This window comes from Fonsecaea nubica (genome assembly GCF_001646965.1).
Source record: "Fonsecaea nubica strain CBS 269.64 chromosome Unknown Scaff24, whole genome shotgun sequence".
Classification (NCBI taxonomy): domain Eukaryota; kingdom Fungi; phylum Ascomycota; class Eurotiomycetes; order Chaetothyriales; family Herpotrichiellaceae; genus Fonsecaea; species Fonsecaea nubica.
The window spans coordinates 34786-168329 of NW_019173697.1; the positions used below are offsets into that span (position 1 = coordinate 34786).

At 52.6% G+C, this 133544-nt stretch overlaps 48 protein-coding genes across 48 annotated transcripts in view; 27 read left to right on the top strand and 21 right to left on the bottom strand.

Annotated features, from left to right (window-relative positions):
• Nucleotides 1-701: 701 nt before the first annotated feature.
• On the top strand, nt 702-3274 carry AYO20_04516 (hypothetical protein; the record flags this gene model as incomplete). Its single annotated transcript, XM_022642812.1, has 20 exons — nt 702-785; nt 837-946; nt 998-1121; nt 1176-1299; nt 1349-1405; nt 1461-1483; nt 1536-1750; nt 1799-1934; nt 1995-2071; nt 2122-2157; nt 2206-2249; nt 2296-2317; nt 2366-2524; nt 2575-2628; nt 2681-2737; nt 2792-2805; nt 2861-2941; nt 2989-3032; nt 3082-3121; nt 3198-3274. 20 exons carry the CDS (start codon nt 702-704, stop codon nt 3272-3274), a joined length of 1578 nt encoding a protein of 525 aa, XP_022501114.1.
• Nucleotides 3275-4342: 1068 nt separating this feature from the next.
• Nucleotides 4343-6655, bottom strand: AYO20_04517 (hypothetical protein; the record flags this gene model as incomplete). The annotated part of the gene is made up of 2 exons (XM_022642813.1): nt 4343-5775; nt 5824-6655. 2 exons carry the CDS (start codon nt 6653-6655, stop codon nt 4343-4345), a joined length of 2265 nt encoding a protein of 754 aa, XP_022501115.1.
• Nucleotides 6656-6859: 204 nt separating this feature from the next.
• AYO20_04518 (hypothetical protein) lies at nt 6860-8189 on the top strand (the record flags this gene model as incomplete). The annotated part of the gene is made up of 3 exons (XM_022642814.1): nt 6860-6895; nt 7502-7602; nt 7652-8189. 3 exons carry the CDS (start codon nt 6860-6862, stop codon nt 8187-8189), a joined length of 675 nt encoding a protein of 224 aa, XP_022501116.1.
• A 3173-nt stretch (nt 8190-11362) lies between these two features.
• Nucleotides 11363-12536, top strand: AYO20_04519 (hypothetical protein; the record flags this gene model as incomplete). Its single annotated transcript, XM_022642815.1, has 3 exons — nt 11363-11439; nt 11510-11753; nt 11805-12536. The coding sequence occupies 3 exons, from the start codon at nt 11363-11365 to the stop codon at nt 12534-12536; spliced, it is 1053 nt and encodes a 350-aa protein (XP_022501117.1).
• Nucleotides 12537-13267: 731 nt separating this feature from the next.
• AYO20_04520 (hypothetical protein) lies at nt 13268-13906 on the bottom strand (the record flags this gene model as incomplete). The annotated part of the gene is made up of 2 exons (XM_022642816.1): nt 13268-13779; nt 13840-13906. 2 exons carry the CDS (start codon nt 13904-13906, stop codon nt 13268-13270), a joined length of 579 nt encoding a protein of 192 aa, XP_022501118.1.
• Nucleotides 13907-16368: 2462 nt separating this feature from the next.
• AYO20_04521 (hypothetical protein) lies at nt 16369-25152 on the top strand (the record flags this gene model as incomplete). Its single annotated transcript, XM_022642817.1, has 3 exons — nt 16369-16611; nt 17841-17872; nt 17946-25152. The coding sequence occupies 3 exons, from the start codon at nt 16369-16371 to the stop codon at nt 25150-25152; spliced, it is 7482 nt and encodes a 2493-aa protein (XP_022501119.1).
• Nucleotides 25153-26380: 1228 nt separating this feature from the next.
• Nucleotides 26381-28704, top strand: AYO20_04522 (hypothetical protein; the record flags this gene model as incomplete). The annotated part of the gene is made up of 2 exons (XM_022642818.1): nt 26381-26653; nt 26707-28704. 2 exons carry the CDS (start codon nt 26381-26383, stop codon nt 28702-28704), a joined length of 2271 nt encoding a protein of 756 aa, XP_022501120.1.
• Nucleotides 28705-29582: 878 nt separating this feature from the next.
• On the top strand, nt 29583-30338 carry AYO20_04523 (hypothetical protein; the record flags this gene model as incomplete). Its single annotated transcript, XM_022642819.1, has 1 exon — nt 29583-30338. The coding sequence occupies one exon, from the start codon at nt 29583-29585 to the stop codon at nt 30336-30338; it is 756 nt and encodes a 251-aa protein (XP_022501121.1).
• A 1236-nt stretch (nt 30339-31574) lies between these two features.
• On the bottom strand, nt 31575-35825 carry AYO20_04524 (hypothetical protein; the record flags this gene model as incomplete). The annotated part of the gene is made up of 6 exons (XM_022642820.1): nt 31575-32210; nt 32267-33596; nt 34171-34306; nt 34364-34743; nt 34808-35107; nt 35161-35825. 6 exons carry the CDS (start codon nt 35823-35825, stop codon nt 31575-31577), a joined length of 3447 nt encoding a protein of 1148 aa, XP_022501122.1.
• An 851-nt stretch (nt 35826-36676) lies between these two features.
• Nucleotides 36677-38458, top strand: AYO20_04525 (hypothetical protein; the record flags this gene model as incomplete). The annotated part of the gene is made up of 4 exons (XM_022642821.1): nt 36677-36811; nt 36881-37231; nt 37289-37423; nt 37478-38458. 4 exons carry the CDS (start codon nt 36677-36679, stop codon nt 38456-38458), a joined length of 1602 nt encoding a protein of 533 aa, XP_022501123.1.
• Nucleotides 38459-39235: 777 nt separating this feature from the next.
• Nucleotides 39236-41773, bottom strand: AYO20_04526 (hypothetical protein; the record flags this gene model as incomplete). Its single annotated transcript, XM_022642822.1, has 3 exons — nt 39236-39349; nt 39444-41165; nt 41252-41773. 3 exons carry the CDS (start codon nt 41771-41773, stop codon nt 39236-39238), a joined length of 2358 nt encoding a protein of 785 aa, XP_022501124.1.
• A 573-nt stretch (nt 41774-42346) lies between these two features.
• Nucleotides 42347-43721, top strand: AYO20_04527 (hypothetical protein; the record flags this gene model as incomplete). The annotated part of the gene is made up of 2 exons (XM_022642823.1): nt 42347-42706; nt 42762-43721. 2 exons carry the CDS (start codon nt 42347-42349, stop codon nt 43719-43721), a joined length of 1320 nt encoding a protein of 439 aa, XP_022501125.1.
• Nucleotides 43722-44712: 991 nt separating this feature from the next.
• Nucleotides 44713-45445, bottom strand: AYO20_04528 (hypothetical protein; the record flags this gene model as incomplete). The annotated part of the gene is made up of 4 exons (XM_022642824.1): nt 44713-44872; nt 44971-45237; nt 45299-45332; nt 45412-45445. The coding sequence occupies 4 exons, from the start codon at nt 45443-45445 to the stop codon at nt 44713-44715; spliced, it is 495 nt and encodes a 164-aa protein (XP_022501126.1).
• A 2383-nt stretch (nt 45446-47828) lies between these two features.
• Nucleotides 47829-49522, top strand: AYO20_04529 (hypothetical protein; the record flags this gene model as incomplete). The annotated part of the gene is made up of 4 exons (XM_022642825.1): nt 47829-47895; nt 47957-48538; nt 48610-48786; nt 48837-49522. 4 exons carry the CDS (start codon nt 47829-47831, stop codon nt 49520-49522), a joined length of 1512 nt encoding a protein of 503 aa, XP_022501127.1.
• A 432-nt stretch (nt 49523-49954) lies between these two features.
• Nucleotides 49955-50965, bottom strand: AYO20_04530 (hypothetical protein; the record flags this gene model as incomplete). Its single annotated transcript, XM_022642826.1, has 1 exon — nt 49955-50965. One exon carries the CDS (start codon nt 50963-50965, stop codon nt 49955-49957), a length of 1011 nt encoding a protein of 336 aa, XP_022501128.1.
• A 686-nt stretch (nt 50966-51651) lies between these two features.
• Nucleotides 51652-53693, top strand: AYO20_04531 (hypothetical protein; the record flags this gene model as incomplete). Its single annotated transcript, XM_022642827.1, has 4 exons — nt 51652-51849; nt 51903-52110; nt 52161-52192; nt 52245-53693. The coding sequence occupies 4 exons, from the start codon at nt 51652-51654 to the stop codon at nt 53691-53693; spliced, it is 1887 nt and encodes a 628-aa protein (XP_022501129.1).
• Nucleotides 53694-54061: 368 nt separating this feature from the next.
• On the top strand, nt 54062-54678 carry AYO20_04532 (hypothetical protein; the record flags this gene model as incomplete). Its single annotated transcript, XM_022642828.1, has 2 exons — nt 54062-54144; nt 54207-54678. 2 exons carry the CDS (start codon nt 54062-54064, stop codon nt 54676-54678), a joined length of 555 nt encoding a protein of 184 aa, XP_022501130.1.
• Nucleotides 54679-55685: 1007 nt separating this feature from the next.
• AYO20_04533 (hypothetical protein) lies at nt 55686-56960 on the top strand (the record flags this gene model as incomplete). Its single annotated transcript, XM_022642829.1, has 1 exon — nt 55686-56960. The coding sequence occupies one exon, from the start codon at nt 55686-55688 to the stop codon at nt 56958-56960; it is 1275 nt and encodes a 424-aa protein (XP_022501131.1).
• A 378-nt stretch (nt 56961-57338) lies between these two features.
• Nucleotides 57339-58591, top strand: AYO20_04534 (hypothetical protein; the record flags this gene model as incomplete). The annotated part of the gene is made up of 2 exons (XM_022642830.1): nt 57339-57981; nt 58041-58591. The coding sequence occupies 2 exons, from the start codon at nt 57339-57341 to the stop codon at nt 58589-58591; spliced, it is 1194 nt and encodes a 397-aa protein (XP_022501132.1).
• Nucleotides 58592-59903: 1312 nt separating this feature from the next.
• AYO20_04535 (hypothetical protein) lies at nt 59904-61716 on the bottom strand (the record flags this gene model as incomplete). The annotated part of the gene is made up of 3 exons (XM_022642831.1): nt 59904-60691; nt 60793-61452; nt 61515-61716. 3 exons carry the CDS (start codon nt 61714-61716, stop codon nt 59904-59906), a joined length of 1650 nt encoding a protein of 549 aa, XP_022501133.1.
• Nucleotides 61717-63667: 1951 nt separating this feature from the next.
• On the bottom strand, nt 63668-64294 carry AYO20_04536 (hypothetical protein; the record flags this gene model as incomplete). The annotated part of the gene is made up of 1 exon (XM_022642832.1): nt 63668-64294. One exon carries the CDS (start codon nt 64292-64294, stop codon nt 63668-63670), a length of 627 nt encoding a protein of 208 aa, XP_022501134.1.
• Nucleotides 64295-65013: 719 nt separating this feature from the next.
• Nucleotides 65014-66189, top strand: AYO20_04537 (hypothetical protein; the record flags this gene model as incomplete). The annotated part of the gene is made up of 1 exon (XM_022642833.1): nt 65014-66189. One exon carries the CDS (start codon nt 65014-65016, stop codon nt 66187-66189), a length of 1176 nt encoding a protein of 391 aa, XP_022501135.1.
• Nucleotides 66190-67034: 845 nt separating this feature from the next.
• AYO20_04538 (hypothetical protein) lies at nt 67035-69610 on the bottom strand (the record flags this gene model as incomplete). Its single annotated transcript, XM_022642834.1, has 2 exons — nt 67035-68603; nt 68663-69610. The coding sequence occupies 2 exons, from the start codon at nt 69608-69610 to the stop codon at nt 67035-67037; spliced, it is 2517 nt and encodes an 838-aa protein (XP_022501136.1).
• A 1300-nt stretch (nt 69611-70910) lies between these two features.
• AYO20_04539 (hypothetical protein) lies at nt 70911-71876 on the top strand (the record flags this gene model as incomplete). The annotated part of the gene is made up of 1 exon (XM_022642835.1): nt 70911-71876. One exon carries the CDS (start codon nt 70911-70913, stop codon nt 71874-71876), a length of 966 nt encoding a protein of 321 aa, XP_022501137.1.
• A 563-nt stretch (nt 71877-72439) lies between these two features.
• AYO20_04540 (hypothetical protein) lies at nt 72440-75398 on the bottom strand (the record flags this gene model as incomplete). The annotated part of the gene is made up of 2 exons (XM_022642836.1): nt 72440-75235; nt 75288-75398. The coding sequence occupies 2 exons, from the start codon at nt 75396-75398 to the stop codon at nt 72440-72442; spliced, it is 2907 nt and encodes a 968-aa protein (XP_022501138.1).
• A 1315-nt stretch (nt 75399-76713) lies between these two features.
• AYO20_04541 (hypothetical protein) lies at nt 76714-77271 on the bottom strand (the record flags this gene model as incomplete). Its single annotated transcript, XM_022642837.1, has 1 exon — nt 76714-77271. The coding sequence occupies one exon, from the start codon at nt 77269-77271 to the stop codon at nt 76714-76716; it is 558 nt and encodes a 185-aa protein (XP_022501139.1).
• Nucleotides 77272-77604: 333 nt separating this feature from the next.
• Nucleotides 77605-79626, bottom strand: AYO20_04542 (hypothetical protein; the record flags this gene model as incomplete). The annotated part of the gene is made up of 1 exon (XM_022642838.1): nt 77605-79626. One exon carries the CDS (start codon nt 79624-79626, stop codon nt 77605-77607), a length of 2022 nt encoding a protein of 673 aa, XP_022501140.1.
• A 779-nt stretch (nt 79627-80405) lies between these two features.
• On the top strand, nt 80406-82145 carry AYO20_04543 (hypothetical protein; the record flags this gene model as incomplete). The annotated part of the gene is made up of 1 exon (XM_022642839.1): nt 80406-82145. The coding sequence occupies one exon, from the start codon at nt 80406-80408 to the stop codon at nt 82143-82145; it is 1740 nt and encodes a 579-aa protein (XP_022501141.1).
• Nucleotides 82146-82961: 816 nt separating this feature from the next.
• AYO20_04544 (argininosuccinate synthase) lies at nt 82962-84775 on the top strand (the record flags this gene model as incomplete). Its single annotated transcript, XM_022642840.1, has 10 exons — nt 82962-82985; nt 83036-83045; nt 83102-83140; nt 83208-83377; nt 83440-83556; nt 83609-84088; nt 84186-84272; nt 84335-84362; nt 84418-84432; nt 84516-84775. 10 exons carry the CDS (start codon nt 82962-82964, stop codon nt 84773-84775), a joined length of 1230 nt encoding a protein of 409 aa, XP_022501142.1.
• Nucleotides 84776-85957: 1182 nt separating this feature from the next.
• AYO20_04545 (fructose-bisphosphate aldolase 1) lies at nt 85958-87200 on the top strand (the record flags this gene model as incomplete). Its single annotated transcript, XM_022642841.1, has 4 exons — nt 85958-86065; nt 86119-86229; nt 86286-86588; nt 86640-87200. 4 exons carry the CDS (start codon nt 85958-85960, stop codon nt 87198-87200), a joined length of 1083 nt encoding a protein of 360 aa, XP_022501143.1.
• A 557-nt stretch (nt 87201-87757) lies between these two features.
• On the top strand, nt 87758-89128 carry AYO20_04546 (hypothetical protein; the record flags this gene model as incomplete). Its single annotated transcript, XM_022642842.1, has 2 exons — nt 87758-87823; nt 87878-89128. The coding sequence occupies 2 exons, from the start codon at nt 87758-87760 to the stop codon at nt 89126-89128; spliced, it is 1317 nt and encodes a 438-aa protein (XP_022501144.1).
• Nucleotides 89129-90100: 972 nt separating this feature from the next.
• Nucleotides 90101-90948, top strand: AYO20_04547 (hypothetical protein; the record flags this gene model as incomplete). Its single annotated transcript, XM_022642843.1, has 2 exons — nt 90101-90449; nt 90560-90948. The coding sequence occupies 2 exons, from the start codon at nt 90101-90103 to the stop codon at nt 90946-90948; spliced, it is 738 nt and encodes a 245-aa protein (XP_022501145.1).
• An 848-nt stretch (nt 90949-91796) lies between these two features.
• AYO20_04548 (hypothetical protein) lies at nt 91797-93110 on the bottom strand (the record flags this gene model as incomplete). The annotated part of the gene is made up of 1 exon (XM_022642844.1): nt 91797-93110. One exon carries the CDS (start codon nt 93108-93110, stop codon nt 91797-91799), a length of 1314 nt encoding a protein of 437 aa, XP_022501146.1.
• A 588-nt stretch (nt 93111-93698) lies between these two features.
• On the top strand, nt 93699-96380 carry AYO20_04549 (hypothetical protein; the record flags this gene model as incomplete). Its single annotated transcript, XM_022642845.1, has 1 exon — nt 93699-96380. The coding sequence occupies one exon, from the start codon at nt 93699-93701 to the stop codon at nt 96378-96380; it is 2682 nt and encodes an 893-aa protein (XP_022501147.1).
• Nucleotides 96381-97538: 1158 nt separating this feature from the next.
• Nucleotides 97539-98873, top strand: AYO20_04550 (hypothetical protein; the record flags this gene model as incomplete). Its single annotated transcript, XM_022642846.1, has 1 exon — nt 97539-98873. One exon carries the CDS (start codon nt 97539-97541, stop codon nt 98871-98873), a length of 1335 nt encoding a protein of 444 aa, XP_022501148.1.
• Nucleotides 98874-99771: 898 nt separating this feature from the next.
• Nucleotides 99772-103323, bottom strand: AYO20_04551 (hypothetical protein; the record flags this gene model as incomplete). The annotated part of the gene is made up of 1 exon (XM_022642847.1): nt 99772-103323. The coding sequence occupies one exon, from the start codon at nt 103321-103323 to the stop codon at nt 99772-99774; it is 3552 nt and encodes a 1183-aa protein (XP_022501149.1).
• A 548-nt stretch (nt 103324-103871) lies between these two features.
• Nucleotides 103872-104553, bottom strand: AYO20_04552 (hypothetical protein; the record flags this gene model as incomplete). The annotated part of the gene is made up of 2 exons (XM_022642848.1): nt 103872-104313; nt 104378-104553. 2 exons carry the CDS (start codon nt 104551-104553, stop codon nt 103872-103874), a joined length of 618 nt encoding a protein of 205 aa, XP_022501150.1.
• Nucleotides 104554-105615: 1062 nt separating this feature from the next.
• AYO20_04553 (hypothetical protein) lies at nt 105616-110494 on the bottom strand (the record flags this gene model as incomplete). Its single annotated transcript, XM_022642849.1, has 11 exons — nt 105616-107386; nt 107442-107586; nt 108431-108722; nt 108796-108834; nt 108923-109128; nt 109203-109299; nt 109388-109558; nt 109620-109828; nt 109882-110052; nt 110110-110169; nt 110236-110494. 11 exons carry the CDS (start codon nt 110492-110494, stop codon nt 105616-105618), a joined length of 3420 nt encoding a protein of 1139 aa, XP_022501151.1.
• Nucleotides 110495-111444: 950 nt separating this feature from the next.
• AYO20_04554 (hypothetical protein) lies at nt 111445-112092 on the bottom strand (the record flags this gene model as incomplete). The annotated part of the gene is made up of 1 exon (XM_022642850.1): nt 111445-112092. One exon carries the CDS (start codon nt 112090-112092, stop codon nt 111445-111447), a length of 648 nt encoding a protein of 215 aa, XP_022501152.1.
• Nucleotides 112093-113519: 1427 nt separating this feature from the next.
• AYO20_04555 (hypothetical protein) lies at nt 113520-113945 on the top strand (the record flags this gene model as incomplete). Its single annotated transcript, XM_022642851.1, has 2 exons — nt 113520-113703; nt 113788-113945. The coding sequence occupies 2 exons, from the start codon at nt 113520-113522 to the stop codon at nt 113943-113945; spliced, it is 342 nt and encodes a 113-aa protein (XP_022501153.1).
• A 1193-nt stretch (nt 113946-115138) lies between these two features.
• Nucleotides 115139-116005, top strand: AYO20_04556 (hypothetical protein; the record flags this gene model as incomplete). The annotated part of the gene is made up of 2 exons (XM_022642852.1): nt 115139-115172; nt 115356-116005. The coding sequence occupies 2 exons, from the start codon at nt 115139-115141 to the stop codon at nt 116003-116005; spliced, it is 684 nt and encodes a 227-aa protein (XP_022501154.1).
• A 793-nt stretch (nt 116006-116798) lies between these two features.
• AYO20_04557 (hypothetical protein) lies at nt 116799-117923 on the bottom strand (the record flags this gene model as incomplete). The annotated part of the gene is made up of 1 exon (XM_022642853.1): nt 116799-117923. The coding sequence occupies one exon, from the start codon at nt 117921-117923 to the stop codon at nt 116799-116801; it is 1125 nt and encodes a 374-aa protein (XP_022501155.1).
• Nucleotides 117924-119748: 1825 nt separating this feature from the next.
• AYO20_04558 (hypothetical protein) lies at nt 119749-120440 on the bottom strand (the record flags this gene model as incomplete). Its single annotated transcript, XM_022642854.1, has 3 exons — nt 119749-120018; nt 120081-120165; nt 120259-120440. The coding sequence occupies 3 exons, from the start codon at nt 120438-120440 to the stop codon at nt 119749-119751; spliced, it is 537 nt and encodes a 178-aa protein (XP_022501156.1).
• Nucleotides 120441-121693: 1253 nt separating this feature from the next.
• Nucleotides 121694-125155, bottom strand: AYO20_04559 (hypothetical protein; the record flags this gene model as incomplete). The annotated part of the gene is made up of 1 exon (XM_022642855.1): nt 121694-125155. The coding sequence occupies one exon, from the start codon at nt 125153-125155 to the stop codon at nt 121694-121696; it is 3462 nt and encodes a 1153-aa protein (XP_022501157.1).
• Nucleotides 125156-126003: 848 nt separating this feature from the next.
• AYO20_04560 (hypothetical protein) lies at nt 126004-127206 on the top strand (the record flags this gene model as incomplete). Its single annotated transcript, XM_022642856.1, has 3 exons — nt 126004-126225; nt 126276-126391; nt 126453-127206. The coding sequence occupies 3 exons, from the start codon at nt 126004-126006 to the stop codon at nt 127204-127206; spliced, it is 1092 nt and encodes a 363-aa protein (XP_022501158.1).
• A 57-nt stretch (nt 127207-127263) lies between these two features.
• On the bottom strand, nt 127264-128337 carry AYO20_04561 (hypothetical protein; the record flags this gene model as incomplete). The annotated part of the gene is made up of 4 exons (XM_022642857.1): nt 127264-127448; nt 127555-127612; nt 127709-127956; nt 128043-128337. The coding sequence occupies 4 exons, from the start codon at nt 128335-128337 to the stop codon at nt 127264-127266; spliced, it is 786 nt and encodes a 261-aa protein (XP_022501159.1).
• Nucleotides 128338-130453: 2116 nt separating this feature from the next.
• AYO20_04562 (hypothetical protein) lies at nt 130454-132029 on the top strand (the record flags this gene model as incomplete). The annotated part of the gene is made up of 3 exons (XM_022642858.1): nt 130454-130924; nt 131010-131755; nt 131921-132029. The coding sequence occupies 3 exons, from the start codon at nt 130454-130456 to the stop codon at nt 132027-132029; spliced, it is 1326 nt and encodes a 441-aa protein (XP_022501160.1).
• An 857-nt stretch (nt 132030-132886) lies between these two features.
• Nucleotides 132887-133544, top strand: part of AYO20_04563 (hypothetical protein) — a gene marked incomplete at both ends in the record, with an annotated part of 1067 nt that continues 409 nt past the window's right edge. Inside the window, 2 exons of the mRNA XM_022642859.1 lie at nt 132887-132961; nt 133034-133544. The exon at nt 133034-133544 is cut by the window's right edge and continues 5 nt beyond it. Coding sequence (XP_022501161.1) covers nt 132887-132961; nt 133034-133544 — 586 coding nt within the window. The remainder of the gene's footprint in view (nt 132962-133033) is intronic.

The window sequence follows — 133544 nt, forward strand, 5'->3', positions numbered from 1 at the left end:
TTGAGGGCGATGTGCAAATCTCGAAAAAGGCGGCAAACCTTGAATCACTTTCGAGTAGTCGTAGACAGCCTCCAGAGCCGTGATTGGCCTTGGCCTGCATTCTAGACAACCATAACCGAAAGTCATTTGTCACGTAAACCGTCAATGGCAGTCACCCACCAGACTCGGGATATGAGTTTCCAGCGTATGAGCACTTTCGAGACCTCTCACAAATGTCGAGATCCTTGTTTCCGAGAGGGGCCAGAATGCTCTGATCTCGGAGATGGACAGATGACGTTATACCGACCCTGCCTTCAGCTTATTGAGGGGAAGCCGAGCTCAGCATCCACAGGCGAGAGGGGCCTTGCCCGAAAGCGGGTATATGTAGGTTTGTCAAAGCTGTTTGGGATTGTTCTGGCTCAGTGTACTTGAATAAATGCTGGGTGTGAGCAGCGTCATTGCCGATGACCGGTTGCTGTTCTGCGGGGAAGGTCTGCATACGAGAATCTGCCGGCTCTCTTGTGCTGTCATCCGCGATTCGTCTTTGCTTGCGGGGTGGTCTCAGTTTTGCAGGATAATCCGCAAGGGTTGAGGGGTACGCGTCGGTGGTGGAATGATTTAAAAGGGGGTTGATTGCATGTGCGAATTCACACCTTGCTGAACCCAGATAAAGGGAACTTGCCAGCATCCCCCTCTTCCAGCACAAATCTTGCCAAACCATCATGTCGGTCGTCAGTCAGGTTGTAAGCAGCCTTACGGGCTCCCACCATGAGTATGACCTCGTCGTAGTTGGAAGTGGATTTGCCGTGAGTCGCCGGAGTATTCTTCCAGGGTAAATGGTGCTGACCTCGATGTAGGGTTCTATGACCACATTGAACTTTCTCGAAGAATGCAAAAAGCTCGGGAAAAGGGGTAGAGTTGCATTGATCGAAGCGGGTAAAGAAGGAGAACGATGTGGTGCAAGCAGGTCTGCTATGGTCATCTATCAAATGTCAACCATGGACTGAATGGTCTCTAGATGGACAATGGCATACCTGAGATTGGACAAAGGTTTGGGCCAAGCGGCCAGAAGCAACGTGCCTTCATGCGTGCTAACTGTTGCAGACAACAACTTTGACTCGGACTGGAAGCATGAAATGAAGGTAGGTGCCATGTCCCTGCCATGAAGGTTCTCGCTGACGATTGTAGCGTGTCAGGTTAGTTTCCGATGTGACCAGCAAGGCTCTGATACTAACAACATCAGCGAGGGGTTGGCAGACCTGGAATATTGCGCCAAAATGGAGAAAGAAGTCCCCGTGACTGCCCAGTATCTGCTTGACCGTTAGTTGATCAACCCTGGACTGGTAGTGCGAGGAACTGACGGACTCAGACGGGGTGAAACTCAACCATCATGACGAGAAGAATGTGCTCCTGGAGTTCAATACCAGTATGTCGTTGAGCAGATATCAGAAATGTCCGTCCCCATATTGACAATCTGTTAGACCAACACTTCGTGTTCCCCGAGGTAAGCTGCGTCACAAGTTGAGTCTGTGAACGTGCTCTGAATGCAGGTTCAGGGTGGTGGTCATGCAATTATCAATGCCCTCTTCGACCATATCCGCAAGTTTGATGGTGTTACAATAATGTGGGAGACGCAAGCAGAACAGTTGCTGACCCACGATGACGGGTCTGTTTGCGGCGTCAAAGTTCGAAAGGCTGATGGACACATGACAAAAGTCCACGGTAAGAAAGTCATGTTGGCTTGCGGCGGGTTCGAGGGAAACCGTGAAATGTAGGGCACAGAGACCTTCTAAGAAGAACATTAGCTAACGAGGACTAGGTTAGCCAAATATGTCGGACCGAGAACAGAACACCTCGAGCTTATCGCACCGGGCCTCAAGTACAACACCGGCTTCGGTTTGAGGATGGGGTTGGAAGTTGGTGCTGCTGTTGCAGGTTCCATGAGCGGCATGCATGTAGGCTCAGCCCTCATATGTGCAATTCCTCATGCAGTCCATACTGATCTTTGCTGAAAGTGCGAATTGGTCGACACCCGAGCCAAAAAGCCCGATGCTGTGATCTGGGGCCACAATTATGGTATCGTTGTGAACGAGTACGATTGCCTTCTTTCAGGCTATGTTCGACTGTTGCTGATTGACACAGGAACTGCAAGCGTTTCTATGACGAAGGCAAACGACAGTGAGACTCCCAATATTCCCGGGTCGAAACAGCTGCTGACCTGGACAGCCTCTTTGCAACGTTCGAGATGATTGCCCTCGAGACCTGGAGAGGTAAGTCATGGCAGCCAAAGGTTGAGCAATTGCTAACACGGAGCAGACCACAACCAGAAATCATACTTGTAGGCCCATCTCGGCTACATGGCGACTGCTTACTGACTTGGTCTCAGCATCACTGACAGCCCGATCATGGACCGCTTCCGCCCAGGCTGGGTCTATGACACCACTGACCAAGAGCCTGAGAAAAGTGATACCATCGAAGGGTTGGCCGAAAAGCTCGGACTGGATCCGAAAGAGCTGAAAAAGACAGTGGATGAGTATAACGCGGCGTAAGTCTTTGAGGCGGACAGATCAGTGGATGTCGCTGACCCCGATGCAGCATCAACGACAAGGAGTTCAACCTGATGGCACTTGACGGCAAGAGGACACACGGGTATGAGCATAACGAATATTGTAATGACTGTGATAACTGATACTTTCGCAAGTCTCAATCCCGACAAGACCAACTGGGCCAACCCTATCACCAAACCCCCTTACTACGGGTGAGTGATCTTTCTGCAAACAGACGGGGTAAGGCAAAAGCTGACGATTCTTAGATATCCAATGAAAGGTAGCATCCGTCCATCACGGCAGAAAATGTTGGCACTTTGCTGATCAAGTATTAGCACAACTTACCTTCACTTATGGTGGGCTCAAGTGCGACCTTGACTCGAGGGTGCTTTCGACGACGGGGGTGCCAATCCCAGGTAAGAGATAGAGTCCAGCATCGACTTTCCTGGCTGACCGTCTACAGGCCTGTACTGTGCCGGGGAATTGAGCGGCTTGTTCTATAACGAGGTGAGTCCCTTCTTTCGACGTACACAACTTGATGCTGATCCAGATGCAGTGTAAGTTCTTCAATGCACCTTCATCGCGGTCACCGATCCGTAGAATCCACGCATAGAAATCCTGCAATCACTGTGATCGGGTTGATAGTTCGACGGACGCTAAACACTGTAACAGATCCGCCCGCAACGAGTGTTCTCCGCTCGCTCACTTTTGGCCGGATTGCTGGCCGTGATGCCGCTCAGGCTCTGTAGGGGGGAGACTGAGACGCGCAGCGAGTTCGTAGTGGAGGATTTGACTGAGGTGTGAGGCTGTGGAATAGCAGAAAGTTGTTGTAGGCAAAGGAACAGTTGATAGCTCTGAAACTGATGAAAGGTTGGCACGGAATGTCATGAACAGTGGAAAACACCTCGCTAAACTTGCCTTTTGGTGAACGCGTTCAAAACAATCCTCAGCCTCGTCCAGCCTCGCCCAGCCTTGCCCGTTCTACTGTACATCCTTGGCTGTGACAACCACTGGCAACAACATCTTCACTCACCAAGCGGCCCTCAAAACACCTCCAGGACGTTCCTGATACCCACTCACCTCCCAGTTGTGGATACATATACATTACAACATCCAAATTCCTTCCAACATTCGACCGTGCGATATGGCGAACACCTCCCTAACCTTCTTGGTTGATCAGGTCTTCTCCACAATCCAGGTTACCAAGTGACTGTACCGGCGTTATGGCTGAGTAGGGGCTCTACTCTGTATCCCCTAATGCATAGCCAGCGATTTCCGTGTACAGGATCTAGTAGCCTGGGTTGTGTGGGGGTCCTGTGAGAACTTGAAGTGTTAGGGGGTGGGAGCAGCAACATTGAGCCAACCGAATGAGAAGCAAAAAAACTCGAGAGGGTTTTCTCACAACTCTGAGTTTTTTGCCATTTGTATCGGAGGTCGATGGCAGAGAGAGGAGGGAGTAGAAGAGTGGGTGAAAGGGAAAATCTTGGGTTCAATCCTCGACACTGCAGGCTCATTTCTCTTTTTGATCCATAAAATGTGAAGATGGCATGCCTGTCTCGTTGTCACAGGGCTTGCTTCTCATAGCGCGGTATGTTTGTTTTGGCGGGGTGCCAGGGAGGTCTCACACATGGCATTTATCCCAAGCTGCGTACCACAATGGATATACTATGCGGCCTCTTCGTGTTAGCGATCATAGTGAAGAGTAAAGGGTCAAAAGAGAAGAGGAATGCACTGAAGAAACCAAAATTTGCTTGGTAGTTCTATTAGGGGTAATGGTCATACGCATGCTCTGCCCAGATATTCCGTATCTATCCCACTCATGGCTTTACCCTCGAGATGAAAGGATGCTTCAACGCATCGTTGGGCGTGATGCGCTTCTCGGGCCGCAAATCCAAACACCTATCCAGCAGATCCACAAACAGATCCAGCTCTTTGCGCTCCTGTTCGTTCATGCGCTTGTCCTTCGGGACCAACCGAGATCTCAAATCTCTGACTGGTTTTGGCTTGATGTCCATCACTTTGATTATCGTCCGACCTGTGACTTTGTCTGTCTCTTGAGCCCGAAAATTGAGGAGATCGTCAAAGTATTCATACGTCAGAGTTCCACGCCTGAGAAGCTTGTGCGGAAATTTCCCACGACACTCCATAATCGCGCGAAGCATGCCGTTGTTGTTGCGGCCTGTAAACAAGATCTTTCCCGTGTACAATTCGAAAAGGGTACATCCAACTGACCACATATCAATGCCATAGTCATAGGGGATGCCCAGGATGACTTCAGGAGCCCGATAGAAACGAGACACTAGATATGGCGCAGTGGCATTCTCGGTGATGGGAGACGCAGATCCCAAATCGCAGATCTTCAGCGTACTCCTGGCTTCGTTGACAAGGATGTTGTCTGGTTTCAGATCAGCGTGTATGTATTGACATTTCTTCAGCAAGCTCAATCCCCAAAAGAGTTGCTGTGCGTATGCTCGGATAGCCTTGAGATTGATGCCCACATCCCTGCCGAATTTTTTGAGCACTTCCCGCAGGTTCATGGAGAGGTTTTCAAAAACCATACAAAGATGACCTTTATGATCAAACGATCGCTGAAGACGAATGATGTGCTTTTTGTCTTCTGGGTCATTGGCAGCAATGTCTTTCAGAATGTCAATTTCTTTGGTTCCGGCTTTTCGCATGGTTTCGTTGTTCCGAACAATTTTGATCGCGACCGCTTTGCCGGTTCGTCTATCAGTCGCTCGAACGACAGAGGAGAACATCCCTCTTCCCAGATTTTGTGTGACATGGTAACGGTCCTCAATCAGCTCACCAAGGATTGTTATGTAATACCCTTCGGGATCATCCCAATTGTCCATGAGGTTGACATCCAGGGCTTGCGCAGTCTTAATCTCGACTTTGGGCTTCATAGGAGCTTCGGCAAACATATCGTCTTCATCCTCATCGGCAAACATGTCAAACTCACCAGTCGCCTTGGGAGGGGGAGGGGCAGCCTTGTCGTCAGCTCCGGTTACTGCTTGGTCTGCTTGCTCGAGAGATTTCTCGTCTTCCTTAAAGAGACGTTTTTCATGTCGCGCTCGTTCCTCTTCCATGTCCACGGTAGGGTCATAGTCGGCAGCTGAAGGGCCGTCTTCGACCGGAGATCTTCTATCAGTGTTAGTCAGATCTGCATCATTATCGAACTTGATCTCCGCTGGAGACTGAGGAGCAGACAGATCTCTTGGCGTACGAGGTGAGGACGAGCCAGGGGATTCTGGTGAAATTAGTATAGAACCAGGACGGACGGTAACAGGGAACATACCGGATCGGCGTGGCGTTGTAGTATAGCTTTCCGGAGCAGGACTTGCCGGCGTCGACTCGGCCCCAAGATGAAGTGCTTGAACCAATAGCGGTGGAGCTTGACCACGATATTTGTTCTTTATAGCTTCACGACGTTTGCGCCGTTCTTCAATCAGAGCAGCCTCATCTATCATTCTGGGCTCTTCGATCTCAGCGGTGGTGGCGCCAGCGGGGACGGCCGTGTGGGTTTCGGTGTGATTCCTGTCCTGTCTGTGTCCAGTAGCTTCAGATCCTGGCGCAGGCACCAAGTTAGAGGTGACGTCGTCTGTCGGAAGATCATGCGAGGGTGTGGATTGTGAAGTTCTCGTGGTCGCATCCTTTTCCGGCTGATCATCCGCGTGTCTGGAGTTGGACTCAAACCTGCTACCTGGATCTCGAGTATTTGTAGGGCCATCCATTCCTTCCTCTCTGCGACGAGAGTGCCTATATGGAGACCGACTCCTGCTCCGACTTCGCGAGGTTCGCGACCGCTTTGAGTGTCGTTCGTAGGATTCGTGGCGTCGATGACGGAAGGCATCATCTTCGTACCTCACAGCGAAGGAGCGCGTATCATGATGGGATCTGTTTCTCGCATGGTCATAGTCGCGGGGGCGCTTCTCGCCTCTCGAAGCACGGTAAGGCGATCTCGAGCGTGATCGATGCGATCTAGACGTAGCGCTGTAGGGAATGGAAGATGGTCTGGCACGACGGTCAATCTTGCTGTTATTGCGGAAAGATGGTATATTCTTTGCCTTCGCTTCCGAGTCTGACGTCAAGATTTCGCCCTCAGACTGGCTGGGTGATCTTGAACCCATGGTGGAGTGGTCGACTTGCAGGCCGGGAACGAGACCTAGCCTTTAGTTGTGACAAGAGCGTTAGCCAGCAGATTCTGGTATGGGAAAATTTGCAGTTGTAGAGCCCGACCGGTGTCGTCCCAAAGAAGTCCTTCTCAAATCGCTTTCGAAAGCATTCCGCTGGACAGAAAAGATACTGGTGAATCAACTTGACCGAACCGCAAGATGAAGACTGAGGTGCGAAAGGCCGAGAACGATGAAGTGACGTTGTAGCAGGAGGTGTACGAGGTAGAAGTGACCGGAAGCACTAGTCATCATATTCTCCATAGAGTACTTAAAACCGGCGCGGGTGCTAGTGCCGCCTCGCCGCCAAACAACGCTGGGGGATTCAAGTCCTTGGCAGCGAGTGGCAACCCCCCACCCCCCATGCAACGCAACTCACTACATCAAGAGCATCGTCAATAAGCGCAAGAGCTCCTGATATATTGTTCTACAAGGGTAGGAAGGGTCACAGGTTAATCGCAAGATGTGTCGGTAAGCCCACCTGTTCCACATGAGAGTTCGCTAACGCCCATGCAGCTGCTTATGTTTCTGGGAGCCTGTCGGGGTACCCAGTTCCAGTAGGCTTGTAGTGCCAGCCTTGTTGGACAGAATTGTGAGTCTTCCCGCAATCTAGGGCGATGACAGTGTGCTAAAGAGAGAAGTGCTTTCCGTGGTTTCGCGGATCCTCTGTCTCCTCCGTCTGCTCTACCCTGCGACTGGACTTGGTCCAAGGCGTGTACGTTTTGTTCTCGTGCACGGCCTCGTGCTGGTTGCGTTGCTGTAAGTGTATATCAAGTTAGAGTCAAATGAATACTAACCCAATAGGTCCCCGTGAATCTACAGGCTGGTTGTCGTGAGCTACAGGCACTCATTGAGAGAGCAGTTGCTGTCGCTGGAGGTAGGGCGGCCGTCCCAGCGAACCAAGCGTACGTGTTTCCGGTTGATGTGTCTGAGGATCTCTAATTGTGATTACAGGGAGTGGCTGAAGTCCCAGGCTCAGGGACTTGAAGTCAAGTTTCAAAAGGCTAACCGAGCCTGCAAGGTTGGCAGCAACAACGGACTCTCCAAGCTTGGGGAAGTGTGGCAATTACCAGATCCCCCGAAAGACACATTTCATAGCTTGAAGATGCCTTTCCAGCAGAAAGAATTCTCTCAGCCGCCACATCCACCAGTCGGGACACCCGAGAACTCAGAGACGGCCAAGCCTTGGTACACCGTTGCACCTGGAATCTGGGAACTGCATCTAAATGGTGAGAAGAATTCAGAACAGAAGGCTGTTCTACAGTGGTGGGAGCCGAATGCGGTATCTGCCACTGACCAGGCAATAACCCATACCTATATCGAAGAAGTGTGTATTGTTCAGGGAGAACTCGAGGATGTGACACTGGGGCAAGCTTGGTCGACAGGTGCATACGCATATCGCAATCCAGGCATGGAGCACGGGCCATACAAAGCTTCGGCATCAGGTTGCCTGATGTTTGTCAAGGTGCTTCCTGGGAGCAAACCCGAGTAATTCACTCGACTGAGGCCTAAAAGTAGGAGAATTGCTCTCTCTCGAAGGGATTCAACGCTGTCATTTGCCGCTGAGAAAGTACAGAGATACAACGCATCGACGTTCTGCAAGTTTACTGGTATGGTTTTCAATGGCTTGTAAGAGAGGATGCAGGGGTTTGGACTGAAATGGTAAGTATGCATTGCGCAAGACTTATCACTGTCGAGAGCTTGGGAGAAGCGGAAGTTGGTACTCCCTGGGTGTTGTGGTTCATCGAGCTGGAGTGATTGAATTTCAGCTGCCAGCAGGATATATAAGGGTAGCATTCTTTGATTGCCAATCCCCTCGGTACTGACAGGCTCATACACAGTACCAAGGGAAAAGAAGGCTAACTAGTGCTACATGCTCCATACCCAACATCTGTCATATCCCTATCTTCGCGTCTCTGCGGCGACCGATGGTTGAGTAACCTCAGCAAGCAGCTTCCGCCTTCTTGAGGAACGATCCATACTTCCCACGTCCCGTAGCCCACATTTCCTCGGCTTACTCCCTGTGGTTGGAGTTTCGAAGCGGATACCTCGAGTGCAGTAGCCTCCTTCTCGGTCTTCCCCGTCTCCTTAATTATCAGAAAGGTTCCTTATGCGGGTCGAAGCCCTGCACGAGGAGACACTGCATAGGAGATCAAACACTGAACTGTGGACGGATTGAAGTCACCACTGGCTACTCCAGATAATACCTAGGACCATTGTCTACACCATCGAAACCTCAACCCAGCGAATATCGCGGTCACTCGCAGTCGTCTCAACGCCTTTTATCTTAGGAACCACGTACAAGTTACATCTCGAACAAGCCCGGTAATCTGACCAGAATACAGAGGGAATGACTCATGCCAAAGGCACGGTAGTGGCGATATCCAGTCCAGATATGAAGAGGCGATTGCCGATGGCTCCCCCTCTGATAGCAACCGAGAAGTGACATAGTGAGCGTGGAACGGAATGATGTTTGCCTCGACAGTCATAGCAATCCGTCGTCTCTTGTCCCCTCACGTTTGTCTCGAGCTCATGCACAAACAGAAGAGTGAACGAGATCCACAAACGAGCACCGTCGACCGTGTATAAATATCTCTTTCCTCGATTCAGGCATTCGTTTCAACAATATCCTCATAGTCAACCAATACTAAAGCAAGAACACTCACACACAATATCACAATAAGTAATCGCTTGACCCCCGCTAGATCTGTATCTGTGCTGACCCTTTGTCAGATACGGCGCAAATTGTCTCAAAGACTCGACCCGATAACCTCCTTTGCGAAATGTCGGGCACCAATCCTCCTCCAAACTCGCCAGAGGGCAGTCCACCACCGTCGCCCCCATATACCAAGAATTAGCGACATTCTTGGTTGTCAACACAGACTCACTTTCAATCTATCGAGCTCCGTGTTCAAGTCTCTGCGGCAGGTTGCGAAAATTGGTTCTGCTGGGCCAGGCATCTTTCGGAGGCTGAGGGACAATCAGAGGACACGACAAGAGGCTGATGGGGTCATGGTGTACGGTGGATCTCCGCAAGTCTACCAATGGCTTGCGTAGTTGTGTTGGACTTTAGAGCGTACAAGGGACAGGTCGTTGTGGAATGGCGATGAATCGAGAAACTCGTGGGCTGGTACATGTACAACAGTCCCAGTAGCAATCGGCCAAAATTAAACATTAAATTCGAAGTATTCGAATACTCCAAGAATGTGTTTCGTGAGCCCCGTGTCTGTCTTTCAACGTACCTACACGAAAATTCGTCGCTCAAAGGTATCGCGACCTCTGCCCACACGAGCCTACCTCAAGACTTGTGTCTTTGTTTTGATAAGGGCCCAATACATCGATCGAGCTCGACGACAAAAACCAAAGTCCACCAAGCGCATGAACAAGTTGAAAACGAGTCAAATGTGCCAAGGTATCACGTGAGCGAGGCGCCCATTCACTGGTTGACGCAGTTTGTCTCCATGCGATCGCTTGCCGGTCGAGACTGCGGCGATTATTCTGCTTCAGAACTTCGCGCCACTCTTTCCTGACACTGCCAGACTTCAACAACCCAACCTCGAAACCTCTAAAGCCTTCTACACATAGCAGATTGAACAGGAAACAATAAAAAATGGGTGGTCAAAGCAGAGAAGGTAGGTTCGAGCAAAGCACCGATTGATCTGATGAGCTTCCTGACATTTTCTTCTCAGGCGGTAAAGTCAAGCCACTGAAGGCTCCCAAGAAGGAGAAGAAGGACATGGACGAGGAGGACGTTGCATTCAAGGCCAAGCAAGCTGCAGGTTCGAACGTCCCGTACATGGTTTTTTCTGAGCAGCAGCTAAATCGTTCACGCAGATGCAAAGGCCCGGAAAGAAATGGCCGACAAGGCAAAGGGAAAAGGGCCGCTGAACGCCGGCCAGCAAGGAATCAAGAAGAGTGGGAAGAAATAGATGGCGGGAGTGCATGGATTTCTTGTTTTGACGCCTACAACGATTTTATGATCCAGGAGCGAGGCGCAAGATGGGTTGAGCTCGTTGATTGACTAGAATGGTGGCCGGAAGTCAAATATGGAATTGACCAGGAAACACTCCATCGAACCCCCTGCCCCGTGTATCTGCCTTCATCCTGACTGGCGTGCGAAATGAACTGGCTAACCTCCATGTGTGACCTCTCCGTATCAAGGATGGATTTCGGTCCGTCCAGCCTCGCAGCTTACGGCAAAGCAGCACGGACGGAGCCCTTTACAGTCCGCCGGGAGCCAGCATGGATCCAGTCCAGAACAATTCTGCACCCTCAAAGAAGGAATAGAGAGAATCGGGCGCTTGTTCAAGTTCTGCATTGCCAAAACCGTGGACAAAGACAATTGCTGCCATGCAAAGATGATAGCGACAGGCTTGGCAGTATAGATTTGAATGTGTTTGCTAAACCGCCAACCAGATAGTCATCACATTGACCGTCTCTAGTTGGACTACAGATCTCCTCAAAGCAGTTGTGGTTGATTGGCAGGCCTTGTTATTTGCCATCGGCCTTCTTTACTTCTCACGCTCTTTTCATCGCTCTTTCCATCCTCTGCTTTGATCTCTTCCTTCATCGCAAGACTTCTACTACCTCCTTACTCTACCCTAGGCCTTAAGAACATCATAACACTATCACATCTTCAACAACTCTACTCGAATATCTCTCACAATGGACGATCTATCGGGCCAACCACCCGAACCGCGCGAGGATCGTGGACCTCGCATTCCTCCTGCTAAACTCTCATCGTATGCGGATGTTGCTCATCGGGGAACTTACTGGGGAACAGAGCTGTAGGACTGACAATCTCACGCATAGGATCAACCCCGAACCAACAATATCCCTCTTCTTCAAACCAACCAAAGACTCCTCTTTGGTCCTCCTTGATGGCAAATTCTCTCGAGATGCCGCCATGATCTTCTGCGACCGGATTCGTCACGACCTGATGGACAACAACCGAAAATCCTTCACTGTTGTTGGTGGTAGCTTGAAAGGTCTCAAGGAGGTTTTGGCTTGGATCAATCAGTGCGTTGCCGAGCAGAACATCGTCAAGTTCAAAGATGTGAGTCCCTCCAGTTTCTTCTCCAGCATGGAGACTGATACACCTCTTCAGTTCGATGACAACGCACCCAACTTATTCACCACCTACGCCAATGTCATCATCTCTGCTCACTACCTGGGTATTCCGCCGCGGGACCTCTCCGACCATATTGTCAAACGCATGTCTGCCGTTGCTCGGAAACACCTCATGAGTTGGGCTGAAGTCGAATGGTTCTACACGACCCCTCTACTAGCGACACTTCCCGACGAGAAAGAAAATTCTGTCCGTGGAGTTGCTGGTGCTTCCGTGTTCTGGGCGTGGTGGAATGGCAAGCTTGACGAGAACGAGACCCCTGAAGACATGATGATGTTGAGCGTTTTGAGGCAGGAGATCGGCCAGTTGGACAAGGATCTGCATGAGTGGTGTGAGAGAAACGAGGTTGAAGTGAGAAAGAAGTGGGAAGAGAAGGACAAACTCAAGAAGTCCGGCGTTTATGCAAATGGCTATTGTGGCGGAAATGGTCATGCCCTGGACGGAGCCAGTGGAGGAGGGGATGGAGGTGGATGGGATGAACCAGCAACTGTGACTCCGGGAGGTACCAATGGCTGGGACACCTTCAGCAGCGAAGGACCCCTTGGCCCGCCCAATTCAGTCGCAACCCAAGACTCCGGCGTCGACGTGGCTTTTGGTGGTAAGAACAGTGCTGCTTTGCCTCCTCTACATGAGATGGATGGGATCAACGGGGCCGGTGACTGGGCTGAAGAGGTTAGCGAGATCACTCGGCTCAACAACCAGCAGTGGTAGGACCCTGGGTACGGATCCGGAGAGGGTGGAGAAAGCAATAGCACCATGAGCGACCATGTCCAACTGCCTGTGTGAAAAGACAAGAGCACGACCTGGATGGCTCAACCTGGCTAGTCATGTGTCTGTTGAGGCAAGTTTGGGCGCTGGAACAAGAAAGAGGCTGATGCTTGTGACTCTATTGGTCCTGTACGACTGGGTTAGTCTAATGCGGGGTCCTCTACTGGATACCAAGCACGATAGCCTGGAGTGCCAGTGAGCGCCTAGCTTTGTTGGTTTACTAGAAGGCGACGATCATTGTCACGAAATCACATGATGCCAAAGCAAAAAAGGTTTTTTTCAAATGTTTTGTTTGTTGTCGTGTCTATTTGCCATTCAAACCGTTTCCGCTGTTTTCAACCATGTGAATGCGCGCTCTCCTCTCCTTGCCCCCGCCCCCCAAAAATTTGTGCAACTCCCAAAAAAAGTTATGTCTCTGTGTCCGAATTAAAGAGATGATTAACTGCCATAGTCCCTAGTTTCAACCCAATTAGAGAAGGAAAAAGCCGAGTTCCCGTAAATGGCCCTGCGGCGCGACCCCGGTGGCAGCCTTCATCGCCATCGCCATCTATGCCAATGCCATGGATCGGAAAGATCCTCTCCCATGACGGAACAAGTCCGAAAGGCCTGCCCAAAAAGATAGTTTGCAAGACCATGCATGCCATGCCATTGCCATTCCCATCAACCACTGTCGCTTACGTGCTGATGTTCTCAAGGACGGTGTTGACGTCAGCGATGAGCTGGGTGAGCAGGTCCGAGAGGCTGATCAAGGTGCCGTTGGTGCTGTCAGCCGAGAGAAGAGTCTGGACGGTATCAAAGAGCTGTCCAAGGGCGGTGGAGAGGCTGTTGACAAGAGTCACGTCATCGGTGGTGACAACAGTGGTGGTCCCGAGGCCGCTGATGCTGTCAACAAGCCCAAGAAGGGTGTTGAGGGCGTTGGTCAGCGTCAGGGTGTACACGGTGCTGCCGACGGCGGCGCCAGTGTCGGTGGTCTGCTGGGTCTCAATGACCAGCTGCTCAACGGCGGCGGTGACGTTTGTAAGTGCGTCGAGGACGGGGTCCAGGACCAGCCCCAAGTTGGTGAGGAGGTTCGTAACAGTAGTGCCAACGTCTCCAAGGAGGTTGGTGAGGTCGAGTTGAGGAGCAGGAGCTCTGGCAGCAATGTCCTTAGCAGCCTCGACTGGCTGGAGGGCGGTGTTGGAAGAGGCTGAGCGGCAGGTTAGTAACTGCTCTTAGATAATTGGTCAAGGTTAGATGGGAAACTCACCCTCCAGAGGAAGAGCCATGGTAGAGGCAGCCATGAGAAGGCCAGCGAAGACGGTAGAGCAGCGCATTTTGATGAGTTTGGTTTTGGTTGGAAGGGCTTGGTTTTGGGTTGAAGTGGTAGAGAAGAAATAGATTCTTGCACGAAAGACTGGAGTGAGGATGAGAAGAAATGAGCGACTGTTGTATTGCTGTTTGTTGATGAGGATGAGAATGTACCTTCAAAGTCGAGGGGACCGAGATGTTTATATACACTGATTGATGTTCTTCGTATACACCATGTTATGATCGAGATCTCTGTATGGATAGGGCACGACGACGACGCGTCGCTCGTGCACCGTTCATCCGAATCTCTTGTGATATCCAACATTGAGATTCGCACTAGTGGATCGACCTGGATTAGCCGTAGATCCTCGTGGTTTTGGTTAGTGTGATAGATGAGGCTTGATCTCTTGATTATCAGCCTCCCGAATCGAGACAGATTTTCATTGCACAATCCTTATCCGATAGAACTACCCGCGTCGGGGATTAAATGTGGTGGATACCGTGCCGCCAGTTGCCAGGGGCTGGTCAAGATAAAAACAGGCGCACGGGCCAATGGTGTCGGCTGTCGATTGGCTGTCGAGTGATCAACGACGAGGCTGAACCTTGCTAGTAATTGCCAGTTCCATCGAATCCGACGCGAAGAGCATCTGAAGGTGATCTTGACGGGACGTCAATATTGAACTTCTTTCGCGCTTAAGATTGCTTCAGCAAAGATTATAATGGTGATCGCCCATTCCAAGCACCTGCTGCCGTGCACTGATAAACAAACCTCTCCCAGCTCTTTCACTATTGAATTGAGTTGCTTCTTGGCAAAATCATGGAACGCGCATCTTTGTGGAGAGTGTGTCAGGAGAAACAAAACATCAGGAGCGGTTGTAATCCTCGACGGGCAATTAGATACACTATCGCGATTTCCCAGGAGGATCATTGGCAGCACCGTCCAACGATGTCGGAGAATCGGAATCACCAACAGTACTGGATAAGAAGTCAAATCTCTCACAGCTGATTACCTCGGGTTCAGCTTTGGGTCCACGAGTGTCTGTTGTTTCAACTCGTTGATCACCTTGACGAGATATGTAAGTGGCAGGTCTTCCACGCGTGTCGCTGGTGAAATGACCGAGACATCCACCAGCCATCCGTGGCCGCGGGGCAGGCGGGGAGGCTCGACAGAGAGAGGGATCGGCTGAAAAGGCTACGACTTATCGATGCTGAAGTGCCCGTCAGCTGAAATGTCCTCTCTGTCATGTTTATCATGAACATGTAGAAGTGTCAGATGACGGAGGAGCTGGGATTTGAAGCACCATCTCACAACTTGCTATGTCCAGAGTCTGCCTTGGAAGCACTGGAATTGGAGCGCGAGACAAATGTTGACTCACATGAGATTCGGGAACAGAGAGGGGCAGGGAGGCAGCACTTGCTCCTAATGGTGTAGGATGTTGAGCACGATGACGGCACTCATTTCAAAGCATCAATATCGAAATGTTGAGAGAGACCAGAATCAAGGTAGGGAAAGGGGAGTGGCTGCGCTCTTTCCGCGACACTCGCTTTGAATTCTACCTGGGCAGCGGTTTCCCTCAAACTGCAACCGCAACCGCAACCGCAGGCAACATCATCTCTCAGCTCTTCCGGATTGCCACACTCACGCAATCTTCTTCTCTTCGACGTGTGGCGTTAACCTTGACCTTGCCATGTGAGACTGAGCATTCACCCTCTCTTGATTCATCGCCAGCCAAGACGTTCACTTGCGCCAAAATGGTCTCAGTTTCCCTCTCACTCTCGGTTGTACCTTTGCTCGTGCTTATGCACTTGTGCCTTTGCCTTGGTGACCTCAATACTCGTCAATCATGTGGCTCGGGATATCATCTCTGCTCACCTGACGGAAGTTCCACCAGGGATGTGCCCGAAATTGGTCCTGGATTGGCTAGGCTGTACCTCGATCTGATTCAAACGGTCAATCCTCAACCTGCGCCAGTCCACCTTGTGTCGTCCGGCGAGGGAACTGTTCCTGCGCATCGAGCGAGCGAAACTCCAGGGAGTTTATGCTGTAAGGCCTATTTTGTGACAACAACAACCACCCAACATCACGAACTGACCCGGAGCAGGTGCTGAAACAACCCAGTGCCTTTTGGTGCTGAGCTATAACGTTCCATTGTGTTGGGTACTATTCTCGCCTCCTTTTCCCTAGCCCCGGCTCATGCTTGGTGTTTCTCTCTAGGACAGGTTCACAACGAACTATTACCTTCCTGATGGCTCTTATGGTTCGATTAGCACCGGAAACTATACCACTCCCAATGGCGACATTGCAAACCTGATCACAGGGAGCTATAGGCTGGCGGATGGGCAGACGGGAAATATCTATCAGGGAGACACGCTTGAGGAACCAAACACCTCCACGTTGCCGATGCCAACGCCATGGACCAGTAAAGGAGTTGGCTCAGCGATACCCGCCAGTGAGGTAGGAGCTCGGCCAACCACCAATTTCTCAAGCATGCCGCTGTTGCCCACCCACACAAGCGGCTCGACTGTCAGTGCCAGCAGTGACCTGGCCACAATGACGACACTCTTTGGGGACAACGTGACTTTAAGTAGCACACCGCTGGCATCGATCCCAACCAGAACACCACAGCCCAGCATTACGCCTCCAATCACGAACAATGCCTTCGCACAATCTCTTCGTAACTTGAAGCACCTGTGGCCGATGCTGATGACCTTTGTGGCGGTCACACAATTTGTATCGCACGAATGAGCGAGACAAACGGCATCTGTATGACCCGGAAAGAAGAATCTGGAATCAAATCCTATCATGTGGACATGGATGGTTGGCAGGTACAAGTCGGGATGCTGGCTGTGGGAGTCATTTGGACCTGGGGCACGCATGGACGGACAAATAGTGGACAGAGCACAAGGGGATCACAACCATTGCAATAATGTCAGAGGACAAAAAGTGTCGCACAGTAGCTGAACAGGAATATCTCTTTTTTGTGCCTCGTGAGGTTTCACTTCGCCGTATATCAGTAGGCAATCTCTCCTTATCTGTGGCGAGATTATTGGGCCCTCTCTTCTCCGTCCATTTATCCCACCTACTCCGTACTTGTGCTAAAAAAAATCGCCGACTCGTGCATTTCTTATTATGCGCAACACCCCTCAGGCACCCCGTCCATCAGGCGGTTTGGTGGGGCAGGAGGACGGCATCATGAGGACCCTGCCCAGCTCCGCGACGGCATTTTGTTGAATTTTGGTTGGTGCTATTCTCCTCCTCTACTTGTTCATGGTATCGCGAACGGTGTTCGAAGCTTGACCTCAACCAACTGCGGGCTTAACTGAAGTCCAGCTGTGCATCCGCGACCTGTGCGCATCTTTAAGCGGCTATAAGGGGTCTGCAATGTGGTGTGACAGCCGCTCATTTGTTCTACAGTCTGTGCTGCTTACCTCCCCAAGCCTAGTAGCCTGGCCAGCCCCCTCCAAACCGCCCGCTTCCACGGCTTTGCCCAAATAGTCATTTCTTGACGCTTAATCATCATCAACCACGCACTTCTCTCACCTCTTTGGTGCCTTCTCGCTCGAAGATCGCGCAGACGATCCCGGCATCCATTTCCAATCTTGAGTGTCTCGACTCCCTAACCGAAATCTATCCCTTCTCCTCCGCTTTCCATCACCACATGCTTCGCCGTTATCCTCAGCGCTGCAACTGAGGTTGTCGTCGTTGCTGTCGCCCTCCGTGGATATTGGCTGCCTCCACATCGAGAGCCTAGACCACTCAAGCCTGCAATATGACATGACCGCACTCGGCACGCTCTCAGCACGAGAAAATGGAAGAAATCTTGGGGGAGGACCTACCCATCGCGCCGGCTAGGCTCTTTGAACGTTTATCCCAAGTACCGAATTATACATGGGATCGCTCGGTATCTCTATCAATCGCACTGAAACACGAGGTGAATGCTGATTTTGGATTGCTTGCAGTTCGTGCCATTCCACACTAGCTACGATCACTGGTGAGTTTCCCTCGAGTGAATGATCTCCAGAAATCGCATCTAGCGGATAATAACTAACGGGTGCTCGAAACAGGCATGTCTACGGTGTCCTACATAATCCAGACGTTGTCAACCCGCGCGAGTCAATAAGTACCTTAAACAGCTATTCCGCTCCCTCCGGTTCGACCAGAAGTTCTCCTAAACTCGATCCTTACCGTCCCGCCCTCCGACACCATCACTGGAGTAGCATTAGCGGTACTTCGACCGACAGCGAGAATCTGTCGTCCAAAGGCGACCCGGATCCAATATGGATGCCCGTTGTGGCGCGCATCAGCACGCACGTATTGCGTCTAGAAAGAGAGTTCTACTATAACCAGGCGATCGTTAAGGATGCCGACCCGGATTGTGAACATACCGTCCGACCCCTTGAGATCTTCAAACTACCTACGACACCAGGCGATACCCGTCCCATAGTCGTCTGTGTATATGAAGCTCCGGGCAAAAACTATCTTCGGGAGGTTCTGGACATGGGACCGGCGTTCTATGGTCTCAACAACCACAGGATGAGTGTCGCCGATGGTACTCCCGGAGAGCGAATACCACTCCAGGCATTTCTAGATTTTGCTGTCGGCGCCGCGGAAACACTGGAGCTGTTGCATCACGGTGCCAATAGTGTCCATGGCGAGGTTCGCTCAGACACTTTTCACTGGAACCGCGAGACAGGCGCGGTCAAACTGGCCAATGTTGGAAACGGGCCTCGAGCGTTCGAAAATCTGCTGTCGAGTGAGGGGTGGGCCAACCTCAGCCGCGAGATTGGAGTCAAGAATAAACTACATTTTATTGCTCCCGAGCAGACTGGGAGGTTACCAGCCGAACCCGATAGTCGCACAGATATATATAGCCTGGGGGTTCTCTTCTGGACACTGCTCACTGGACAGCCCGCCTTCGATGCTGAGACCCCTATCGACATCGTCCAGCGTGTTCTCACACATCGCCTTCCCTTGGTCACCGCAATTCGCATGGATGTTCCTGACGCCATTGCTCATATTATTGCCAAAATGACTCAGAAGCAGATGGATGAGCGATATCACTCAATGAGTGGTCTGAGGTATGATTTGGTACAGATTCAAAAGTACCTAGGTGAAGGAGACCAGGAAAAGATCAAAAACTACAAGGTCGGGCAACGAGACGTCTCGTCCTTCTTCATCCTACCCACCAAACAATTTGGCCGACATGCGGAAACGGAACGTATCACCAAGATCATCGACAAGGCTCAGAAGCGGCACAGCGCCTCGAGCGCGAGACCGTCCCCTTCACAGCATGGTCTTTTGAGTGCTGGATCCAACTCTTCCATTTCAGACAGTCGCGTGGATGGAGCCGAAGAGGCCCCGGGCTCTGACGATTCAAGCTCGTTCGGTTTCCGGGAGTCTCGGAGTAATTCTACCACTATTGGATTGGATGGCGCCTACACTCCGGCTTATAGCAGCAAACCCAATCTCAATTTGTTGGGAAAGCGTACTCGAGGCATCGCCGACCCCAGGATCGCGCCATTGGACGTCTTGTCCGACCGGGACAGCAATTTCTCGGGTGGTTTGCAGCCTGCAACTGATATGCTACCCGGGATGATGAGTCGAAGGAGAAACAGTCACAAGTACAAGCGAAGGTCAAAGACCGAGGTCATAAGCATCCTGGGGCCAGCAGGAGTTGGTAAGACTGCTTTGATCAAGGCAGTGCAGCCTGTTATCCGTCGCCATGGCTATTTCGCCCTTGGCCGATTTGATAGGGCGCGACCTTCTCCTTTTGAACCCTTGATCAAGGTCATGGCAAGCCTCTTCCGCCAGATCTTCTCCGAGAAAGATGTCAATACACCGTATCACGAGCACCTTCGCGCTCACGTTACACCCTTCTGGCCGATCCTCCACTCGATGCTGGATCTTCCTTCGACGCTACTTGATGTCACGGTCCTCTCCAAGAAGCTCTTGGTCAAAACAGATACCGCAAACCAAAGCATCAACACCGAAGTTCCCACAATTGACAGCAATGGTCCCAAAACGCATGTGATTCCGCCTCACCAAGGCACGTGGGATGCCAATGACTTTTTGCGGGGACCAGCCAACACCAAGTCTATTCGACTAATCAACACGTATATGGACGTCTTACGCACAATCTGTACTGGGAAGCTCATCTGCGTCTGCTTGGACGACTTGCAATATGCTGATGGGGAATCAATCGAACTGCTGATGCATATCATCAGAGCGAAGGTGCCGGTTGTGCTTATGCTGTCAAGCAGAGTGGAGGATGGGAACGTTCCTGAACCGATGGTCAAACTTCTCGATCTCGATTCTACCAACAAGATCGAATTGGCAAATCTGCGCGAAAAGCATGTCTTTGAATACGTAGCAGCAACAATGTCTCAACCTGTGGAGACCGTTCTACCCCTTGCTGCCGTCGTCTACGCCAAATCTGAAGGGAATCCATTCCTCGTCAAGGATATTCTCCAGACATGTTATCAACGGAACTGTCTGTGGTATGATTGGAAAGAATCAGGTTGGCAGTTCGATCTAGACAAGATTTTCAATGAGTTCAGCAGTGAAGGCTGCACGGACAACGGCTATCTGACACGTCGGCTACAAGAATTACCGCCCGCCGCAAGGTCAATCCTCGCATGGGCCTCTTTGATCGGAACAACTTTCTCCTTCAAGCTAATCCAATCCATTGTGACCGGGGATTTCTTCTACAGCAGCGGAAGAGATCAGACCCACGACGCAACTTGTCCCAAACGCGCCAAATTAATCAATCTATCGGAAACCGATTGCATCAATGCACTGCAACAACTCGTCAACATGTACATCATCAATCCAGGCGAGACCGATGACGAATTCCGCTTTGCGCACGGGCGATACTTGAAAGCGGCGAACGAAATGCGCGAGTGTCAGAACACCACCAAGATGCATTTCATTATTGCTCAAGCGATGATGACGTACCTCAGTCAGTGCAAGTATAATTTGTACCCTTTGGCACGTCACATATGTCTGTCTGCAGATATTGTGAAAGAGAGGATTCCAACTCGCATGCGGTACCGCGATGTTCTTTGGCGGGGAGCGCAAAAGGCAATTGAAACTGGCGCGAAGCCTACGGGCCTTTGGTATTATAAGACTGCGCTCCAGTTGCTACAAGACGACAAATGGAACACGGATAATCCAGATGTCTTCTACGATGAAACTCTTCAACTTCACGTTAATACCGCTGAAATCATGTATCTTCAGGGAGAGGAAGCAGCGGCTCTGGAACTTCTCAACGAGACATTTTCCCATGCACGGTGCTCGGCAGACAAAACCAGGTCATACATCCTAAAAGGACGTGTGCTGGCTTCTCAAGGCAATTTCATGGATGCATTCGTGAGCCAAAGAGAATGTCTGGCAGGGCTAGGCCTTCCCCTGCCAGAAGTGACCTGGGAGGAATGCGACGTCGAATTCAAGAAGCTAGAGCTCCGACTTCAACAACTCGATAAGGAGGCACTCCTGACGGCCCCATTGAGCGAAGACAAAACCGTAATCGCTCTTGGTACCGTTCTCTCGGAAGCCCTCGGCGCTCTCTACTGGTCGAACGCTCTGCTCTGGTATCAACTCGTCATCGCTTTTGTCAATACAATTCTCGATCGTGGTGTTTTCATTCAGGCAGGGGTCGGCTTCACCATGCTTGGTGCTGCTGCGATCGGCCGCTTCAAGGACATCGAGTTGGGCCTCTCTTATGGCGACCTTGCCCAAGAATTCTACACCATGTTTGATGATGCTTGGACGCGAGGCAGGGGTTGGACCCTGTACACACTCTTTATTGGCCACTACCAGACTCCGGTCCGAAATCTTCTCCCTATCCTCGATAGCGCACTCGAATATTCCCTCTCATCCGGGGACAAGTTTGTCAGCATCCTGAACGTTGGATCCATGGCTCTTTCAAGATTTTGGGCTGGACAGGATCTCGGTGAAGTGGAGGCGTTCTGCAATTATGGCCCAGAAGAGTTTGATGATTGGGCCAAAGATCGACGAGGGGGAACACTTCTGATTATTATCCGACAGGTCGCCCGGGCGCTGCAAGGCAAAACGATCGCAGCGGATGCGGCCACTCTTCTCGACGACGAAGATCATCAGACCGAGTTGTGGTTGGATGAGTGTGGGAAGTACGCCGCCAATGCACAACGTTCTCGCGACATATACCACGCGATGTCGCTCGTCGCGTACCATTTGATGGGCTATCACGAGTACGTCGTCAAAAAGGGGAGGGAGCTGCTCGCCGGAAGTCTTGACGAACTTTGGTCTAACAGACCTACCTGTGGCACTCGCTTCTACCTAGGCTTGTCGCTCATCGCGCTTGCAAAGGAGAAGCCCGAAGAGGAGCGTGGACCTTATATTGAAGAAGCGAGGGAGATGAAACGCTTTATTGATGACTGGGGTAAAGTCAATGACGTGAACTACTTTGCCTGGTCCAGGATACTTGAGTCCGCGATTTCCGACATAACCCAAGTGTACTACCACGTCACTTCCAACCTCGAAATGGCCATTGACCACTGTCAAGTTCATGGCTTTGCAATGGAGGAGGCGCTGGCTATGGAAATGCAGGCGGATTTCCTGCTTATGCGAGGAGCAAAGAGAGCCGGCAAGGTCATGATCCAAGAAGCCATTGCCGCTTGGAACAGAATCAATGCCGCTGGGAAAGCTCGACAACTTCAAGAGAAGCATGAGTGGCTGATCAAAACCGCCACTACCTCGAGGACCATGGACGCCACTACCCAGACCCAGGATTTGCACGCATTAACAGTCGGTGAAGATGCGCAGATCCAGAACAAGCGCGAATATACAAACCAATGGGTACAACCGAAGGCAGCAGTGGCGACCCAAACGCCCCAGGATGTGCCTGGGCTGGGCCTGGATATCCTAGATCTCACGTCTATCCTCGAATTCTCACGCGTCATTAGCTCAGAGCTTCAAATCAACAATCTCCTATCCAAGATGATTTCAGTCATTCTGGAATCTGTTGGAGGTCAAGCAGAATTCTGCGCAATCGTTATCGACTCTGAGGATCAAGGATGGTGTGTCGCGGCCAGCGCAGACCATGAAACAGGTGTCAAGACTTACCCTGATGGGATTCCTTTCTCTGAGGTCGACGATCAAGCTGCCCAGCAAATCACCCATTACCTCCTTCGGACGAAAGAGACTGTGTTTGTGCACAACGTGCTCGAGGATGATCGATTTTCCAATGTTGGTGATGCCTACTTGGCAAGGAATCCTCATGGCCGGTCCATTATTGCCATTCCTATCATCCAAGCTGATCATTTGATGGGTGTCATCCATCTCGAGGGGCGGCCAAACGCCTTTACCCAGCGCAACATGATCGTCCTCAACCTTCTCACCAATCAGGTCGCCATCTCCCTTGGCAATGCGCTCCTTTACAGAAAGGTTCGCAAGGTTAGCGCATCAAATGCGAGCATGGTCGAGTCGCAGAAGCGCGCCCTCGTGGCAGCTCGCGAGGCAGAAGCTAAAGCCAAGAAGGCCGAGGCCGAGGCCATGCACAATGTCAAACTGAAGGAGGAGGCAGCGAAGGCAAAGTCAATTTTCCTCGCCAACGTCAGTCACGAACTCCGAACTCCGCTCAACGGTGTGATTGGTATGTCCGAATTGCTCAAGGGCACTCCTTTGAGTAAAGAGCAAGAACAATATGCGGACAGCATCCGGGTCTGTGCAGATACTCTCCTTACCGTTATCAACGACATCCTGGACTTTTCGAAGCTCGAGGCCGGCAAGATGCAGATGTTCACGGTCCCTCTAAATTTGAAAGAGACTATCACCGAGGTGGTGCGGGCGCTAGCCTACACTAACCAGGAGCACGGGCTCAAAACCGTCGAAGATCTCCAGATCGACGATAACCTGGTCCTCGGTGACCCTGTTCGCCTTCACCAGATATTTATGAACCTCCTGAGCAATGCCTACAAATTCACTCCCAAGGGGTCCGTCACGGTCAGAGCTCGAAAGAACGCCGAAACGAGAGACAAGGTCAAGATTACATGCTCCGTTGCAGATACAGGTATCGGTATCACGCAGGAGCAGCTCACGCGCCTTTTCCAACCTTTTTCGCAAGCCGACTCGTCCACGGCACGTTCATATGGAGGCAGCGGCCTTGGTCTCAGCATTTGCAAGGCCATGATCGAAAATGTACTCGGTGGGAAGATCTGGATTGAATCAACGCCTGGCGTCGGCACGACGGTGTCATTCACCCTTACATTCCAAAAGGCGCCCAAGAACAGCAGTGTGCCCAACGAGATTCAAATCTCGGCCAAGGACCCAGACCCCATGGCAAATTGGTCACAGTCGGCCAGTCCAGAGACAGAGCAAAAGACTTACAGTTTCTGTGATCTGAGCAAGGTTCCCCGCGAGGAATTGCGTGTTTGTATCGCTGAGGATAACCAGATCAACAGGAAAATTGCCATTTCATTTGTCAACCGGCTTGGCTTGAAATGTGAAGCTTATGAGGATGGGAAGCTAGCCTACGAAGCTTTGCAGACCAAGAGTAGGGAAGGGAAGCCATTCCACCTGGTCCTGATGGATGTCCAGATGCCTGTACTGGATGGCTACGAAGCTACCAAAGCGATTAGAGCCGATCCGGACCCCAATGTCAGTCGAGTCCTGATTATCGCCATGACGGCTTCAGCAATTCGTGGCGACAGAGAGAAGTGCCTCGAGGCCGGCATGAATGACTACCTTGCCAAACCTGTCCGTCAAACTGCTCTAAAAGCCATGCTGGACGAATACCTCCACAAGAGCAAAGGAGCGGCCGAGAACTTTATGAAGAGTTCCGCGTCCAAAGCAGCCACTGTCGGTGGCGCCAATGGCGCTGCAGAAGGCGGTAGCAAGTCAGGCAGCTCGACTCCGAATGGTCAAGACCCACCGATGAGCCCGATAGAAAGACCGAAACTGCGACGCCCATTCAAGAGGGTTATGAAGAAAGTCGAAGCCAGCGTTGCCGAGGTGAGCGGAGAGACCAACAACGAATCCAAGACCACAGGGGCAGAGAATGGTGAAGCTGCAACCCCGAGTCCTCCGAGTGGCAAAAGAGCAACAGATGAATTAGGGAAGATCACCTCGGACCAAGTCACTCCCAAACCAGCTCTGGAAATTGGTATATCAACCACCAATGGACATGTCAATGGTGAGGTGAACGGCACCGGGCATGACACCGAGGCAGTGCCGTTGTTAACCTTGACGGAACGACCCGCAAACACTGATCATACGAAGGCGGAACCATCGTGAGGAGATAGGGAAGAACACGGATTAGAATCTTGGTTTTGGAATGATGATATGATAGCGTACGGTTCATGGCGTCATGAATATAGAGAGGGACAAGCTGGAGGCGGTGGCGGCGACATGCAATATCGATGCATTAATCAGCACGAGCTGATTGGGTTATTGTTGTACTCCCTGTTAGGGCTGGGACTCTTAAGGTCACGCGTTTTTTTGTCTCAGTTGGACTTGAGTGGAAAAGCATTGATGCAGGCATACAGTATATGGTATTTGGCTGGGAGCAGGGAAGAGGTGTGGACTGGTTAGCCAACCTTTGCCTTTGCATGGAATGAGAAGCCTTCTGTCCATACGACCTGTCCTGGTCAACTCATCGAGAGTATCTGTCCTCGTAGCTCGCCCACGTGAAAATAAGAAGAATAACCGCCGTTCGCTGGTATAGGCCAAAAATAGACTAGTGCGCCAAGCGAGGTGAGGTCACAGCCAATCGTATTGATGCGTGGGTTCGCCGCCGCTGCATCTTCAAACCATGCAATCTACGCCGATAAGCGCGAGGAGACGAGACTCAGTGTGTGCAACTTGCCCCGTGGCCATTTATGACACTGTATGCGGTCGACCTCTGAAGCTGGGTAATATCAGACACAGCCTCGATAGCGGACACAATGGCTCCAGTTCTCCCGTCAACTTGAGTGGTTTGGGAAGCGACTGGCCATTTTCATCTTCCGGGTTTAAGACAAATGCTCCTGATCGGTTTCGTGTGTGCCAGCACTGTCTATTTCGAGGGTCACGAGCGTGGATCCTGGTCTCTACTGGCTGCGACTCCAGGGCAAATCTCTGTTTCAGCCTTCTCCATTCCGGTGTTGGATGCCCATGGTTACCGTCTGCTTCGATTTACAAACCACTTCAAGGCTCCGCTCGACTGTTGCGCGCGCGAGGACTCGCCTTCAGAATGTCTTGTATTCTGGCCCACGGCGACCACGCTGCATGGCCACCACAAGGTCTCCATGCTGGAACAAGGTTGAAGTGACATTCGACCCACGCTCTCATGCATACAAAAGGCTTCAATTCCTCGTCGATATGTAGCACCCTCTATCATCGTCCATCACAAACTCTCGTCTCTTTTGCTTTCCTTGCAGTCCTTCGCTTTCCACATTCGCTTTCCAGGAGAAGTCGATCGTTTACAACACGGCCAGGTTCGCTCGTTCAGATCTCTTTGTTTTGTTACATCATAATCGCCGTCATGAAATCTGCATTGAATGCTGGTCTCGTGGCCACTGTTTGGCTCCTACAGCAGGCTGTTGCGACGGGCTGGGGCGATTCGCCAACCTTTTCCAGCGTTTCTAATACCAACAACAATTGCTCAGTTGACCAGCAGAGTGGGTTTGACTGGTCTGGGCTGCCGACTGGGTCATTCAATAACTATGGAGGATTCGGCTTCAGTGGCTTTTCCTGCCAGAACTCTTTCCAGCCCAATTCAAAGAAAAGATCGCTTCGCATCCGTGACGACTTCCAGGTAAGAAGACGAGTCTACAGAGCTTTGGAGACAGCTGACTGACCGGTGTTAAGTCTAAATGCATCCAAGGCAAAGTGAGCAAGTCTTCCAACAGTGGCCCGAAGTTCTCTTGCGGCCAGGATGACCAGTTCTCCATCACGCACATGCAAGTTTCTGTTTCCTTTGACACCGATCTGGACTTTATCTTCTCCATGCCCGATGGCTCTACCTGCAAACACACTGCGTCTTGCAGCGCGAGCGGCACCACCGTGGAGAACACGCAGTGCGGCGGAGCGAAATCCGTGTCGTTCCAGATGCCTCCGAGTAGCAATGGCAACGGTTGTGATATCGGTATTCACTCGATTGGCTTTGACTGCAGCTCCTCGTCACCTCCTCCCTCGTCTTCTTCGACGACGACAGCTCCAGCCACTTCGACCACCAGCACGCCTGTGACCACAACTACAACTTCGCCAGTCGAAACCACTACAACTACGCCAAAGGTCGATACGACAACCACCTCGCAGAGTATCCCGGGCAGCTCCACTACCACGACTACCTCGGGTGAACAGACTACCACGAGCACTACATCACTTGCGGGTTCAACCACAACCACACCTGAGCAAACTCCCAGCACTACCACTCCCTCTACCGAACAAACTTCGAGTTCTTCTCTCATATCTACGACCACACCCCAAGAGACTCTGGGCACCACCACAACAACTACACCTTCTGCTGGTCAGACTACAAGCCCTTCGACCTCACCGAGTCAGCAGCCTACTAGCAGCTCAGATTTCGTCACCACAACCACGGCTGACACGACAAGCTCGACCGAGACTACGACCGATGTGATCACGACGGAAATTGTGGTGACGACGCTTACTACTTGTCCTGTAACCAATACCCGCACGAGTGGCACCGAGACTGTGACCGAGACGACCAACACCATCTCAACAATCACGATCACCTCAACCTCGACGGTCTGTACCCGTTGTAACAGGCCTCCACCCTCGACACTCTCTACTGCTACGCTTCCCCCGGTCACTACAGAAACACCTCCAGCATCTCCACCTGCATCGCCTCCGCCATCTTCGTCCCCGACCACACCACCTCAAACCCCGCCATCCTCCTCGTCTGCTACGACTCCACCATCTGAATCATCAACGCCGTCACAGCCTGTCTCCACACCCACCTCATCCCCAGCCTCGTCACCACCAGCTGCACCTCCGGCACAGCCAACGTCCCCCTGCCCCTCGGTCCTTCCCTCGTGCATGAACACGTGGCTTTCGCTCGTGCCCAAATGTGCCTCGAACTCGGACACGACATGCTTCTGCCCCTCGCAGCAGTTCATCAGTTCCGTCCAACAGTGTGTCTCTGCGTGGGGGGCGTCGAATGACGAGATTACTGCGGCGTTGTCATATCTGGCCGGTATTTGCGCCGATTTTGTCCCGCAAAATCCGGGCATCTGCACTGGTGTACCGAGCACCATCACTCTTGTGGCTACGCCTGCGCCTACTGTATCGGTGACAGAAACAGTAGGAACGCAGGTGCAGACGGTGACCAACACGGGCACGGTCACCAATGGCAACGGCCGTGGACCGCGACCTCCCGCTTCTGGGTCAGGTGTCTCTGCACCGTCTCCGACCCCGCCGGTCGCCTTCCCTGTCACCACCGTGACGTTCACACGCACTGCTTCGGGGAGTACCATTACCAGTGCGGTTACAGTCCCACAGGTCACCTTTGTCACTGTCCAGCCTACCGGGCCTGCTGAGTCCCCTGCAGGCGGTAATAGCGATAACAGCAATGGCAGAGGTTCGGGGGAAGTTGGCTTGGTACCTATGCCCACTGGTCCTCTTGCGGGTGGTTCCGGATTCGGATCTGCCTCTGGGTCTGGGAACGGAGGGGCAGAAGCTGCGGCCACAGCCACGAGCTTCGTGCCTGGGCCTACGGGCTCGAGCACTGGCGCGGGGACACCCTCAATCACCCCGGACATCTTCACCGGGGCTGCAACCAGGCAGAGCGTTGCTTGGGGCGTCCTTGCGGGGGTATTGGGTCTTGTTGCCTTTGTGGTGTGATTGGGAAACACTGGGCGGGAGAGACTGTATTGTGAGACGAGGAGCATGGAGAGGTCAAGGTGAGGTGAGAAGGGAATATATGTGTGGTGTATATCAGTGTGGGCTGTTCATGACCCATGGCCTTTGGGATGGGAAATGGGAGTTTTGGTGAATTGACCACGGAGACTGTGTTTCTGTGCTCGGTAGTAATGTGCATCCAGGCATACGTATATACATATACATGACAAAAAGAAATAATATTGTATTAGCGGATTGACGAGGATCAGGAGACCAGATGATAAATACTCGACGTGCTGTAATTATACATACATATTCGGCATCGACGGAAAGGGAAGTCAGGTACATACACCCATTTGGGAAAGGGAGCCAAACCGCTTTGGTTGCATCCGAATACGGTAACTCAGAGAGCGCACGTGATTAGCCCTTTGTGGTAAGCCTGCAACATTAGTCGGATAACCTTCCTCTGTGCGGGTTTTCGGCGGGTTTCGTACCAGGCCATTCCATGCCAAAAAGACAGCAGAATCTCGGCCGCACCCAAAAAGTTTGTTCTTATCGTTGGCGGCGCATCCCTCACTTTGGGTGGACACCCAAGCACCCACCCCGATGCAGCCGAGATATATATAAAACCATAACCCACCAACATACAGCCTGGATCACTCGGGTTGATATTCAAAGGCATCCGATGATCAGGTCCTACCAACATCATATCATTCGGCTTTGATTCCTCTCCACACACCCTCATTGGATTGTCGGTCATCTACTCAAAAAAGTCACTCAATCGAGATTCGAATCCCGAGGGCGGAAGTCGAGCAGACGCTGCCATCAGGAGAAAAGCACCGCCAGATCAAACGATGCAGGCGCCAACACCCGGTTCCAGCATGTCCAGTCGTGCCGAGGAAAAGTCGGACGTGCGAAGACGGGTGTGGAGGACGTTGCGCACGGTGGCCCGGCCAGACTCGCGGTTCCACTTCGACTTTACCAGCTTCATCACGGACTTTGAGGGGTCGGACCGGGCGACGGCGCGGCTGGTCGAGCTGTCGTGCTACAGGGACGCGAGCGTCGTCTTCATCACGCCCGACAATTGCCTGGAGGAGCTCCGGCTGCGGGCGCTGCGGGACGGCAAGACCGTGCTGATGACGACGTACGGCATCCGTCGCGGGTTCTGGGAGCTGGACCCCCTCAAGATCGACGCGGGCCAGTACGCCCACGCGGCCATCCTGGATGGCATGGAGAGGCTGGGCACGCCGCTCAGCCTGGCCGACATCCTCGCGCGGGGCTGGCACATCCCGTTGATGGTGACGGGCACGGGGGCCATCAACACGCGCGGCGTCCGCTTCGGCAAGGGCCACGGCTTCTTCGACCTCGAGTGGGCCATCCTCTACACCCTGGGCGTCGTCGACCACACCACCGTCGCCGCCGCCCTCGTCCACGACTGCCAGGTCCTCGAGGAGGAGCTGCACCCCGAGGAATTCGACACCATCTGCGAAGTCGTCGTCACGCCCACCCGCGTCCTGCACGTCCCCGACGTCCAGAAACCCACCTGCGGCGTGCTGTGGCCGCTCCTCCAGCCAAACATGATGGAACGCATTCCGCCGCTGCAGGAACTCAAGGCCATGAGTCTGCAGAAATTGTGACAGGTTTACTTTTTTATTCGCATTCTGTGTGTGGACGTGTGGGACGTGTGGATGTGAAGAGAGAGACTCGGGAGTTTGATACCAAAATAAAGATCTCATGGCCAAATAATGAACCATCTTAATTTCCTACTACTAATCTGTTGTTTCACTGAACTTTGCTACTTGATACTTTGCTACGACGGACCACGTCCATACCTACTGTAGGTGCGTAGGTAGGTACGTAGGTAGGTAGGTCAACGATTATAATGTACCTAGGTATGGGTAACAGGCCCGGGGGAGGGGGGGGGGGGGGACGGGTTCATCATGTTGGTCATGCAGTGTGTGTTGTGTATGTACCTTCCGACTCCTTCCTCCTCTTCTCTCTCTCTCTCTCTCCTTTTCTTCCTCTCCATTGAAGCGGAAAATCTCAATCCCAGCCGCATCTCTAACAAAGATTATCGTGCATCCCCTACCTATCCTATCCTATCCTACCACCACCACCACCACCACCACCACCAGCGAGTGCCCGAACAGTGATAATGACAATCATCCCCATGTAATCCGCCCTGTCGGCCTGGAAAACGGGCCAGTTCGACAAAACTGGTCCGACCGCCTCTTGGGCAATATCCACTCCGTACTAGGTACGTGGATAAACTTGTCTTGTACAGTAGATCTTGTACAGTACCTCGTAAGCGGAGGAGATTCCCGACCGACCCGCGCCAAAAGGACAGAGTACAAGGTCCAAGGTGCCCACAATGTAATTGTCCCTTTTAGGCGCCGTAGCGTGGCGGCGTGGGCGGCTCGGCGGGTGAGCTCTGTGAACTGTCCCGCACCCCGACGCCGCGATACGATAACAAAAGAGCGGAGGAAATTCTTTACGCTCGCCCGCCCCCTCGCTCCCAGACTTCCAGCCTTTGAGGGGTACAGGCTGGAAAATATACTTTTATTACCGGTACCGCGTAATACAGGAAATAAGTATCTCGTCATCATCGTGTCTTTTCATTCTCATCTGTCCCACACCGGCTCGTCACTCGATATATTACCCCGTCAGCCCGTCTGGGGTGCTCGGTAGACCAGATGAGAAAAGGTGGTCGAGTCGACTCACTCACCCGCATGATAGCATGATAGCATGAGATAGTCGGCAGAGGTAGTGGACGGAAGGCGCAAGGCGCTGTGACGCACGCATGCGACGTAGAGACACTCGAATTAGGCTCCAGATAGCCTAGACGGACGAGGCCTTGGTTTGCTCCGTAGCGATCACCGCACCAGGTCGGCCGTTGCAAAGACGTCGCTGAACCAAGCCTCAAAGTCCTCGTTGGCAGACACGGACAGATTGTGTGCATCGACCGCTGTGGCAGGTATCGCAGACTCGCCCTGTGGCTCATATTCATAGACTTGTCCCCCCTCGTAGAGAAGCGGCGCGGCCAGCTCGGCTGCACCCAAGAAAGCCCAATCGGCACTGAAGCGCTTCACAATGTCGTGAAAATCAATCGTCTTCGTCTTCGGGTATTTCTCAGTAGCTTCTATTCCCGTCGTGGCTTCGTCTCCCTCGACTTCTGCGAGGATGGCGTCGACCAAAAAGATCCCACGCCTGGCCAAGACGTCGTGCCTGCGGCCTTCGAGACGACTCGTGGCCGTGCGGACCAACCCCCTAAACATTTCGTGTCGGTCCTTGGAATGGGTGGCTTGGCCCATGACGATTTCAAAACAGAGGATAACAGTAGCCGTGATGCAGAATGCCGTGTGAGTCCACAGACACAATTCTCCCGACCGGGCAATGTTCTCGTGTTCTCGCAGAATCGTCACGGCTGCAAACACACACGTCTGTCTTGTGCGGGCATAGGCGTCGGAGAGAAACGACCGGAAGATGAAGGGCCTGTGAATCATGATGATCTAACTCGAGTCAGTCACGGACTGCATAAGATGCACCCTGAGATAAGTCGCCATACCTTTTCCGCCGCAGTGATGGCAAGACTGCAACGGGCGATTCCCAACCAGCCCACCAGTGCCTCCTTTTGGGCGTCATGACGAAGGAGGAAGTCGGGAATGGTCTGCACAACGTCGCGCATCTTTTGGTCCATGCGCAAAATGTGTTGGTATTGTTCTGCCAGTGACTTTCGGGCGTTCAACGGTCCCAATCCGTCGACAACCTCGGGCATCAATTTGGCAATCGTGGCCAGCACCCGGGTATATATACTGATGGTGGGGACCGAGTCTGGTCTTGCAGCGAGGTCATGGTCATGGGCGTTGGTGGGGAGACTGGTCGAGTATTGAGCGGGATTGATCGTGTATGAATCGGTGAACGGGATGGCAAAGTAGTCTTGGATGATCATCTGGCACCAGACCCTTCTGCCCACCTCCTTTTCGACCGTCTCATGCCAGGCCTCTTCGGTGGTCAAATGGGGGGACACGCCGGCTTGAATCTTGTGCACCCCCAGACACTCTGCTATCCTGATGGCGGCGCTGAAGAGGGTGGCGTTGAGCTGGCTCAGCCCGAAATTGTGCGCCACCTCGGTCGAAATGACAATGGCCTGGACGGCGTAAAAGGATATGTTTTGGAGAAAGTTGCTCGTGTAGAGCACCTCGACCATCGTCTTGAACAGCTGCTGTGCCGTTTCTCGGCCGGATTCGAGGTCGCATTCTTCGAGAAACTGGGCACTGTTTTGGACGCAGAACAACGTCGTACTCAGGACGGAGTAGTACAGGGCGATCCACTGGGGATGGTCGCATTTCCCCGTCTGCCAAAACGCCTGGCACTGTCGCCAAAAGGTCGGCGAGTGGATGCAGTTGTGGTGCCAGGTGATGCGTGTGAGATGGAAGGATACCAATCTCTCCGCGTCGGCACAGTCTGGAAGGGTGGCCACGGCCGCCATGGGGGACGCGGCAAAGTCGAACGACTGGCTGTTCATCGGAGACGTGGCTATCCAATGTTGTCGATACAAACAGCCGCAGTGTCGATGCGGGTAGCAGTCGCCGTTACTGCGACCCCAAGCGAGATGTTCGACCGCCGTCACGATTGCTGAATCTTGTCCTTGGACGGAGGCCATCGCATCATCGTCGAGGTGGCCATGACCCGACTCGAGTCGGATCTTGTCAAGGCTGGCGTTGGGATTCAAACTTGTCCCCAATCTGAGTGACTCGATGTGATCCGTCAGTCTCTGGACGATACTTTCGATCTCGGTCGGCTGAGCCCGTTCCAGGTCTTCCCTAATGGAGGTCAAGAATTGAATCTCCAGGCCATTCTGACCCAGTTGGCGACGGATGTGGACGACCTCGCGGCTGCAATTGAGTCCCAGCCGCTCGCACCTTGAACAGGGTATGGTTTTGTCACATTTTCGTTTTCGCCTGGTACATTCTGGTCTCGTATCAGTACCGTTACACTTCGGGTGTTGACGAGCAAAGCACTCACCCCAACAAGCCAGAGGTTGGCGCTGTGAAACACGGAGTTGTGTCGACATGGGGTCAATCCCGGGAGGGATGCCTGGCTTTACAGCACCGAGGTGGCTGCCATTGGGCGGGATAGACACGAGGTGCAGAATTGGGAAAAGGCGATGGCTCTGGGGAAAATATATATTCGTCCTAGTACGAGGTACGTTCCCGCACTCTGTCTTGGGTGTGCCGATTCGTGGCCAGATCCACTCGGAATAGAGCCCTCTCGCGCTAGGACACTGGTCAAGGCTCTTAACAGACGCAGATAAAGGCAAAACTTTAAGAGATACGATACCGAAAGGGAAGGGCAATGTATTGCAATGGTTGAGCACTACAAGTATATATACAGTACAGGCATATACAGTGTCGACTCCAACAATCCTCCCGAGGTTTTCCTCCCGCAGTACGGTCCGTCTAGAATTACTTTGCCAGTTTCGACATGGACCTGATCTTGGGACCAAAAAAGTAGAGCACATAGACCAGGGCCACCAATCCGAACGAGATGAAGCCCAACACCGCCATTGCCCATTTGGCGCTCATATTCTCAAACATGATTATTCCTATCAAACAATCAATCTCGGGTCTTTTTGCCTGGTCACTTGGAGGGAGAGACTCACCGATATGTGTGCACGCTCCGGCAATGGCGAAAGATGGGATGCAGAATGCCGCAATGGCGGAAGCGGCAAAGTTGGAGTAGCTGTCGGCGATGTAATTGAGCATGCTCAACCAGAGGAGAGGGTCGCAGAATCCCAAGACCGCGCCGGCGACAATCGGCGACCAGTAGTTGGTGTTGCCGTCGCAGGTGAAGGCGAACCACAGTAGCGACACCGGGAACAGCCAGACGGTGACCAGCGAAGTCAGGAATCGTGCTTCGGGACGAGCGTGGCCGTGCTTGAGTCGATCTCTGGTGAACCAATGAGTCTGGACGGGCAAGAAGAGAAACACGATAAAGGCGCCAACGACGAAATTGAGATATGTCAAGTCGGCTGCCATGTAACTAAGCACGCGAGTTAGTATGTATGCTCGTCACACGCAAGACGAGCCTTTGCCCCATCACTTACGAAAGACCGTTGTTGACGACAAAAACATTCCACACCCCGTCGAGGTAGAGATAGAGCAGACCATAGGCGAATCCGTTGAAGACGCCCAAAAAGAGCACAATCGGTTCGGTGACGAGGATCCGCAGGGCCATGGTCACCACAAACACCGTCTCGCGGACAAGGTCGAAGCGCTGGTGAGCAACCACGGTCTCCTCGGGGTCTGGGTTCTGTTGGCGCCTGGCAGCGTTCCTGATGACCACCCGGGGCAGCGTTTCGGGGACGAAGCACATGCCGACGGCAAAGGCACCGCCAATGATGACACTAACAAAAAGTCAGTATCCCCCGTAGTGCTTCAGGATTGTCTGTGGACGTACTTGATCCAGAATATCCACGGCCGACCCATGCTGGTGTTTTCAACAATCAACTCGCCCACGGGAGATCCGATGCCCGGGCCGATGTTGGCACTCATGACGAACAGAGCCATGGGCTGGCCTGCTCCATCTAGAGATCCGTACAAGTCGGCAACCGTCCCAGCCACATTGGTGAGCGCCGTGCTCCCGGCCGCACCGGCCAGAAATTGAAAGATGATGAGCATGGGCAGATTGAGCGCCAGGGCGGTGCCCACGTTGAGGAGAGCAAAGAGTGCCATGGACCCGACATAGACCCATTTTCGCCCTTCGACGTCGCTCAAAGGTCCGAGAAAGACGGGTCCGATGGCAGTCCCCACGATGAACATGCTCTGGCCCAGAGTGACGGTCTGTTCGGTCCCACCATAACGCTCTTCGATCACCCCCTTGGCCGATGCGTAGGTCGTCGAGGACATGGTGACAAACACTTGGAGGAGGCAGTAGACTGTCACAATCGTCCACTTTTTCCAAGCTGGCCAGTGAATCGGATGGTCAACGTGGCTAGCTTTGATGTATTTCAATGCCGCCGTCGGATCTGTTTCGATATAGTCGGACCCCGGTACCCCCAGCTCGGTGGTTGAAGCTGTGGCCGGGCGAGGAGCCTTTTCATCTTGTTCGACTAAACCCGCCATTTCGACGAAAGTACGAGGCTGTGGAATGTTCAAAACTTTTGATGATCGTGCAGATCGAAGACGAAAGCAGAGACCACAGTTGACAAGGTTCTGACACCTGACGAAACTGTTAGCAACGACAAGTTTATATAACTTCGTAACAGAAGGGTAAACTGACAGCTTTGGTCGTTATCAAACCTCCATGACAGCCTCCAGATACAGTTCCAGCACTTTGGTCTTGGCCGTGAAGCTGAGTGATAACGCGCACATGGAGGAAAAAGAGGGCCTTATCATGACCGCAAAGTCGTGAGCGTATTCACTGACGGGCCAGATGAAAGAAGCGAGATAGAGGATAGAGACATCGTCACTAATACCACCTGGTAAAGGGAGGGAAGCCCTGGGACGGTGTGACTGAAATGACGATACGTTTCGTACGGGACGAGACGAGATAAGACGATACGGTATCTTTTTTACCTGACACCAGCCTTGCGTAAATCCCCCGACCACCGGCTGGGTTTCAAGTTCCTGGTGGGTGAAGAGACGTGAAGAAACCAAAGTCAATCCAACAAAGAGACGGCCGATCCCATATCCTTGATCACCCGGAGGACCCCGTGGCGGACGAGAAAGGCAGATAAGGCGGGATTTCTTTGACCACAACCGAACAACACCCAATGGTAGTCGATCTGATAAGAGACAAAATTTCCGAAAGAAAAGGGTGTCGACAGTGCTGGATGGACCAGGTATTGCTTCCAGGGTTCTTTTTACATCGTCGCTGTTGATCTCGTCATGGCTCCTTGAGTGGCTCATTCTCACCGCAACAACCAGAAACATCCTTCTCATATCGACTCAGAGGCTCCGAGGGCCAATCCGGGATGAACACCTATAGTCATGCAAAGGCAAACGACATTTTGTCGGGAGTCTCACTCTCTGTATCAACATTGGCGTTGGAATTGGGGTGGCCTGCCGCTGTCGTTGTCGGACTCACTCTGACGGTCCTCGTTCTCATCGTAAGCGATACACAAAGACACAGACACACTTATTAATCATCAAGCCATGCTGACCGGGAGGACTTACAGTGGGCGGCATATCGAACGAACTATCCTCGCATCGCCAACATCCCCGAACCGCCAGGATCGTTGCCCTTTGTCGGCCACCTGCCATTCCTGGGTGGTCGTCTGGGTGTCAACGACGCCGACATCTTCTCGCGATGGAGCCGACAACTGGCATCGGGGATCTACCAGATCAAACTGGGTTATCAACGGACCGTCATCGTCAGCTCCTGGGCCGTCATGGAGGAGCTCTTCGTCTCCAAGAACAGTTCCATGTTGGACCGGGTGCACCAACACGGGTTCTCCGACTACATTGGTCTCGACATCTCGGGGTCTTCGTTGACTCCGGAGGTCAAGAAGTGCAGAGCAGCTGCGGTTGTACGTTTCTTCGACCTTCTCTGTATTCCCCGTGGTACTGACTTGTTTGGGTCGTAGAGAGCTCTCGGAAAATCAATGTGGCCGGGATACTACAAACTGATTGAGCCCGACTCGGTCCAGTTCATCACAAAGATCTACCAGAGTGGGAAGAACGGACAGGTTCCCCTCGAGACATATCCGTGGCTACGTCAGGTTCGTCAACCACCCAAGCATCTCCCCTCCCAAGCTAACCGGGGGGCGTGAAAGATTATGTTCAATTTGGCTCTACACATGACATATGGGATCCGCGTCGGAGATTTTGATCAAGAATTGGCCACGAAGTTGTTGAACAGTCTGAACGTCATCACCGAATGTCGTGGGTCGACGGCCGAATACCGACACTACGTGCCGCTGCTTCGAATGTGGCCGTGGTCCAAATCCAAGCTCATCGCGGCGGCGCAGGAACGAAATCGATGCGCCAAGGTCCTGCACGAGCAGTATCGACGCAAGGTGGAACAGGGAAAGGCCCCAGACTGTCTGGTGTCGTCGATGAGATCCGAGAGGTTGACGCCGGACGAGCTGTTTGGCACCTGCATGTCGATCCTGCAAGCCGCGCCGGACACGGTCTCGTCGAGCACGTATCAATGCATGGCGTGGCTGTCGAGTGCATCAGGACAGGTGTTCCAGGAAGAGTGCGTAGAGAACATTCTCGAGGTCTACGACGGCGACCGCGATCGGGCGTGGGACATGGCCTTCCAGGAAGAAAAAGTGCCCTTACTGGTCTCGCTGTACAAGGAGACGCTGCGCTTCTACGCCACGTCGGCGTTCAACATGCGGCGCACGTCGCGAGAAGCGACCGTCGGAGACACCACCACGCTGCCCAAAGGCGTGGGCGTGACGATGAACATCCGCGGCGTCAACCACGACCCGGACCACTACGGCCCGGACGCCCTGGCGTTCAAACCGAAAAGATTCCTCGGCGACACGTCCCACCTGCCCCATCTCACCTTCGGGACGGGATCGCGCATCTGCCCAGCCTACATGATCGCCAACCGCATCATCTACGCCATGCTCGTCCGCCTGATCCTGGCATTCCGGCTCAAAGAGGTGCCCGGCACGAGACTCCCCTCGATCGGCAGACTCGACTTCTCCGATGTCATGGGTCTGATTGCCGTGCCCAGAGCCTACGACTGTGCATTCACAGCCAGAGACGACGCGTGGCTGAAGGACAAATTGGCGGTAGAATGAGGTGGTATTAACCCGGAACCTTCTCCCGATCTAGGAGAAGCTATCGACAGGTCAGATCCCAACAACGAACTCCATGTGCTCGGGACTACTATGATCGAAGACTTCACACCTCCCAGTACTCACAGTGCTAGGCACATCAACACGCAGGAGGAAGAGTGGAGAGCCAACAATCGACTCAACCTTCGCCTTATGGGGGTTTGCATCCGCACGGTCTACTGCAAGGTAGATGCAAGCCTAGACTGAGACTCTGACCATCTTCCAATTGCCATAGCTAAGACAACTGTGACTGACTGCAGACAAGACATGATTTGACATTGGAATCGGCAGCAATCCGTTGATAAAGACAGTTGAGACTGGAGCACGACGATTGGGGAAAGCCCACCAGTTGTTTGTTTTTCATCATGTCGGGCATCGAACAAGGCACCGGGTGGCTGAGCAGCATTGTGAATTGACCACTGGGCGACCACCCCGCGAGGAGGAGTGAGAAAGGTTTAGCGAAACGCCAGCCTCGTTGGGGAGGCTTGGGAGGCTGGTGCCCTTAATGCCATATCATTGACATTATACACCGGATAGATATACAGTACCTACTTGATGTATTTGATACCACTCCCGAAAAGAGTCCAACTGACCGTTCACTGTCTTTGTAGTTAGTCGTACTCGTACCCCTTGGGCCTTTTTGGTCATCATAATAGTACACTTGGAACCCCCCCCTATGAGTCCATAACCTGAGCCATCTCACCACACCATACCAGAAAAAAGGGGGTGTCCAAGTCATCATCACCAAAAAGAAACATCGGCAAGGAACTCGTCATCATCATCATTGATATTATTGTCGTTGAACCCCCATTCCATAGCGCCCGTGTCTCCAAAATCAAACATTCCATCTGGAGTCTGACACCGACAAGCGGACCATAGGTGTTAGCCTTTTTGCGATTATATTTTCTCTCGGATAGATTGAGGAGAGAAAGAAAAACCAGGGACTTACCATGAACGCACTCTCGTCAAGAGCTTCGAATCCCACGGTCGACATACCCAGGGAGGAGGTCAGATCACGTCCGTCGCCGTTGCCGTTCCCGTTCCCGTTTGCCTTCGTGTTGGTGTTGGTGTTCGTGTTGCCAACACCAGCCTGCTCCTCCAAGATGGCGATAGACTCCCTAACGGCCTCTTCTGCACGCTGCAGCAAAAACCTCGGAATGTCGTCCATGTCCATCCCACGCATCAACGCGTCGACTTGTGCCGAGATCAAGCATGAAAATAGGTATCCCTTGATGTTCGTCTCGCCGATCTGCATGCCGTGATAACACCAGGTCTTTGCTTCCTGCACGACAGGCAACAGATCGGGTCGTAGAGGGTTGAATCCCATCCCGACGCCGTCTTGCTCTTCAAGTTGTGCGCAAAGTTCTGCGGCGACGAGACAGGAGGCTTGGAAAAGTCCGCTGCGGCAGACTGGGTAGAAGCCGTATCCGGGGCCACCGCAGGCCATGGGACCCGGTGAGGGTGTGTTGACGTTGAGGTTACCGGTGACGCCACGTGCACCTGTACCTCCTTGCTCAGAAGACGATCGGTACGCCACGTACCACATCTTCAACGACGACTCGAGCACGACTTTCCGAGTATATGCGTACGTGGCTTCGTGCATGGATAGTTCAAAAAACGGAATGTGGAGGGTCAATAGGTACCGGTTCATCATGAGGTCTGTGGTCATGAGTCCAAAGGTGTTGGGTCCTGGCCGCCCGAATCCATCTGACGAGGTCGACGACGACGACGACAACATGTTTTGCAACGTTCGAGTGAGTGTCTTGTATGCCGTTCTCATCTCCCCGTCAAGTTGGAGCATGTGCTCATATCGTCCGTTGACTCTGAGATCGTTCAAGAACTTCACGACGGCGAGACGCACCGCCAACGATTTCCGAAGAGCAATCGCTGTCGACACCTGGGTATACACGTTCTCGGGTTTTACCGCGGGAGATTTCTCCTCCAACTGGACATCGTCGAGATTACTCGGTGGCTTGGTGTCGAAGTCGTCCATGGACACAAGCACAGGACCACCAGAGGCCATGCTGGCTTGCAGACAGACCTCAAGGACCGTGTTCCATAACCGTCGGCGCATCTCGGTAGCGAACACCGTCGACCCGACCGGGCTAGGGTGGTCGCGATTCAAGCCCATGTAGATGGCTCGTCTGTACAGCTCACCCGCCGAGATCCACGTCAAGTCTCCGCAGACGTCGACGAGCTCTCGTGCCACGATCAGCAATACGTTGATTTGCAAAGACTGCACGTTCAGCCTGATTTTGGAGTTCGGGGTGTTCAGCCACGTCTGGGCCTCGTAGACCCATCGCATGGCGGACGTGCGAAGACCAAAGGTCTCGTCGTACGTGGCGCCAATGGCAAGGATCAACTTCAATTGAACCATGAAGGCGGTGTCGCGACGCCCGCCCGGGGGCGGAGTCCAGAGTGCTTCGACGTGCTTTCTGAACGTGGGGATGTGGATGATTCTATACACGGATTCGATGGTGCGGAGGTAATTGTCGATGAGGTGTTCAACGACGTCTCTGGCCGGTAGATCGTCACTCAGTGGTGTCGGCCATACTGGCATTCGTGCCAATTTGATCCCTTTCGCCAACGCTTTACACCGTCGCATACCGGCTGGAATCACGGTGGGTTCTTTGCGCATGCGGGACTCGATGAGATGGAGAGTGTCTTGAAACTGCGTATGGGACGGTCAGAAAGAGAGAGGAAAGAACAAAGATAGCAACAGGAAAGAAAGATACAACGCAACGCAACGTAACATACCATGGAAAGACCATTCATCCAGTGACTCGGGCCGAATTGGCGTGACTTGTGGAATACTGTGCGTCCGAATATTCGAGGTTCGCCGAAAAAGTCCTGTCTGCATTGTGCAGGGTCAGGCAGTTCTAGAGTTAACGGAGCAGATGAAATGTCCTGGCTCTGGTCTGAGGTCATAGGAGGACCTTCTATCATCAAAGTATCGATGGGGATGTTTGTCGACAATGGAGTCCCAGTGTAATGTGGAGCTGTGGCGGCGCTGCTTATGGTGCTTGAGGGTTTCCCCGTTGATCCCGGAGATGTTTGTCCATCAGAGGCGGCGTGTTCCTCGGTATTGGAACGCTGTCTCAGAGGAGGGAAATCTTCGTAAATGCAGACGGCATCTCTCGAACGGGTGCAGTTGTTGCATGGATGTTCTCGGTTGCATCGGATTTTGCGTTTCCTGCAGACTGCGCATGAGACTGCTGGTCTTCTTCTTCGGCGACGTTCGGGCTCGGACGTTGGCTGACCAGGCGCGGTAATGGCCATGGCGGATTTTCCCTGGCAAGATTGCAGCAAAGGGTTCTTCGCCGTGCATCTCATATGAGCAGTGGAAAATGAAGTGGAAGAGTCGCAGAGAGTGATATCCGAGTCGGTCCGGATATAATTCTGCGCTTTATGTATGAGTGCTTCACCATATGCCGACTCTTCCAATGGCGCTTCTGGCTGGCTACTCCTTGGCCAAGAAATACTAATGAGGCAAATTAGCGGTGGCTGTATTTGTACTTCGACGTAATCCGAGATGTCGATTGGACATGGTGCCACAGTCTGGTCTGTGTCCACCGTTGTACCAATCATCAGTCTCATTCGAGGTCCCCAAAGACTAAGTCTCTCTCCGGAGATATCAAAGGGATCCAGTCCATGGAGACTCCGAAGACAACGGTGCCGGAAAAATGCAAGCTAGCAGTTCTCGTATATAACTGAACCCTCCTGCATCTGAAATCATTTCGGGTGTGAACACAATCCAAAGTAAACAATACCTCTCTTTGCAGCTGACCCGTCCAGTTTCCAGAACCGAACACACGAAGAAAGATTCGTGTCGATATACCTAGACCCCCCACTATGGAGTCTCGAGAAGAAGAAACAACCCAGACACCACCGGCCGTCGGGGAGAAAACACCCTCCCCTGATCCCGAGCTGGGACAAGAACAGTCCCAGAGTGGTGACTCGACGAAACCTGACTTCGACCCTCCGCCGGACGGTGGACTTCGGGCCTGGCTTGTGACAGTCGGCGCCGCCTGCATTACTTTCTCAGCATTGGGATTCACCAACGCCTTCGGCGTTTTCGAAGAATACTATTTGTCACATCAATTGACAGAAAAATCACCAGACGACATTGCTTGGATTGGATCAATAGCAGCCTTCCTCCAATTTGCCGTAGGAGCCGTGGCTGGGCCTGTGTTCGATCGATATGGGATTTGGGTATGTTCTCGGTCTTTCTGCTCTGACCTCGAGTAGCAGACTAACGTGCAGGTAGATCCTCCGTCCAGCCATAGTGACATTCGTGTTTGCTTTGATGATGGTCAGCATCTGCAAGGAATATTGGCAATTCATGCTGGCTCAAGGCATCCTCCTTGGATTTGCCTTGGGATTCCTCACTTTCCCACCATTGGGAGCCTTGTCCCAGTACTTCGATAAAAAGCGAGGCGCGGCGTTCGGTCTGGCAATATCAGGGTCATCAATTGGAGGCGTCGTTTTCCCGATTGCTTTGTCCAAGATGCTCAACAATTCTTCCCTCGGGTTCGGCTGGTCAGTGCGCATCATGGCATTTGTGCTGCTCCCATTGATGGCATTTGCTTGCATATTTGTCAAACCTCGCCTCCCTCCGCGGACAACGACCTTCTTCATCTGGAAGGCTTTCAAACAAGCTAATTTCGCGCTGCTGATAGCGGCCCTCTTCTTCGTGTTCATGGGCATGTGGATGCCGCTTTTCTACCTGCCATCATATGCTGTTTCACAAGGCATGGATCCAACTTTGGCATCCTACCTCCTGGCAATCCTCAACGGAGCTTCAACGTTTGGTCGGATCGTTCCCGGCATACTCGCAGACAAACTTGGAAGGCTGAACGTGTTTGCAGCAGGCGCCCTCTCGACAGGTGTCTTGATATTCTGCCTCACAAAGGCTGAGACTACTGCAGGTTTGGTGGTGTATGCGGTCTTCGTCGGCTTCGCCTCGGGGACCATCATTTCGGGAGCGGCGGCAGCCTTCACCCTTTGTACGGGGAGTCCTCAGGAGGCGGGAACTTACATGGGTCAAGGTTTGGCCATAGGATCACTGGCATCTTTGATTGGTCCTCCCGTCAACGGTGCTCTTGTCAAGCACTATGGAGGATATTGGGAGGCGTCAATCTTCAGTGGTGTCATGTGTCTGGTCGGTGGTTTCATTGCATTTGCCAGCAAGGCTGCAACCTCAAAAGGAATCATGGGGAAAGTGTGACCATGCTCAGGACTGTGTATATCGAAATTCTTTCTTTTGGTTTTTTTTTTTCCTTTGGATGAAGGCCTCTCCACTCTTGGTTTTGATGCAGTGGTGGTGGCAGTTTGCAGTAACATTTTGAATATGCAAGTGTAGATATCGAAGTAGGTATGTCTCGGAATTACCCAATACCCCAGAAGGGCACAAAAAAAATGAAACCGCCATGAAAATGCAGGAAGAAAGTACTGTGCCGACTTTGATATGCATCGAGGCTGTAGTGCTACATAGCTAGAAGTACGTGCCTAAGTAAAGCGGCCGCGCTCCCTTTCCTAAACGAAAATGGTAATGGACGAAGTATTATAGTTCGGGGATGATGATATATATATATATATATATATATATATATGTTCGCGCTCTCTCCCACACATCCAGCGCTGCCAGAAATCGAGTACTGTCAACGCTGCGCACACCAGGATTGTACATTATTTGATCAAAAGTCCGATGTATAGAAACAAACACAAACGACCCCGGCCCCTGGGTGGTTTAAAGGCTTCAATGTAACTCTCTGTCCTTTCAGTTGTATAACGAACAAAGTTCATGGATGTATCAATCACCACGGCAATGTATGTGTTGCTATGCTGCCGAATCTCCATGTCAACGTCAATACCACATGCACTTCAATATTACAATGAGAGCTCGAGCATGATGATAGATGGAAGATCCTTTGCTTGCCTTGTACTCCCCTACACCCACTCAATTGTCCTCCCATTTTTTTTGGTATCGGTTCGTCAAGCCTAAACTCCTTTCCTGAGAAACAGGTGTCACTACTAAGTGATTGAATACTGGTTACATAGTTGTCCGTGTACCCCCTCTCCTTCGTGGATACATCCGTCGAGCCCTATCCTGCCTTGTCAATGAGTACACAGTCCTTGTGACCGCCTGGCCACCTGGCCGTCCATGAATTCACCCGGGGTATCTCCATCACCACCGATCAAATGTTCGCCCCGACACCTCAACCGTGCATGTGGACCTCGACCACGCCGCTCTTGTGCCATGTGGCCAACAACACGCCGCAGCTCCCACAGCGGTGTTGGACGTCCTTGAGCGAGTTCATCAGGTAGGGAATGAAGCAGAGGAGACCGGTCAGGCAGCAAGCGACGCCGGCCCAGACACTGTGTAAGATTCAGCTTGTTGGCTTTGTCTTTATAAGGGAAGTGTAGGAACATTGTGTCCGCTGGAAGATGAAAGGTAGAGGGTACGAGAAACTTACTGCGTGGTGTTGCCTGTGTGGTAACTGACGTTGGTCATGGCCCGTTGGCCGCAGGCCGGACAGTCGACCGGCGCAGGCGACATGCCAAGATTGGGGATGGCCACGGCCTGGCGGAACTGGCCTGATGCAGAGCGATAGCCGGGCTGCTGGGGCGCTGGGAAAACCTTCTCGGTGTACTCTTGCTGCGGCGTCTGTTGCAGCACGGGAGTCGGAGCCATTACTTGGGCGGCGCCAGTAGGCTGCGGTGACTGTTGGAATCGAAGATCTCTGCACATAATTCATCAGCATGAGTTTCGAGCAGATCCGTGTGACCGAATTAGGTACTTACCCCGGCATCAAAACTTCGGTGGCCTGGCTCTCCACTGTTGGGGGGCTTCTTGTTAGACTGCGTTCTATACCTGTATATGGATGTCACGGGCAACAGCGGGGGTATGTACTTACCACCATGAGAGGGCTTTTCAAAGGCGGGATTCATAGTTGTTGGAGTACAAGGATAAAAGTGCTAGTACGAGGAAAGGTAGAGGTGCTGAACAGTTGAGTCGAGGGAATGGTGAAGGGACGAGTGGATGAAGAAGTAAGAGGCGGTCGAGGGTGGATATAAGTGATAAGTGATAACTGTCGACCTGGCCTTTGACTTTGGCTTGGAAACAGCTTTGGATGAGAGACAGATCAGATCAGGCTGAGCCAGGGTCAGGGCCAGGCCGGGGAGGTGGGAGATGGCAAAGGCAACGACGTTACGAAGTACATGTGTTCTGGACGTTGGACGCTGGCTGTGCTAATTCATGACCCTCGTAATACAGAAACACGAAGCGCCGCGAGTGACTTTTGGGGGGTTCTGACCAGGAGGGAGGAGGCTTGATCGAGACCGAGTCCCATATTTAGCCTTGTCGTTCGTGTCTCTTTCTGTCGAACCCATTCGGTAAGGGACAGGGTTGGCGTGGGAGTCATTGGACAGGCAAGGATGCAAGTAAGCAAGCAAACAAGCGAGCCAGACACGAAGAGGGATAGAGAGGCAGGCAGGAAGAGTGACAGGGAAGAGGCAAGAGACAGGAGACTGGGAAGGAGAGATGGAACGAGGCTCTGGGACTCTCAGACTCTCACACATCAGCCATTTCCGCCGTTGTGTAACCCTGTCGTGACTCTTGTGAGTCTGGCTCTTCAATACCAGATACCAGGGGGAACCGGGGGATACGGGTGTCTGTACTCGTAACCCTCTAAAACGGCTGTGTCTCGTTTCTCATTTGGCATCTAGGCTCTGGGCTCTGGGGTGTGGCTTCTATTCGTATGTTTCTAGAGACGCCAGCTTCTTCCCTGTCACATTCTCACCTACTCGTATTCGAGGGTTGCTTGACCACTACCACTGGGGATTTCGATGGTCAGGAGGGAAAGGCGGCAGCCCGTGTCGGTCGGGTGGACACAGGCACATATTGTACCTTGATTGAACAGTACAGTAATTGCCACTGTGATGAAACGACGTGGTTATCCTCTGTTCTCTAGGTAAGTCATAAGGCTGAAAAGGGGGGCAGAGGTGCCAAAGGTGCCAGAAATGCTCTTCGCAGATGCCCTGCCCTGCCCTGCTCGGCCACGTTACAGACGCAATCTCAGACGAACGAGTGAAAACTCTCGCTGGATCTCAGACTCGTACCCGTATGTATTGGCTAAAGTCCCAAGACCCTCTCTTTCAAGCCACGGAAATGTCCCCGGTGACTCCTCTCATTTAATTGGTTCAAGGGTGGTGAGTTGATTGGTCGATGCGAAGCCAGGCTGCATGGAGGTGTGTGAGCGTTTTTTTGGAAGAAACACGAGTTTCTGGTCTAATTTTGTCGTTGGCCAAGATTCTGATTCTGGGATTACGAGACTGGAAGGCTGGGAGGCAGAGAGGCAGAGTGGGTAAGAAAAAGACAGGAGTGTGGGAGAGTGAGGTAAAGAGGAAGAGAAAGAGTTTGTGTCTCGGTGAGTGTGTGGCTGGATCTCGCCACTCAGCCTGATTGATTGATTCTCCCCCTTTTTTTGGTTGCTTTGTCCCAACGCAACGCAGTTCGACTCCATCCGAAAAGGAGAACGGTGTCCTTGAACAATTCTTCTATAGCTATACACAAGTACAGTATTTATCGAGGTATGTACTAGAATAAGTATGTATCTTGGAAGGATGTGCATGCGGCTAGGAAATAGAGAGCCTCCCGAGCAGAAACTGGGGTCTGAGCAGACGGACAGTGTGGCTTTTCAGCCTTACTACGGATTACGGCGTCCCCTTGCCCCCTTTTTATTGACCCTTGTTGAGTGAGTGTTTCACCGACCTGACTGGCTGCCTACATGCCCATCTGCCATCTGCCTCCCTTCGCCCGACTGGGATGGACGGACGTGGTGCAGGGAACCCGCAAAAGCCCCAATCGATAGTCCCGGAATCTGGTCTGGCACCTGGTTAGGTCAGCCTACAGCACCTCCTGCGAGCACTTCCACTTCCCCCCAGAACCCTGTCCGTCATGCGAGGCGAGAGCACTAATTATGACAACGACAGTGACAGCCACAGCCCAATTCTTGGGTCTGGCCTTACCAGCGTCCAGGCCATGGGGATGCAGGGAAGCAAGATACCGCAGAGGATGAAGGGACATGTACGGGGTAGATGGAAGCGCGTGGTGCGTAGTGGGCGGTGGGTGGAAGTCCCTGGCCATGCCCATCCCATCTCATCCCATCTCATGCCCCTCCCTTTCCTCTCCATGTGAAATCTTCACAGACTGCTCTTCCCTCCCTCTACCTTATGACAAGACCATCCAACCTCCAAACAGATCGACAACCGGTAGACCATTCATACCAATGATCTGTTGACCATCTCCCGTGTAAAGACGAAGCATCCAAAAATGGCTGCTCAACTCGTCAACACCCACGTCTCCACCGCGGGACGAACATGTGCCCTCTGCCATTCCGGTACAAACAGCGTTTTCGCCTAGACCCCCCTCCGGGACGCGCTGTGCTGACTTCTTCTCAGGTATCCCCTGGGACGTCACCTTTGCGGACTGTACCTACTGCAGACTGCCCTTCTGCAAGCACTGCTGGCTCCAACACCAGCCGAGCCATGCCCTGGCCTCGGTCTCGATGGTGCGCGGCGACATCCACGACGCCACCAACAAAGCTGCCCCCCAACCGTGCTCGGCATGTCGAAAACGCTCGTCGAGTCGGTACGCGTGCCTCGAATGCCACTACACGCTGTGTCGGGGCTGCTGGTTCTCGCGAGGCGTCAACACCCACCCACACCGGTCCTTCAAGGTCTTCGAGGCAAAATGCTCGACGGGGACGGTCACTACGGCCGACACGCTCCCGACAAACTCGTGCTGTGACGACGCCGCCGTCAATCACTGCGTCTCCTGCTCAAAGGGCTTCGCGCTCGGCCAGTCCGTCATCTTCTGCAAGACGTGCTTCGTCGACATCAACGAGCCCATGTACCGCTGCCTGAGCTGCTACTCACTCGGCCACGGCCACCCGAGCCACCACGAGCCGTGGCAGTGGACGTTTCAGGTCGCAAAGACAGGCTGGCTCTCCAGCGGCATTTACTGCCAGAAGTGTGCCCAACGTAAGTCCCAAGCTGGACGGCGATTAGCATGGAAAATGCCCATTTGCTGATGCGGTGCGGGTGGTGCGTAGCGATGCGGACGGTCGAGGCTCTCAAAGGACACGCCCACACAGACTTTATTGACGTCTACACCGAAGAGAATCTGAATCAGGTCATTGCGCGATCATATCGGGAGTGCCAGAGAAAAGTCATGCGGGTCGACGGGCTCGTCACCGACGTTGGCGAACAGTGCAGTCTCTGCTTGCATAGTATGTTTTCAATCTTGCGGGTTGGATAATCACTAACACCACTTGCTCAGAAACCACACCCATCTCGTCTTTGCATTGTCAGCAGTGTAACCAAGTCCTCAAGCTGTGTACTCACTGCGTCCAGTATGCCAGCAAATTGCATGTCCACCCCATTCCCAGGTTCAACGACGATACCAACCAAGCCCAACCGGGTCAGATACTTCAGAGTCCAGTCTCGACAGGATCTCTACCGTCACCGCAGTCGCCCTATCCACCCCAGCGTCCTTTCAGTGCTACTGCTGCTCCCCAGTCCCAGTGGTCTGGTCACGCTGCCAATGCGCATCCCACGGCTGGACATGTCAGGCCACTTCCAGGACAAAGAATCAGCAGTGCTCCACCCCATACACAGTGGTCAAGACCTCAAAGCCACGTTCCCGGGCAGATGGTGAGACCTTGTGGCCCGGCACAGCAGCATAACTTCTTCAACGAGCTTGCCACCAGCATCGCCGTGGCGTCCATCACGAATGCAGTGGTGGCTGGGCAGTCAAATGCGATATATGGCGGGTCAGATGGTACGGGTGCGGCAAACGGTGGAAATTTTGACACTAGTACAACAGCTGTAGATCCCATGGGGATTAACACAACCCAAGATGCCAGTGGGGCGCAGGGCATGGACTGGTCGATGGGGGAGAATACCGCAGTGTACGACTCGGGATGGGCTATGGACAACTCGGCACAGTTCGATTCGGGGTTTTGACCGGGGGAGATCCAGTAGAGGAATCCTTTCCGAAAGTACTGACCCTTGAGTTGGCTTGGGGTTTGGCGAGGAGGAGAGCACCAGATCTCCGGTGAGCACGGGGCACTGGAGTCTCTGTCTCAAGGCCACCAAAGATTCAAGTGAATAGTTGGGACAAGATATCGCATTGGATCAGGTCCGTCGGGCTGAGAAGCGCAGCAGAAAATCTGGATAGCCATCAGGCACACCGCTGGTCGTCTTGTCTCGGCCAGCCATGGTGTATGGAGACATGGAGATATCTCAGACGTGCTGCAGCCGATGCGTGGAGATCGATTGATGCGAGGACATCCACGATATAGGAGTGATTCTTCTGAGAACATGACCAGCGCGTGTCACGTTGACGGGCCCAGCCAGCCAGTCATCAGCAACTGAAGATCTGCCCTTCACTTCTGTTCAGAAGCCTTCAATATCAAGATCGTTGAGAAACTTGTCAGCCTGCGCCTTCGCCCTCTGTGCGGCAATCGCCTTGCGCCGCTCCTCGATTTCTTTCTTCCTTTGCTCTTTCTTCTCGTCCCTCTCCTTTCGTACTCTCTCTGTCTCGAGTCTCTCCTTCTCAAGAGCGTCCATTTCTCGCTTCCTCTCTTCCGAATCTTTACTAAACGTGTAGAACCCGGTGCCTTTGGTCCTGATTTCGGCACTAGCGTCGTAGTGTGTATCCGGAGGGGGAGTGGCGGATTTGTCCCGTTTCTTCGCGATCTCGGCCATGCGCTCGGCAATGGCTTGGTCAGGGTTGAAAGCCTGGTGTTGGATAGTATCTCCGTAGAGAACGTTACCCGGCATTGACGGTCTCGCAGAGAGTCGCTCCTCTTCTTCGGCGGCATTGGCCTGCATCCGTTTCCTCCGTTCTTCACGCGCAGCCTGCGCTTTTGTCCCTTTTCGGAGGCGGCCGAACTCGTCCAGATATTCCACAATCTCTTCTTCTCCGACTTGACTGCCGTCGTCGGAGTCGGAGCTGTCAGAATCACCTCCTTCACCATTTGCTTGATCCTCCGCCCATTTGCGATCGAAATCGACCAGTCCACGATTATCATAGTCCTCTTTGCCGATGTATTCGCCGCGCTTCATGGCATTGTACAGACGGACTTTGTCCTGCATCCTCCTCTTGGATCTATACAACTCGGCATCGTCGACCGAACCGATATCATCCCTGGTCTTGTGGCGTTGCTGCTGGTCATCCTCGAGGTCGGCTGCGGACCGCTTCTTGACATTCTTGTTGTGGGTGGTGAAGATGTCCGACTTCTCCTTGGAAGGACGCGACCGGCCAGACGTGTGCTTGGCTTTGGCAGAGGACGAGCTGGAGATCAGTGACGCCAAGTTGGTAGTGAACGCGAGAGAAGTGGAGGATGAAATTTCCTTGGCTTTGGTCTTGGAGGCCTGCTTGATGCCGTAGAGACTGTCTGCCATGACTCCTACCTTTGGCTGTGAGGTGATATTTTACCAGGACAGCGACTCCATGTAGACACTGGAAACAAACACATGCATGGTAGTGAGTGGGAGGTGGAGATGATCACCGCAGTCGGAGAACCAGATGAACTGACTGGCATGCAAGGCTGTGACATTCCACGCTTTTCCTCTTTTGGAATGCGGACGGTCGGACGGTCGGGCTCGGTGGAATTTCAGTCCGGACCCGATATACTTGGTATTCTACATCGTCACCGCGTCTCTTGCTCCTGCTCCTTGACCACTCTTCGAGGATTGTTTATAAATGCTGCTACTCAAAGTTAACCTAGAATGCGTCTCTCGCGGTCATCAAGTAACCGCAACATGACACTGTCCGCGGAAGAGCAACAGGCCAAGGCTGCTCGTCGCCGGCGAGAGAAGCCTCAATTGTCCTGCAATCTGTGTAGGAAAAGAAAGTGAATGCTGCCCTAACCTTCGGAGCTATTGATGAACTTACCCGGGGCGAAAATAGGTTGAAGTGTGACCGTTGCCAGCCCTGCCACAACTGCTCGCGCCGGGGATTGGCTGAATCTTGCACCTTTCCCAATTCAAGTCTACTAGAGCCAACAACGACAAGGATCCCGGATCAGTCGGTCCCCTCTGATGTCAAGGACCGAGTTAAGCAGCTCGAGTCCCAAGTTGAATACTTGATGGGTGCCTTAAGTCAGGATGAACCTATTCCACCGACATTGGAGGCCAATGTGCTCTTGATTCAAGACCAAACCCGCCAGCAAGACGACTATCGCCAGGATCCAGAGCCTATTGTTGATTCAGCAGGGTGGCTTCAGAACTCTCAGGGCAGAGATGACTATGTTGGGAGTGCTCATTGGCTGGCGATCCTGCAAGGCGTATGTTGGCTTTGCAAGAACTTGCGGTCGCGCAAAGCTGATTTCCACCTCAGATTCCTGCCTTGAGAAATGTTCCTCAAAACAATACCTTTCTCACCAACAACGAGGACGACCTAAACAGTAGAGCAGCAGAAGAAGAGCCCGACCTCCTCGGATATTGTGGCAAAGCCAGTAGAGAAGATATTCTCGGCGCCATTCCTTCAAAGGGCTTCGTCGATGCTTTGATGGCCGTGTGCTTCGTCAACACAGATAATGAAGCAAGTCGGTCAATTGATCCACCTCCAATCGAGTCTTTATGCTAATTCCGATAGTGCTTGTTCATCCCCCAACGTTTCAAAAAGAGGTAGGCGCCCAAAATACAACTCTCCGCGCTCCACTACTAATATTGGTTGCAGTACGACAGCTTCTGGGAGAATCCGACGTCAGTGTCTACCATGTGGATTGGACTCTTGTTTGCACTGATGTGTTTGGCCGTGCAGTATCAGCAATTCTCATCGAATGAGGAGCGGCGACGGCAAATCGCAGAGGCTCAACCGGAACACCTGGTCCGACTATATCGTCAGAAAACCATCCAGTGTCTGGTTCAGGGTAAATACTGCCAAGGTCCACGATATGCAGTGGAAACCATGTTGCTCTATTTATTCATCGAGACATTGAGGGAAGGAGAGACCAAGAGCCTGCAGGGCCCGTGGGTGCTATGGGGAAGTCTTGTTCGCATTGCTTTCCGAGCCGGCTATCATCGTGACGGATCCCATTGGCCGACAATGTCCTGCTTCGAAGCTGAGAGGCGCCGCAGAGTCTGGAACATGCTTGTCGGGTGGGACATGTATCTCTCTATCCAGTTCGGATTGCCGCGCATGATTAATATTTCGCTCTGCGACACTGCGGATCCCAGGAATCTGTTTGAGGATGACCTTGACGAGGATATGCTCGAACTACCCCCTTCTAGGCCAGAGTCTTCACGAACCATAGGGCAGTTCCACGTTGCCAAAAATCAGCTCCTCAACATCTTCGGGATGGTCAATGATCTTACCATGTCGGTCAAGCCATCTCCGTATACCGAAGTCTTAAGACTGGACAAGGTGCTTACCAGTGCTTACGAGTCGATTATCCCCGTTTGGAAATCTGACCCACAGGCACAAGACCTCCCATCGCTCTCACAAGCCCCTGCCACCGTCAGTGTGCGTTGCACTTTTCTCTCCTTTATCTACCACAGAGCGCAGATTGTTTTGCATCGCAAATACATGTCCCTGGGCAGAAACCAGGAACGATATGCACACTCACGCAAGGTATGCATCGAAGCTGCCCTCGCCATACTTCGACATCAGTGGGCCTTGTATCTTGAGACTCGAATCGGTGGTCAGCTGTGTCGTCATGGTTGGAAATTCCTGTCGCTACTTGTGCAAGACTTCCTATTTGCAACCGCCATACTCTGTGCCGAGCTCGGGGAAGAGATTTCTCTGGCTAGTCCAAGTGCTGCCGTCGATGTGCAGGCGTCAAGTGCTGGCTGGAACGGCGGTGGCGATACAGACTTGCGCGATGCTGTGTTTCATGCCCTCAGCTCATCTTACATTGTGTGGCTGCAATTAGACGGCTCGGATTCATCGCAAGAAATCAAGACCGTGGTAGGAGCACTCCGGCATCTGCTGGGTAGGGCGCAGGCAATTGGATCTTGCCAGTCGAGGATGAGGGGCTCGAGACCGTCAACTTCTCTAGCCGGGACAGACCGAGGGATTGATGAGTTGGGACATACGCAGTCGCAGCAACGGGTAGGCTATGGTCTTGAAATAGACAAGCCTACAAGTGTTGATGTTTATTGGGGGCTTGGACACTTTCCCATATGATTGTTACAAATAAAGGGTTGTCCATTTCAACCAGATGATTTGATGATGTGGATTGTGTTGCTTCCCTTCTGAGGGAGAAACTGCGGTCTCAGTATTTTTGCTCCGGACTAATTTATACGGAGGATCATTACATCATCCGGAGCTCCAGCCGGAGCCATATTTCCAGCTCCGCGCAAAGCTCCATGAGCTTCGCTCAATGACGTCGATCGTTAACAAAATGGTTCGACTTCCGGCGCGCTCCATGGCTATAAGAGTCCGACTCATTCCACAGACTAACTCTTTCTTCCCAGGATAGCTTGGTGGTCTATAGCTGTTCAAAGCCGTGCAGAAGAAGAAGCTCTAGCTAAACACTCAATCACTCATCAACAATGTCTGTGGATGCATTTGCAGCTCTCAGAAGAACCCAAGGAGAGGAACTTGGGAGACTTGCAGAGGAGCATTTCAAGCATGAGTGAGCAAACATACAGCCCTCATCTCATGCCTATGGAGTCAAACTGACTGACTATGACATAGTCTACGAGAAGAAGACCGTGACTTACTGCGGTCGGCCGCATCCAAGGCTTCCAGACACGCCCTCATCGGCTCCCTCGCAGGTATTGCGCTAGGGGGTTTCCTCGCCTTCCGCCTACGAGCAAATCGCAACGCCATGTTTCAAGCCTTCCGCGCCGCCGAGAAGCCCACACACGTCCGATTCGCAAGCGGTCGCGAAGAGGCTATTCCGGATATCACTCCTCTGTTGCAGCCCACACCTCTGGGAGATATCGTGACATACACGTTCTTCGGTATCGCGGGCCTATTTCTGGGTGGGGAGGCTGGCTTGCTTACCGGGACGTGGTCCGCGAGGAGAGCCATTGCGCAAGACCCAGCTTGCCAAGAGAGGATTCAGCGGGCAGTTCGGTCCTTTAGAGCGGACGTGCTGAGGAAACAGCTCAAAGAGCTGGAGGCTAAGAAGGAGGACGGCTCAGAGGAGAGCATTTGGTCATAAACCAGAGCGTCAAACATGTTTGCTGAGGGGTTCTTGGGGGACTGGGAAAAGTAGGTAATGTCATGCATGAATGGGGACTAGGATACACTTTCACAAATGTGCAAACACATCCATCACCATTGGATCTGAGCTTCTTCTCCTTCAGGGCGCGCAATTATCATCCGGTTCTGTTTGCTAAAAGCGGACTTTGGGGCTAGATGGAGCTGATACGTTTACAGGCAAAGAGCTGCATCAACAGCCTGGGTCGAGGTTACCTTGCTGCCCTGCCACTACTCTTTGTCGACCCCCTTTGAAAGCTTCGGGTAGTCGCCACAGGCCTTGCGGGATTGCCGCCAACATTGTCCATCTCTACCAAGTGTCATGGTAGAGTCACAGCGTATGACCTTTGGCATTCCATGGAGTTTGTTTGATCCTGCACCTGCAGACACATCGCCACAGAGACAATAACCCCTCCGTCTAGCAAACGGAGCAGCGCATTGAAGGAACCTGCTGAATAAATGGAGGGATGCCTCTTTCTATTCACGAAAACCTCCATGTCATGAATGCCTCTCTCAGGTGACATTCCTCCAGGTGATGTGGAGGCGCTATTGTTGACGAGGTCTCGCGGATCTTGTCAAATGTCACAGTGACGACGACGACAATGGCACTGCTTGAGCACTTCACTCGGAATTCTCGACATCAGTGCCTTGCCTACCATCCCTTTCAATCCATCGTCACCAGATTGACTATCCGGGCAGGGCACGGAGGCTGCGTCACAAGCGAAGCAGAATCATATCACCCGATACTTCTATCGCTATTTTCACCACTCCAAGTCACTAGAGTGACACCCAGACACACACTTATTATATATATATGATATCTGCTCACCCTGGCATGCTCTCGATCTTCTTGAACTAATATCAAGACCCATTCTCTTCCAGCTTCGACCTGCATTCTCCAAGACACCATCCTATCAGCTAGCCTTTATCCCATCTTTCCAGCTCAGACATTCAGGAAAGGCTTTCAGAATGTCAACCACACAGAACATGGATCTCAAAGTTGTCGACAAATGGGGTGATCTTATCCTTGAGGTTGGGGCTTCGCTGCGCGATGACCTGTCAAGTGAAGGAGACGGAGAGCAGTTTTCCGAAGTTGACTTTGAGCAGCAATCAGACAGCGACAGCGACAGTGAACAATCCCTGGAGCGGAGTCTCAGACAAGATAGAATTCCATCTCCGGACAGCAGTGTCGCCATCAAAGACATTCCTCTGCGTATCCTTGTGTCGTCCAAAGTCCTGACTATGGGCTCCCTTGTTTTCAAGGAGATGCTGCATGGCAGCTTTGCAGAAGCGCAGCTTCACTTCAGCCAGGTAGATCCGCCAACATTATCACTGCCAGAGGACAATCCCCGGACGACACTGCTTTTCTGCGAGATCGTCCACTGCAGCCCCGGCATTCACCACTTCAAAGGGTACAAGACTCTCCATGAACTGGGTATCTTTGCAGACAAGTACGACTGCACCCGCTCTTTGCGGTCTTGGTTTCGCGGTCAACTGTTCAGATTCGTTGGAGCCGGCCATGACTATTTCGACATAGACGCTCTTCTGAATGAGAGCATGAGTGCACAGCAGATGCTCAAGCTGTGCTTTCTCATGAACGACGCCGAGATGTTTGCGCTCGCATCCAAAACGGTCTACAACCACATTAGCCCGTCCGAGATCCGTCCCAAACTCGAGACGGTGTATGAGGATGAAGTGCCTGGGCGCCTGGTTGACCTCCTATGCTCTTTTGGACGCCACTATATCCACGACTTTGCCGGCATTGGCCCCGCACTGATTGCGCATGTCTCTCGGCAGCGTAAATGGTATGGTTATTTCACTCCGATTCCCTGTGAGACCGCACAAGAGGAAGACGAGCTCGATCACTCCCAGGTGACCGGGCTTTGCTATGGGAACACCGTCAGGATCGGCGTCCTGGGCGCTACACTCGCCTCCCTGTCACTCTTGCCATCCAACGATCCCGAGGTCGACTCCAAGCGCTCGCCGGTGGCCATGCTGCGCAAACTCCAACGTCTGGGCGAGGTTGATTTCGGCGACAGGAAGATGTGCTGTCCCAAGACTGCGCGCTGCAGTTGTGGCCACGATCTCGACATCAAATTCGAGCTCGACAAGAAGATCAAGGCGGCAAAGCAGAAAGCGCGTGGCATTTGCCTGGGGTGCGTGAAGGACGACACGGAGCCGATATCCGACTTCCTTCACAGCCACAATTCAGGCTGTCAAAGGCATGTGTCGTGGGGTGAATGAATCCTCAACCACGATTTGGTCTTCCAGCGATGAGAGGTACATTGAGTTAATGGAATAAATGATTAGCTGGACATCGAATGGGGAGGACACGAATCTCGGGTCCGTCTTTGAAGCTGTATCTGCGACTCACCTTGGATGTGAATTCCTCTGTTAGCCTCCGACATCTTCAGCTGCGACTGTCAACATCGATTTCATCGTCATCTTTAGGCCAGTCTGCCGTCAATTTTGACAATCGGCTCTTTAGTTGTGACAACTTTTCCGATCGTCACCTTCTTTTCACTTTCCCGTCAATTCCTTCATACCCTTCCGTCCCCGTCCCGTCACAATTCTTCCTTGCGCTCTATCTTTCTGTTCGACAGACCATAGCACCCTCACGTCATGGCTTCCCCGGGAGAATCGGAAATCGTCCTGGTCGATCCAGACGGCGACCTGATTTTGGAAGTTGGCAAGGAACACGACCTCACGGAAAATAACGTCAAAGGCTCGCAAAACAACGAGAGCGACTCGGACACAACCCAGCAGCAGACAATCAAGCCAAAAGTCCTCCGAATTCGCGTCTGCAGCAAGCTCATGACCATGTGTTCTCCCGTGTTCAAAGCCATGCTGAATGGACCTTTTCGTGAAGGCCGACTTCCACTGAATGCTGCCGAACCACCGATCCTGAAACTGCCGGACGACGAGCCGGTAGCTATGGTAGAACTGTGCAAGATCCTTCACCACAAGTGGGATACTCATGTATTCCCTTTCTGCGCTCTAGCAACAGCAGTCGCAGCGGACAAATACGGTTGCGCCACAATCACAAGGTCATGGTTCCGTCATCAGTTCCTGTGGAAGATGGCTACAGGAGGCGCTTACTCAAGACTGGGCCTTGCTCAGCTCGTTGTCATATCTTATGTCTTGGACGACGTTGAAGCGTTTTATTCCTTCTCCATTCAAGCCTACAAGAGGTGGCGCACAAAAAAGGACGAGAACGACGCTTTCGTTTCTGAAATCTCAAGCAGTCTTCCACACAAAGTTTCTGGTGAGCGCATCTGAGCAAGTCTCTTTCATGCTGTGGTTTGGCACTGACAGACGCCCCAGAGCTTCTCGAACAAGCCGCTGAAACTTATCTTGAAAAACTAATTACTAGCAACCGTGTGGTTATAAGCGAGATCTTCGGTGATGGGTACAAGGGCAATCCAGCAGGCAACTTAACCATCTCCACTTTGGACGAGGATGTAGACATTCCCAAGGTCTGTCGTAAAGGAGCAGGAATCGTGGCGCAGTACATTCAAGTATTGATTGAGTTTGGTCTTTGGCTTCCGCAAAGAGGCGACGGACCACCTGCATCTCTGGAAGAAGCCATCTGTGTCGTTCGGCAGCTTGCCCAAGCACATTTGGAAGACGAACAACCTCAATGCAAGAACAAGGATTGCCAGACGTGCAGATTACCTTGGGAAGAGGCGATCCAGGAAATGATCGACTGGTTTGAAATGCGCCTACATGGGCTATGTCTCGTCTGCCTGAAGCGCGGGGATCTGTCGGCATCGAACATATTGACCAAGTGCGAAGAGCATGACGCCCAACTCGCCAGGGGCGCGTTCGTGGACCGGCGCCGGGACACGCGAGATTACACGACCTTGGAGGACTAGGATGGTTGGAGCCATATCCGCCCTCGATGTCAAGAGATGAATGAAGAATGGGAGAAACATGAGGTGTACCAAGCGCGACTCGAGCCCGTGGACTACTCCAAGGGAGGGCAATACGACGAGAAAAAGCGCAGAACTCAACAACGAAAGGGTCAAACGGAGACAGGAACAGAGGAGAGCTGTGATCATCTTTTTTTCGGGAACTGGTGGATTGAGGACGGTCGAACTTTCCAGAGCTGTGTACACATATCGAGAGACCACGCCAGGGTCTTGCCTTGTGCTTTGTGCTTTGTGACCCCCGAATGGAATTGAAAACTTTTTTTTGGCGCCGAATTCGCCGTGGTGTTTTCCAGGGTTGGAATGGATCGGAGGGAATGAATGATTCGAACTGCCGCCGTGACTCCTCGGCTATGAGGCTGCGTGCACTATGTACCAGACTGCATCTACTGCCGGAACGTCGGTACATGGATTTTGTACTTTGTACTGTAGTTTTCTGGGAGAGCACACGAAGGGCCTTCGTGCCGGTTATGTACCGGTAGTGAGCTCTGTAGCAATAACCGGCCGGTGCCGGCATTCGCAGTCGCAGTCGCAGTCGCAGTCGTAGTCCCATCCCGTACTACAGAGTAAGCGGTACAGACCACGTAGGTACGTAGGGTACTTGTCCTAATGACTACGCCGTAATATACCTAGCAAGCTGGGTTTGTATGTACGTATGTGGGGACGTGTATGTATGTGCATGTCGATCACTGCGGGATAAAGAAGCCGGGATCCAAAAGGGGGTAAGAACTATGTACCGAGTACTCCGTAAAAGCACTCGAGTACTAAAAACCCCCCTTTCCTCTGTGACCTACATACGTGTCTGGCTGGCTGATGCTTTATGTATCCACCTCGCCACATACGTAGGTTATGTATTGTCTACCGAGCACCGAGTACGCAATGCCCTCCCCTCCATGGCCATGTATTGGTTTGTCCGTAACTCGCTCACTCGTCGTCGTCGACTCGTCTGCTCGTCCACTTGTCCAACTCGCAGATCACCCAGGATCGTCGTTCTCAAGAGTTTACGGGGGTCATCCCTCCCCCAATTTCCCCAATCTACTCCGTAGGTACCGAGTACATCTCCTCTTTTCCCCCAGCGTTTCAAAAGGTCCCACCACTGCTGCAGCGCGCGGCCAAATCATGTGGCCCTCCCCTCTCCTAGTATCCCTCTTCCCTTGTCTGCCTGGTCTACCTGGTTCGGTAGAAACATGGGTTTGGAGACAGGTCAGGGGGGCAAGAGGGAAAGGCTACGTACGCGGTACACGACTACTCTCAAAAATCACACCTCGCCCTTCTCCGTCCACCGGGGATCCACAACCATATTGTCTGGATTCTCCACATGCTGGACACCCTCGGGATCGGCATCTCCCTGACTGCTCGAGCCTTTGTGGTCGACCTGGACGATTGTCTCGGCGGTTTCCTGGCCCGAGGACTCGTCGAGAACGTGGCCGAGACGACGACGATGGGGCAGTCTGCCTGCGACGCGGACGGGGTCGAGGAAGGACTTTGAGGCGGCAAAGATCTCGTCGAGCTCCTCGAGGGAGCGGCCCGCGGTCTCGGGGAAGAAAAAGTAGATGACGGGGACGAAGGCGGCGTTGAGGGCCGCGTAGACGATGAAGTAGCGGTAGCCGATGTCGGTGAAGGCCACCGGGGTGACCTCGGCGACGAGGAAGTTGAACAGCCACGACACGGCCGTCGAGATGCCGCAGACGGCGGCGCGCAGGTGTGCGGGGGCGATCTCGGACGCGTACAGGAACGGGATCCCCAGGAACCCGATCGTGTAGACCACGTAGTATAGGTACAGGAAGAAGACGGCCGCCTTGAGCGCCGCGCTGTTGTCCGGGTCCGACACCAGCCCTGTCAGGCACGCCATGCACGCCGCCATCCCCGCCGAGCTGAACAGCATCAGCGGCCGTCGCCCGAACCGGTCCACCGTCCACGAGCACAGGCACGATCCGAGGATGATGGCGAACTGCGACGCCGCCGCGAGGATTCGAGACACGGTCGCGTCAAAGTGCAGGTCGGATTCGTAGATGGACGAGGCGTAATACGTGATGGCGTTGACACCTTTGCGTAGAATTTTGTGAGCCAGGTCATTTATTCACGCGGCGTGCATGCCAATCTCGAAGAAAAATCCAGCTGGATACGGACCGCGGGAGCCGACTTACCGGTCATTTGTAGGAAGATCTGCACAACCGCAGCTAGCAAGACCCGATGGAATGTCCTCTGTGGTCCCATTATGAACAGGGCCTTGAGGGAGAAAGTCCCAGCGAGTTCGAGCGCGGCTTGGATCTCGCGAATCTCCTTCTGGACCTCATCATCGTGTGCGTCGACGTTGTGGAGCAGACCGATGATATCCCGTGCCTCTTCGACACGGTTCATCTTGATCAGCCAGCGAGGAGACTCGGGTAGGGTGAAGATAAAGGTCATGACGATGACGGAGAGGACGATCTCAAAGGCAAAGGGGAACCGCCACGACACAGAGCCCGAAAAGTACGAGAAGCCGAAGTCGATCCATAGAGCCAATACCAGGCCTAAGCCGCAGAAGATGCCAAAGGCTGAGACGTGTTCGCCGCGACTCTCGGCCTTGGAAAGTTCGGACTGCCACACCGAGACGGTGGCGATGATGCCACCTGTCCCCAGGCCCACGACGATGCGGGAAACGATGAATTGCGCAAACGAGAACGAGGATGCCATCAGGATGCCCCCGACCATTTGCACGGCGGTGGCTAGAAAGATGGTCCCTCGTCGTCCGAGGATGTCGCCTAGAAAAGTGCATGCTAGAGCTCCGAATGTGCCACACAGGGTATACAGGGCGATAACGGTGCCTGGAGCAGCGGTCAGTCGCCAAAGCGCACCATAGCCTGATAATTGCTGGGTTGGGTCTGACCTTGGATCGTGGAATTGTAATGCTTCTGCGCGCCAGTTGTGTCAATCACGTCCATCTTGGGAAATTGCCTGTTGAAGGACGGCGTGGTGAGGACTCCGCCGGCCACAGCCTGGTTGTACCCAAAGATCATGACCGCGAACATGGCCAAGGCCCATATGGCAGCGTTGAGCCCGCGCCCACGAAGGCCCCAAAAGCGTTTCATGGTGATGAGAACGAGTTTTAGAGCTGTAGAAGGGGGACAAGTAACCTAGTTGGCGTTGTCTGAAATGCTTCGAATATCCTTTCCGCCAAAGAGGCCACGGATATGAGACAAGGAAGCGAGCTTCTGAGTTATTCGGCATCGCACTTGTATAACATCCAGCCTGCGAATATATTGAAGCGGTGCGGGCAAATTCCTGTTCTCTTCCCCGCTTCAACATACGCCCTCTCCCAACTCTGGGAAGGGAGGGTAGATCCCCAACGTCGGTTGTCGGATAATGCTTCGCAGACATCGTCAGCGACGACATGTATACCTTGAGGGAGTAGATGCGGAGAACAAGCATGAATCATATGGCGGGGAGAGATCCACCCAGCTTAGCTCTACCTCGTTGGTGGCCTGCTTGCCTGCTTCAGTTATGTTGTTGAGAAAAGCTCCGTGCTCGGGAGCGAGAAAGCTTGCCTCGGGGTTAGGCGCAGGGATGTCGACTTTCAAAGTATAATGCGTCGCATTGCCGTGCCATTGGACAGCACTCACAGGGCGTCTCTGTCAAAGCTTACCAACGAGACTGGCTCTGATCCGTTCTGCCCGGCCCGTTCTCGCGACGAGGACGAGACTCACCGCAAGAGGCAGAAACAACACAAAAGTAGAGCCTCACTGGTGAGGTCGACGAACCTCCTGAAGAGCTGAACTGCTTACCAGACATTGGCTTCCGTCGATGGCAGACATGATCGGCGACTTTCTGGTGTTTGGTCCTGTGTCGTCAACTTGATTTGATTTTGAACTTGGTGCATGGAGCTTATATCCGTGCACTAACCATATTGGAGCTAGCGCCCTCGCATAGTCGGCTCTACGGCAATTTGGACCCTACAGCATCACTCAACACAGAGACCACATTGTCCTTTTGTGAAACTGAACGGGTCCTTTGTCTTTATGTCCCGGTGTAGAAACACCATTGACAAAGCCACGATTGTGGAAGAAAAGATGTCGAATACCTGGGATGCTAACTGTCCAGAGTCCAGAGAGCCATCTTGAAACAACCAGCGGCGAAAATCGCACTGATCTGCATTCCTCTCGGCCACGACACCGACTTGTATGACCCAACCGACGAGGATTACGGGGTTGCGGAGTCGCCTCCGTGGTCGCTTACGCATATTAGCCCTGTGGGAGTTGCTGACCGACACACGCTCCCTGCAGACAGGAGCAGCGTACAGCAAATCCTGATCAGACGCCTTGCGAGAACCCGGGGCACAGGTTATCCCCAGAGTCTGCCCCATGGTCATGTGCCCGGTGGAGTGGATTCGACCTCCGTTCATTGATGGACATGTAACAAAGGCCACTCGCAATGCACCAGTGCACAACCCCGCCGGATGCTTTTCCAGATGGTCTCTCCTCGACGTCTGTGATCACATGCAGTCACGAGGTCTCCGAGGGTAACAAAGAGCGATCCTGCGCCTCTATTTTCTCTTTCCCTTGCTTCTTCGTTGTGAAGTCCTAGGAGTATTCTACTCTTCTAATTCCTTGTATCTAGTCGAGTCGTGATGGTGCGTGTCTTGAGCTCTTCGCATCTTGTTCAGCCTCCAGCCGCTCTAACATGTCCAGCAACAAGTCCTCTCTGAGATCGCCTTAACGCCACTCTGTCAACATATCCTTCTTGGCACATGGTCACATACTGGTCTCACCTCATTGTATAACGTAAATATGTACCTGGCGACTGTCCAGATAGTGTTCGAGGCTTCGTCAACGCTTTGGATGGTGTGGCTAACTTTCGGCATCGCTAGCAGGTGTGGAGCTTCACTCTGACCTCGGAACAGAACCTGGCCCTGAGAGGAAACGGTCTGAGCCGATTTCCCCAACTATTATCTGCCCACGTGCGACAGCCACTCCGACATGTTGTCGCCGTTGACAGAACCCTCAAACACCATGGCCATAGTCGACCAGCAATCGAAAGGGCTTGTCAAACGTAACCTCCATGTTTTGCAAAATGCATGCCTGCCGCGAAATAGAACAACTTTGCCGCGACCACGAAGTTGTCCTTGTTGGCCCACTCCAACAACTTCTCGTAGAGTTCGCTCAGCGGCACCATGACTCTTTCAATCAACTCGCCGTCATCCAGTCTTTGCTCGGGCATAAAGTCTTGCTCGGCATTCAGCTTGACTTCGACCATGACCAACTTGATCGTGGCATTGGTCATTCCAGGATCACTCGACAAAATCGGCGACACGTCATAGACCTTGCCGTCATAGCCGGTCTCTTCCTTCATCTCTCGAACTGCCGCTTCCTCGGGCGTCTCGTCCTCGTCGACCAACCCGGCCGGCCACTCGACGGTGTATTTCCCGACCGGGGGACGATACTGGAGGACCAACATGGTGCTGGGTGGTTTGGAAGGGTGCACGAAGATGTTGCCCATGGCCACGGCGTCAACGCCGGACTTTGAGGTTGTCTTACGGATAGCGATCTCCCAGGTACGGGGAGTGCCTGTTTGGTCTATGAAATCGACCTTCTTGAGCGTGACCCATCTCGCCTGGGCCGGATCTAGATCGGTGATGGAGACGATCTCTGGCTCCTGTGTCTTGGGCGACATGGTGGAAATGACGGACAGATAGCTAGGGAGTCAACACAGGAAAGGGGGAAGAGTGATACACTAGGCAGATAGAACCCAGGAGCGAACAAGTTGACTGCAGGGGGGAAAGATATGAAAAGTCAGATGCCCAGGAGTTCGGTTTAGCATCTCAATTGACGCCTTGGCAGCCAAGACTTTCTCTGGGCGCGGCGAGTTAATCTCGACCTCCACTTTAACACGCCAACGTGGAACCTCACCACCCAGGGGTATGGGCACGTCACACGATAGTCCACAGCTTCCCCCGCTACCCAGCTGCACATCCTCTGAGGAATCACTCTCTCTACAGAGTGAAAGTGCGGGACAAAGGGCGAACCAACACTTCATTGTGCTCTGCCCACGAACAAAGAAAAGAATGGGTTGCATACAACTAACTGCCCTTGTGCGCCTTTCTACGCGACAAAGAAACGCACCATCTGTCCTGTGGCTTGTCCTCGGACAAGGAGTCGATGTCGGGGTGTAACATGATCGTAGTAACGACTTGATGAGGCTGATGTCGCCCCACTCGACTCTGTGCTGCCTCGACATTGCCTTGCTTCACTGCCTCTGCCACTGCCTTACAACATGGGACAGGGTCGCCGGGTACTTAAAGTCCCATAGAGCATGCTCTCCAGAGATTCTCCCCATCAACCGACATCTTCTCTCGATACCACCATCAGATCTTTTACACAACTCCGTACACGATGAATTCTGACAACGTCCCAGATAGTGCGATGGCTTCCAGCAGCACTCCCCCTGTCGACTGGGATCTGAGCGATCGTCTTGTCACCACCACTCAACCTCAGACGTACGAGGTCGCCGCCGACGGTGATGCCTATTTTCGAGCCCTCACGGAAACAAAAGAGCACGTCTTGATACGTGTCTCGACGGAGGCGCTGAGCAGGAGCACCAAGTTCTTCAGAGAGCAATTCAAGGCAAGCTGGGCTCCAGAGGGCGGTAAGTTCACAGCCGAGAATCCCTTGCATTTCCTGGAGCGTTTGGAACCGTTCGTGTTGTTTCTCCATGTCGCTAGTGAGGACGAACCTCTTCCACCGGAGAATACCTGCCTCCTGAGAGACGTGGCCCTGATGCTTGACAAGTACCTCTTCGAGGGCAAACTCCCCGCGTGGTTCGAGAGGATCCTCACGTCCTTCATCCCCAAGAACTTCCCGTTCCCCAACGACGTCGAGAATTCCAGCATGGTGTATGGAGATACAGGAATCTTGTTGTGCACGGCCTTGCCAGCCATCCTCCACTCGGCATATCTGCTGAACCTCCCGGCTCTTTTCGCAACCGCTTCGCGCCGCATGATGTGGCAGATGACGGCCTACGACGTCGACGAGCTCCTCCCGGACCACATGAAGGCGTTGATGCCGTGGGACTTTATCCGGGGCTTCGAGTCCGAGGTGGTGAGAGTGCGTGACGTCCTGATCTCCAAGCTCCCCCACGTGTTCTACCCGGACCCGCACGGCGACGCCCAGTGGGGATGCCACGACTGCAACCTCGTCTCGCACGCCGAGCGCTGGCACCGCGAGGTCATCAGCAAGGCCGAGTGCACCCAGGCCGAGCAGCGGGTCGGCGAGGTGCAGCAGAGCCTCGAGAGCATCTTTGCGGAATACGTCCACGACATGACCAAGCTCGAGCGCCTGCGCGAGTTCGACCAGGTCGACAACCCCACGAGATTCGAGTGTGGCCGCTTCCGCCTCCGACACCTCGACGTCGCCGAGAACGAGATCCTCTTCGAGGCCTACACCGCCATCGGGGGCTTGTGCTTGCCGTGCATCCGCGTCGGCGGTGAGTTCGCCTTTCGCCACCATTGCGACCAGCACAACCTCGACCTCGGCAAGGAATCGTCGATCCGCAATCTAACACGGCAATGAATAGCGGAGAGAGAGGGCTGAGCATGATCATCATGTCCCGGGGGAAAAGTTGGAGCGGAGTAGAGAGACGAAGCGTAGTGTGATGAGGTCGCGACTCGCGAGTGAGCAATGGGCATGCATGGTGCAGAAAAGACGTGCATGAGAAATGACAGGGTGTAGTGAGTGAGTGCATGGAGCCAGACTCTGCGGGGCTTGGAATGGTGCTGTCAGGGTGTAGGAGCGAAAGGGAAGTAGTAGTAGTAGACGACAGGGGACGGGCGAGACATGTCTGACAGATCATCTGGACAGAGCTGGATGAGAATTACCACTCAGAAAATGTAATACAAGATTTCCTTTGTGATAAATAACCTTGGCCCCATCTCCCTTTGCCGCGTAGGTATGGATGAACTATAGTGCTAGTCAGGTCCTGGGCCAGAGGAACATCAACCAGAGAGACCTTTGGCCTGGGAGAGGTGAATCGAGGCCTCCTTCTGTCGTGCAGACACGGAAAAGTCACCAAAACCCTTCCTATCTGGGTAATATCGGACAGGACGATAGAAGGAGACATAACTAGGGATCGCGGCATTCCGCGAGGAGATTTCTCAACAGAACCGTGGTCAGGCCCGCACTGATACGCAACGTGCATAATCACCTTCCTCACCACCACCATCGGCTGAAGAAGCCAGCTAGAATGCCACGTGAGACTTCTCAGGGTCGATCTAGGATCCTGACCTAGGGTGGTGCGGGGGAGATAAGTCGTATATCTCTTCTCCTGACGATGATCGGACACAGGAATGAAACGGCCACACGATGCCGGGACTTGATGTCATATCCCGTTATTTCGATGGGTTGAGGTCCTTCTCCCCTTAGTCGTCTTCGTCTTCATCCTCGTAGTGTCGACGTGGGTGGAAGGGGCGCAAGGATAGTGGTACATTCAACCGACCAATGTCAATATTTCCGCACCCCTGAGTACAGTCGCGAGTGAACTTGTGTCTCAGGCTTTCTGATTTGCGGTTCTGCTCACCGAGCCAGTGTGGTCGTGATTCATCTTGACAGTCCACGATATCGGCCAGGAAGCTTTCGTATTTCCAGCGCCATCCTTGCAGAGACGAAGTTGGCGTATCGGAACACGCACCTCTGAGGCAACTCCTCACCTCAACGGCCCGTGTAGCAGCTGGAAAGTCAGCGATAGGCGGCCCTTCTATTTTTCTGACTGTACCACCAATCCTCCAGCGCGACTTAAGCAAACAGAAATGGTAGTCGATCCAGACTTTATCATCATAGTCGAGAAGTGCTCTTCGACCTATGCAGGGCGGCTGGCTACATGACCTCGTTCGAGTCCAACCAGTCACACGCGAAGCCCTGTATTCCATCAGCATGACGGGCCCCGAGTCATCCTGAGAATCGTTCACGATATTAATGAAGGGTTGTTTTTGGTAAAATGGCACCTGTCTGAGGTCCACAGCTTCGGTGACTCGTCTTTTCCTCTCGACCCCTATCCAGCAGCCCTCGTCTCTCTCCTCCTCTGTGGGCACCCAGGCAATTGTATCTGGGAGGCGAGGTTCTTCGCTAAATGTACCAGGAAGCAGATGGAGTCTGTACACATCAATTGTCCAATGATGGACGATTGTCAAACTCCAGTCTGCTGGCGCTGGTCCGTAGACAAGTCCTGTCACCTGTGATTTCCATCCCTCTCTCTTTTCAGGAGCCTGGACACCTAGATCTCTCCAGATACCACTCTCCCGTACACCATACTGAAACAGGTCCAGCCCTGCTTGCTGTATCATCTCAGCCCAAGTATGAACTCGATGCAGCATAGGTATGAAGTCCGTTGGTGATTCCCAGCCACGGACCTGTAGATAATCAAGTAGTGGTGTCGCTTGCCACTCTTCGCTATCATGATTAAAAGGATGAGTAGCAATACTCGAAGGGTCGGCGCCATTGTTCAAAACGCCGAGTCCAATATCGAGCCAATCCTTGTGTCTCTCTGGGCTCCTCGATGCAACGCAGTGGAGTACAGTTTTGCCACTGCTGTTCCTGAGCGACGCAAGTCTCGGATCCATTGCCTGCATTCCGACACACTCCAGAAAGGCTGTAGCATCCAAATGAGTAAGCCGCGAGGCTAGCTCAAACTTCTCCTCAAAGGTGCGAGAATCAAATCCCGGGAAGTGGGTTTGCAGTATGACTTCCAAGGGTTCTACCCGCGTACACCATCGTAACCATAAATTTCGAGCGACTCGAGTGTCGTCGTCGGCAGTCATATCAGTATCGACGTCCGGGTCCTCCAAGATCAATCGATACATTTCTGCGTTTACATGATCCCCGACTATGCTATACCAACCGAGAGCATTGCTCAACCGTGTCCCATGGTCCGGGTATGTTGTCTGGCTGAGAAGCCATTTGCAAACTTCGAGCTGTCCCAATTCCGCAGCAGCCTATGTTCTTGTAATCACTATGGGTGCGTTGCTGCCTCGAAGGGCAAGTGCTTACTTACCTCAACGAGCGTCCACCAGCCATTGACACCGGTGGACACTTTATCGTATATTGCATCCAGCGGTGTTGCCTCGCCTCTCTCAATGAGTCTCCTGACCCCTTCAAGGTTCCCCCGTCGGCAATAGCGGAAGATGAGGGAATTGTATGAAACATGATTGAAAGTGCGCAAGTGTATGGACCATCCGAATTGAGCCTGGCTGACGGCAAAATGGAATATCCGAGCTGTAAGTAAAGGGGGAAGTCGAAATGTCACTTGGAAGCGCTGCTTGTTGTTCTTTGTTCGCTTGGACCAACGAGAGCGTCCCAAGGCACGATCATTGGCAGTGAAAGGACGGCTTGCTGTAGCCGTATCTTTTTGTGCCATGGAAATTGGTGACAACACCGAAGATTGGGCCAGCACTGTCAACTGTTGTGAGAGACTGATGGTCCCAGCGGAAAGCTGATCTTGCAGATTGCCGATCAAACAGCCATGAAGGGCCAACATGTCAGTGTGCGCCTGATCCCGGCGCCTCTGTTCCTCGCCCAGGTACATCATGTATACGAGTTCGAGTGAGCTTTTGGCCTTCTCCAGCCCATCGAGCAGCTCTTTGACATCACGCTGTTTGAACGCAGTATATATTCTGCCGCCTATCTTGGCGTCTCTTGAGAGGCGGTCGTCCATCTTGTCAATAAGCTCCTGTATATCCGCCGTGTGCAACTCGCATTCGGTGATGCAGCGTGCGAGGAGAGCGTCGCTGGCACCTCCCTGCTGTCGACGTTGCTCGAGTTGCCGTAGTGCCAGAGCCATCGTCTCCAGGCCGAGCTGGAGCCTGGCAACTATTCGAGGTGCGTCACGAGCCGCGTGGTACATGCGTTTCAGCTTTGCAGCGCTCTCCACGAGCTGAATGCTCAATGAGACCAGGCCTGCTCCACTGGCGGCAATGCCAAAAATTGCTTCAGCGCCAGACATTGGGGAGAGTGATTGACAGTCGAGACCCAAACGAAATTAATACCACTACTAGCAGTACTACTAGTAGTCCTTGTGATGAACGGAATTGTAAGTGAGGTGAAGAAGAGAGGTTTTATCGACAGTGAGGCTGGCACTGCCTGGCACGTGTTCAAAATCTATGCATAGGAAACTCCCAGTTGAAAGTGACAGGGAAGGTGTACAGTGGTTGGTTGGGATCGGGCCACGTCAGTCAACAACGTCCGAATCGCTTTGGGCCTAGCTAGGGCTGAAAGAACTCACTCACCACTAAGGCTCGGAGCTGCAAGCTCGTAAGGCTCACTCGCGATGTGCCTTGACGACGAACCCCAATGATTCAATAGTAATTTACATAACCAGAGACTCGATCATTTGAAATGCGCCCAGGAATGGAAGCATGGAGGATTTCCTAATGCGGTATGCGGTCTGAGATACCTGTGGGAGGGTCGAACAACATTATTTGCAGTATTACCCGATTCGTACAAAAAGGTGACTCGTTTCAAATGCACTCCCCGTTTTCTTTGACCGCGGAAGGCTCGACCCAGTAAGTAGTTACTACTACGCCCGTCCTGAGTCGACTTGTTCTAATCTCAAACTCTCTAAACTCTAGGAGGCTAAGTTAACACTGTAATACTATTGTATTCTCGAGAGACTGAGACAGAAAGAATTGTTGTCAGAATCAGCTTTAGTTGGCTTCTGCCTTCTTTCTACGGACAGGTTTGAAAGTGCACATTTCCATCAGGACTGCAAGTACTACTGAGTACTTACACGAAGTGGAAGGATAGCCTGATAGTGACCTGCTCGAAAGACAACCTCAGGCCCTAATAGATGTAGTAGTCACTTCATTCCGAATCAAGATTGAGCTGATTTTGATCCTCTTCGAAAGCAGCCAGAGTGGTGGCCTGGTGCGCAAGTCCGAATCGGGACTAATATTAACAGTTGACTGCACTACAAGTGTTTTGGGCATCTTCAAGTTCTTCGCAAGCGTCTCCCTCTCCTGTTTACTACCACCGAATTTGCAGCCGAGTTCACGTCACTCTTAACTAGAGCGGGAAGCCCTGTTGGTAGCCTTACGTTCAGTCCAGAAAAGACTGGAACTTTAAGTTATCTGTATGCAGGTGCCTGGCTGTCTCGGGGTTAAGGGATGGTAACTCTCGGAGTTATTTTGTACTGAACCATACTACGAGGAACTCATACTAAAAGTACGATCTTTTCATGTGTCACTACTAGTAGTACTGTCCAAAATACTGAGCACTACCACTAACTAGTAGGGTTGACTGCCAGCATGTCCTCCGAAGCCACGCCCAAGGTCATCATCTTCGGCCCAACTGGCAATGTTGGATCCGCGACTGTTCGGGCGGCCCATTCGCAAGGAGCAAAAGTGTTCCTTGCAATGCGGGATCTGGAAAAGGCGATCCCAGGCTACACCCCAGAACAAGAGCGCGAGGCAGGCTTTGAGAGAGTCTATGCTGATCTCACCAAGCCCGAAACGATCGAGGCCGCCGTTGCCAAAACCGGGGCCAAACACGCCTTCATCTACGTATTCAGGACAGCTGATCACATGAAGTCCTCCCTTGTTGCGCTCAAGTCTGCAGGGATCGAATTCGTCGTCTTCTTGAGCAGTTATACCGTCCCGACCATCCTGAGCAACGAGACCATTTCACCAAGCAACTTCATCGCCTGGGGACATGGCCAAGTCGAGCTTAACCTGGACCAAGTCTTTGGAACAGACGGGTACGTGGCTGTGCGACCTGGGTCTTTCGCTACCAACGCCCTGCGATGGAAGAAGATGGTTTCGGAAGGCGAGATCAAAATCGCATATCCCGAGGCGCTGTTCGACTGGATCACGCCGGGAGACATGGGAAGGGTGTGTGGAGCAGTTGTCGCCAAAGGACCTCATGCTGTTGACAGCGCCGCTGGGAGAAAAGTCATTCGACTTTGCGGCCCGAAGATCATGTCGCAGGCTGCAGCAGCAGACACCATTGGCAGGGTCCTCGGGAAGGAGCTCAAAGTCACACGGCTTGACGAGGAAGAAGGTGTCGAGTTCTTCGTGAAAGCCGCCCATGTGCCGGAGACGGCAGCGCGACAGCTGATCGCGCTGCTCAAACAGAGAGTAGAAGACGGGAATAACGGTGAAGAGTTGTATGAAAGTTACGAGGAGGCAGTTGCCAACATCACCAAGTATGGGGGACGACAGCCGACCAAGTTTGACGAGTGGGTAGAGGAAAACAAGGCCATTTTCGTCGACTGAATACAGTAGTACTAGTAGTGCTGGTAGTGAATATGGAGGACTGAATACTCGACTCTTCGTACATCAGTATCAAACAACTAAGGATGGGCAATTTAGTATAGGTACGAAGTCGAATTCGTGAGCACCAGTAGTGGGTAGTCCTTATTGACCAGGTCCTGTTCACTTTCGAATCGTGTAGTTCGCCGACGACTTAGTCGCGTTACGGGGTCTGGACCTGACTTGAGATCTATGTGCCCCTCTGGACTTACTGCAGTGGTTATTGCTCGATAGGACTGGTGATACAGTAAGTTACTAACCAGGCCCTGTTTCCGAGACTGGACACATCTTCCAATGGCCTGCTCGACCTGTCGTGATACAAATGTGGGTGGGCTTTCTGCACAAGAGACACGCACTTGAAAACGGGGATTTAGACGGAATCTTCATTTTCCAATCAACAGTCATCTCATGATGACCATGTGCCAACTCATAACTTCATCAATAAGTACGCTTTTCTCTATATAGACGGTTTAGATTCTACCCAGAGTGGTTCCAACAGGATACAAAACCGACAAACGCCATCTCGATCACCGTCTCCCTCTGAAATAGTCGTAATTCGTATTCAACTCTTCCCCAGGCGTCACGTCCCGATAACCATCCATTTCGCTTCCATCCCGACTCGCCACTGGGGTCCGCCACTGGTCAAGAGACATGAACTCGCCGTTCGGTGTTCTGACATCGCCCGCACTCCCTAGCAGGTTTGTCCTGTCATCGTAGGGATCCGCGTGAGGACCTTGATGCGGTCCTAGACTGTTGGCCCCGACAAAAGGAGCTGCAGGACCGTGTCTGAATTGACTTGGGACATTAGACTGGTCGAATTCCTTGCGATGGATATGTGTTTGCTGTGGTGCTATCACCGGAGGGGCTGGGCTCACATCGCGGGAACTTGATGGCGAAGACTCCTTCTGACCACCAAATGACGAGACTGGGGTCTGGCTTCGCGAGGAGGAGAGCATATCACCCGCCTCTTGGCGGAAGTCCTCGCGATTTTTATAGAATTTGAAGTCTTGATGAGCCTCAGGGACAAATTCGAAAGGGACGTCCTGAGGTGGCTTGCTCGTCTGAGTCATTGGCTGCATGGCGATATCCGAAATGGGCATAGATTGTCCTCCATCAGACTGTAGTCGGCCACGGTAGATCTCAGCAAGGACGTGCCTGGCCTTAGCATGGACCATTGGCGTCATCAGGGGTTGATATAGAGCCGGGTGCCCGAATTTGAATGAAACCTTCTCAGATTCCCTCGGCTTCGCCTCCACCGCAAGGCGTTCTTGATCGTGCATTCCACCCCGAGAGTAGTACTTCAGGTCCAAGTCGAAAGTCTTCATACAGTACCATTTGAAGGCAAGCATGATGACCAGCAATGGTGCAATCGCGGCAACGAGGGTCCATTCCCCCCTGGCTTTGACGACCACACCGATAACAACATTGGAAAGTATCGTGGCGAATATCATTCGGTTAAACATCGTCGTCCAGAATTGACCGCCAGACTCGGTTTTGGTGACAAAAACATACATGAGAAGATATTTCTTGAGAAATGCGTCGATGACAAAATACAATGCGGTAACAACCAGCACTATCGGCTGAAGTGTAGAATAGCAAAGTGCCACCGTGGTGTAGAATAGGAAATAGTTGTAGTAGCTGGCATAATCAAAGGTTGGAGGCGCAGTCCACTCGATATTCTGTCGAGGTGTCGGAGCCAAGAAGGTTCTTGCAAACCAGGTGTAGGTTAACTGCCACAGTTGAGCCAGATCAGTGGCGGCACCCAGGTTGCGCTGGAGGATCCAAGTGACCCAAAATGGCGAGATCTGACAGAGTGTCGTTGTGATCACCAGGAAGAATTGGCCTTTTCTCAGCGCGTCCCACAGGTCGTTACTCTGTTTGTTGTATTGGATCACAATCGTCACATACTGCCAAACTGCCGAAAAGATGGAGAATACAACCAAGTTGTTCAGAGTGAAAAAGGCGTACAAGTTCCGAAAGACGTGTCGGTCCCGATCGGTTTTGGTCACATCACCGGCCCGGACTTGAAGCCGCCGAAAGATGCTCGGGAGCAAGAGATAAACGAGCGAAGTAAGAGCCGGGGCAGCAATACCCTGGACGATGGCCCAGCCCGTATGATGTGCTTCCAGTTGAGTTCTGAAAGCTGGCCAGACGAGACCCAGGTTTGACAGATTGGAGAGGAAGACCGCAATTCCGGCGTTGATGGGAGTCCAGATGATCGTTAGGACGGCGATCCAGATGCCATTCATTATCCGCTTGCTCCTCCGCGAAGATCGCGACAGTTTGAGATTGTCCCAAATAAGGTCGTTGGGTCTCGGTGCTAAGCGAATCTTGGTACCATGAGGTCGCTTGTTCCGTGCCTGGAATGCGACTGTGTGCGCCTCCGAAATCTGTTCCCAGCTAGCAAAACCGTAGGACATGGCATCACGATTGTCCACGCGCTCTCGAATATCATTAATTTCCATCTCGAGAGATCGGATACGGTCCGTGAGATACTCAATGGCATCGACTTTGCCGTTTGTCGTCTGACCACGGTACTTGCTGGGGGCTTTGATGGTTGGTCGGTTTGGTGGCAGCCTATCCGGGTTCTTCAGATACTTTGCCAGAATCGACTCAAGTTCCCTGACAGCCTTTTCGTGTTCTTCGATCAAATCCGGTAGCACCTTGACGTTGCGTCCAATGGACGTCTTCGGAACAGTGCCGGTTGGATTGATCTCTTCAGTAATTCGAACAATACCGTCCTTGGTTCGCAGATTGGCTGGGATGTCTCGAATCAATATTGTCCGGGCATGTAGACTCTTCTGATATTCGGGGCTTTCAAGGTAGAGTCGTCGCAGGTGATGGATTCGACGGTAATTGTGCCAGAGAAAGTATATCACCACCAAATCAATCAGCCACGCCACGACAACCTGAGCCCACAGACCTCGTCCGAATGTGAATAAGGGGGTCATGACGGCGAAGACGCTCAAACCCTTTGTGATAGCCTTGTTCCCTTGTGTAACGTTGACGGGAATCATGACAACAATGCCAATCAGACCCAGTACCAGGAACATGTTTCGCAGCATTCGAGTGAACCGCAGGAAGATGACTGCATCCATCCCGATTCTCTCTATCAGGTAGGGTTCCGATGCTTTTCTGACGGGTGCAACCCAACTGAACAACCCCTTCCCCAACGGTGGTGGAGCATGATCTTTATCCGCATTTTTCAGTCTGGGAGCATAAACAACATTATTTCGAGGTCGAATAAGGCAAAATAGGAGAGCGAGCCCGGCACTGAGTCCTAGAGACGTTGCAAGGGAGGCCCAAAAGGCACCTGTTTGAAGCTAAGAAGGGTCAGCACAATCTTCGCAACTTGGATTCTGGCAGAATACCTACTGAAGCTTGAAATGGATTTGCAATCAACTGGAGGACCTGCTCTCCTTTTGATAGACTGGCATCCGGGGTGAACGAGGTCTGCCGGGGAAAAAGCGCGTGAACGGCCGACATTGTGTGCTGGTGGTCTTGCGTGTTGGCAGAGCAAGACTCTACACGGATAACTGCATAATACTGTTGCCAATGGAAAGCAATTGTAGGGAACCTCGCCGACCCGCGCAGCTGGGGTCGTAAGATATCTATGTACCTCTGAACAAACGAGGTTTGCCGATCGAAGAACAAAGGGTTCGGCGGAGTAGAATCTCGAATCCGGGGGAGTGGTTAGCGAATGACAAAGGCGTGTCAAAAGCGATGGTCTAAAAGAAATGGACGATATGAATGAAAATCTGTTTAAATTCTGGTAAGAGATAAGAGGAATACTAATGTACAAGAAGATGAGGTTGCGTTGCGTTGTTTCAGACAGAAAACTGCGAGATTGTAATTTACTCCGTGCCATACATAGAGACGAGCGACTGTTGTGTTTCAACCGCCCAATTGGGAATGTCCCCAGCAAAGTCGTTGGCCTATGATGCGAGCCAAGACACGTACCCCTGGGACATTCGACATGGGCGGCCCGTCTGCCTATTGGCGGCCGCCGAATCCTTCGGCTACTTAGCTGCATCCATGCCCAGCATCAGCCACCCTTTAGCCTATTGCGACCTGACTAGGCGGCCCCAAGAGTGCTTGGGTGCCTGTAACCCTCGCCCCAAAGAAAAGGACCGCACCTGCGGCACTGCGACATGCATGCATGAGAAACGAAGAAAAAAAAAGCCCTTCAAGCGGCACAAAAGTTAAAGCTCGTACATTTTCCCCATTGCACCCGCAGAATTTTCCATCCATTTCGCCTACCGAGGAAAAACATCTCACTCATTCGCCAGGTCTCATGCATCCTTCTCCCTGTCAACCACCATCAGTGGGGTGATCCGAGCGCCTCGCATCTCACTCAGCAATTTCATCGCGATCCAACATTGCTTCCCCCAAGCGGCTACCTCCTAGAAAGTTTTGAGCTGTTCCACACTGTACGCACAATGACGCGCAAAGAAACCCTGCGAGAAAGACTGATCCTTCGAGAACCATCGCTTCAACATGCGCGAGTACTTCCCATACCGTCCTGCAGACCGAGTTCCACTCATGACCTCCATTGAAAATGCATCGTGGGTGGACTGATAAGATGGCGAGTCAAGATGTGTTGTCGTCTGTTCGATCGACACAACGACGTGCTGGCTGGGATATAACCCGAGAGATTTTGTCCACCTCCACTGGCTAGAATCACAGTGTTGCAAAGACCCATGTCGTTTCTTTTTACTCGAAACAGATGGACATCTGAACCCCTCACCACTACAGTGGCAAGGAAGAGGCCCGCCAGTCTGGACACTGAGAAATCTGCCCACTAGGAGGTCGCCGTCGCCGTCGTGTTCAGTTGCCTGACTTGCTCCCGCTCTTCGCTGCTCATCCCAGCCTTTTCCAGCACCCAGGCGAGAATATCATTTTTAGCCTCACAGTATTGATCGGCATCTCTCCAGTCTCGCTGCGAGAGCTCGACCTTCTTCCGGCTATAGACGTCTCGAACTGTGGAGTCCTTGCGACAAATATCCCGCACCCCCAATTGATTCCTGATCGACTGACAACCGTCCACCGAGATATAGAGATGCCTTGTTGGGGAAGCTCCAGGTTTCCGCAACGCATGGCGATCCGGGATGCCCATTTCCCCTTTGTAGATGTATCCTCCCCTTGACGTCAATGCGTGGATGGCAGCCTCCACGTCGGCTCGGGCGCTGATGATAGAGAGGTCGATGACGGGTTTGGCGGCCAATCCTGGCACCGCTGTGCTGCCCACATGCTCGACATCGATGTACTTGACCCCTCCGAGGACGTCCTGCAACTCTTTCTTGATTTGCTGGAACTGGAGCGGCCATTCAGGGTTGTATTCCTCTACGATGACCTTCATGGCCGTCGGGCGGGGTAGGGATGGAGGGGTGTTATGGTTCAAAACACGCAGTAAGTTTGTATGCGGCTGACGACGTGAGTTCCCACGGGCCGTTTCCCGTTACCCTGTTACACGTATCTCGTATTCGGTCTGCGGTGAGGCTTGGTCTTGCAACGTCCCATATTTGGTGATAGATAAACACTTGTTCGTCGACTGCTTCAAGTCTACACAGCAAATACCTACTTAATATTTCCAACCACAACTATTCACGATCTAGTGTTGGCAGATTTCCTAGCATCAACAACGTTAACCCAACCTACGATGCCCCATACCAGAAACTGACAACCATAGACCTCATATCAAAACAATCTTCCTCTCCCCGAGGCTTCCCAAGATTCTGACATATTCACCCGCATCCATCTTCAAGCCGTTCTTCCTAATATCACCCTCGGGTCTGCCCACAACCACCTTTCCCTCTTTAGTGTTGAATTTGACGCGAAACTCCTCGATTAGTGTGCCAGCTTGCAGCTCCATCATGCCGTGGATATAGCATTGGCCGAGGTATACGTAGAGGTCATTGATAGGACGAAGCACGATCGGCATATCCACTCCTTTGACGATAGCAATGGCGTCAGTCGCTTCGGTAATGTCGGGGACAAGGCAGAAGTAGCCAAGGGTGGAGACACAGAATTGTTTGTACTGGAATGTGTCCATGCTATCAATTGCTTCGTAGAATCTCGGGACAATACTTTCGCTGTCAGTCTCGGTGTTCGTCGTTAGAGGCGTCTGAGAGGACAGCCACGAGCGCCATTCCTGTACACCAGCGGCAACATAGGAAGGTGATGCGACGGTGTCATGGTCCGTGGTGTTGGCAATGAGAGTTGCGTTGTAGACGTCGATCACTTGTTCAGAGTTGATGTAGAATGTGGAGGGCAAGGTTTTGATAAACTCTTGAGATTGTTGATCCAATGCTAACACTTCTTGAGCGGTCTTTCTGGAGTTACCAAATCCCTTCCCATCTTCGAGGACACCGCTGAGAAAGGCGATATTATCTTGCATCATGACCGTGATTGACAAGGTGTATCGCAGCGATTTCCTCGGCTGCTTGGCTGCGTCGAGCAATTTCAGCAGATAGTGCTGTCTTTTCTTGGGAATTCGCTCTACCTTTGGCCGAAAGGTCTTGCCCCCTGCACACCATTCTTCAGGAACGAGGTATTGGGTCCGAGGGCGAGACCTCCAGTCAACTACCCAAGAAGCGAGACCGGAACGTGCTTCCTGCTGACAGACTCCCGACCAGTCCAGTACCTCGTGTCTTCCTCTCTCCGCCATGCGCATCGCGAAGTCGGCATAGACCTCTTCCCAGGGAGTGACGTAGTCGGGTTGAGGTGCCCAGTCATTTTGAGTCAAGTCTGTGGCAATATTTCGAATGGCATAGATCTTGTCCCGCGGGTCGTAGCATTTCAACCGCGACGCATCGTGCATGGCGTTTATTAAGCTGACCTCTCGCGTTTCTGGTTCGTGGTTCAGAACCTGCATCTGATGAAGCCGATATGTCTGGATGCTCTGAATAAACATAATGTTGGGCTCGAGGTTCGCATACGTCTTTGAGGGATCGTCGGAGAGAAACCACTGGGGCCACCGCATCGTGGACCTGGGGAGGAACAGCCATGCCAGCGCAAAGATCTGAAGCCAGGGTATCTCGTCTTCACCACAGACAACCACAGGATCAGAGCTTAGGGCCCCTTCTTGTCTAGTCCATACACGTGTAAACCAAGGCCGCAGAAGGAGCTTTGCGCATGAGTTGACCAGTGATTCTTTTTCTGGGTGGGTATGCAGGACATCGAGTATATGAGACTTGTTCTGCAAGTACTGTGTCTCATGCCCGGCATACATTACCGTAGGTGTGTACTCGTCGAGATAACGCCTGGCATCCAGTGTCCTGGCATACTGGAACCCGACTGCAACATCGTCGCCACTTGGGCCTAACCATATTACAGTCCGTTTGGCCTTTTCATACACTTTGTACATCAAATTTACCTCTCTCGCCTTCTCCACCGCGTTGTCCTGATCTATACAAAGGACGTCAATCCACAGATATGTAGTATTCGCCTCGGAGCGGAATCTCCTCAGGACTTCATCTGCGTTCTTGTAGATACCAACCCTGGAGCCAGAGATAGAGATGAAGTGGTAGGAGCGATTGTCGTCGCCACAGACATACGACGTCGCCGTGTACTCAGGTTGCGCATCTTCGAGGTCGTGTACCACGAAGCTCCCCACAAGGTCGTCTGCGGGCCGCCCTGGGAGTAACTCGAGGAGCCTGATGAAATCACCTATGTGTGGTAGTGGGACATATAGGGATCCATCGGTCATCGACATTGACAGATACGATCGTCAGTTCAGAGGATATGGCCATAAACAGGATGCACGGTTTGGGTGTGATCAAAGTACAGCTCATGTTGTAGGTGAGAACCTCACAGTCACAACAACAGGAATGAGGCTCAGACGCGTACCGAGTAGCGATAGCCGCTCAGCATGATGGTCACACTCACCTACCTCGAAACGAAAAGGCCACCAGCCCTGCAGTCTGTTGCCATGAGAGGCCAATTAGAACCAACTGTGATAGACGAGGCGTGCAAGGATAAGTTTGTGCAATGGCACAAGTTCCGGTTAAATAGGGCGGCGCTACGGGTACCTGCCAGGCGACCATGCAAGAGGCAAGAGTTTCCGACCGGCTTCCTTTAAAGTTCAAAGCCCGGGTGGCTTCCGGGGGCCCCCACCCTTACTTTAGGCATCCTCGATGATTTGATAGGCACCGAAGCGGGCTAGTGACTGTACTCGGTACTCGTAGGTAGACTCTCCTCCACTAATAATAACAATCCCGACTCCCCCCACCCGCACCCGGACAATTGATTTGTGCTCGTAACCTGCCCCAAGCCGAAGCTCATAGAGAAAAAACGATACGGAGGAACCCCCCGTTGTCCCGTCCCCCGGATTTACCTCTCCTCGATTCGATCTTCTCTCGAGCACCACCAGCTCCTCGCAGCAGTCCTTCGATCACATCTCCTGTCAACACGACCGACCTTGTTTCGTCCCAATGTCGTGACCGCTCGTGATAAGCGCCATGGGTCTGACCCCGACAACAGAACACTATCCGGATGCCTGACAAGCCCGCCACGGTCGTCGCATATGCGGCTGGCGCCTCTCTTGCTGCGATTGCTGCCTTCTATGTCTTTGCGCCGACCTTCTTCATCGATGGCGAGAATTCCTACAATACCAACGATGGCCGCAAACGCACAATTATTGGTCTGTCTAATCCGGCCAATGACTGCTTCATTAATTCAGTCCTTCAAGCACTCGCTGGACTCGGCGACCTCCGGCTCTACCTGATCAAAGAACTACACAGGCGCCAGCTCGATGGACCCGAGATTTATGACTCCCCTCCTCCCGTGCTGCGCAAGGGCGAAAAGGCTGATAGAATTGTGGGATTGCAAAAGGGGCCGGTCACTAAGGCGCTGAAGGAGATGCTGGATGCTCTGAATGAGCGTCCCATATACAAGAAAACCATCAGTGCAAAACCCATGATAGAGGCGTTGGAGAGGGCTTTCAATACACGTATAAGCCGAAATCAGCAAGATGCGCAGGAATTCCTACAAATTGTCCTCGAACGGCTCTGTGATGAATACCACGCAGCACAGCGGGCGCGGCTTAGATTTGCCAACCCAGATCAGACCGAAGATTCCACTACTACGGATTTAAAGCCTTCCTCCATGAGTCCGGCATCGACTGAGGTCACTATAGGAGCTCGCGAAGGATTTCCCTTCGAGGGTCGCATTGAATCCCATATCCAATGCCAGCGCTGTGGTTTCAGGACGAAGCCGACAGTCACAACTTTCGTTTCCCTGACCTTGAACGTTCCCCAGAAGAGCGCCACTTCCTTGGACAATTGCTTCGACATCCTACTGAAAAGTGAAGAAATCGATGATTTTAAGTGCGACAAATGCCGGCTGACGCATGCTCTCGAATGGAAGAACTCTAAGCTATCCTCAAACACCACGGACAAGGAGCGCGAAGAGCTGGAAAAAGACATTGCCTTAATCGAGCAGGCTGTACGTGATGATCCAGAGAAGGCTCCTGAAGGTGTAGCTTTACCCGACACGAGTCTCGCACCAAAAAGCAAGATCAAAAAGTCAACTCGCATCACAGTGTTTCCCAAAGTGATCGCAATTCATCTGTCCCGATCGGTCTTTGATCCGGGGAGCTATTCCACCAAAAACATGGCCAAGGTATCATACACGCAGAGATTGCGTCTAGGAGGCCTGTTAAATGAACATTGGTACAAATTGTTGGGAGTGGTATGTCACAAAGGCAGTCATCACAGCGGACACTACGAGTCTTTCCGACGAAATCATGTGTACGCTCCCTTTGCTACTCCTGACCCGTTCAGCGCGTACGCTATGGCCAGCCGATATACGAGCATGACTTCGTCGGCCACTCCCAGCCCAACCATGGAAGCGACGCGAGGTGACGGACTAAATAAGTCCGCCGCACCTCTTAACGGCAACTCAACTACATCATTGTCTACAAATTCACTATCAACGGGGAATAGCAGATCAGACTCTCACGGGATAAATGGCAAGGATACCCGCCCGCCTACCCTGGAAGACAACGCTATGTCGCCAGTTCAGAGAACAGATACCCAAGTATCGAAACAGATTAGAACACAAGATCCAATACCAGGCAAGTTCCGGCGGCGGAAAAAGTCCAATGATCGGTGGTGGCGCATTTCGGACGACAAAATCAAGGAGGCTCGCCTGTCGGACGTGCTCTCCATGCAGCGCGAAGTCTACTTGCTCTTCTATGAGCTTGAGCGGCCAGGCGATGATCCTTCAGCTTAGATCTTGTCGCCACTGCACCTAGGGCATACCTACTTCCACTAGCCCAGGCACTACGTTAAAACCCTCGTTATATCGGACATCTGGTGTGCAATATCAAAAACAGAATTTGATAGATCTTGGGGTCACCCGATTGTGGCCCTTTCCATAATGCTAGATCTTGGATAGAACGGAGCTGGAAAACGTCTGCATATATGCTGATCAGTGCTGAGAGATATGCTGCAAACACTCGAGGTCCATTCAGTTTTATATGAGGGTCGATCTCCAGAAGGCTAACGTTTAACCACTTTCCTGCAGGGGGAGCATTCCGTGGGAATGAAACCAGATACACAAATGCGGTTCAGTCGCTAGAGTTGTGGGTTGGTGAACCTTTCCTCTGAGAGGGAGGGTTCACGAATCATGGTAAGCGGTTGAAGTCTCCCATTGTAGCCCTTGTTTCCACGTGCCTATTTTTAATTCTATCTACTGTTAGGCCGGACAAGTTTACCCAAAATGCAGTCAGAGTTTTTCTTGAGCATCAAGGATTTCTTTTAGTTGCCGCAGTTGATGTGAGAGGACGACTGTTTACAGTAGTTTTGCGACGCGAAACTCCTGACCGCTTTTGGCCTAGTACCGTTCCTAGTCAGGTCACTAGTGGACCAACAGAGCCTTATCGCCTGCTCTATGCGCCACACTTTAAAAAAGTTTCTCGACCTCACGTGGGGTACAAGGAAAATTTGTGAAATCTTTCTGAGCGGTTATCAACTGCACGAAGCCCCTTGATAGTCTGTCAACTATTTGCACGAGAGTCCCACCCCATACTGAAACCCACTTGACAACATGGCGAAGGGAAAAGTCTGCTTGGTAAGTGACAATCCAGCAACGACCACATGTGTCTTTCTAACGGTATTCAGGCTTATAGCGGTGAGATATGAGTCAGAGGGACCATTGGAGGATGAAGTACTGATATGGACGTACAGGTGGTCTGGATACCAGCTGCATTCTGCGATGGCTGCTCGGTGAGACTCCTCAAGCCATGGAGTTTCTTTTGCACTGTGACATCAATGACTGATAAATGAACTGCAGACGACGGTTATGAGGTCGTATGCTTCCTTGCCAATGTTGGGCAAGAGGAGGACTGGGATGCCGTCGAGAAGAAGGCCCTCAAGATTGGTGCTACGAAGATGGTGATTGAAGACCTCCAGAAGGAGTTTGTGGAAGAGTTGTGCTTCAGAGCCGTGCAGTGCAATGCCCAGGTGAGTCTGATGTGAAACGAGGCCGGTGACCGGTTCGCAGAAACTCAACTGACCCTTAAAAGTACGAGGGACGTTACCTGCTTGGGACATCTCTTGCGCGTCCAGTCATTGCACGATCTCTCATGCGAGTGGCACAGCGTGAAGGCTGCGACTCCGTGAGCCACGGTGCTACCGCAAAGGTAATGAGCTCTGAGTTTCACTATGCCTGGTCATCTTCTAATGTACTCCAAGGGTAACGACCAACTCCGCTTCGAGTTCGCCTTCTACGCAATCCAGCCTTCCATCAAGATCATTGCTCCGTGGAGAGATCCCAAGTTCTTCAACCGATTCCAGGGTCGGAACGATCTGCTCGACTATGCCACAGCAACGAACCTTCCGGTCACATCCACCAAGGCAAAGCCGTGGTCGATGGACGCCAACCTTGCCCACTGCAGCTACGAGGCTGGAATCTTGGAAGACCCAAACCAGGAGCCTCCTAGCGACATGTGGACCATGACCGATGACCCGCTGAAAGCTCCCAACGAGCCGACCAACATCACCATCACCTTCGAAAAGGGCATTCCGACCAAGGTCGTCACGCCACAGGGCACCTTCACCGACTCCGTGCAGCTCTTCAAGGAGCTTAACCGTATCGGAAAGGTCCACGGTATCGGCAGAATCGACATTGTTGAGAATCGATTCATTGGGTTGAAGTCTCGTGGATGTTACGACGTAAGCTTGTTTCTAGCCGATGTGCACGGGCGGCTAGTTGTCCCCTGAGTCGCACGGCAAATGTTCGATTTCGTGCCTCTGACTGACCTAACTGCAGTCCCCTGCCATGACCATTCTTCGTCTCGCGCATCTTGATCTTGAGGGGTTGGTCCTCGATGGACAAGTCCGGGCTCTCCGGGATCAGGTAAGTCATGCACCTTTGCTCCCGATATATTAGCGATCGGTGTCTAACGCTTTGATCCTTAGTTTGTCACTCACAACTGGAGCAACTATCGTAAGTCATGACGCCTGTCTGTTTGTGTGAACGAATATTAATCCTCTCTCCATAGTCTACAACGGAATGTGTACGTATAGAATACCTTGCACGTGCTTCACTGGAATGCACTTTGTTTCCACTGTCGGTTTGTACTAACCATTACCCTTCTAGACTTCTCCCCCGAGCGTGTGTTTGTGGAGAATTCTCTGCTCTACAGCCAACAGAACGTGAACGGCGAGGTCCGCTTGAGCTGCTACAAGGGATCTGCGTACGTCCTCGGACGTACCAGCAGCAGCGAGAAGCTGTACTCCATGGAGGAGGCATCGATGGATTCGTTGGAGAACTTCAGTCCCGAGGACACCACGGGATTCATCAAGATTCAGACCATTAGGCTGAAGAAGTATGCGGATGAATGGGCAGAACAAAAGTGAAGAAGTCGCTCTCGGTCAAGGGTTTCTTTTTGTGGTTATGTTATTAAGCCAGGGATGAATGACTGGAATCATGCAGCTGAATAATCTCAGCATCAAAATGGTCTTTCAAACTGCATGAAGCTCACTTTGCGACCGTGTAATGCTCAGGGATGAACGTCACACTCGCCCGGTTGTTAGATGGGGATCTCGTTCGAGCAACCGGGCAGCCAGCAGCCCCAGGTGTTTCTTTCGTAGATCCTAACCTCCCTTTGGCCAATTCAACTGTCGAACCAGCAACAATACTGTCCATTTGTTCTGTTCGCAGTTGTTCCTTGGGTTGTTCGGAGAATGCATTGCGCTTATACCCTCAGTGATGCTCCCTCGGCCTTGGTGACCACTCCACAACGCATTGTTTAGATAGCCTTAGTGCTCGCGGCAGAGGAAGCAAGCCTGGCGAAGGGTTTGAGCTTTAGTGGAGCGAATGGTCGTCTTATGAAGTTCAGTTCACGATCGTTGTGGGTACCGGTCCGTTGTCCTAGTGATCTGAGATACTCCGAAGGCTGTCGGCAGTCAGTGGGAGAATTGTACCGTCAACCCAAGGCCGGGCAATACTGTCCGACCAGCTCATTGCTTCTGCCCAGACTTCGTCCCCAACGGGTCCACTGGTTCATCGTGGGGAAAGGAATTGCGCTCTGGGCCAGAGTGAATCCCGTAAAGTTCCGCAGGGCAAAAGGATCGAATGGTACTTGTAGGAATTCCGTGGCCGAGACATCGAGAGCAAAAGGAGAGAACCGGGACGAGGGAGAGGGCCGTGGCTGTGGGGGTTTGGTAGGAAAGCGAATGAAAACTCGCTGGCCGAGGAATGAATAACGACAGTGGCACCAGTGGGCAAAAAGAAGCTCGATGTCATTGCTGGTTGCTCCAGTCACTGCAATCGCTGCCCCTCACCACTTTTCTCCCATCGCCGCTTCGGAAAACCAGCCAGCGGCCTTTCGTTTTGATCCTTTCCCACAAGCCGAACTCACTTTTACTTCGATTCTATTCTTTTCTCACATATTTCTCATTCATCCTTGCTCTCACCTTCTCCCGTGGTATATACTGCCGCCGCATATCCATAGCTTAGACTCATCAGAGAGACCTTGATCTTGTGTCTTCCACCCCTCCTCGATTCAACTTCCAAGAGCCCCACCAGCAGTCATCAATATGGGTGTCAAGGATATCTTGTCGCGAAAGGAGGGTGTTATTGTCGGCGACGACGTCTTGAATCTCTTCAAGTACGCCCAAGAGCACAACTTTGCTATCCCCGCCATTGTAAGCTCCCCGGCTGCATCTCAACGGTTCTATCACTAACCTCCGGTCCCTAGAACGTGACCTCCTCCTCGACCGTCGTGGCCGCTCTGGAAGCTGCTCGCGATGCAAATGCTCCCATCATCCTCCAGGCCTCTCAGGGAGGTGCTGCGTACTTCTGTGGCAAGGTTCGTTTGAATATGAGCTTGGGCAGAAAGAATGGCAAACTGAAAGCATTTTACAGGGTGTCAAGAATGACAAGCAACAAGCATCCATTGCTGGTGCAGTGGCTGCGGCTCACTACATCCGCTGTGTCGCTCCCGCATACGGCGTCCCTGTTGTTCTACACACCGACCACTGCGCAAAGAAGCTTCTCCCTTGGCTTGATGGCATGTTGGATGCGGATGAGGCCTATTTCAAGGAACATGGCGAGCCTCTGTTCTCTTCGCACATGATTGACTTGTCCGAAGAAGCTGTTGACTGGAACATTGAGACCACGGCCAAGTACCTGAAGCGGGCGGCCCCCATGAAGCAGTGGCTGGAGATGGTAAGTATCTAGATTCCGTTCCGGGTCCGTTGATCACTAACCCGAGAACAGGAAATCGGCATCACCGGTGGTGAGGAAGATGGTGTCAACAACGAGGATGTCGACAACAACGCCCTCTACACTCAACCCGAGGATATCCACTTGATTTATTCGACTTTGAAGAAGATCTCCCCGTACTTCTCGATTGCCGCAGGCTTCGGTAATGTTCACGGTGTTTACAAGCCAGGCAATGTCCGTCTTCACCCAGAGTTGCTCGACAAGCACCAGAAATACGTCAAGGAGAAGGAGTCTACCAAGTCAGACAAGCCTGTGTTCCTTGTGTTCCATGGTGGCTCCGGCTCGACCAAGAAGGAATACGCCGATGCCATCAGCTATGGTGTGGTTAAAGTCAACCTCGACACTGACCTGCAATACGCCTACCTAACTGGTATCCGTGATTATGTGTTGAACAAGAAGGACTACATCATGAAGCAAGTCGGCAACCCAGACGGCGAGGACAAACCCAACAAGAAGTACTTCGATCCCCGCGTGTGGGTGCGTGAAGGTGAGAAGACCATGAGCGCGCGTGTGGCCGAGGCATTGAAGGACTTCAACACCGCCAACACTCTGTGAGACCACTTTGCAACGTCAAGAACTGGGAATGCATGAAGGCAGCTGCGCATTCTTATATCTTGTTTTTTGGAGAGATGACGGTTGTCCGTCTCCATTATTAGTGAAAACAGAACTTCTTAAGCGAGGAAAAGGTCCTGTACCCTAGCTTTATCCTACATGCCTTCCAACATCCAGCCAAAAAGAGAATAGTTCTATTCCATAGCAACCTCAAATCTTCACACGTGGCGGTGACGCCGTGCCCATGTCTAAGTGGTGGCTCCATTCGGCTTCAGCCACCATACGTCACCGAAATTGAAGGGGGATTTTCACTCCCTCCAACCACATTGAGACGCTTGTTGTCACGGTTGAACACATGTCCTCGTCAACCATTTCCCTTGATCAACGAGTGTTCGCTCGCTTGTTTTATGAAGATCGTCGTTTCCCTTATTTTTCGTTCTGCGAACCGTCTCTCCACTGTTCCTCCTGCTTCCTCAGCGTAAGACGAAGCCAAAGTTTGTGAGCACACGACAGCCCATTCACTTCATCAGCACTGCGCAAGTGGCCGAATCGAGCACACCATGCCCGAAGTCGAAGGTGGCGCGGTGCCAACCCAAAGCAAAGGATCGTGGTCTTCTTTCCTTAAGGTGCGTCCATAAGAGAGGGATGTGACTTTGGACGCGGCTGACAAATGCGCGTAGTCGATTGCCTCTTTCAATGGCGACTTGTCCTCGCTAACCGCACCGGCCTTCATCCTCTCCACTCAATCATTAGTCGAGTTCTCTGCGTACTGGGCTGAAAACACGTCGCTATTCATTGCGCCGACCCAAGAGAAGGACCCTGCCAGACGCGCTCTGCTGGTATTGAAGTGGTTGCTCAACACTCTGAAACAACAGTACAGCTCTCGCTCTGAAAAACTTGGGTCGGAGAAGAAGCCACTCAACCCATTCCTAGGCGAGTTATTCTTGGGAAAATGGAACGACGAATTCGGCGAGACAACGTTGGTCTCGGAGCAAGTCAGCCACCATCCTCCAGTCACGGCCTACTGCATCACCAACGAGAAACACCGCATACGGCTCCAGGGTTATAACGGCCAGAAAGCCAGTTTTAGTAGAACTATCCAAGTTAAACAGATTGGACACGCTCTTTTGACCCTACACCCTCCGGGCAGCGACCATGCAGAGGCATACCTCATCACTCTGCCTGCTCTGCACATCGAGAATCTCATCTACGGAGCACCCTTTGTCGAGTTGAGCAAATTCATACACATCGTCTCGAGCACTGGATACGTTGCCAAGATCGATTTTACTGGCAGAGGCTGGTTGTCAGGGAAGAAGAACAGTTTCACCGCGTCGTTGTGGAGGGAAGGTGAGGGTTCGGAGAAAACCCCTCTGTACACGGCGGACGGACAATGGTCAGATTCATTCACCATCAGAGAGGGCGACAGCAAGAAGGGCAGAGAGATCGAAACCTTCAAACCATCAGACATTAAGCTGTCCAAGCTGAACGTTGCGCCCGTCGAGGAGCAGGATGTTTTTGAGAGTCGGAAAGCGTGGGCACGAGTTGCCCAGAGCATTGAGAAGGGCGAAATGGAGGCCGCGTCACATTTCAAGTCCCGAATCGAGAATGCTCAACGGGCGTTACGCAAGAAGGAGCAAGAAGAGAAGCGAGACTGGGAACGGGTGTTCTTCGTTCAAGCAGATCCCGAGGATAGATTGGAAAAGACGTTCAAAGATCTGGTAAAGATGGTGACCAACTTTGGGGTCAACAGTTGGGAAGGCGTGGCGCCGGACAAAACAGCTGGGATATGGAGGTATAGCGAGGAGAAAGCTGCCCAGGCAAAGAAGCCCTTCCACAAGGAGGGACTGTTGGCTTTGGGGGAGAATGCTGATGGAACCTCTGCACCTGTGAGCAGGGTACCGACAAACCAAAGCACAAACCCGGCGACCTGAGTCGATTGAACGGCAGCGACGGTTTACAGGAGCGAAAACAGGAGCCCTGGCAACAATGGCGAGGAAACATGACGATTTGGGCCGATTGGGCTGTATTACTAGCTTTCTGTGAGCCATGATCTGGTATCAAGATGTTCCATTGGACTACTTGTCAGAGGATTGAGAAGATAGTCGAAACATTTCAGACCCTTTGTCGGGCGCTTTGTCTCTCCGTGTATCAGCAGCTGTATCGGCCGAGAAGCCTTCAATTGATATAGTTATCGGATTGCGGAGGAGATTTTGTCCGTCAAGGACGGTTGGTACGATCAACGCGACGGACGAGATGAGGTTAACGCCGATCAATACCGTCCGTCGTCTGTCTGGTGGCATTTGGGTGGCACCAGTGGTGTCTGCTGCTTTCTAAGCTCAGGGGAAATATGCAGCCATTTTGGGACATTGACTCTAGTTGAAGAAGGTGTCGTTCCTAGCGACCACCGCTGCCGACTCCCGAACTACCCAATCACTGTTACAACGTCGAGGAAACCTGCCACTTGCTGGACTTAAGACGTGTAAAGGTTGGGGTCTAAGTAGACGTTCACCAGTGCCATTACTGATACGAGAATAGGTTTCCGCAAACACGACCCTGCACCCACCACACACCCACCTCGGTTCGTCGCATAAACGAGGGGCAAAACCAATCAAGTCATGAGGACAACATGCGCAGTTCGCCACGTCATTGGACTGACTGGCTGTCTCACGGAACCTATAAAGAAGACCACCAGATCGCGAACCATAAGAAGTCTAGGAATCCTCTCCCCTGTCGCCAGTCCCACCTCACGTACTGCGACCTTTGCGAACCCGAGTACGAGGCTTAGAGAAAACAGTCCATCACTATTTCAACCTGGGACCATCCACGCGGTGCACCAGAAGAGACGACTCAGGCTTGACCCTTCACCAGAGAAGACTACTGTCTCGACGCAAACCCCCGGCACAATGTCTGCTCCTCCGTTCAATGCGCTCACTCTCTACACGGCGGGGACGCCCAACGGGCTGAAGCCGGCCATCGTCCTCGAGGAACTGGGACTCAAATACGAGGTCCGCGCCATCAACCTCATGACCAACGAGCAAAAGGAGCCGTGGTTCCTTGAAATCAACCCGAATGGCCGTATCCCCGCGCTCAAGGATGGTGACCTCCGCGTCTTCGAGAGCGGTGCCATCATGCTGTACCTCGCGGACCTGTATGACAAGGAGAAGAAGTTCACGTACGAGCACGGCAGTGCGCTCTACTACGAGATGATGAGCTGGTTGATGTTTCAGATGGGCGGCGTCGGGCCCATGCAAGGTACGACTCCGCTTTCTCGAGATTCTCTGCTTTAGACAATCCTCTCCCAAGGAAAGACTGAGTGAAGGCGATGGGCTAAAACACATTCCCCCCTCCTCCCCAAAAAACAGGACAAGCCAACCACTTCCGCGCCATGGCGCCCGTGTATTCGGCCTACGGCATCAAGCGCTACCTCGACGAGACCAAGCGCCTGTTCGGCGTGCTGGAGATCCGCCTCTCCAAGGCCGACTGGCTCGCCGGGGACAAATACACCATCGCCGACATTGCAAACTACTCGTGGGTGCGCGCGGGCCCGCTCTTCCTCGACATCGACATCACCGAGTTCCCCGGCGTGGAGAAGTGGTTGAAGCGCATCGAGGAACGGCCCGCCGTGCAGAGGGCCAGAAAGGTCCCCAGTCCCGGCCGGACGGACGAGGAAATGGCCAAGTTGATCAAGGACATGAAGGCCCGCATGGACTCGTTGAAGGGCACGGATAAGGACGAATCGGCGAAGGTTTGAATCAGCACGCGTCAGGCGACACAGCGCGAGCACGGCACGGCACGGCATAGCATGCGGTGTATAAAATGTAGATGTGTGCGAGTGGTAGAGCCGTGTATCATGGCATCCCATCTCTATAGCATCACCAAAGCTATCCCCGCTCTCTACGAGGAGTTACGCTCAAGAAACCAATATCATGGTCATCTATAGTGAAGTTTGCTTGTATTTTCGCTACAGCTCTTGTCAACGAGAATACAGGCAACATTAAATTGACCTGGGATCCGACAAGGGCGCTGCCTGCTGCATGGCCGGAATCTTCCAAGTCCCAGTCCCATCGTATATCACGGCTATGAATAGGAAAGGGGCTCAATCCGAGCATTATCATATCGCATTGACATAACCACCAAAGGGCAAGATCTTTTGATCTCAACCTCTTCTCTTCCCTCTTTGCCGGGACCCGTAAATGGCAGAGCCATCATATAGGTAGGTGTACCACGACTCTTTCGAACAACTCGGTTGCGTCGCGCGGCTGACTGGAGGCCTTCCTCATTGTCTCATCCTGTCTCCCGCGATTGGAGTGCTCGCTGTTCTCCAAATCGACCCCGAGCGCGATGGATCGTCTCTTCGGTGACGGGTCCTTCGGCCCGACAGGTCGCGCTGTGCTCTTTCTCGATTCGACTGATGCCAACTTAGACAGCGCGAGGGGCGGAGGTGTGCTGGCATGATGGTTCTTCAATCATCACCCGTTCTGTTGTTGCACAGACTTGCCAGTAGTTTAAGAGGTGTTTGGAAAAGAGCACGACGCTTTTTCATTGATTAGTTGTGTTGAATTTCCTCGGTTCTGGAGAGGCGGCGTCGCTCCACGTCGCTCACACCAGCACTTGCAGCTCCGGAGCAGTGGCATAGCCCGACGACCGGAACTCTTTTCTCACTAGAATCTCCTGGCGAGCCAATTGTAGTCTCTCCGCCGTGTCAGTCTTTTCTTCATGGGAACGTAGAAAGTCGGGATAGGTCCTTTCGGCAAAATCGAGGAACTCTCTCGCTTCACTAGCATGACCATGGTTCAAGGAAAGCTCGGCCGCATCCAACACAGAGACAAGTAGGATCCTTCGAACGAATCTGTTGGGGTTCTTTTGCCACTTCGCAAATTGTTCTAGGAACGACGGATCTTTGAGTTTCTGGAAAAGCGGATGAGCGGTTGGAGATGTTGGATGGTAGATATGAAGGATAGTCGGGTCGAAAGGAGAATGATCGATCGTCAAGCTGTACTTTAATACCAGGTCATAGAGGCTTGCAGGTAGACCTCTTTTGCTGCGTTTATTTTGTAAGAGTATTGCTCCGGCCACTTGACGCCATGACCGCTGGAGAGGCTCGGGGGAAGACTTCCCCTCTGAAAGAACGGATCTTCCGGAGTTCAGACGGTACTCGTATGCCTGCGTATATAGCTGTACAGCTTCCTGTAGTCGTCCGCGGCGAGCGGTCTCCTTGATCATCAAAGACACGAGGCGATCTTCCGCACGCAGGTAAGCGACGGCATCAGGAGCGTAGTCGTCGGTGGGGATGAAGATGAAGTTGTTAAAAGATCGTTCGTAAAGAACTTGCAGCCATTGCCAGACTTCACGTTCCAGGCCATCGGCATACATGACCGAGATCAGAGGCTCCATATATTTTTCATTAAGCAGTAAATCTTTCTTCTCAGCGCCTGTCATGGCGTTGAACCAGCGAGCCAATCTTGGTCCAAGTCCTTCATCCCTGGGAGATTTCCCTCGTTTCTCACGACCCTGAAGATACTGTAAAGCGCAGGACTGGACAAGGTCCGAATCAAGACCTTGCTTCAATAGAGCATCGTCAAAGGTCTTAACGGCCGTGGCAGCTAGACCGTGGGTTTGAAGAAAAGTAAGCGACTGTTGCTTGAAAAGCGGATGACCAAGGATAGTGTCTAGGTGAGAATGTGTGGAATGTGTGACTCTTTGAGCCGGATCTGGAATTGTTTCAGAGCCGTGCTGGTTCTCAACGGCGGTTGCTGCTACTTTGGGCGAGGGATGGGTTTCGTCAAGACGTCGCTGGAAGGCCGACTCGAGGACGTTAAGGAGCTGCTTGGATTCTCGAGGTGATTGGGGAGAAAGAGGTGGGTGGATCGAGGCGAGCAGCTTGCGAATGGCGAGCGAAGAGGTAAGTCTCATGTTGGACTCGCGATCAGGGCGCAATCATTGTGCGCTCGAGTGTGTTTGGAATATCGCAGTGATGAGGAGGAGGAGTGGCATGAGGCCCATGGACTCTGGTGGTGTCGCTGCTTGAGACTTGTGTGGGGGGGCTGAGTTGCCTCACTAACTACCCCTAGGTGGCCATAGATAGCCCTAGATAGTTAGCTCGCACCCACTAGTCAGCTAGGTCCTGGTAGGCGTGGTGCCTGGAAGCCCTGGTTTGTTCGCACCGTCCAAGTATCAGGTGCTTGGCAATTCCCTCCCCCAGAATCTGTGGCCGCCTTTGCTTTTGCCTTTTCGAAACCAAACAAGCCTCTTGAATGTGTTCCGGCCACAATCCTGTCTTCATGTCAACATCACTGTGCTTTTAGATCCAACTTACCAACTCGTCACTTGCCTCACCCTGTGACCACCCTTCACCGCGGAGCCGGCTGCTCTTTTAGTAGCTGCGACTTCCATTAATTTCCCATTATTGTCACCGTCTCCCTTGGTCAACTGCCAACGATCCACACCTCCCATCCATCCTCATACCCAACATCCCTCCGCATCCCTCATACCTACAATACAATGGCAGAAGTCCAAAGCCGCGGAAGCGGCACAAGAGGTCGCGGCGGATTCAGAGGTGGCAGAGGTGGTTTCCGTGGCACTCGCAACCCTTCGAGATCACAACACAAACCAGATCACGAGCAAGAGAACATTCCTCCTGCAACGCTAGAAGATCAAGGCGAGGTCGGGGAACTGCTCAAAAAGTTCGGTGACAAAGTCCCTCTTCTCAAAGAAATCTGTCCTGGTTGGAGCGATGAAGATCTGGTCTATGCCTTGAACGAGACCGACGGCGATGTTAATGCTGCGGTTGACCGCATTTCAAGTGGTAAGAGAGCTAACAGCTACGTTGCCATCCTCGAGTGTGCTAACAATCTCGCCTCAGGTACCATCTCACAATGGGGTGAGGTCAAGAAGAAACACCCAAAGCCCAAGGAAATTCCTCCTGCATCGACCGATGCTTCTGCTCGGGGTCGTGGCCGTGGTAGCTTTGAGGGTCGAGGAAGAGGTCGCGGTGCTGAACGCGGTGCTAGGGGTGGCCGGGGTGCAAAATCTGTCTCTGCCACACACACGAATGGTACAAAGGCCCCGCAGACAACTGATGGCTTGGACTCTGTCACTTCCGCTGTAGCGGATCGTGCTCCGGCGACATTCGACAATGCTCCTACAAATGGCGACGCGATTGCGACGGCGACAGAGAGTTGGCCAAATGAGCCTGGAAAAGATTCACTCGCTTCTTTGCAAACCGAAGAGCCAAAACCCGCTTCAGCTGCAGCACCTGCTGCCGCCAAACCCGGCGGCTGGGCTGGATTGTTTGCTAAACCTGCTCCTGCTCCCACTCCCAAGAAGGCTCCTGCCCCCCCTCCTCCTGCTGTTGCGCAACACGAACAAGTGCCGGTTGAGCCGGAGCCAGCAACCGAAGAGCCCGCACCTCCTACCGAGCCCATCGCCCCGCCCCCGATCGAAGCGGTGGATTACAACGAAGAAGGACCAAGTGAGCTGCCATCCGCGCCGCATTCGGATACAGGAAAAGATCTAACACCGCCTAAAGATGAACTCACAGAACGGAATCTGGAGAAGCTGCCAGACACGTCTCATCCTATCGAATCTGCCACCGCTGCCAGCACCGTCGCAAGCACCCAAGATCCACTTGCCGCCCCGGAACCCTCTAAGATCGCCGCTCGACCAATATCTGGATACGCTGCTACCGCTTTGAAAGCCACTGGAGGCACGAGTCGATCTGCAAGCTTCGCGAGAAAGGTCATGGAACAACAGGAAGCAGTAGTTATGCCCGGAAATCACGCTATTGAGAAGGCAGCTGTACAGTTTGGCAAGCTGGGGCTGAACGGACCGGATGACGTGGATGTCGACGAAGATCGAGAAGAGCCAGAGACACGTACTCAACTTCCGGACGATTCCCCTGCTGCCCCTCGTGCATCCTTGCCTCCAGCCGTACCTGAAGCCCAGCAAACACCCGTGCAAGCTCCAACCCAACCGTTGGCTGAGGCTCCATCGACTGCTCAGCGACAAGCATCTGGTCTACCTTCCGCTCCCCAACCGGCCCACGAACCATCGCCCCAGACCTCTTCGGCGTATTCGGAGCAGTACAGATACGGGCAAGGCCAGAAAACTTTCGATCCTTTCGGTCAACCTCCAACCACCCAAGCCCAAACCCAGGAACCGTTTTCCAACCAAGTTCCGAGCCAACCCAGCACTGCCACCTCTCAACCGGACTACTCATCTTACTACAATCGGGAAGCTTACAATTACTATGGCTATGGTCATGGGCAAGATGCTCAGCGTTCTGGCAGCACTTTCGGTACTTCAGCTCCGGATAGCCAAGGGCAATATGCCACCTCACGTCCCCAACACGTAATGGGTCAACAGGAAGCGCAGGGCAGTGGTCAAAATACGCCAGCGCCTGGTATTCCCGGTCCTCCCACTCAACAACCCTCTGGTCACATGCAGCAAAATCAAGGTCATGGATACCCCGGTTATGGTTACCCGAGTGCATACAATCAGCAGTATCCCCAGTATGGTGCCAATTATATGGGCACCATAAATCACCGTTACGGAGCCAATCGGCCGATGTTCGATGATGTTCGACGTCAGGAGACCGAATACTATGGTAGTCAATACAACTATGGACAAAATCACTATGGCAACACGTACAAGTCGAACATGTATGGACAACCTCAGCAAGGCTACTCCTATGAGCACTCGTCGTCCCCGGCGAATGTCAGCGGCTTTGGGCGAGAGGGAGGTTATGGTCGAGCTGGGTCGGCTCAACCTTCTGAGGCTCAGCAGAGTGCTGCGGGCAGCACCGGCTTTGGTGGGATGCCTGACCCCTTCGGACGCTCATCCTCGAGTTTTGGACAGGCTCAAGGCTTGGCTCAACAGCATGGGGCTCATTCCGAGGATCCGGCTAAAGGGTCCGGACCAAGTCCCTCGATGCAGGGTGGCCGCCCTGGGTCTGCCGTGAACAGTTTCCCTGGTCAGCAGGGTGGTCTGCCTCCTCCATCACAGCATTCGGGCCAACAGGCTTTCGGCGCCTATCCTCAGTACGCAGGTGGATTGGGCAGTGGCCACCAAAACACTCATCAGAACACGGGATACGGAGGGTACGGCTCGAATACTGGCTTCGGTACATATGGCGGATACGGTGGCGGCCGCGGCTGGAACGGCAGCTATGGTTCTGGCCATTAGTGCATGGTGAACTGAAAACGACACCAGGCACCAGCAACATCATCTCTCCTCTATTTTACCTCATGGAGTCGGGAATTCGATTCTTGTGCAAAAGGAAAATTGGCGAAAAGCACGGACAGAATGTCGAAACTGTTATTGCACGGAGACCATGCACCTATTGCCGGGGAAAGGGCTTTCTGAATTGCCCGGTCTTTTCTTCATTAATTGCGACTGTACTTGTACACAAAGAATTCTTGCCGACAAAAGGCTGATAGCATTGAAGGATGGATGGAAGCAGCGTTAGGGCTCTGGGAGGATGCACATTCGTCGAAATTGTCATCATGGATAGGAAGGGAGCAAAAAGTGATACGTGATAGTACCAAGGGATGGCCACGGGGGCTTGTACTGCATGGTGGCAGCAACAATCCCTGGAGGCCACTGATTGAGTTGAATGGATCAATGAAATTCCGACAGTAGAAGAGAATTGTGCGTTGAAATGTCGTTTCCTGTTGTTTGTCGAGCCAGCCCTCAGCCTTGCGTTGTCGTGCTCACGTGCGTGATATTTCGACGTGATCATGTGATCAGGCGGTGCTCTATCGGAAGAAAGATATTACACTCCGGCTTGGCAGAATTGAGGTGCGTACATTTTCCTTTGCTTTTTCCGACGTCCTGCTCATGCCTGTCTCGATCTGTCGACGGCGCAAAATGAGGTTCCATGTTTGAAGCGCCGAACCAGGGTGTCTGCACCCTGCTGAGGTGATGAAACATGACGGCCCAGTCGGGCAATCCGGCCTGAAGGTTTCCCCTCCGTGGTTTTTTGATTCGGCCTCAGAGCCCTGTCATTCAATTGGTTGCTCTGCAACGTTCCTCCAGACCCTGGATTTGAGCGAGTGAGGCACTGCGTCCCAAGAATCTAGGCAGACTTGTCGAAAGATCGAGCACCCCAATCAAGCATGACCATCAGGTAAGCTCGTTTGCTTTGATTGTTTGTCCAGGCCCGAAGGCCAGCGTGACGCTATACGAGATCGGGGATTTAGTTGTCATTCAGTCATTGGGTAAGACGAACCGTCCGCGACTTGAGCAGCTATAATATCCCTACCTTCGTCTGGAACATCACCCAGAGTAGAGTTCACCTCCCGCCAAGAAACAAGATAGTATCAGAGCCTCCTTACAGAAACAATGACTGCTCAGAACAAACCTCGCCTCGTCATCATTGGCTCCGGATGGGCAGGGTTCTATTTGGCCGAAAACATCGATCTCAATGCCTACTCCATCACCCTGATTTCCCCACGTCGCACATCAGCATACACGCCACTCCTCGCTTCTGCGGCGGTAGGTCTGTTCAATTTCTACCTGGCCGAAGAGCCGGTACGCAGCAAAGCGCGGTCGGCGTTGCGCTTCATCAAAGCCAATGTTCTCGACGTCAATTTCCAGACAAAGACCTGTCGCTGTGCACCGGCCTTTGATGAAGATCCCCAACTCGCCAACGATGAGTTCGACGTCGAGTATGATTACCTCCTGATGGCGCCCGGGTGTATTCCCAACACGTTCGACACGCCCGGTGTGGCTGAGAACGCCATCTTCATCAAGAACGTGTCGGATGCGATGAGGGTGCGCAAGACGCTCTTTGACTTGCTCGAGAAGGCCTCTCTTCCCAACGTCACACCCGAACGTGCGCGCGAGCTACTCCACATCGCCATAGTCGGTGGCGGCCCCACTGGCATCGAGCTCACAGCTGAACTGGACGATTTGTGCCAGGACGAGCTGCGGTTGACGTACCCACTTGTGGCACAGTACGTTAGTATCTCCGTGTACGACGTGGCGCCGAACATCTTGAGCGCGTACGACAACAAACTGCACGAATACGCCACAAGTCAGCTGGAAAGGCGCCACATCGACGTCGCACCGAACACGAAGATCGAGAGGGTCGACGATCAGGCACTGTATATCAAGGACAAAGGCAGAGTCCCCTACGGCATGCTGATCTGGGCGACGGGCAACAAGCACGTCCCGCTGCTGGACAAGATCGACGTCAAACTGTCCCAGCGAGGACTCAAACGCATCTTGACAGACGACCACCTCCGCGTCTTTGCGGGTGGAGAAACAGGCCAAGTCCACGACGGCGTATTCGCATTGGGCGACGCCGCCGACGTTGAAGGGGCGTCTCTGCCAACCACGGCCGAAGTCGCCGTGCAAAAAGCCCGCTACCTGGTACAGAACTTTAACGAGCTCGCCAAATCCCTCGCCACAGCACAATCCGGCCTCTCCAGCGCCAACGACGCGTTCGACAAACCCTTTGCGTACTCGCAGAAACAGCTCGTCTCGTACATTGGCGCGCACGACGGCGTCATCGCGGGCAAGGGGCCCAACTCCGACGGCTGGACGGGCAAGAGCGCCTGGCTGGCCTGGCGCAGCGGCAGTCTGATGTGGAACCGCAACTGGCGGAGCCGGGTGGTCATTGTCTTCACGTGGGTTTTGAATCGGGTGTGGGGGAAGGAGATTGCGAGGATGTAAACAAACAGCAGCTTGGCCGCGCTGGTACGACAGACAGGTGATGGGAGAAAAGAGGGAAGGAAACAGAGAAGTGCAAAGGGTGACGGTGATGAAAATACGAAGGGCAGGATGTACTTGCTTGCTGCGCTACAGTACCTCCTGCCTGTTGTAGTATCGAGTGAGCACCAAGGAGGGGCTGGTACCAAAAAAACGTAGTGAAGGGTTTTCTTTCCACCTACCTGTAGGTAGTATGAACTCGCATAATGACGGTGATGACGGCAACGAATAAATAATGCCGGGCGAGTCGCGGCCAGGGAAGTGAATACTGTTCGTTGGTCTTACGGTGAGACAGCAGTGGGTAGTGGGCAGTGAGGAGTGAGGAGTGAGGCAGTCTGGTACACTTTCCGCTAACTAGGGAGTATGAGTACATTAGCCGTACGGAGTACCTAGGGAGTAATCCCCCCAGCCCTCTGACATGACACAGGAAACAAAAAAGGATACAAGCAAGATCCGGTTCAGTTCAGTTCAGTTCAGCTCAGCTCCGAGCCCGAGATACCGAGATGGCGTAACTCTGCCTGTCTACTCCTTGGTCTGGTGATCCATTTCATCCCCGTTCCTCCGATTTGCGAAACCAAAGCACATTCCATTGCCTGCCTCCTGGAGAGTTCAGGTTCCTCTGACTAGACACCTCCATAACACAGAGTAAGGAGAGAAAAAGACCTCACCACTTGCCAACGCCCTTGCCACACACTTGGAATTCCCGGACCTGTTTTCCCCCATTCCATTTTTATATCCGTCCTGTCACCCTCCCTCCCATACAAAAGCGGCGCCAATCACCAAACGAACTGAAGTCACCCCCAATCCTTGCCAACACCAATACCTGCACAGTATTCTGCACAAACAGTGTCGTCTGAATCGTTCATAAAATTTCGTCATTCATCATACTCAGACCCTCAGGATCGGCGGCAGCGGACCCAGCAACAAGACTCTGAACCGCGTGAACGGCAGACTTTGTAGCAGTGGCCATGATGCTTGTCGCCTTGTCGTCGTCGACAAATCCGTCCCACAACCCCAACCACATCCCGATGATCTTGCAAACAGCCATGATTAGTCTCCACACGACGCCTAAAACCATCACCACAGGCATGATTAAGATATTTTCCAAGATGCCACTGATGCACCACCTGTAGAGCATCGTGGGAAGAACGAAAGGAAACTCTGGTTCTGGTCGTGTGGGCCACACGTATCGTTCTGCATAGAGTGGTCTTGCGTAGATCTCTGCGAGAACACATTCAAGAATATACCATATCCACACGGAGAAGGTGAGATAACCTAGCCACGTTGGGCTACCAGGAAGGAGACCAGTGAGGCGATTGCGGTGCTTGTTCTGAGATGCTGTTCGCGGATGAAACAGAAGCGGAATAGGGAGACTGATTGTCGTGTGTGCGATGGGTATTGCCATGAAGGAGGATATAATCACAGTCTCCTTTGAGGGGTGAACGTGGGAGATGTCATGATGGCTTCGACCACATCTCGTGCAGGCTTGATTTGGATCCTCCACGGCCCCTAGCGTCCGCATTTGTTCCAGTTCTGCCAAGGTGATGGGTGGTGTATGAGAGACCTTTTGCTCCAGCCTGGCGATACCTTTCCTAGCTTCGTGCAAATTTGACATGAGTCTTTCCATCCGGCTTGTCAAGTGACCAATAAATGCAACCTCGGATGCAGTCGAGTTGTCTTCGTCTAGGCCAAGAGAAGCAGTCAACTTATTTCTCTCCTTCAGAGCCAAGACTTCCTCCTCAGCACCAGCTTTGATAAGGCTGGTGAGATCCGCCGTTATGTCTGCGGCGTCGGTGAGGAGGTCTTCAAAGCTTTGGATAGTCGCGTCTCCGAGGTTAAGCGTGTCAGTATCCTCTCGATGAGTATCAGGGATGTCCTGTGATACGAGCCGCTTCTGTTTGGCCTCGTTGAGAACGTTTGTTAGGGCGCTTTTGGGGAGCACGACCTCTTCTTTCTTTGGCTCAACTTTTGGCTCGGGCTGTTCAATCACAGGTATTGTTTGTGGAATTGTGTCATGTTCAATGTGAGCCGCTGCTGGATTGTCGCTTGGAATTTCCTCATTCATTAATTCTTCCGTCTCCTCTTCAACGATCCTCGGTATCTGGACATTTGCCATCCGCTCTCCAATAGGTAGCGGTGTTTCTATCCAGCCTCCAGCATTGACATGAGGTGTTTGCGCATACTTGGTAGTTCTTTGTGTTTGGTTTCTTGTCTTGACAGTATCCGGAAGAATGGTATCAGTCCATGCACCCATAACTCTTGGAGTCTCTGCCACTTTCTTCTTGTTGTGAACCTCGTCGTGGTCTGCGAGCGAAGACTGAGATTTCAGGTCATCTTCCGAAGATGGCAAGGGAACTGCAGATACATCTTGCAAAGCAATGGACAAGTCTTGCGCAGGCGGACTTGGTTTCGGGGTTGTGCTGACGGCTCGAGCTAGTCTCTGCAGTTGATCCAAAGAATCTGGCATTGATCGTTGAGAGGATTTCGACTTGTCGGTCCCACCGCTGGATGACCTATACACGATGACTGGCGTGTCTGGTACCGCTTCGCCCATCTTTTTCAGCTGCCCCTTGTCAACTACGGGGGAACTGTCCTGTGACTCCGGCAGCGTCGACTTGCGCTCCAGAGGGCTGAAATTTCGAGAAGACTTCCGGACAATGACATTCGGATCCTTTTCACGGATCTCGTCCAACCTGTTTGTAGTGACGGCCTGTTTGGCGAGATCCTCAATCTCTTTCTCTCTGAGCGTATCACTGAGGTTCGGCCGAGTACGAACGGGTGGGCTTTCCGACACCTGGAATGACAGGCCTGTGAAGTCGTTTTCGAATCTCCGCATGCGATCCATGGACGTTTGCTTGTGAATCGAAGAGGGTACGATTCTTGGTGGGGTGTCCTGGGGCGTCGAAGATTTCTCAATAGAAGGCAATGCGACATCTGCACCTGCAGCAGCCCAGTCAATTTGTGACTCAGAACGGTCCGCATCGTCTTGAGTCTTCCCGGCGCGCCTCTCTGCAGCCTCTTTGCGCCATCTAGCAATAAAGGTCCGCGTAGCTCGATCCTTATCAGGTTGTTGAGTCGTCCCAGGAAGAGGCTCCGACACTGTTGAGGCGATAGACGCAACTGTAGGGTCATCGGGTTGTACTTGATCGTCAATTATCTCGGACGGCGTCCCGTGAGGACGAGGACGAGCGTGCGCACGTGAAAACGCCGAGACTTTGGGTACCGATGCTGGTCTCGGTATTTCACTTTGTTCGTTGTCTTCCTTCTTCTTCCGACTGTATTTACTGAAGGCGACCAATCTCTCCCTTTCCCGCAATTCCGGAGGTGTGTCGCTTCCATCATCATCTTCAGGTGCGGTTTGGGCGACACCAGGACGCGTTGCGCGCCTAAACGCTTTGACTTTTCTCTGAGAATCAAGATCGGCACTTGTATCTGAATAGGTCCTGTGCAAGGCGTTTGCATCCACAGCTAAGACGTTGTCGAAGGAAATCGGACCACGGCTTGTAACGCTAGCGAGATCACTCCGTCGGGGCTCCCCATTAACCGGATCTTCCTTGCCCTTCTCTCCAAAGTTGATTGGGATTCGGCTCTGTCTCAGCTTCTCAAGTCTTGCGCGATCTTTTGCGCGATCGACAACGTGAGGTGTCAATTTGGCAGCCAATATCCGATCGGAAAGCTCATTCTTGAGGAAATCCAAGGTTGGCGGCTCTGAGAGACTTTCGACCCGGTCATCCATGGGATTCTGTATTTCTGCGTGAGCTGGGGAGGGAGAGCGAACCGGCGTCAGCTGTTGCGAAAATTGTGCCGGTTCTGATTGTTCCGTGGCCATTCCATCTGCCGTAGGGTTCACGTCCAGATTTGTGTCAAATGTATCCTGCTGGTCGCCGCCATTGATCTCCTCCTCTTCGCTATCCACATCCCTCTCCGTCGCCGCCAGATCCTCCTCGTCGGCTATTCTCTGGTAGGACTCGTGCAGACCACCCGGCGGGCTGGAGAACTCAGGCGGGGGACTGGTGAGGCGGGGGTCGTGTCTGGAATGCGGCGGAGTCGAGAGTCCATTTGTTCGCGCCGGGCTGGGACTTTTCCTCCTGGTCAGCTTCGGCGAAGGCTTCAATTGTTTACTGGTCCGCGCCGCAGTATAATCGGACAGCGAGGTGCGACTGGTCCTGTTGCCAGAGTCTTTTCCTATCTGCAACACTTTGCTCGCGCCGAGGGCGCGTCGAGGCTTGACAGGGCCCGACTTGACCGGCGACGGAATATACGAGCTATTCGAGATGCGGGAGTCGTCGATCAAGCTGTCGGTGAAGAACTCGTCGCTGGGTAACGTTCTGTGTAGTGATGCGATCGCCGCTGTGCGCTGCTGCTGCTGCTGCTGGGCCGTCGAAAGAGGATTGTTTTCTTTGTTCCGAGACATGTCGCGTGGAGTTGCATGCTGCCCTCTGCGCATGCTACCCGGTCCAGTTCTGAGAAATTCCTAGTTGTGAACCCATCTGGCGCGGAAATCCCAGCGCAAAGCACACGCGAAAGACTGCAAGTCGAGTAGTTGGGTCCAAGGTGCAAACAAAACACCCAAAGTGGAATGGAACTTCGGCTGCAAGATACAAGTGGAGAAAAACGTCTTGCCTGAGGCTGGTGGTTGATGCGCATCTTTGCTTGACGGGGGACCTTGTTTGGGGATATCCCGCCGCTTGAATACCCGCCGCCAGACGTCATCACTCTCACATACAGCGGCGTGGCCATGTCCAGTTCAGTCACATTACTGGACCGTGAATATGCCCATTTCATATGGCTGTTATCCATGTCCAACAACATTAAATCTTGTTACAAAATACGAGTGCAATACATATCCGAGATGCCCCGATTCTTTGACGCGCCACATGTATCCCGTCCCGTGAACGACGCCAGCATACAAGGAACCCATCTTCCCGTCTCAACTCTCAACTGTGAGATTGTTCATCATGCTTAACCTGCAGAGAGATACTTCCACCTCTCGCGCGCCTCGCTCTCCCGTCTCTGTTTCTCCTCCTCGCTGACCATCTCCACCCCCTGGGCGATCCTCTCGTCCCTCGCCTCGACCACTGTCCTGACTTTCCAAGCCATGGCCGCGACCGCGCCGTAGAGGACCGCACTGACGAACTGCAGCGCGACCATGACGTCCCAGATGTCTTCATTCCCGCCCGTGGCGGCGGGGCATTCGTTACGCTGCAGCGAGCCGTGCGAGTGGTTTCCGACACAGGCGCCCATGAAGAGGATGGAGCTGATGAAATGGACGATCGAGAGCGTCGCGGAGAACCATAGCGCCAGTCGAGGTGGGTTTACCCTTGCAAGCACGTGTAGGTGAAGGGAGGGGATGGCGTTGAAGAAGGCCAAGCCTGGGATGAGGATGGGCTGGATGACTTGACCGCTAAATAGGAAGTCTTGTGGTTAGCCATCATCTCCCAGAGAGGAACGAGGACAGAGTGACTTACAAGTTCAGATCAGTGGTCAACGACGCAATCCAAACCGCCCCGAGTGCGATCTCGACCATACTTAGAATACCGATCACAAGCACCACCCACGGTGCATAGCCCGTCCATTTGGACGCCTTTCTCCAGCGCTCATCGCCACGGAAGGAGGCGTCCGAGAGCCCTTCAATACCCAGCATTGCTGTCTCTGGAGAGGGCTCGAATATCTGCGAGTTGCTCTATCGAAGAGATAGAGATATGTAGCTGAATGATTCGAGGGGCAGGAGTTGCGGCGAAGAGCAGGTGGTTTCGCGGGTGGGTGTACGCCGCCTTGACTCTTTCTCGACTCGGGAGGCCGGGGACTCCTACAATATCGAGACTAGTCTCTGTGATCCTGTGTTCTGCCTTTTCAAGGCCGAGATACACATTTCACGCAGCCCTGGCTTGGTCTCTAAGACACTTGTCTGGTCTTGACTCGTCTCCCACCTTGTGCGTGACAGAGATCTACGACACGACGAAAGATACCCCCTGGGTCAACCGACCCAACAAAGAAAAGAAAGAGCCTGACTCGACTCGAATTAAATCTGGACCTCAAATCACCTTTAGTGACGTGGTGCAGCAGGACAATACAGTGCGATGGACGATGAGAATACGAGAAGGTGGTTAGTAGTGATGGTGGTGGCGTCTCCCGCGGACCCTTGATCCTTAAAGGAACCATGGCACCAACGGGACTCGTAAGACAAGATCTCAATGTCGTAGTGCTAATAGTAGCGTGACCCAGGTGTCCGACATACCATGCACACCTAGGTACGTAGGAGGTAGTAGTATGTCGATCAATTAACCCCGCCTCATGGCCCCCAACCCAATTGCTCACTCGCCAGGTATTGTCCCGTGTGTGTAGAGGGGAGTGTGTGGGGTAGAGATAGACATGGGATGCATGGAGAAGGCCTGATCGACACCACCATAAGCCTTGATTCGGTGCGGACCAGCAAACGCAAGGAAAGGCTTGCAGTTGCTTGGTCAAGGCTTCGTCGTCGGGTCTCGTGCTCGATCGGTTCTGGTGCCGGCTTCCGTTCTGGTGCGAATACGAACAACTATTCCCTTGTTGTATACTTGGTGATCTTATGGTGAACCGCCCCCAACTGCCCAGTATGTTATGTCCTCGATTCCCCCTGCAGGTGCAAAGCCCAAAACGGACCAAAGGAGTTGCGACTTGCCGTAAGTCATAAACATCGTAGCAATTGGCCACTTGACGACACATTTCACCCCCAAATCTCTGCAATTTTCGTGCTCAATGCCTTCCCAACCTTCTTCCGAGGAATGGTAGACCCAAGACGATCGCTGATCATCGCATCCCGCGCATTTCCCTTTTCTTGAGCCTCGAAAGCTTCGGCCAGAGCACGCGGCGTCGGCCAGATTTTCTGTATCTCAATCGCCTTCTCCCCAGTCACGCCTCGGGTACACATCAACATCTTGAGATAGACATCTCGAAGAGTCATGCTCTCCGACTTGTCACACATGGCACTAAATACCGAGAATGTCATGCCAAACGCCCTCCCAGGAGAGTTCTTTCTGAACCGCTCCAGCAATAACGAAACAGCCTCGGCTTCGAAGCTTTGAGCAGGGATGACGTTGATGTCCTTGCTCTCGTACAGTCCCTTGAGGGTTTTGGTCATACGGGCAAGATAACGGATCGTATCGTCCAGCTTTGTTGTTTGCTTGACAAAGAAGTTGTCGACCACTTGCATACTGGCGACGGCACTTTCCAGTGCATCCCCGTATTTCTCACTTCTCTCCGAAGAGATCGAGTACTCCTCAATAAGATAAGTCACATTCTTTATCCCGGACCTGTGCAGTCGGAATTTCTGTTCGTGGAAACGTCCGTCTTTGATACTGCTGATCAGGTCGTCGAGCCTTTTGCGCTCCAGGATGTGTTCCAAAACAATTTCTACCTTGTTGTCGCCTTCGTCGCCAACACTTGCTGCCTTGAGACGATTAGTGTAGAGCGGATTTACTTCTGCGACCCACAAGACATCACCTAATGGAAGTGAGCGAATGGTTGCAGTGATACCATGTTTTTTCAGCTCTCCAGAGATGTAATCTCGATCAGTGGTTGTGCGAACTTCACGCATATCCAGTACCATTTTCACCTCGAAGCTTCCTGCTGGCAAGATGATTGTATCCTCAAGGGAGGAGTTGGAACCTGTCGGTCTTCGACCAAGTTTTCCGCCATCAGAGCGCACAAACCTCGTCTCCGGATTTGATTCAGGCATGTCGTTCTCGGAAATCGACAATACTTCCAAGTCATCAGAAGCTCGGCGAGCTGCAGCCCCGGCAAGTCGGTTGGGTTGTACTGGGGCAGCCGAAGCTGTTTGCCGCTTTTCAGACTCTGGGGTGACGGATCTTGAAGCGTTCTCGCGACGAGTTGATGTAGTTTCCCGCTGATTCTTTTTCTTCTTCGCCGCCCCAGGCCGACCGCCGGCGCTCGCTTGTATACCTTCTGCGACCTCCCATCCTTCATCGGACAAGTAATATCGTTTCGTCGGGTGGCCCTTGGTGCAGACAAGCTCTTTTGACTCCAATGTTTGCATAGACTTCCACGCCGTGAAGAATTTCGTGGGGTCACTCGGGACCGTGTAACTCGCATCGCAGTGAGGCTGTGCCAGTTCAATCAGGTCGGGTTTTGGGATGGCCTGATTGCTTTCATGGTCCAAGGTGCCGAGAGCGACTATTAAACCATAAGCACCAGACCTGTATTTTGGAACATATGGCTGAGCCTTCCGCTTCCTACGGACTGGCGAGGACTGTTCTGCTTCGTCCGGTCGGGCCTCATCTGGCGGCGAGTCTTCTGATGTCCTGTTCCTCCGGCCTTTCTTGCTTGGCATAACCAGCCCATTCCGCTCGCAATGCTGTTTGAGCTTCTCCGTAAGTCGGTCGCATAGTTTAGGGCCTAGGCCGTTCAGTTGTTGGGCTTCGGAGGGGTGGCTGAAAGCCAGGGGGCACGCTTTGATGGATTGATATGCTTTTTTGTAACTGGGATTGTCAGTACAACATACACACGAGATATGGGAAGAGAGGGTAGGAATACACAGTGTAGCCTTTACTGTTGCGTTCTTTTGCTTCATCCATCCATTCCTTCAGCCAGCCCGCCAGCAGCGGGTTTGCACAGTCTTCAGCCATCTTACCCGGGGCGAAAACCACAGCGCAGAAGTCAATCAGACATGCTGCACACCCTTGTGGATACACAGTAGCGACATTAGTGTCCGCCCAGCATTGCGTTGTTGTGTTGGATCGATTCGACTGGCGCAATTGAAGCCGCAGTGGCAACGAGGAGATGCAACAAACGAGTTTCCCCGCGATCGCGTCCCGAGGCTTCTAAACGCGCCATCATGTGATTGTCTAGGGGTCCACCAGGGCTACTTCCTCTTTTCTCCCTTCTACTCTCTAACATGAACTTGACGCCCTTCGTGGCCCTTTAATGAGAGCATAGATCCTTCCAAATATCAAGCCTTGCAATATACTAGTGCTGTATACGCCTGAGAGTCGATCTCTCCCAGCAGAATCTGCACTTCTGGGTCTCGATTGGGCCAGCAACTCTACGCTGCTTCGTGTCCCTCTGGCTTGAAGTCCTTCCATTACTCTCGAAACAGCCAACACCGTATCATAGCCGAGTGAAGGCCTTTCCAGGAGATGTCAAAACACCGACAGCTAAGATCCCCCAGCCAACAGTCTCGGAACACGGTTACATTCTGGGGTTGATTTCTATTCTGTATCTCCTTTGGTGTTCACACAACGGTATTGTGATGGCGTGCTTATTTATAATGGTGTGTCATTCCCGATTCTAAAACAGGTGTTTGATGGTTTTCACATCGATTCCGCAGAGCAGCAGCTGCCGCTGACTTGAACATTGACAACGCAATATTGATAGAAGATGTCGATAGTAAACCGACCCACCAACTCAGAGTTCTCTCCCTGGACGCAGTGTGAACGACACCGTGGGCCCAAACTTCCTGACATCTGGCCCCTACTGTCAATGTCTCTCCAGAGATCAAATGCTCGGGCTGATTTCCCACTTACTGAAATGATCCAGAAGCTCAAAGTTTTTCTGCAATTCTTCCGGCCGCTCGGGGTGCATGTCGAAGAGATAAACCAGCCTCGCAATGGTGATGTAGAGTTCCTGATACGCCATCTTGATGCCGGGACACTTTCGCGGGCCCATGGAAAACGCCCAATAGCAATCTTTTGCTGTAGCGGTGTCTTCGTTTGTACTCCCGTCACTCGTGAGGTATCGCTCTGGTCGGAACATGTCTGGTTCGGGAAAGTACTTTTCGTTGTACGCAAGGGCCCACCAGCCGACGCCGACGTCAATCTACACGTATAGATAGACACAGAGTCAATTTCTGCTTCACACGGCGACCATGAGAGTCACTACTACTACTTACACCTTCTGGGATGAACTCTCCATTCACGGTTTCTCCGCCCTGTCGGTGAACCACTGTTAGTCGACCCTCAAAGGGCGACAGACTGACGCGCAACCAGGACGCAATAACATCCAGTCTCTTTTCTCACCTTCAAGGCCGCCCTGGGAAGTAAGCCAGGACCTGGGGGTGCCATGCGCAGCGCCTCGTCCACACAAGCTCGGAGGTAAGAACAGCGAGCCAGCTTCGCGCCGGATCTGATCTCATCGACGCTGTCGAACTTGGCGTCGAGTTCTTGACGCAGCCTCTCCATACACTGGGGGTATTTGAGCAGGTAGAAAAGGGTGGCGGCCAGACCTGCGTGGAACAATTGTACCTAGTCAGACCACGTGCCACGGGTGTAAGGTTGTATCAAGTCTTGCCTGTAGAACTAGTGTCGCTCCCGCCGACGACCAGCAAGACGCCCTCGGAGAAGAGGAACTCGATCGGCAACGGCTTGCCCGTGTCTGCATCTTTGGCGTTGAGCAGCTTTGTTTCTGGGCGTTAGTTCAAGGACTATTCTGAAATGGAACGACCGATGCTTGATAGCTTTCATGAGGGAAGGGGAGGAACATACATAATGGAAAAAGTCCTTGCGTCGTCCTGCAGCGGCGGCGTCGGCTTCGGCTGCGATTCTGTTCTGCACGACACCAGCCACGTAGGCGATAAATTTGGTGCGGGTACGCAGGAGTCGCGGAAAGAGGACGTTGATCAAACCACTCCTGTAGATCCAGGGTGCGATGCCTCCCTAGACCGAGAATGAGCAAAATGGCCTCCAAAAAAGAAAAAAGCAGTCAGACGAATCTTACCAAGAGAGTGGAAAACACCATGGAATCGATCAAGTCCAACACATAGCGCAAGGAGGGGTTCGTCAACATGTCGAAGCTCTTCCCAAAGACGACTTCGCCCATGATGTCGTAGGCCAGGTAATTCAACCACAGCGACATGTCTTTGGCCTTTTCTGTCTCGGGGTTGATCAGCTGTTTACACAGGATCTGGATCTTTTCAATCATGAATTCTGCGGGAAAATCAGTCGCCATGTCTTTCAGCGAAGGGGGTAGTCGCCCCAACCTTCAGCATCTCTCAAAGCAGACTCTGAGAAGCCCTGTGACAGGATCCTTCTCTTCTTCATGGCGTTCTCTGTCAGGGGCTCGCTGAATGTATTTCGTGCGTCCGGGTGGCCAGAGGCGCCGACGGTCGTGGCGTCTGCTTTCCGAAAATTGCGTTTGAATCCGTAGATATCTGCACGGGTTCAACTTATTATAGTTTCCCAGGGTGATGACAGTGTTTAAATCTCACCTCGAAAGGCTTGGGGATCGTTAAAGGCCAAAGCATTCGGGCTGTACCGAACCACGGGGCCTGCAGGCATCAGACAAAGTCAGAAAGTCGGCAAGTTTCGTTAGGCTCAGCCTCTGGGGTTTGTACCATATTTCTGATGCAAATGATGGATATGGAGATGTCTGCGCTCCCCGACACCAATGTAGAAATCATACAGGGAAGTGACTTTCATGTACCACGGCCCGGGGTAGCGTGCGAGTGGGTGGAAGTAGAGCCGGTAAATACATGTGGTCAGGAAAGTGAGAGCGACAACTGCCAGCCCGACCAGAGCGACATCGGCTGGCCTTGTGGCTTGCACACATGCCCTGAGTTTGACGACGAGTTGATGGACCTGTGAGGATGCCATGAGTAATTTGTGCGAAGATTGCACCGGGATCTGATTGATTCTGTACACCCCCGGGGTATTTCCTACTATTTGTGAGGAACGACGACCGCATTGGCATGATGAAGCGCGTCTCGAGTCTCAGAAGCAATAGGACAATAACCCGAGGTTGAATACAGCAATCGATCATCCCGAACAAGCACAACTCTTCTCGGAGGCATGATGCGGATATCCTAACGAAGATGGCCTGCTGCACGATTGGCGCGATGTGGTGCTGACATGGATATATCTGACAGTGCAAAGTCTGGGGAAACAAGGCTTGTCCATCTGGGCATCAGCGTGATGGGGAAGCGCCAGGCTAGAGAGCCTCCCATGGGAACCATCTTGTTGATAAGCCAAAGCTCACTGGACGATAATAGATGCGGCGTTTATGCTGTGGATGTTTCTGGGTGGTTGTTTCCAGCCAGTCCCCCGCATGGCCAAGGTCTTCCAAGCCATTGGATTTCATAGAAATGGAACACAGGTTCAATACATACCTCGGCAATGTCGCCTGTGTTGTTCGCCCAGTCTGGTTCACGCACAGAGTAGACATCATGTAGAACTCCTTGCTCGTGAAAGGGGGTGTGTAATCTGGGAAAAAATGCCTGCTCCGTTGGTACACGATGGTACATATGTATATGACCGTCGCCAAAGAGATCTCTCCATAACAAGGAGTCTACCTTTCCTCGCCTGGCAGGGAACCCACTCTCACAAAAGGACCAAGTAGTGTAGGTACCAGCGATAAATATCATGGTGAAGTTAGTTGACCCATGAATCAACCAAACCAAGTGTTGAGTTGCGCTTGAGTCCATCCCACGCTGAGATATATGGAACAACCGGAGAGTGTGAACCGAGAGCGTGAAATCGGCTCTCATGAAAACGCACATTGGATATAGGCAGCGCCAGGCGAAGTAGAAGGGGTCTTCTTCCATCCGTCACAACAGACCTCTGGCCATCTTCCACATGACCCAAGGACAGTCCCTCTCCGCGATGGGCGTCCAGTCCTCGATGTCCTTGCTCGTGTCCACCAGCACGAGCTTCGCGCCCATGGCCAATGTGCCACCGCAACAATCGAAGAGACTGCCCAACTCAAAGCCGAGCTGCAACTCGATCAGGCCGATTTTCTTCTGCACCTCGCTCTGTGGCACGTCGCCGTAGAAGAGGCTCAGGTGCGGACGAAATTCGGTCTGCGCCCAGTTCTGCGCGTCGGCTTCACTGAGCAAGACACCCTGCCGTCGACACGCCGCGGCGAGTTTGAGCAGGTTGGCATCTCTTGCGGCGCGGATGGTCACCTTCTTAAAGAATGGCTCGCCCGCTTCGAGCTGCTCGAGCTCCACGTGCACCTCGTCCGACTCCTTTTTGAACTCGGGCAGGCTGAGTCCATCGAGCCACTCTTGGGGAGATGAATCCCCGTAGGTTCTTGACGAGTCAATGTCCGAGGTGATGGTCACATGCGGGATAAAATTGCGCTTGGGCGCGTGGGGGAAGTTCGATGGGAGGGTACTCCCGATCAGTTCTTTTAGGGACTTGTTGAAGGGTTCATCGTCCTTGCGGGCGATGAGCCATAGGGACGAGCCGGGCATGGGATGTTGCCTTGGAGAGTCTGTTTCCAAAAGTCCGTCGATTTTGAGAAGTCAGTCGCGTCGGTTGAAGAGTGGATAGACCCGTTTGCTCTTTGCGAACTGTTTAAGTTCTCCGTCTTGGGTCCAAGTCTGGCCGTTAATAATAGTCGGATAGAAAGTTTTCTCCTCTTGCGATCTATTGACTCCCCTTGCTCCTTTGGCCCGATGAGCCACTAGCGCCGCCTGCTCTCCACAAAAGAGTGATACAAGGCGGGGGGGCCATATCTCCCGGAGGTTATATCCTGTATTGTTTGTTGGTTAACAAACACCGCTGCGCAACCCAGGCCTGGGGAGTATTTCCCCACGACTCCCATGTTCAAGTCCCAGACATCTAGACCAAAATTGAGCGAATACATATGCATCGTCTGTTGCGCCTTGCTTTTCTAGCCATTCACCAACTGCATGTATAAAGGCTGAGTCACTTTGTCACGGTGGACACGAGTACCTCTCATCGCCTCAGCAAGTGAAAAAGTAGTACACAAGCTTTCCAGTCTTTCAACCCTTCTGTGGTTGAACCGCATCTCGACATTGAGGTCATCACCCTGCGAAGAAGATGGTTACCTGAGTAAGAATCTGCCCATGCTGGACAAAGCTAACATCATGCCATTACCTTGTTGTGCTTATCCAGGAGTAGGCAGAGTTTACCTTCTCCCCTGCACGATATTTGAGCAGGTGGTAGGCATTCACAAGTATGTAATTGCCTGGGCGGGACACACCTCCGCAGCCATTGCCCCTGGCGATGCACATGTCCAGATCTCGATATTGGTTCTAGTAAAGTGTATCGACTTTTCTGGGACCTGGTTGCCAGATCGTCAAGGCGAGGGGCCCCAGGGACATCCGAAGTCTTGACGTCGACGACTTTGCTTGGTTCCGGAGCTGGTATGATATGATTGGGTACCGATTGACAGCCTCGTGTCTTGCGCCTTGCCTCTCTCCCTTGGTCTCCATGGTCTCCGCCAGCACACCTGGAGTTGAGATCGTACCTGAATTGAATTGCTGCGTATCAACCCCCAATAGAATCATCACGATTGGTTTCGTCAGATCCTCATCTTCCTAGCTTCCCTAGCTCATTCTTTCGTCACCGTTCCCAACACAGCTGATAGTGACATGGGTTCATGACCTCACGACTTTGTCGATAGACTACTGGACGTAAGCGTAGGGAGCGTGAAATGTCCTGGGGTCATGACGACAAGGACATGACCAAAATGAAGATGATATCGTGAGACTGATGTCGTGAAGGGGCCTTCAATGACACCTCCAGAAGCATATAAACCCAGATCAAAGATCCGCGACAACCTCAATTTTCTGACCCCGGTACTTGACTGCACAGAACCACTTTGTCTCTACATTTGAACCAACAACGACAAATCCACTCGATAAATCGCGATATGTCGGCTCCAGGAGACGAATACCAGCCCACCGGCGAGGGCCTCGAAAGCGGCACCACTGCTGACACGACGCAAAACGACTACAAGTCGCGCACGGGCCAGAGCCACATTCCAGTACAGACCGACGACGCTGCAATTGAAGATCCCATTGACGCCAAAACGGCTGACTCTGATGAGCAACTGGGTAAGTACCTCTGTTACTGGTATTTCATTTGGAACCAGTGTCTGTGAGCGAGGTATAGAAACAGAAGCTGATTCTAGTGCACAGCTCGTGATGACGCCGATGCAATCGACGAAAGCAACATCATTGACGAGCGTACACGTGGAGCGGCGAAGCCGGGCCAATACCGTGAGCCTGGTGACGAAGAAGGTCTTCCAGGTCCAGAGGATGGTACTAGCCAAGTTCGTGGAGGGCCCAACCCATAGACGAGTTTACAGGCATGTGTGAGTTGTAGCAGGGACCTGTGGCGGAGGGGTAACAATTAAGCGGTGGGAATATGATTGGAATCTACTATCAAAGATGTCTCGGTGTTGGTGGACTTTTTATCCAAGGTGTATCTATCGGAAATTATGAGATTAAAATTGAGGTTTGGTTTTTTCGGTGAAGTTTCAGGGATGTATCTGGTGAGCATGTAAGCAGATACTGCAAGTTGGCAGTCACGACTCAGATGTCGGTATGTGCTATACCGACTGTGGACGAGAAACAGTTTTCCAATCTTTTGTGATTTGCACTTACTTTTCTCATCAAAGGTTGCGCCCTGTTGAGCACAATCACATGTAAGTTTGTATTATCTGCAGCATTGATTATTGTGCTCAATATATGGTGATATATCACTCACATCATGACAATCAACTATCGCACCCAAAGCAAAATGGTTGTCTGGGGTGCATCCCTACTCGTCACAGTTATCCAGGTGGGATTCAATACACCAGAGTTCAAGCAGGACCTGGAGCAGCATGGGGCGGATCTCAGATGCAAATTGATTTCCTCCGTGCATTCCAAGCTAAAACAAGCCACTGTCAGTACTGACGTGCAACGGATGTCGCTGCTGGTGAACCGAAATGGAAGCCTCCGGCTGAGGGTTTGCGGTCCTGGGCGTCTAGTTTGGCGCATGCAGGTGTTGGCTAGGAGATTGCCTCCTTGAAACAAGACACAACCAGTTCTCCTCCCGCCTACTCCGGGTACGGGCTGCTGTAGCTCCTCTAAAAATGGGCTTGAGGGGGGGAGGCTGGGGGAGATCAGAGTCACCATGAAGGGGGCCTCACTAGGCTCACTCGCTTAACCATCCCAGCAGCCCAGCAGCGCAGGCAGCCCGCAAAAAACCAAGTCAAACCAAGCTCTTCACCCGCAGCCAAAGCCAAACCACTGGCTCTGCCATGGGCGCTGATGGGCCGTGTCGCAGGCAATAATGCGTCCTGCTCCCCCCCTCGAGCTGACCCAGACACCTCCTCTTTCGTTGAACTTGTTTATTTCTCTCTCACTCCTCCATCCCCTGTGTTCATCTCTAAACACCTGGCATTCTGGTCGCAAAGCTTTGGCGATCAATTTACCCTCGTTTCTTTGCATTCTAGCACGTTCCCCATTGAGTTGCTCCAATCGTCATTTCGCTGACGTCACCATGCCTGGCGAAGAGCCTGAGAAAGGAGACAAAGGTACGAATAACCTGAACCATGGTCCATCAGCCTAAAGCCCGAGCAACTGCGCATGGGCAAGGCCATGGTCGCTTACGGCGCGCGACCTCCTGGGCTTCTGCGCAATTTGAAACCCCCCAAAAATGATCTCCTTGCACTCTGCCTCTGATGGCCGGACAAGGCGCTGACTATATCTTGTCGCAGTTACATGGAACTGGGGCGGAGGCCAGCCTGGAGGTACCGTGGCCGAGAAGAAGACCGAAGGCGAAGTTGCCATCACCTCCAAGCGCGGCAACAAGGTCAAGAAGAACGCCGAGCCAAACAATCCTGCCGTCCGCGTCGAGCGGTCTGGCCAAGACGTGGTCAAGAAAGCCTCCGAGCTCAACGTCGAGGAGAAAGCCAATGGCGACGCTGGCGCCGCCGATGCCGACGACAAAAAGGAGGAATCTAAGGAGGATGGCGAGGCCCAGAACGGCGAGAAGAGGAAGCACGATGACGTAGACAAGGACGAGAATGAAGGAGAAGACAACAAGCAAGACAAAGCGGAACCCCTCGAAGAGAACGCCGAGGGCAAGACGGTCAAAGCCAAGGAGCCCGCGGCTAAGAAGCAAAAGAAGGAGCCCGCGAAGAATAAGAAGGGAGCTGCGGCCCCGAAGAAGGCCGAGGAGAAGGAAGAGGAAGAAGAGGAGGAACCAGAGAAGAAGAAAGAAGAACCAAAGCCAGCAGAAGATACTAAGAAGAAGGCCGGTCGGCCCAAGAAGGCTGAGGGTGCGCCATCCAAGCAGAAGAAACAGCCGACTCCTCGCGCCGCAGATGGGATCGGGTCTCGCACCAGGAGCCAGCAGAAGGCTTGAACAGACAGAGAACAGGATGTTTGCACAAGCGAGCCAGCGAGTGAGTACCACAAGACTGGTGAAAGTCTATGAATGAATGGATCTGGAGGGCCGACATGCGGGTAGGACGGATACGCTGCCAGCAGGAGAGGACTTGACTTGGGATAGTGGTCTGGTACGAGCAAGGATTAATGAGAGATGTCTTTACTGTGTTGTGGGTGCCGCCTATATATATATCGAGGATATTAGGGGGTTTGGTTCCAAACAAGCAGGGATGAGCTGATGCTGATGAAGTGGACGGGACGGCCAGGGAGGTTGAAGGTAGGAGGTTAGTTGTTTATTGTATATTACATACCGAGTGAGTGAGTGAGTGAGGACTTTTGTCCACTCAAGTCAATCAGTCAGTCGAAGTCTATCATTTTTTTTTTTTTGGAGGGCAACAAGCCTGCTTGGATGGACAACTTAGTAACGAGAGAAGAAGCATTGGATTTGGTCGTAACATACCTTATTTTTTCTCCCTACGCTTGGACCTTTTCCCCCTCTCTTTGTGTGTAGTTGTGTTGTGTACAGGCCTCAAAACAGAAAAGTGTCCACAAAGTACAGTAGCAGGTAGGTAAGTAGGTAAGTAGGTAGATAGGTATGTCTTATCGATCTAACCTAAATGCCATGCTCTTCTCTTCCCTATCTAGAGCCCTGTATATCCAGATCCATATCTATATCTATACAAAATGTAATATACATCCAATTCTAGAAATCTATCTCATTTCAAGAATGCCAAAAAAAAATTGGAAAGAAAGGTGGCGGTTTTTTTTTTTCACCTGCCACCGGTGACGGCACAGGTACATTTCTCCGGGTCGCCGCCGAGGCGCTCAATCTTGGCCATGCGCTCCTTGTGGTAGTGGTCCTCGTCCTTGCCGGCGTAGAGGACGTCCTTGCGCCAGACGGCGCGGACGTGGTGGCACAGGACGAAAAAGTACAGGAAGACCATGAGGACGGTCATGACGGAGCCGACCCACGTGATGGCGTCGCTGCGCAGGGTCTTACCGATGTTGATGGTGGCGAGGGTGAAGCCGACGTTGGGGAAGACAAAGGCCCACCAGTTCAGGTGGAAGCGGAACGTGCGGTAGACGGCCAGGCAGCTGACCACGCTGATGGCCCAGAACCACAGCGACAGGCTCCAGACGAAGACGGCCGTCATCAGCGCCAGGATCCGCACCACCTGCGCCGTGATGTCGTCCGGCCCAAAGTAGTCGTACCCGCGCGGCCAGTGGTCCGCGAGTCCGATGATGGCCAGCGCCGTGAAGCTCGGTGGACCGACAGCGATAAACATCCCCGGGCGCGACTCTGGCGAGGGAAATCCGTAGTTGATCATCCGTCGGACGTAGCTGGCGTACATGCCCATGGAGATGAGCATGCCCAGGCCTTGAGCCGTCAGCCCCGCGAAGAGCATCGGCATGGCGGCGGCGCGAGGCTGGAATTCGATGCCCGACGCGGCTATGGTGCCGCTAAGCATAAAGGGAAACATGGGTAGATCCCAAGCGGGGGTCATGTCTTGGATCTTTAGTCGAGGGTTGGTGAAGAGCATGCAATACAGTCCGACGGCAGCAATGAATGTGCAGGCGAAATACAGCCAGAAAAGAACGCGGAAGGTCACCACCAGCCAAAGGCCGGTGTGCTCGATGCCGTACAGAGCCATGCCGGCAATGATGCCAGCAAGCGAGAGGAAGGACGTGCCAAAGAAGAGAGACTCGGTCGGATGAACCAGGCTCGCTTTGAGAGTTCCGGGCCATCGAATAAACCGGTATGTGATGGCCGAGGCGATGAGCGTGAAGATCAACAGGTCGCAGATGTAGACGACTTTGCCAATGGTCTCGAGGCCCGTGAAGGTGTGTGGTTGATTCTTCGGGGACAGCAGTATCGCTAAACCGCCTGTGGCCATTGGGAATGTGAACCATGCCTGGCAGATGAAGCTCGTCAGTTATCTAGTGCCCTATTGTTGTTGGTGATATTCATGGTGACCAAGCCCTACCCAGGTCAGATGCCTCAGACGGTGGGAGCTGCTCTCGACAAAGGGCGGCGGCTCCTTCATCGTTTCTGATTGTTCTGATTGTTCGGATGAATCCATCATAGTGTCGACAATAGTAGTTGAAGGGCGCTGTCGTCAACAAGGTCGTGGGTGTCCATCTCGATAAGTAGCAGACTGCGCCCAGCGTGTCAAGGTCTCATGTGAAGAGAGGAGCCCTGCAAAATAGCTCGGGTCGCAAGATGTTTCAGCCAAAGTCCTTGGGACAAGGTCTGATGGGTCGACAGCACAATAAGGAGGAGTTAGGATGACACATGGATGAATGCTGTGTTATCTTGTGGTTGAGCTAAGATTTTCGGAACGTGGCACCCGCTGGAGACTCTGGTTGTTAGACAAACGCGTGATGATATGACGGATTGCGGGTGGCATGATGGTATATTGTCAAGCTGCGCCATACAGGTATTTACAGCTGTAGCATTTTTCCTGGGATAGGGGAAGTGTCAACATTGCCATGAGGAGCCCACATGGATGAAAGAAAAGATTCATGCGAAATTTAGCGTTGAGGATACTATGGTACCAGCAAATCCCCCAATGGACCAGTGACATTGACTGTGAATCGCTAGGCTGGTCTTAGGTTGGCGAAGTGACTTGTACGAGTTCGTTTCCTCTCAATACAAGCGCCATGACGGTCATTGTTGGTCAATCCTTCAGGCGACTCGGCGAAACCCTGCTATTTATCCTTGTCTGATCGATACCACAGCCTTGCATCGAGCCACAGCCCGGGAGAAATCGGTTGAGTGCGTGTCTCCTGAAGCGACCCAAGTGGCTTGCGCACTGCCAGTTGCGTGCTGGTCTCGTCACTGAAACAAGCCACCGTACTTCGCCAACGCCATTCACCGCCAGACCAGCGCCCCCAAAAAGAAACTCATGCGGCCTTGTGCCTTCGCAACAGATGTCCCTGCGAAATCATCACAATCCCTAGCTCCCGGCCCGACGTCCGAACATCCGCTTCCATCTCGATACCTTCTGAACCTGGGTTCTCTGCTTCCAAGAGTCTAACGATCTGTCGTCCCGGTCGTCGTTCACCAACGTGTCTCTGCTCGGCCGGTGCATATCCTTCTGTCGATTGCCTCTTCTCTTCCTCAAGACGTTGTATTCATGTCGTTGCGGTCGAGACTCTCCACGTGCAGGCTTGTGGTGGCTGAATGCGGAATTCCAGGTCATGATAATCAAAAACAATACTGTGCACGCTCTGATAAGGGTCTTTTCGTGATTGGTGGAGTATATCTTTGTTTACTCAGGTCAAGGTCCAAGTGTACATGTTTTCAATGGGTGTTCTCATCAGCAAAGAGCTGAACAACCCTCTGGGCATTGTCCATTGTGTCCTTGTCTATATACCAACATAAGGACTGCTTCAATGCAAGCTCAGCTGCGGGATGACGGCAGAGACGCCAGTGAAAACACATGATTACTGTTTGGCGGCCTGAATACCATGTCAGATATTGTACTCAATGACGACTACAGCGACAGGGCCAGGTTTCTTGATTGGTAAAGACACCCTGTATCACTCTGGACTTGTGCATATCTGGCTGGTTCCGATCCATCTGCCGATCCAACTCGGCGCTTTCACTCCAGGTGCTGACCTCGTCTCCGGACTACAACACGCGTCACTTCCGCAACCTCCGCGTCAGCACCACAAATCCCTCTGGTGGCTCTCTCTCGTCCTGTTCTAGAATCAGAATCAGGACGACGTGACTGTCGTGCCAATACTCTGCGCCGCATGCACCGCCACATCAATATCCTGATCCACGGTGCCTCCACTCACGCCGACGGCGCCAATGAAGTACCCATCAGGGTCAAATATCGGTTGACCCCCACCAAAGACGACTGTGCCACCGTTGGTTTCCTGGATGCCCCAGAGATCGCCACCTGGCTCGCTGCGGTTCTGCAGGGCGTTGTTGGGGATGCCGTTGTACAGCACCACGGTTTTGGCCTTTTTCTGGGAAATGTCCTGGTTGACAGTTCCATAAGCAATGGCCCTTATCACATGTGGTGTGGGTGTGCATGACTTACGATGCTTCCCAGGAAGGAATTATCCATATGGACAAAAGCCACAAGCCATGACGACGGATCGAGCACAGCAATGTTCTGCGGTACGCTTTGTGCCAATGTCTCAGTCAAGGAAAACAAAAGGTCTGCACGCGACTGTTCGCCCTTCGGGTCGGGGTGAACGATCGCCAACAGCACTTACCCTATGGCCTCAGCCCGCTGAATACCTGCATTGATGACCTGCAAGGCTTGGGTGTGATTGATATAGTGGCGCTGCGAAGGCGTCGAACCCCAGCCGTTTGTGGCGGTGCGGTTGACTTGTTGGGACATGGCGGCCGGTACGATCGAGGTGAGGGAGGTGAGAACAACAGACGAGATCTTCATGGCGGCTTTTTGTTGTATTCTTCTTTTTCTCCCCCTTAGGTCCCCCCTTCCCCGCGTTCCGTAACGAGATGCTGGAGATATTATTACTCCCGGTAGTTCCCCTTGGACGACCGATTGGGCCACGACAGGGGGGTTATCCAACGAGGGAAAGAGGAGAAATGCTGACCGGGTGCGTAGCGGAGGTAGCCCTGCTTGCTTGCTGTACAGAGAGGGGAGAAGGAGTGGTAAATGAGGCGAATACCCTGCTCGACCGTCTGTTTAACCTACATACAGTATGTATCTACTCACCAGCATCTTCTTCCGCATTTAGAGTATCCATATACACATAGCTATCATCCCGGCCATCGAATCGAGGGGTATCTAACCTAGATAGATATGACATTTATGCCTTTCCCATCTTCTTCTCCCCTCCTCTGTCCCTCTCTCCCAGTGACAATGAATGGTAAACTTGTTTTAGAAACATCATGATTCGAAATTTGCATCAAGGTTTCGCATCAAAGTCCTTTGAACAGAAGACTCCCACTTTTAACACATCCGCAAGGCCGGAGAAAAGCCTAGATTTGTGCACGCGGCACGTGCGAGGAGAGGGCAACAAGGAATTCTCGCAAAAAGAGGGGAAAATTGCCATGGTGTCGTCGTGCGTGGCATCGGTGGCATCACTAGCTACTAGCTACTAGTTGACGTTGTCCTTTGTCCCGCGTGCATGCATGCATGCATGTATGGCTTGTCATCTTGTAAACCTTGGAATTTTTGCGGGGAGAATGGTACGGACAGGAGAGGGGTGATGCGGTCCCGATCTTTCACTTCCAAGGACAGCATGAAGGCGGAGAAAATGTGCGGTTTGTTAGGCCCCTCGCCAGACCTCCCCTAGAATTTGGTTCCCACAGTATCTCACTTCCCTCAATGTAATGATCACCTTTACAAGCCTGTTCTCGTCTATCCATGTCATGTTACATGCCTTGGTTACCTGGCTCACTAGGTATTATCGTTTGTCTGGCGAAGAGATAGACAAGGACCCCCTATCCTCCCAGCCTTGTTGATGCCAAGCATCAATCATCTCTTCCAGTTCCGTCATGCTCACTCCAACACATTCACGAGTGCTACAACGCCGTGGTAAGTTGAAGAGGGTGACTGGGACCATCTCCCTTGAAAGTATTATACATGGTAGACATGTGAGATATATTGTACAACGGGAGATCGTAGACTCTTAAATTACACTTCACGAACCTCCGCTCCATATAAGATTCTTAACCCTAGGTATGTTGAACGGAGGTCGCAAACTTCCGCACCTTGAAGTTCGGCAATGGCGCCGGCTCAAGCTGTGTGCCTTCATCTTGAGTCTCGCCCTTCTCCATTTCGTCCACCGCAGGTTTTGTCACATTGTGAGACGCCTCTCTCGGGGCTGGTGCCTGGGCCGGTCGTTGAGACCCAGGACGTCTAGATACAAAGACTCCCTTGGTAAAGTGCTTGCCAACACCCAGTTTGTACTTCTCACGTGTTATTCTGTGTGCTGCTCGGCGATGCTTCGTAGCAATTTTCAATTTCCTCGGCACGACTTCGGAAAGCCGGAATTCTGTTTCGATATCCTCACGCGCCAGGCTAAACGCTCCGTAGAACTGCTCCGCCCATCTGAGGACTGCATCGAGGTCCGTATGACCTCTTTTGCGCTCTTTTCTGGCCTGTATTTCAGACAAAGCTCCTCTGACAAGGATTTGCAAGGTGCGCATGTTGGGAACGACAATTGGATTTAGCTGCGTTGGATCCACGCCCGTATCCGACATCTCGATAGGAATGTCGGTGTCTCCGCTCCCTGTGCCTGACTCGCTGGAGTATTGGTTGCTCTCCCAACCTGACTCATTGCTTGATAATGCGGCATCAATGTTGAGCGAGGCGGGAGAAACAACAGCAACTTGAATTCCTGCATGCTGTGTGGCATTGGAGATCGAAAGCGGCTCGACCGTGCTCATCATCGAGCTAGAATTGTCGTCGACATGTTCGCCGACGTGGATCAAATCATTCGGCGCATCACTCAGGCTCTCATCGAAGTATTCATCATAGTCGTTGTCTCTGGCGTGGTCCTCATATGCAAGGTCTTGGCCATCGACCACAAGCGACGAAGTCGCACAGTCCCTCGGATCTTTGCAGAACAAGTGCCACATATTGCGCCCTTCCAGTACACCTTTGGTCTCAACGATTGCACCAAACACAACATTGAACGTATCTGTGAGAAGGTTTGGCTCGTTGCTGACAGGAAATCTTGATTTGAACCGAGTGGCAGTGTCTGTAAGCTCGCTGTCTGTCACATTTTCCAAAAGGCGTAAGAGGTATCCTACTTGTTGTCGAAAGGTTTTCTTTTGGTCGATCCTGAAGCTCGCTGGTGGGGAGTCGTAAGTGCCGTCGAGAATATTACAAAGCAGCACGAGAGCCTGGGAAAGATCGGACTCAGCCTCTTCTTGTTGCATGGCCACCGGATCGACTTCCAAGTTTAGAATCTTAGCTGCGAGACTCGCGACAATCTTGGGGCTATAGCCACCACCTTCAGCACGTCGTAGATCTCGAAGGTCGAGAACGGCATTTGTCCAGTCGCACGCATTAATATGATACACCACCAAAGCTCTCAAGACGCTCACGGTCAATTTTCTGTCCGATCGTCTGCTGATATTGTAGACATGTCTGGCCAGAAGAGGGTCGTTCTTGGCCGATGCATAGCGGACTATGGCGGCCATAACAGACGGCTTCCCCCAGGTGGAAGAAGGCAAGAGAGCCCCGTCAACGTCTTCTGAGAAGAGGAGCCAGTCTCCCAAGCCAAACAGCTTCGCATTCGTCACCAGATCAAGGAATGGAGGTAATTTGTGGGTAGGAAGCTGTCCATAGGTGTTGAGGAATTCGCTGCGACCTTTGCCATGTCTGGAAGTAAAGAAGCCATCGCCTGGACTTAGTGAAAGTGACAAAAATTCTCCAATGGCCTCAAGCTTGTTACCGTCAACCATCTTCTGAATTTCTGTGAAGGTGTCGACAGCCTTTCGGACGAGATTCGCTTCAACGCAGGCCTGCAGAGCTTGGTGGAGGATCCCGGCATGCAGCTCGGAGCGGTCCAGAATGGACTCGAAGTCAAGCGCAGGGCTCTGCCGGTGGTTCTGGTCCACATTATGCAGGTCTCGAAGCACAGAGATAGTAGATGCCAACTTTCGGAGAGAATCGACTTTGTTTATGTCATATAAATTTTCCGTCTGAAGAAGACGAACAGCCACATAGTCGAAATACGCAGGCGCAAGACCATGCGGACCCGCAAAAGATATCAGGTCTTTGATATCGTCTTGGATTTTCATGACAGACGCTTTGTCGTTTGTAAGAGACCCATCGAGGGTGTTTATCAGGCAGTCAGCAACGGCCAAAACAACTTCAGTGCTGATGAATTTTCGGGGAGTGTCGCCTTGAAGTTCTTCCCCGTAATAGCCTCCCGCTTCACGCTGCAGTTTTCCTCTATGGATCTGTTGGTCCCAGTCTGTTGAAGGCACTTGATTATCAGGCCAGTGAATGGCTTGCCAAGGAGCCGTTGTATCTGTCTGCAATGACTGGATGATTCGAGCTCCCGTTGCCGCCAATCCAGCCTCAACGCAGCACCAGAGGATGAACTCCAGCCACACCTCTGGTCCAAGCTCTCGCTTCCTTGACCGCAAGGGGCCAGGTGGTGGCTCTCGAAAGATATTCCATTGACTGCTTTCCGATTTACCAGAACGTGCCGTAACCTCGACCCGATGGGAAAGCCAAACAGCATCTGACAGCGTTGACAGGATTCTCGAGTGCAGTAGATGAAGGATGGGCGATTGTTGCATTGTCGTCGTGCCCTGTGGGAGGCTGTAAGTGTAGATAGTCGCTGGAACGAGCCCCAGCTTGTGAATGAGCGCCAAAATCTGATGCACAGTGTCCATGATCTGTTTTCCTTCCTCTGAGGGTGTCTTGGTAGAGGCCAAGACCAGGTCGGCCAGAAGAGACCAGGTGAACTCCATCGTAATCCCCTGGCTTTTCTCTGAGAAAGAGCACTCAAGGGACTGCTGAGAAGTAGCCAGCGGTCGTCGGCTAACGTGCAACGTACGCTCTAGCTCAATGGGAGCACCATCCAGCTTTTCAAACGAGCCAGCCGGCCAGTCTATGTTGGATGGCAGTTCATCTTTGAAAGGCTCATTAGCTGCTAGGGCTACGTCCTTCAGCAAGATCTCGACGAGGTGAACAACGGCTTTATGTCGGCGTTGACTGAGCACCATGAAGCCCAGAATGTCCACATCGCTCTGATCCCGAGCCACAGTAAGAGTTCGAAGCACATCCTCAACATTCACTTCTGGTGGGATGATTGTTGGAGATGCAAGATCTTCTGGCCAACTCAAGTGCGGCGGAAGGAATCTCTCCATCTCGGCCACCCAGTCCTCGGGACTTCTTTGCGATGATATCGCCGTATCGATGTTGTTTTTCCGCACATCCTTGCTCTTCTTTGCCCTGTTGACCTGAGCTGTAGTGGATAGAGGTCGGAATGGGTGGCGCAAGGCATCTTGACGTCGGGTTCGGAGGGAGGAGGTGTATGACAGTGCCTTTCGCGTCGTAGGTTTCGGAGTGACGAACTTTGGACTCGATCCAGCTTTGAAGAACGACAGACGCGGAGTAATTGGATGGCTACACAACCGACTTCTGGATGGAAGCTGCTCAAACCATCTGAGCATGACCCGAAGACCGGAGTGAATGGGAAGACATGTGAGGAAGCGCTAACACTGGGTGCAGCGAAGGAAAAGAGCCATATATGAGCCACGTGAAAGATAGTCGGATGGCATGGAGGGAGAATATTCAATGATGCCGACACTTTTTTCAGTCGCGCGAAGAAGGATTTGGATAACTTGTCGGGTCAAGTTTTCGATTGGTTGGCGTCTCTGCGAGTGGAAATAATCTCGTCTGACAAGCAATTATGAACACCGCCCAATAATATTCCCTCTAATTAGGCACGGTAGGGTGCGCTGACGCCGACGCCTTTTAGTCAGACAGAACTCGCTGCCTCGAGGCTCCCACAACTTCTCGCCTCTGAACATGTCAGTTTCATTCCATAAATATGGACCAATCCAGCTGTGATGGGGTTGAAAAAGAAGTGCAGCGAGAAGTCAGCAGACTTGACATTTATCAACATATCCAATCCTGATGACTCTAGACGAAGAAGCACCCAAAAGGTCGTTCGGCACCATGTCATGGCTCGCGTTGGAGAGTCGCGAAAAAAGCCTCCAAGATCCATTACTTTCGCCGTGAGGCTTCCTCCAGCTGAGCTCGGCAGCGGTGCCATTGAGGACGACGCGGAGATATGTACTCACGGGGCACATCAAGACCAGCACTGCTACGAGAATGTAGCTTATTCTCTTCATCCCTATGCTTTATTCCCCGTGGAAACAGACGGTAGAGCCCGCCAATTGATCCACTTCAGTACGCCTCTTCCCCCGATCTATCTGAGTTAGTCCTCTTGTTTATTGGATTAGTGCAAAGCGAGGGTGATTACCTCTATCGACCATTCCGGAATGAGTGGTTCGCGATGGCTGTTATCGACCGTACCGCATTCTACCTCTCCTTGGCGAACGCAGCGCTGTTCTTCCATCAAATGACTGAACGCAAAGGTTGTGAGTACGGTGACTTTGAAGAGTCCTCGAAGTATCTCAGCCTGTGTCTCAATGGGGTTGCTCAAAGGCTTGAAAGGGAATCCCATCAGATCAGTGACGGTGTCATAACTACAGTCTTGGGATTTCTCTGTCACGATGTCGGTTCCTTGGACTTCGAATCAAGCTCTGGCGCTAATTGTTTCGATAGTCCAATGTCGGCAGATGGGACCGATACGGTGTCCATATGCAGGGTCTCAATAACATTATCCAAGTTCGTGGCGGCTTTCACACCCTGAACAGTACCATTGTCATGTTCACCTGTTGGTATGGTCAAACCGCAAGAGCAAAAAGATGACTGAAGTGCGCTTTAACTGACCCCCTACAGGTTTGATATTCTTGGCGCCTCTGTTTTTGACCGCAAGCCGCTCTTCCCGGTTGCCTTTGGGTTGTCCTCTGCGAGCGCCCAAGACAACGTATTGTCTCCATCTGTGACGGATCTCCTCATGCGGATTCGTGACTCCTCCGAGGGACTTTTCGACATGGCGACCGCACTTGAGAAGACTGCACATCTGACAATGTTTGTGAATAATAATGGAGGAAATCCTCTGTTTTGGAAGGACGGCGCCACAGCAGCAAGCCGAATCACACCTGTTCTCCATTTACTTCTATCATTACGACGGTTCACTGATCCGGCTTCATCTGGCCATACCCTGCCGAAGTTAGTGCTTCAGGAGATGGTCAGACTCGCCTTGCTCATCGTGGTGGCCAGCGTGAAACAGGCCTTTGCACTCACAGCTGATGAGCTCGCCGGACTACTACAGCGATTCTCGGCCTTCGTTCCCATGGCATCTCGTATCGACACTTACTTTCCGGAACTCAGCTTTTGGGCTATCATCATGGTCGCTACATTGCAGCCAGACCAATCTGATCTACTGCATGCGAGGGCTACTGTCAATGTGATGAGAGCCATGGGAGTCAAAAGTGGCAAGGCCGCCATTGAAATTGCGCAAAGTTTCATCTGGATTGATAAATTGATGGAGATGAGTGTCGCAAAAGTCATTTTCGAGATTGATGATGCTTTGTGTTGCTCCGAAGCAGACCAGGAAGACTACCCAGGATCTCAGCACACTTGCCGGTGAACTCCACCGACCTCGCTCAATTTTCGAGGTTGCTCAAACTTGTCCAAGCGTCAAGTCCTATCCACCCGTGATTCCACCACTCGCTGAGATGAACTGGCCCGTGATCCATCGACTCTTTTCCGAGGCAAGAAGCAGCACCGCATCGGCGATATCGTCAACGGTCCCCATTCTCTCTTCGGCCCTTGTCATGGGTATGAGAGAGTTGTGCACTGCGTCGGCCACCGGGCCTTTAGGCAGACCATCTGTGTCGCCCCGAAAAAGTTAGTGTCTGACAAGAACAATCCAGGCACGAACTCCAACCAAGCCGGATCCGGAAGAATGAACAATTTGTTGCCAGAAGCTACTTACCTGTTGGAACAGGTCCGGGCGCTACTGTGTTGATGGTGATTCCATATCCACGTCCGAGCTGAAATGATACACGTTAACCGTTGTCCAAGATGTTTGCGAAGCGACAGCAATATTGGGAAAGCCATCAATTGCAGTCGGCGATGGTCATACACACCTCCATGGCCATAGCATAAGACAGCGCATCCCCCGCTGCTTTGGATGCACTATACAACGGAATCGGCGACACGCCCAGCTTCGAAGCAATGGAGCCAATGTTGATGATGCGACCCCCTCGAGGCATGACGGGAACCACCGCTTGCGTCATATACAGCGAGGCGAAGGTGTTGATTGCAAACGTCTTTTCCACTTCCTCTTTTGTCGCTTCCAGGACTTTGACGAGAGGGCCTCCACCTGCATTGTTCACTGCGAGCCATGATGCGTTCCCACGTCAGCCCTCGAAGAGATGTGCAGGAAGGAATGAGAAGAGGGAACCCGAAAGTGCCACGCACCCAGGATGTCGACTTTGCCCGACTGGAAAGCCTTGAGCGATGCCTCGACGAGTTTTTTGGCACCCTCTTGGGTCGACACGTCCGCCTGCACAACCGTGGCCCTGCCTCCAGCATTTTCAATCTTCTGAGCCACCTCAGCAGCGCGGGCCGCAGATGTGTCGGAGACGTAATTGATAACTACCGAGGCACCGTTGCGCGCCAGGGTGGAAGCAATGCCTGCACCGATACCGTTTTCTTTGCCTGATCCGGTAATGATGGCTACTTTGCCAGTCAAGGAGAGCGTGTCTGGCGACATGACGATGAGATACAAGCTAAGAGGCCGATGATGACTCTGGATAGGAAAGGGCGAAGATTGCTTCTGTCTAGAGGAGAGAGATTTGAACCAAAGGCTTGGGGAGCAGATGGTAACTGTTGCAGGCCACAGCCCATTTTTATAGACGACGTTTCCTGGACTCGGCCCATTGTGTTCCACCGAAAGCCACTACTTCGTCCGAAGCCAAAGGACCGTGTCTCAAGTTTATGCCCCGTTGAATCCAGCATGAAGGCTGCCGTCGGTGAGATATGGCCTCTCTTGTTGTCGCTTCCTGACTAGATAGAAGGCCATGGTGGGGACTCGTTTCTGAGGCTGATCGACCTAGACCGGAAACGGAATAAAGAAATCCCTGCCCTGCATAGAGAGATCCCCATCTTCTTCTGCATTCCTATTGGCGTGTTTTCCATGGGAATCTTTCCAACCCTTGAAAGAGTCATGAAACAGGTCAGTGAGGGAAGAAACTTGTCGTCCGCTTCATCGGCGGAGGAGCTGAGAGACTCCCAATCTCATCCTGGAAGATGACCGGTCGTATTCAAGGTCGAATCCGAGCATGGGGGCAAATTCGGGCAAGATCAAGAAAAGTATTCCTTCCCAGCAAAGAAAAGGCCCGGATACATGGGGTCAAAGGGTTGGCCCGAGTTCTACGCTACACAAGTGAATGTCGGGCACTTTGGCACTGTCATACTTTGAGCGAGGCCGGATTTTTCGGCTCGCAGTATTTCAGACTCGAAGAGCGGTTCTTTCGTGAATTGTTCTCCAGTCGCAATACTCGCCCGTAGTACGGTGGAGCAGGTAACTCTACACTGGAAGGAGTAGCCAAAGCTTGTCGCTCTAGAACCTCCATCGTCGCCATCTTGGTCTCAACATCTTTACGCCGCTCGACGTGGTCATGCTGGAGGCTTGGTGCATCATGGCGGATCCTTTATTCGTCGTGAAGGCCCCTAGATGACGAAAACGCCGGAATGATTGAAGAGTAGGGACTTGAAGCCTTCGCATGCCCATTCGGGGGTTTTTAGACACACTCTCACCTGTCAAAGCTACAAAGGCACAGACCAGACAATCGAGCGCACGAGAGTTGCTCACTGGAAACATCTTGTATGCGATGTCCAGGGGCTCCCGATAGCAATCAGCACGATATCTATTGTATAGGGGAAGGAGGGGGGGAATTGTCAGGCATGCTCAAGCAAACCCTTGACCAGCGAGATGTATCCCCGGTGGCTATGTCGAACAGCCGCCATGTGGTAGATGCAGCCACCAATTGCAGCCGAAGCTCCAAACCCGGACGCAGGAGACCCTTGCTGTGGTTGTGTAGCTTTATATACGTCCCGACATGGTGTTGATTGATATCTCGCTCTTGCAGGGACACTCTTGGCCAGAATCACGAGATCCGGATGATCATGCACCTCGCATCGCTGTCAGCTGCGTTGGAATTCGATTCGAGGTCATCGTCCCTGAAATTAAGGATCGCGAACCCCTCTTTGTGACAGGAACTCTGCATGGGACGGTAAAGAACAAGTATGTACAGTAGTAGTATAGGCGGTCCCCAGTCAGCATCTTTGAGTGGCTCAGTAAGCAACCCAGGCACCCAGGGTGGCAAAGGGAGCCATGGCAATGTTCGAATCAAGCAACAAGTGACAGAGGAGTGAAGCGAGTCTGGACGCCCATTTGATGAGCCGTTTAGGACATTGAAGGGGATTCAAGCCACGTTCTTGGCCTGATGAGTCGTTGACTTCTTGGTGGTGGTGATTGATGTTGGTGGCTGTGGTGGTGGTTGTGGTGGTTGTTGTTTTGTCTCGCGAATGGGGAAGCTGAACAGCCCAGAAACATTTGCGGCGGCGTCACAACCAACTTCAGTTTTTTTTTGGCATTTATTATTTAATTTCAACCCCCGTGACGTAGGAAGGGGCCAAACAGGGCCAATATTTCGAGTTCGTGTATCCATGCATCTTAATCCCCCTTGTCCTTGTCATCATTAATCGTCCCCGGCGGGCAATGGAAGGATACATCGGCGCGACAGCCACTCGAAGCTACCAATAACACCCGGACTTCCGACAAAACACCTACACCTACACCTGGCTACACCTCCAACTTCACCACAATGCCCCCTCGCAACAGGCATTTCCGCACGCGAGAGCCATTCCGGCATGACAATAGACTGACACTGCAACGCGCCGAGGGTCCCTTTGGTTTCCTTAATCCTACCCGGGCACATTTCAACCATTCCGGAGCTCTCTCCAAGAAGACGACCGAGGACGTTGAGACTTCGCAGGAAAACGTGCATGATGAAGTCGAACATGAAACCCACCAGGGCAATGCCCGTTCCGACGTCCCCGCAAAAAACATCAGATTTCTATGGCGATCGCGAGACAACCGAAAAGGTCGGCACCCTTTGCTCGTGCAAAGGCCCAAGCCTGGAGAAGAGGCATATTTTGTCACCCCGAGACGAACGTCGGATCCAAGAGAGGTCCTCAAAAACATTGTCAAAACTTTTACGTACTATCCAGTCTGGGATATCTCGTGGCTCGTCGCTTTCATCTTCACCTGGGGGAGTGTCGTCTGGGTTATGAATGTACGCTTGGCCCCTAGAGATGTCCAAGGGGTTCGAGCCGCGCACTGAACTAACTAACGCTAACCGCTTTGTGCTGGCCATCTAGGGATTCTTTGTCTGGCTTCCGGTTGTGGCCCCCTCGACTGAATTTGACGGCGAAATTTACTACGGGGGAGGTGTCACAGCATTCATCGGGGCCATCCTCTTCTTCGAAGTGGGCTCTGTCCTTTTGATATTTGAGGCAATCAATGCCAACAACACTGGCTGTTTCGGCTGGGCGGTTGAGCAGCTGTTAGACGACGACGGGCCGCAGAAACATGGGGCAGCAAGACTCCGAGTCGTGGCCAATCGTCACCGCTGTCTTCATCATCACCAAAATCGGCGCAATATGGTCGGGAAGCCGTCGAAACTGGCCGTCGGCGACGCGCAGTCACCTGACAAGGGCGGCAAAAAGGCCTGGCAGTGGTTCCCGTCGTGGCACGATCTGCGGACGCATTACTTTCACGAGCTGGGTTTCCTTGCCGGCTCTGCCCAACTCTTTGGCGCCACCGTCTTTGGCATCTCTGGCATTACCGCCTTGCCCGGCATCATCAATCACTTGACGCCCCAGTGGCGGCTCAATGCGGCATACTGGATTCCACAGGTGATTGGCGGCAGTGGCTTCATCGTCAGCAGCACGCTGTACATGCTCGAGACGCAGCAGAAGTGGTACAAACCGGCGCCGCACCTGCTGGGGTGGCACATTGCGTTTTGGAACCTCGTGGGAGCGTTTGGCTTCACGCTTTGTGGATGTTTGGGTATGGCGTATAAAAACTCTGGGGCGCAGTACGAGGCTGGATTGGCCACCTTTTGGTACGTTCTTTCTGCCCTCTCTGTCCCGGTGCCCACAACCGAGCGAGACGATCTTTCGTCACATTCTCCTGCGATGAGAAATCAAGTCATAAGTGCATGCATTGATCCTTTTGCTTCTTTCGAGAATTCTGTAACGCTGACTCTCGAACCTTGATTCGTCAATAGGGGCTCCTGGGCTTTCTTGATTGGCAGCTACCTCCAGCTCTACGAAAGTCTCAACAAGAACCCCGTGGAAGAGGTGTCGACCGAGCAAGACTTTGCGAGGAGGCAATGAACTGACTCTTTCCAGTGCTATCTTGGGTTCCGGAGGAAAATATACTGTGTTTAGTTTCTTTTTGCTTCTTTTGACTCACATCTGCGGTGCGAAAGTTGCCATAATCCTACGGTGTCATCTCTATCCTACTAATTCGGGAGGGGAAAATAAAAATCGGGGTTGGTAGTTTCCCCAAAACAAAAATCAAAAGGGCGTTTCTTCTCAGTGCTCATTGGGCGCCGTAGGTTTTTGGTCCTAGACTCCATGATATGGATTTGAATCTGGGAATCCTAGATCGAGCTCGGATCTCAAACTGCGATGGTACCCGAAGAGGATGCCTCGACGTCTTACACGGATCGGGGACAGTCCGTGTATATATAAGGTGTATGCGTCGTACCCAGTGCGGATTCATTTTACTAGTTGTGTGGTATATGTGGTAGGTAGGACCATACAATGGGTACGACGGATGTCAAGATGATGGCGGATGGTGGGTTAGTGAGTGAGCAAGTCGGGGTCAGTCGGAGCGAAGTCGGCCGCTGCTGGTGGCGCGCCCTTAATTATGCTCTGGAGGTGACATTTGCACCAATGCTGCAAAACGCCTCGGCGGCTTTCTTGGCTCAAGTTGCCTCGGCATGTCGGAAACTGCGCTGCTGGTCGTTGGTGCCCCGGATAATGAACTCGGCGAACCAGCGAGAACATAATCCCTCGATTGAATCTACAACTTGCCGTACCTGCTACGCCTTGCTTAGTACTGTACTTGACCAGTCGAAGTTTGTTTTTGGGGATTTCTGCATTTTTATTTTGTTTCCCTCACACACCGCGGACTTGAGAAAGTGTCGGTTTGAACCCTACCCGTACCATCCCTAGATACCAAAACCATGGCGCAAAGAGCACAGCAGATCGCTTCGCATCTCAACTACCCCTCGGGCCTGTTGGCCGGGCAGGTCGCTATCGTAAGTCCTTCGCTCCCAGCAGCACCTCCGGCTGTTCCTATTGACATGGTCGGCTGACACAATCCCAACCAGATCACAGGTAGCGGTCAGGGTATTGGGGCCGAGTGCGCGCGACTGTTCGCCAACGAGGGCGCCAAAGTGGTCGTGTGCGACGTCGACGCCGCCAAAGGCGAGGCCGTGGCCAAGGCCATCAACGATGCCACCCCGGGCAACAAGCGCGCCATCTCGGTGCCCGGCGACGTGACCGACCCCAACTACTTCCCCGTGCTGGTCTCCAAGGCCGCAGAGTTCGGCAACGGCAAGATCCACATCATCGTCAACAACGCCGGGTACACCTGGGACGGCGTGATCCACAAGATCACCGATAAACAGTGGGACACCATCATCAACGTGCACAATACCGCCCCCTTCCGGCTGATCAGACAAGCCGCCCCGTACTTCCGGGTCAAGGATGGCGAGAAGAGAGTCATTGTCAACATCTCGAGCACGTCCGGCACGCACGGCAATGCTGGTCAGGCCAACTACAGTCTGGCAAAGGCTGGTGTTACGGGTTTGAGCAAGACGATCGCAAAGGAATGGGGAC